Source organism: Pleurodeles waltl, chromosome 5 (genome assembly GCF_031143425.1).
Source record: "Pleurodeles waltl isolate 20211129_DDA chromosome 5, aPleWal1.hap1.20221129, whole genome shotgun sequence".
NCBI lineage: Eukaryota > Metazoa > Chordata > Amphibia > Caudata > Salamandridae > Pleurodeles > Pleurodeles waltl.
The window spans coordinates 8094297-8238475 of NC_090444.1; the positions used below are offsets into that span (position 1 = coordinate 8094297).

The following is a 144179-nucleotide window of genomic DNA, read 5'->3' on the forward strand; positions in this document are numbered from 1 at the left end:
TAAGTCCTGTCCAGGTAAACCCCCTGAGCCTACCACCACTAATACATCACGCTCTAGTGCCCCTAGCAGTAGTGGTACTAGTGGTGGGACTGCTGGCAACAGTCAAGTGAAGGGTGTAGTTGGGTTCACTTTTGGGTCCATAGTAGAAACTGGGGTAGTCACTCCCAAGACAGCTTCTGTCACACCTAGTGGTATTGGCCTTGCCACACTGGCTGCTTGTCCCCTTACAATGGATAAGTACAGGCAGACAGTTTCAATAAATGGTGTTGAGGCCTTGGCCTACAGGGACACAGGTGCCAGTATCACTTTGGTGACTGAAAACCTAGTGCACCCTGATCAACACATCATTGGACAACAGTATAAGATTATTGATGTCCATAACTCCACTAAGTTTCTTCCCTTAGCTATAATTCAGTTTAGTTGGGGTGGAGTTACTGGCCCTAAGCAGGTGGTGGTATCACCTAGCTTACCTGTAGACTGTCTCTTAGGTAATGACCTAGAGGCCTCAGGTTGGGCTGATGTAGAGTTTTTTGCCCATGCAGCCATGCTGGGCATCCCTGAGGAATTGTTCCCTCTCATTTCTACTGAAATGAAAAAGCAAAGGAGAGAAGGCCTGAAAACTCAGGATCCCTCTCCATCAACAGGTAAAAAGGGTATCACAGTATCCCCTAACCACCCTACCATTCAGGATACCATTCCTGTGGTGGGAGAAACCTCTCCTGGGGTGGCACCTGTTCCAAGGGAATCATCAGCTGGCAAAGCTGGACTACCTGAGGTAGAAGTACCTCTCTGTGGGATAACTAACATTGGTGACAAAAAGAGCACCATTTTAGTTAACATGGAGCATCCCTCCAACCCTCCCAGAGAAACTTTAGTGCAGAAACCCTGCACTGCCTCACAACACCTAGGACAGCATCCCTGCCCTAGTGTGGAGCTCATAGGACAGCATCCCTGCCCTGCTCCAACTCAAGAGAAACAGCATCCCTGTTCTCTCTTCCAGCCATATGGACAAAGTTTTTGCCCAGCTATGGCTTTACTGAGACAGCATCCCTGTCTGGCATTTCCATCATTACAAATAGGTTCAGTGGACAATTCCCACTCCTCTAAACTTAAACTTACTGATAGAAACTCTGAAAATACATCTTCACATTGTTGCTTGGCTAAAAAACTTCAAACAGGGTGGTTTACATCCCCACAGGGAAGTAACCATATAGTGGATGATAAAGGGAGTAACCAGTCTATTGCAGAGCCACTCTCTACTTATCACCACTTAGACAATAAAGTCTCAACTGGCCAAGGTTAGCCTTATTGTCCTTCGTTTGGGGGGGGGGGGGTTGTGTGAGAAAGTAGCCTCTTTCTAGCCTTGTTACCCCCACTTTTGGCCTGTTTGTGAGTGTATGTCAGGGTGTTTTCACTGTCTCACTGGGATCCTGCTAGCCAGGGCCCAGTGCTCATAGTGAAAACCCTATGTTTTCAGTATGTTTGTTATGTGTCACTGGGACCCTGCTAGTCAGGACCTCAGTGCTCATAAGTTTGTGGCCTATATGTATGTGTTCCCTGTGTGGTGCCTAACTGTCTCACTGAGGCTCTGCTAACCAGAACCTCAGTGGTTATGCTCTCTCATTTCTTTCCAAATTGTCACTAACAGGCTAGTGACCATTTTTACCAATTTACATTGGCTTACTGGAACACCCTTATAATTCCCTAGTATATGGTACTGAGGTACCCAGGGTATTGGGGTTCCAGGAGATCCCTATGGGCTGCAGCATTTCTTTTGCCACCCATAGGGAGCTCTGACAATTCTTACACAGGCCTGCCACTGCAGCCTGAGTGAAATAACGTCCACGGTATTTCACAGCCATTTTACACTGCACTTAAGTAACTTATAAGTCACCTATATGTCTAACCTTTACCTGGTAAAGGTTAGGTGCAAAGTTACTTAGTGTGTGGGCACCCTGGCACTAGCCAAGGTGCCCCCACATTGTTCAGAGCCAATTCCCTGAACTTTGTGAGTGCGGGGACACCATTACACGCGTGCACTACATATAGGTCACTACCTATATGTAGCTTCACAATGGCAACTCCGAAAATGGCCATGTAACATGTCTATGATCATGGAATTGCCCCCTCTATGCCATCCTGGCATGGTTGGCGCAATCCCATGATCCCAGTGGTCTGTAGCACAGACCCTGGTACTGCCAAACTGCCCTTCCTGGGGTTTCACTGCAGCTGCTGCTGCTGCCAACCCCTCAGACAGGCATCTGCCCTCCTGGGGTCCAGCCAGGCCTGGCCCAGGATGGCAGAACAAAGAACTTCCTCTGAGAGAGGGTGTGACACCCTCTCCCTTTGGAAACTGGTGTGAAGGCAGGGGAGGAGTAGCCTCCCCCAGCCTCTGGAAATGCTTTGTTGGGCACAGAGGTGCCCAATTCTGCATAAGCCAGTCTACACCGGTTCAGGGACCCCTTAGCCCCTGCTCTGGCGCGAAACTGGACAAAGGAAAGGGGAGTGACCACTCCCCTGACCTGCACCTCCCCTGGGAGGTGTCCAGAGCTCCTCCAGTGTGCTCCAGACCTCTGCCATCTTGGAAACAGAGGTGCTGCTGGCACACTGGACTGCTCTGAGTGGCCAGTGCCAGCAGGTGACGTCAGAGACTCCTGCTGATAGGCTCCTTCAGGTGTTAGTAGCCTATCCTCTCTCCTAGGTAGCCAAACCCTCTTTTCTGGCTATTTAGGGTCTCTGTCTCTGGGGAAACTTCAGATAACGAATGCAAGAGCTCATCCGAGTTCCTCTGCATCTCTCTCTTCACCTTCTGATAAGGAATCGACTGCTGACCGCGCTGGAAGCCTGCAAACCTGCAACATAGTAGCAAAGACGACTACTGCAACTCTGTAACGCTGATCCTGCCGCCTTCTCGACTGTTTTCCTGCTTGTGCATGCTGTGGGGGTAGCCTGCCTCCTCTCTGCACCAGAAGCTCCGAAGAAATCTCCCGTGGGTCGACGGAATCTTCCCCCTGCAACCGCAGGCACCAAAAAGCTGCATTACCGGTCCCTTGGGTCTCCTCTCAGCACGACGAGCGAGGTCCCTCGAATCCAGCGACTCTGTCCAAGTGACCCCCACAGTCCAGTGACTCTTCAGTCCAAGTTTGGTGGAGGTAAGTCCTTGCCTCACCTCGCTGGGCTGCATTGCTGGGAACCGCGACTTTGCAGCTACTCCGGCCCCTGTGCACTTCCGGCGGAAATCCTTTGTGCACAGCCAAGCCTGGGTCCACGGCACTCTAACCTGCATTGCACGACTTTCTAAGTTGGTCTCCGGCGACGTGGGACTCCTTTGTGCAACTTCGGCGAGCACCGTTTCACGCATCCTCGTAGTGCCTGTTTCTGGCACTTCTCCGGGTGCTACCTGCTTCAGTGAGGGCTCTTTGTCTTGCTCGACGTCCCCTCTCTCTTCAGGTCCAATTTGCGACCTCCTGGGCCCCAGCAGCGTCCAAAAACGCCAAACGCACGATTTGCGACTAGCAAGGCTTGTTGGCGTCCATTTGGCGGGAAAACACTTCTGCACGACTCTCCAAGGCGAGAGGGATCCGTCCACCAAAGGAGAAGTCTCTAGCCCTTTTCGTTCCTGCAGAAACCTCAGCTTCTTCTGTCCAGTAGAAGCTTCTTTGCACCCGCAGCTGGCATTTCCTGGGCATCTGCCCATCTCCGACTTGCTTGTGACTTTTGGACTTGGTCCCCTTGTTCCACAGGTACCCTAGATTGGAAATCCACAGTTGTTGCATTGCTGGTTTGTGTCTTTCCTGCATTATTCCTCTAACACGACTACTTTGTCCTTAGGGGAACTTTAGTGCACTTTGCACTCACTTTTCAGGGTCTTGGGGAGGGTTATTTTTCTAACTCTCACTATTTGCTAATAGTCCCAGCGACCCTCTACAAGGTCACATAGGTTTGGGGTCCATTCGTGGTTTGCATTCCACTTTTGGAGTATATGGTTTGCACTGTTTTCTAAGACTATACTGCATATTTTTGCTATTGTGTATATATATCTTGTGTATATTTCCTATCCTCTCACTGAGGGTACACTCTAAGATACTTTGGCATATTGTCATAAAAATAAAGTACCTTTATTTTTAGTATAACTGTGTATTGTGTTTTCTTATGATATTGTGCATATGACACTAAGTGGTACTGTAGTAGCTTCACACGTCTCCTAGTTCAGCCTAGGCTGCTCTGCTAAGCTACCATTATCTATCAGCCTAAGCTGCTAGACACCCTATACACTAATAAGGGATAACTGGGCCTGGTGCAAGGTGCAAGTACCCCTTGGTACTCACTACAAGCCAGTCCAGCCTCCTACAGAAGCACAGAGAGAGACACCACCAGCAAGTACAACAGCATCCACAGGCACATTACACCATCACCCACACAACTTCCACGCACCTCACACAACACACCACTACATATCACCACACTTATCACCACACACACCACCCCACACATCACCTACACCACCCCATGGCACGGCAAAGACACCCAAGGTTCTCGGAGGAGGAGCTCAGGGTCATGGTGGAGGAAATTACCCGGGTAGAGCCACAGCTATTTGGATCACAGGTGCAGCACACCTCAATTGCAAGGAAGATGGAGCTATGTCGAAGAATAGTGGACAGGGTCAACGCAGTGGGACAACACCCAAGAAATCGGGAGGACATCAGGAAAAGGTGGAACGACCTACGAGGGAAGGTGCCAAGGCAACACCTTGCGGTTCAGCGGGCTGGCGGCAGACCCCCACCTCCTCACCCACAACTAACAACTTGGGAGGAGCAGGTCTTGGCGATTCTGCATCCTGAGGGCCTCGCAGGAGTAGGTGGAGGAATGGACTCTGGTAAGTCAAATCTTAACTATTACATCCCCCACCCTCCCTGCATACTATCACATACCCCCACCCTCGCCCTCACCCCTATCACTCCAACTCCTCACAAATGTACCAATATCACAAACCACACATCCCAACACCAAGCCCTGCATGCAACAACAAAGCATGGACACCCATCACCAAATTATGCCCACTGCACATATCCATACACCCCCCCAAACCATCATCACACAAGCTCCCACACAGGAATGCCAGCACTGGGGTGCACGGTCACCCCCCCATTGCACACCATGCCATACACAGATGCAATAATCATGCCTTTCCACCCCTGCAGGACCCCTACCCAATGTCACCAGACAGGAGGGTCCAGACATGTCCACTCCACCCACAGAAGAGGCCCACAGTGATGACAGCACCTCTGTCCAACTGGATCTAGATGACCAGCCCGGACCATCGGGGGCCTCTGGACAGTCGGTTCCCCTCACACAGGCACAGGCCACCACAGACCTTCACCCCTCTGGAAACACCAGCACAGCACTCACCCAGCGGGCCCATGCCTCCTTCCCCAGGACACGTCAATCAGCTGTGTGTCCACCACTACAGGGAACCCAGGATAACCCACCACCCCAACAACAACAGGGACCTGGGGGCAGTGGCAGTGGGCACACGGTCCAGGGGACGGAGGCCCAGGAACACAGGGGAACTGGGAGGGCTGCCGTGGGACAGGGGGCGGACAGGCCAAGGGAATCCACTCTCTACGAAGCCCTCTCCTCCATCATGGAAGCATACCACCACTCCCAGGAGACGATGGCAACGGTACTGGCCAAGTTTCAGGAGACCAAGCGCATGCAGGAGGAACAGTATATGGGCTTCAGGGAGGAACTCAGAACCATCAGCTCTACCCTGGGCACCATCATAGGGGTGCTGAAGGAATTACTTAACACCAGGAGGGACACTGTGGCACTCCAAGGGGCCCCTGACATTAGCATGGACGATGAACTGCCCACCACCTCCGCCGGCGCTATTGGACAGGACGCCCCAACACAGGACCACCACACCAGCACCCCACCCCCTGCAGAGGGAGAACCACCCCGCAAACGGTCCCTGAGATCCAGGAACAAGACAGAGCACGATGCCAAGACCCCGCCAAGAAATGAGACCACCCTGATTGTCATCCCACTGTCCCACTTTGTCACCCTGTCCATAATTAAACTGCCCCAGCTCCACTTCCTATGCCCATATGGGCAATGCACCTGTGAGACTAATAGACTGGACTCTGCCATGGACACTCCTCCGCCATCACCCCTCACCATTTAACTTACTCCTCCAATATTTTGCATTTAAATAATCACACCTAAAGCACAAAATGATCTGGAGTCTGTCTGTGATTTCGAAATAGTGTATTTGCAATTACAGTGACCAAATGTTCTTGAAATAGTAAAAATGTCAACATACCTATGTCACACAGCTCTAGTCCATGAGGAATCTAAGCAGATGACACACGTTGGGACCCACATCTGTGAAACCGTAAGGGAAAGTGACAACTCAGTGACCATACACTGGGTGAAAACGACAGACAGTAGAGAGGTAGTAGTGTAAAAGTGCATGTAGTAGGCAGGAATGTATTCTCACCTGTGTTTCATTGGAAATATTGCTGGATCACTGAGTCCTTGTTCTGCATGTCTTCTTCCTCTGCTTCATCCTCATCACTGTCCACAGGCTCCACAGCTGCCACAACACCGCCATCTGGACCATCCTCCTGCAGAAAAGGCACCTGTTGTTGCAAAGCCAAGTTGTGAAGCATACAGCAGGCCACGATGATCTGGCACACCTTCTTTGGTGAGTAGAATAGGGATCCACCTGTCATGTGGAGGTACCTGAACCTGGCCTTCAGGAGGCCGAAGGTCCGCTCGATCATCCTCCTAGTTCGCCCATGGGCCTCATTGTAGCGTTTCTCTGCCCTGGTCCTGGGATTCCTCACTGGGGTCAGTAGCCATGACAGGTTGGGGTAACCAGAGTCACCTGCAAATGGCGAGGGACAACTGTTAGACACACACTAGCCTGTAGGGATAACCCCAGACAACCATTCTCACTGTCTTGCTTCCAGGGGCTCACCTAATAGCCACACACAGTGCCTCTGGATTTGACCCATCACATAAGGGATGCTGCTATTCCGCAGGATGTAGGCGTCATGCACTGAGCCAAGGAACATGGCATTCACATGGGAGATGTACTGGTCTGCCAAACATACCATCTGTACATTCATCGAATGATAACTCTTCCGGTTTCTGTACACCTGTTCACTCATGTGGGGGGGGACCAAAGCCACATGGGTCCCATCAATGGCACCTATGATGCTGGGGTATGTCCAAGGGCACAGAAGTCACCTTTCACTGCAGGCAAATCCTCCACCTGAGGGAAAACGATGTAGCTCCGCATGTGTTTCAGCAGGGCAGACAACACTCTGGACAATACGTTGGAAAACATAGGCTGGGACATCCCTGATGCCATGGCCACAGTTGTTGGAAAAGACCAACTTGCAAGGAAATGGAGCATTGATAGCACCTGCACTTGAGGGGGGATTCCTGTGGGATGGCGGATTGCTGACATAAGGTCTGGCTCCAACTGGGTACACAGTTCCTGGATTGTGGCACGGTCAAACCTGTAGGTGATTATCAAATGTCTTTCCTCCATTGTCGACAGGTCCACCAGCGGTCGGTACACCGGAGGATGCCGCCATCTCCTCACATGTCCCAGCGGGCGGTGCCTATGAAGGACAACAGCGACCACAGAGTCAAACAACTCAGAGGTACGTACCCACAGTTTACACAGAACACCAATCATACACAAAAGGTGGCCTGTATGTGTGTTGAGACTAGGCCTAGGTATGTGTGACGCAGTTGGAAATTAGGCCATGTGGGCCCCTGAAATGGCGGCTGCCTGACCTCTAAAGTGGGACAATGGGATGTGAGGTAACTGCGCTGGCGTTGTACACCGTCGCAGTAGGCGATGGGAGACTGCGGCGCAATGCTGCATTGGTTAACATTGGACCCTATGGGTCCTAGGAGCCAATGACGATGTACGCCGGCGGTGATGGTTAGCACCGCCGCGGACGTGACCATCATTTTCTATCTGTTCAATCACTCGATACCTGATCTCCGACAGGAGAGGACCTACACTGAAAGTGCTGCTGTGACCTCAGTCTGGAAGAGACAATGGCTTGTGCGTCTGGGGAAAGGGCCCCTGCCTTCACATCGAAGGAGTTGGAGAAGCTCGTTGATGGGGTCCTCCCCCAGTACACGCTACTCTACGGTCCTCCAGACAAACAGGTAAGTACACAGGGAGCATGTTGTATGGGCTATGCCTGTGTGGAGAGGGCTGGATGTAAGAAGGAAGGTGGCAGAGTTCTGCGTGCATGAAAGACAGTGGATGCATGTGCCACATGGCAAGGGTAGGGATTGGGGGCCACTCACTTTGACGGTGCAGTTGGTAATTGTAGGAGGCTGGCCTGGTTTGTAGAGGTGCCAAGGGGTACTTACACTCTGCACCAGGTCCAGTTATCCCTTATTAGTGTAGAAGAGGTGTCTAGCAGCTTAGGCTGATAGAAAAGGGTAGCTTAGCAGAGCAGCTTAGGCTGAACTAGGAGATGTGTGAAGCTCCTACTATACCACTGGTGTCATATGCACAATATCATAAGAAAACACAATACACAGATATACTAAAAATAAAGGTACTTTATTTTTATGACAATATGCCAAAAGTATCTCAGTGAGTACCCTCAGTATGAGGATAGCAAATATACACAAGATATATGTACACAATACCAAAATTATGCAGTAATAGCAATAGAAAACAGTGCAAGCAATGTACAGTCACAATAGATTGCAATGAGAGCACATAGGTATAGGGGCAACACAAACCATATACTCTAGAAGTGGAATGCGAACCACAAATGGACCCCAAACCTATGTCAGCTTGTAGAGGGTCGCAGGGACTTTAAGAAACCAGTGAGGGTTAGAAAAAATAGCCCACCCCAAGACCCTGAAAAGTGGGTGCAAAGTGCACCTAAGTTCCCCAGAGAGCACAAAAGTCGTGATAAGGGAATTCTGCAAGGAAGACCAACACCAGCAATGCAACAACAATGGATTTCCAGACGAGAGTACCTGTGGAACAAGGGGACCAAGTCCAAGAGTCACACTCAAGTCAGGAGTGGGCAGGTGCCCAGGAAATGCCAGCTGCGGGTGCAAAGAAGCTGCCACCGGATGGTAGAAGCTGTGGATTCTGCAAGAACGAAGAGGACTAGGAACTTCCCCTTTGGAGGATGGATGTCCCACATCGTGAAGAAGCTTGCAGAGGTGTTTCCGTGCAGAAAGACCGCAAACAAGCCTTGCTAGCTGCAAGGGTCACGGTTAGGGTTTTTGGAAGCTGCTGTGGCCCAGGAGGGACAAGGATGTCGCCAATTGCGTGAGCAGACAGAGGGGGCGTCCGGCAAGACAAAGAGCCCACTCAGAAGCAAGCAGCACCAGCAGAAGTGCCGGAACAGGCACTACGAAGAAGAGTGAACCGGAGCTCACCCGAAGTCACAAAAGAAGGTCCCACGATGCCAGAGGACAACTCAGGAGGTCGTGCACTGCAGATTAGAGTGTCGGGGACCCAGGCTTGGCTGTGCACAAAGGAAATCCTGGAAGAGTGCACAGGAACCGGAGCAGCTGCAAATCACGCGGTACCCAGCAATGCAGTCTGGCGTGGGGAGGCAAGGACTTACCTCCACCAAACTTGGACTGAAGAGTCACTGGACTGTGGGAGTCACTTGGACAGAGTTGCTGAGTTCCAGGGACCACGCTCGTCGTGATGAGAGGGGACCCAGAAGACCGGTGATGCAGTCTTTTGGTGCCTGCGGTTGCAGGGGGAGGATTCCGTCGTCCCACAGGAGATTTCTTCGGAGCTTCTAGTGCAGAGAGGAGGCAGACTACCCCCACAGCATGCACCACCAGGAAAGCAGTCGAGAAGGTGCTAGATCAGCGATACAAGGTTGCAGTAGTCTTCTTTGCTACTTTGTTGCGGTTTTGCAGGCGTCCAGAGCAGTCAGCGGTCGATTCCTTGGCAGAAGGTGAAGAGAGAGATGCAGAGGAACTCTGATGAGCTCTTGCATTCGTTATCTAAAGAATTCCCCAAAGCAGAGACCCTAAATAGCCAGAAAAGGAGGTTTGGCTACCTATGAAGGACAATAGGCTAGCAACACAGGTAAGAGCCTATCAGAAGGAGTCTCTGACATCACCTGCTGGCCCTGGCCACTCAGAGCAGTCCAGTGTGCCAGCAGCACCTCTGTTTCCAAGATGGCAGAGGTCTGGAGCACTCCCCTTTCCTTTGTCCAGTTTCGCGCCAGAGCAGGGCTGGGGGATCCCTGAACCGGTGTAGACTGGCTTATGCAGAGATGGGCACCATCTGTGCCCATCAAAGCATTTCCAGAGGCTGGGGGAGGCTACTCCTCCCCAGCCCTGACACCTTTTTCCAAAGGGAGAAGGTGTAACACCCTCTCTCTGAGGAAACCCTTTGTTCTGCCTTCCTGGGCCAAGCCTGGCTGGACCCCAGGAGGGCAGAAACCTGTCTGAGGGGTTGGCAGCAGCAGCAGCTGCAGTGAAACCCCGGGAAAGGTAGTTTGGCAGTACCCGGGTCTGTGCTAGAGACTCGGGGGATCATGGAATTGTCTCCCCAATGCCAGAATGGCATTGGGGTGACAATTCCATGATCTTAGACATGTTACATGGCCATGTTCGGAGTTACCATTGTGACGCATACATATGTAGTGACATATGTATAGTGCACGCGTGTAATGGTGTCCCCGCACTCACCAAGTCCGGGGAATTTGCCCTGAACGATGTGGGGGCACCTTGGCTAGTGCCAGGGTGCCCACACACTAAGTAACTTAGCACCCAACCTTTACCAGGTAAAGGTTAGACATATAGGCGACTTATAAGTTACTTAAGTGCAGTGGTAAATGGCTGTGAAATAACGTGGATGTTATTACACTCAGGCTGCAGTGGCAGGCCTGTGTAAGAATTGTCAGAGCTCCCTATGGGTGGCAAAAGAAATGCTGCAGCCCATAGGGATCTCCTGGAACCCCAATACCCTGGGTACCTCAGTACCATATACTAGGGAATTATAAGGGTGTTCCAGTATGCCAATGTAAATTGGTGAAATTGGTCACTAGCCTGTTAGTGACAATTTGGAAAGAAAGGAGAGAGCATAACCACTGAGGTGCTGGTTAGCAGAGCCTCAGTGAGACAGTTAGTCATCACACAGGTAACACATACAGGGCACACTTATGAGCACTGGGGCCCTGGCTGGCAGGGTCCCAGTGACACATACAACTAAAACAACATATATACAGTGAAATATGGGGGTAACATGCCAGGCAAGATGGTATTTTCCTACACAACCCCCCCCTAAATGAAGGACAATAAGACTAGCCATGACCTGATGAGTCTTCATTGTCTAAGTGGAAATATCTGGAGAGTCCATCCTCATTGGAGTGGGTACTCCCAGGTCTATGTTCCACTGTATAGTCCATTCCCTGTAGAGATATGGACCACCTCAACAATTTAGGGTTTTCACCTTTCATTTGTTTTAGCCAAAGTAGAGGTTTGTGGTCTGTCTGAACAATGAAGTGAGTGCCAAACAGGTATGGCCTTAACTTCTTCAGTGCCCAGACCACAGCAAAGGCCTCCCTCTCTATGGCAGACCAACGCTTTTCTCTAGGGGTCAACCTCCTGCTGATAAAAGCCACAGGTTGATCCTGGCCCTCAGAATTAAGTTGTGATAAGACTGCCCCTACCCCTAATTCAGATGCATCAGTTTGGACAATGAATTTTTTGGAGTAACAGGGGCTTTTCAGGACAGGTGCAGATCACATGACCTGGTTCAGCTCCTCAAAAGCTTTCTGACAGTTAGCTGTCCACAATACCTTTTTAGGCATTTTCTTTGAAGTGAGGTCATTAAGAGGGGCTGCTATGGAGCCATAGTTCTTTATGAACCTCCTGTAGTACCCAGTGAGGCCTAAGAAGGCTCTCACCTGAGTCTGAGTTGTAGGGGGAACCCAATCTATAATAGTTTGGATTTTCCCCTGAAGTGGTGCAACCTGTTCTACACCTACCAGGTGTCCCAGATAAACCACTTTCCCCTGCCCTATCTGGCACTTTGAAGCCTTGATAGTGAGGCCTGCCTTTTGCAGGGCCTCCAAAACGTTCCATAGGTGGACCAGGTGATCATCCCAGCTGGAGCTAAAGACAGCTATATCATCTAGATATGCTGCACTAAAAGCCTCCAACCCTTGCAGGACTGTATTCACCAACCTCTGAAAAGTGGCAGGTGCATTTTTCAAACCAAAGGGCATTACTGTGAATTGGTAGTGCCCTCCAATGGTAGAAAATGCAGTTTTTGCTTTAGCATCCTCTGATAACTTGATCTGCCAATACCCTGCAGTCAAATCAAATGTGCTTAGATACTTGGCAGATGCCAGTGTATCTATTAGCTCATCTGCCCTGGGTATAGGGTGAGCATCAGTTTTAGTTACCTGGTTGAGACCTCTGTAGTCAACACAAAATCTCATTTCCCTTTTACCATCTTTGGAATGAGGTTTTGGTACAAGTACCACAGGAGAGGCCCACGGACTTTCAGAGTGCTCAACCACTCCCAGTTCAAGCATTTTCTGAACCTCTTGTTTTATGCAGTCACTGACATGGTCCGGCTGCCTATAGATCTTACTTTTGACAGGCAAGCTGTCTCCAGTATCTATAGTGTGCTCACACCAAGAAGTGGTGCCTGGCACAGTAGAAAAGAGTTCAGAAAACGGACTCAGGAGATTTATGCAGTGGTCTTTCTGCACAGCAGTAAAACAATCTGCCAGAACTACACCTTCCACTAGAGCATCTTGTTCTGTGGAAGAGAAGAGATCAGGGAGAGGGTCACTCTCTTCTTCCTGTCCTTCATCTGTTGCCATGAGCAGGGTGAGATCAGCCCTGTCATAGTAGGGTTTCAGGCGATTGACATGGAGCACCCTAAGGGGACTCCTGGCAGTGCCCAAGTCAACCAAGTAGGTGACTTCTCCCTTTTTCTCAACAATAATGTGGGGTCCACTCCATTTGTCTTGGAGTGCTCTTGGTGCCACAGGCTCCAAGACCCACACTTTCTGCCCTGGTTGGGACTGAATCAGAACAGCCTTCTGGTCATGCCATTGCTTTTGGAGCTCTTGGCTGGCCTGAAGGTTTTTACTGGCCTTTTTCATATACTCAGCCATTCTGGAACTTAGGCCAAGTACATAGTCCACTATGTCTTGCTTAGGAGCTTTTAAAGGTTGTTCCCAACCCTCCTTTACAAGTGTTAGAGGACCTCTTACAGGGTGTCCAAATAGGAGTTCAAAGGGGCTGAAGCCCACTCCTTTTTGGGGTACCTCCCTATAAGCAAAAAGGAGGCAAGGTAACAGGACATCCCATCTACTCCGGAGTTTTTCAGGGAGTCCCATTATCATTCCTTTGATAGTTTTATTAAACCTCTCAACCAGTCCATTTGTTTGTGGATGATAGGGTGTGGTGAACTTGTATGTCACACCACATTCCTTCCACATGGCCTTTAAGTAAGCAGACATGAAGTTGCTACCCTTGTCTGATACCACCTCTTTTGGGAAGCCCACCCTGGAAAAGATTCCCAGGAGGGCCTTTGCCACTGCAGGAGCTGTAGTGGTCCTTAGAGGAATTGCTTCAGGATATCTGTTGGCATGGTCCACTACCACCAAAATAAACCTATTGCCTGAAGCAGTAGGAGGGTCAACGGGGCCACCTATGTCAAACCCTACCCTTTCAAAGGGAACCCCAACCACAGGCAGTGGAATAAGGGGTGCCTTTGGGGTGCCACCTGTTTTGCCACTGGCTTGACAGGTGACACAGGACTTACAAAATTCCTTTGTGTCCTCTGACATTCTAGGCCAATGAAACAAGGGAACAAGCCTGTCCCAAGTTTTCATTTGTCCCAAATGTCCAGCCAAGGGAATGTCGTGGGCTAGAGTTAGGAGGAACTCTCTGTATTGCAAGGGAATGACCAATCTCCTGGCTGCTCCAGGTTTAGGGTCCCTTGCCTCTGTATACAAGAGGTTGTCCTCCGAGTAAACTCTGTGAGAGTCACTAACATCCCCATTTTGCTGTTTGACAGCTTGCTGTCTTAGACCCTCTAGTGTGGGACAGGTCTGCTGTGCCACACTCAGCTCCTCCCTGGCAGGACCCCCTCCACCCAAAAGCTCAGCAGTGTCTGCTTCCAGCTCCTCTGGTGTAGGTTCTGCACAGGGTGGAAATTCTTCTTCCTCAGAAGTAGAATCCACTGTAGAGGGAGGGATAGTAGGTAGTGTTTTACCTTTACTAACCCTAGCTTTAGGGAGCACTTGGTCCATTGTCCAGGATCCAAGTCACCCTGTCCTTTTTGCTTTTTGGCCTGAGCCCTTGTCAAAGCAAAAATATGCCCAGGAATGCCCAGCATTGCTGCATGAGCCTCCAACTCCCCTTCTGCCCAAGCTGATGTCTCTAAATCGTTCCCTAGTAGACAGTCTACAGGTAAATCTGAGGCAACCACAACTTTCTTTGAACCAGTAACCTCCCCCACCCCCCAGTTGAGATTTAGAACAGCCATGGGGTGGCTAAGAGTGTTGTTATGAGCATCAGTCACTTGGTACTGGTGACCAAGTAGGTGCTGTTCAGGGTGGACCAGTTTCTCTATTACCATGGTAACACTGGCACCTGTGTCCCTGTAGGCCTGAACCTCAACACCATTTATTAGGGGAAGTTGCTTGTACTTATCCATATTAAGGGGACAAGCAACCGAGGTGGCCAAATCAATGGCACCTTCAGAGACTAACACAGCCTCTGTGGTCTCCCTAACAAGACCAACCGCAACTAAATTACCAAAAGTGAGCCCAGCTACTCCCTTGGCTTGGCTATTAGTAGGTTTGCTCCCACCACCACTGCTATTACTAGGGGCACTAGGTGTAGCAGTAGGGGTTGTGGTAGTGGGAGGCTTGGTGCTTTTCTTTGGACAACTGGGATGAGTTGTCCAATGGCCTTTTACTTTACATAAATAGCACCATGGTTTATTTACTTGATTAGAAGAGGATTTGGGCCCACCACCCCCACCAGAGTGTTTTTGTGGGCCTGATGAAGACTCATTTTTAGATTTGTCCCCACCCTTGTCTGAAGACTTACCATCCTTCTTCTTGCCATCCTTGTCACCCCCTGTATGAACTTTTCTGTTCACTCTTGTTCTGACCCATTTGTCTGCTTTCTTTCCCAATTCTTGGGGAGAGGTCAGATCTGAGTCCACTAGATACTGGTGCAACAAATCAGACACACAATTATTAAGAATATGCTCTCTCAGGATTAGGTTATACAGGCTTTCATAGTCAGAAACTTTACTGCCATGTAACCACCCCTCCAAGGCCTTCACTGAATGGTCAACAAAGTCTACCCAGTCTTGTGAAGACTCCTTTTTGGTTTCTCTGAACCTGATCCTGTACTATTCAGTGGTTAAGCCATAACCATCTAGGAGTGCATTCTTAAGAACAGTAAAATTATTGGCATCACTTTCCTTCACAGTAAGGAGCCTATCCCTACCCTTTCCACTGAAAGATAGCCATAGGATAGCAACCCACTGCCTTTGAGGGACCCCCTGTACAACACAGGCCCTCTCAAGTGCAGCAAACCACTTGTTAATGTCATCCCCTCCTTGTAAGGGGGAACTATCTTGTGCAGATTCCAAGAATCATGCTCTTTTACATGATTACTATCTGTAATACTGCTGCTGCCACCATGGGGTCCAAACCCCAACCTCTGCCTTTCTTTTTCTAAGTCAAATGCTTCCCTGTCTAGATCCAGCTGTTGCTTTTTCAGCTTCAGCCTGGACTCTTCCACTCTCAATCTATTGAGTTCCCTTTCTAACACTCTGTCATCAGGGTGGGTGGGTTGGGCATGCTTAGACACAGAAGAATGGTGTGAATGGACAGAGGGAGACCTGTCCCTAACAGATGGCACTCTAACAACCTGGCCTAAAGGAGTAATCTCCCTACTGTGATGTGAACTCACATAAGTACCAGCCCTGCTAGGTGGCCTGCTAAGGGGCAGGTTGGGAAGGTTCCCATCTAACACTTTTGCTGGGGCTGCCCAGAGTCAGAGTGTGAACCATCAAGCTAATCTGTCACCTGATGTGCCAGCTAAGGTCTTATCATGTTCAATGAGCATATTAACCAACAGTTCTCTAGAGGGATTCTTCCCTACCCCTAAACCTCTATCAATGCAGAGACTCCTTGCACCTTTCCAGCTAAGGTGGTCATAAGCAGTGCTGGTCAGATCCAGAGTTTGACCTGTACCAGACATGATAGAAAAAGGTTTAAGGGACAGAAAAAGAAAGAAAAAGTTTCAGAACTTTTTAAGGAACAGAAAAAAAAAACTTTTTCAACTTTTTAAGAAACTTTTTGAAAGTTTAGAGGTACTTTTCAGCACTTAGCAATAGAGTAAGAGAAGAAAAGCAAAACTTTTTGGTTAGGTGTATATACACTGAACTTGTTTTGTATATTTTTCTCTTATGAAAAGTACAAAATGACAAAGTGGTAAGTAGTTACAAGTACTTATCCCACCGCTGCACAACCAATGTAGGAGGCTGGCCTGGTTTGTAATGGTACCAAGGGGTACTTACACTCTGCACCAGTTCCAGTTATCCCTTATTAGTGTAGAAGAGGTGTCTAGCAGCTTAGGCTGATAGAAAAGGGTAGCTTAGTAGAGCAGCTTAGGCTGAACTAGGAGACGTGTGAAGCTCCTACTATACCACTGGTGTCATATGCACAATATCATAAGAAAACACAATACACAGATATACTAAAAATAAAGGTACTTTATTTTTATGACAATATGCCAAAAGTATCTCAGTGAGTACCCTCAGTATGAGGATAGCAAATATACACAAGATATATGTACACAATACCAAAATTATGCAGTAATAGCAATAGAAAACAGTGCAAGCAATGTACAGTCACAATAGATTGCAATGAGAGCACATAGGTATAGGGGCAACACAAACCATATACTCTAGAAGTGGAATGCGAACCAGGAATGGACCCCAAACCTATGTGAGCTTGTAGAGGGTCGCTGGGACTGTAAGAAAACAGTGAGGGTTAGAGAAAATAGCCCACCCCAAGACCCTGAAAAGTGGGTGCAAAGTGCACCTAAGTTCCCCAGAGAGCACAGAAGTCGTGATAGGGGAATTCTGCAAGGAAGACCAACACCAGCAATGCAACAACGATGGATTTCCAGATGAGAGTACCTGTGGAACAAGGGGAGCAAGTCCAAGAGTCACACTCAAGTCGGGAGTGGGCAGGTGCCCAGGAAATGCCAGCTGTGGGTGCAAAGAAGCTGCCACCGGATGGTAGAAGCTGTGGATTCTGCAAGAACGAAGAGGACTAGGAACTTCCCCTTTGGAGGATGGATGTCCCACGTCGTGAAGAAGCTTGCAGAGGTGTTTCTGTACAGAAAGACCGCAAACAAGCCTTGCTAGCTGCAAGGGTTGCGGTTAGGGTTTTTGGATGCTGCTGTGGCCCAGGAGGGACAAGGATGTCGCCAATTGCGTGAGGAGACAGAGGGGGCGTCCAGCAAGACAAATAGCCCACTCAGAAGCAAGCAGCACCCGTAGAAGTGCCGGAACAGGCACTATGAAGAAGAGTGAACCGGAGCTCACCCGAAGTCACAAAAGAAGGTCCCACGACGCCGGAGGACAACTCAGGAGGTCGTGCACTGCAGGTTAGAGTGTCGGGGACCCAGGCTTGGCTGTGCACAAAGGGAATCCTGGAAGAGTGCACAGAAGCCGGAGCAGCTGCAAATCACGCGGTACCCAGCAATGCAGTCTGGCGTGGGGAGGTAAGGACTTACCTCCACCAAACTTGGACTGAAGAGTCACTAGACTGTGGGAGTCACTTGGACAGAGTTGCTGAGTTCCAGGGACCACGCTCGTCGTGATGAGAGGGGACCCAGAGGACCGGTGATGCAGTCTTTTGGTGCCTGGGGTTGCAGGGGGAGGATTCCGTCATCCCACAGGAGATTTCTTCGGAGCTTCTAGTGCAGAGGGGAGGCAGACTACCCCCACAGCATGCACCACGAGGAAAGCAGTCGAGAAGGTGGCTAGATCAGCAATACAAGGTTGCAGTAGTCGTCTTTGCTACTTTGTTGCGGTTTTGCAGGAGTCCAGAGCAGTCAGCGGTCGATTCCTTGGCAGAAGGTGAAGAGAGAGATGCAGAGGAACTCTGATGAGCTCTTGCATTCATTATCTAAAGAATTCCCCAAAGCAGAGACCCTAAATAGCCAGAAAAGGAGGTTTGGCTACCTATGAAGGAGGATAGGCTAGCAACACAGGTAAGAGCCTATCAGAAGGAGTCTCTGACGTCACCTGCTGGCCCTGGATACTCAGAGCAGTCCAGTGTGCCAGCAGCACCTCTGTTTCCAAGATGGCAGAGGTCTGGAGCACACTGGAGGAGCTCTGGGCACCTCCCAGGGGACGTGCAGGTCAGGGGAGTGGTCACTCCCCTTTCCTTTGTCCAGTTTCGCGCCAGAGAAGGGCTGGGGGATCCCTGAACCGGTGTAGACTGGCTTATGCAGAGATGGGCACCATCTGTGCCCATCAAAGCATTTCCAGAGGCTGGGGGAGGCTACTCCTCCCCAGCCCTGACACCTTTTTCCAAAGGGAGAGGGTGTAACACCCTCTCTCTGAGGAAGTCCTTTGTTCTGCCTTCCTGGGCCAAGCCTGGCTGGACCCCAGGAGGGCAGAAACCTGTCTGAGGGGTTGGCAGCAGCAGCAGCTGCAGTGAAACCCCGGGAAAGGTAGTTTGGCAGTACCCGGGTCTGTGCTAGAGACTCGGGGGATCATGGAATTGTCTCCCCAATGCCAGAATGGCATTGGGGTGACAATTCCATGATCTTAGACATGTTGCATGGCCATGTTCGGAGTTACCATTGTGACGCTATACATATGTAGTGACATATGTATAGTGCACGCGTGTAATGGTGTCCCCGCTCTCACAAAGTCTGGGGAATTTGCCCTGAACGATGTGGGGGCACCTTGGCTAGTGCCAGGGTGCCACCACACTAAGTAACTTAGCACCCAACCTTTACCAGGTAAAGGTTAGACATATAGGCGACTTATAAGTTACTTAAGTGCAGTGGTAAATGGCTGTGAAATAACGTGGATGTTATTACACTCAGGCTGCAGTGGCAGGCCTGTGTAAGAATTGTCAGAGCTCCCTATGGGTGGCAAAAGAAATGCTGCAGCCCATAGGGATCTCCTGGAACCCCAATACCCTGGGTACCTCAGTACCATATACTAGGGAATTATAAGGGTGTTCCAGTATGCCAATGTAAATTGGTGAAATTGGTCACTAGCCTGTTAGTGACAATTTGGAAAGAAATGAGAGAGCATAACCACTGAGGTGCTGGTTAGCAGAGCCTCAGTGAGACAGTTAGTCATCACACAAGTAACACATACAGGGCACACTTATGAGCACTGGGGCCCTGGCTGGCAGGGTCCCAGTGACACATACAACTAAAACAACATATATACAGTGAAATATGGGGGTAACATGCCAGGCAAGATGGTATTTTCCTACACAACCCCCCCCCCAAATGAAGGACAATAAGACTAGCCATGACCTGATGAGTCTTCATTGTCTAAGTGGAAATATCTGGAGAGTCCATCCTCATTGGAGTGGGTACTCCCAGGTCTATGTTCCACTGTATAGTCCATTCCCTGTAGAGATATGGACCACCTCAACAATTTAGGGTTTTCACCTTTCATTTGTTTTAGCCAAAGTAGAGGTTTGTGGTCTGTCTGAACAATGAAGTGAGTGCCAAACAGGTATGGCCTCAACTTCTTCAGTGCCCAGACCACAGCAAAGGCCTCCCTCTCTATGGCAGACCAACGCTTTTCTCTAGGGGTCAACCTCCTGCTGATAAAAGCCACAGGTTGATCCTGGCCCTCAGAATTAAGTTGTGATAAGACTGCCCCTACCCCTAATTCAGATGCATCAGTTTGGACAATGAATTTTTTGGAGTAACAGGGGCTTTTCAGGACAGGTGCAGATCACATGACCTGGTTCAGCTCCTCAAAAGCTTTCTGACAGTTAGCTGTCCACAATACCTTTTTAGGCATTTTCTTTGAAGTGAGGTCATTAAGAGGGGCTGCTATGGAGCCATAGTTCTTTATGAACCTCCTGTAGTACCCAGTGAGGCCTAAGAAGGCTCTCACCTGAGTCTGAGTTGTAGGGGGAACCCAATCTATAATAGTTTGGATTTTCCCCTGAAGTGGTGCAACCTGTTCTACACCTACCAGGTGTCCCAGATAAACCACTTTCCCCTGCCCTATCTGGCACTTTGAAGCCTTGATAGTGAGGCCTGCCTTTTGCAGGGCCTCCAAAACGTTCCATAGGTGGACCAGGTGATCATCCCAGCTGGAGCTAAAGACAGCTATATCATCTAGATATGCTGCACTAAAAGCCTCCAACCCTTGCAGGACTGTATTCACCAACCTCTGAAAAGTGGCAGGTGCATTTTTCAAACCAAAGGGCATTACTGTGAATTGGTAGTGCCCTCCAATGGTAGAAAATGCAGTTTTTGCTTTAGCATCCTCTGATAACTTGATCTGCCAATACCCTGCAGTCAAATCAAATGTGCTTAGATACTTGGCAGATGCCAGTGTATCTATTAGCTCATCTGCCCTGGGTATAGGGTGAGCATCAGTTTTAGTTACCTGGTTGAGACCTCTGTAGTCAACACAAAATCTCATTTCCCTTTTACCATCTTTGGAATGAGGTTTTGGTACAAGTACCACAGGAGAGGCCCACGGACTTTCAGAGTGCTCAACCACTCCCAGTTCAAGCATTTTCTGAACCTCTTCTTTTATGCAGTCACTGACATGGTCCGGCTGCCTATAGATCTTACTTTTGACAGGCAAGCTGTCTCCAGTATCTATAGTGTGCTCACACCAAGAAGTGGTGCCTGGCACAGTAGAAAAGAGTTCAGAAAACGGACATATAGGTGACTTATAAGTTACTTAAGTGCAGTGGTAAATGGCTGTGAAATAACGTGGACGTTATTTCACTCAGGCTGCAGTGGCAGGCCTGTGTAAGAATTGTCAGAGCTCCCTATGGGTGGCAAAAGAAATGCTGCAGCCCATAGGGATCTCCTGGAACCCCAATACCCTGGGTACCTCAGTACCATATACTAGGGAATTATAAGGGTGTTCCAGTATGCCAATGTAAATTGGTGAAATTGGTCACTAGCCTGTTAGTGACAATTTGGAAAGAAATGAGAGAGCATAACCACTGAGGTTCTGGTTAGCAGAGCCTCAGTGAGACAGTTAGTCATCACACAGGTAACACATACAGGGCACACTTATGAGCACTGGGGCCCTGGCTGGCAGGGTCCCAGTGACACATACAACTAAAACAACATATATACAGTGAAATATGGGGGTAACATGCCAGGCAAGATGGTACTTTCCTACAGTAATGACTTCTCTTCTTCCCCTGTACATTTCATGTAGGTCAGCGCCCACCAGAAGAAAGATATTTGGCGTGCCATCGCCAAGGACGTCCGGACCCTGGGGGTCTACCACAGACGGAGCATCCACTACCGGAAAAGAAGGGAGGACATTCGCTGCTGGAGCAAGAAGACGGCGGAGGCTCAGCTGGGGATGGCCTCCCAACGTGGGAGGGGTGCCCGTCGAACCATGACCCCCCTGATGTTCAGGATCCTGGCGGCGGCCTACCCGGAGTTGGATGGGCGCTTGAGGGCATCACAGCAGACACAAGGGGGTGAGTACACTCTCATTCAGCTGACTTTGCGCGCAGTGGAGTTGTCTTGGTGGGGGAGGAGGGCTGTGGGTTTCCCTAGGCCAGGGCGAGTTCCGTAGGTTAGGCCCTCCGTAAGGCATGGCCCTGTGGCCCCCCACCCCACCTCTGTAGAGTGCCAAGTACAGCTATTCATGCCCCTGTGTCATCTATGTGTGCAGATGTCGTCCATAGCCTTGTAGGCCATTTCCAAGGAATTGCACTGTAGAGCCCAAGAGCGCGGCGTAGTGCAGCTGTGTCTGTCTTGTCCGCCAACGGTAGCGGTAATCCATGCACTCAACATGTCTTTATTCTGTTCCCCCCCTCCCTTTTTGTGGTCTCCCTGTTCTTGTGTGCATTAGCATCATCAGGCGGAGGAGCAGTGGCACCGGAGCACGAGGGAGCTGCATCCCACATGGCCATGGAGGGCCACACTACGGACTCTGAATTCACCAGTGGGACGGAGGATGAGGGGAGCTCCACGGCGGGGACAGGAGCTGAGACCAGCGATACGGACTCATCCTCTGATGGGAGCTCCCTTGTGGTGGCGGCAACATCTGTGCCCCCCGCATCTACAGGTACAGCCGCCACCCCCCTACCAGCACCGCCCTCCCAGTAGCCCCTCAGCCTTCACCCCGTGCCTGCTCACCCAGGAGGGTGGGCATCACCTTCACCCCAGGCACCTCAGGCCCTGCCCCAATCACCCCTGCTGCCCTCAGTGAGGAGGCCATTGACCTCCTCAGGTCCCTCACTGTTGGGCAGTCTACCATTTTGAATGCATCCAGGGTGTAGAAAGACAGTTGCAGCAAACTAATGCATTCCTGGAGGTCATTCATTCTGGTCAGGCGGCCCTTCACCGAGCCTTTCAAACTCTGGCCTCAGCACTGATGGCAGCCATTGTCCCTGTGTCTAGCCTCCCCCCTCCAACTTCCTCCACCCAGACCCAATCCCCTGTACCTCTGCCTATCCCAAGCACACCATCAGACCAGCCTGCACACACCTCAGCACACAAGGGAAGCTCAGGCAAACATAAGCACCACACATCCCACAGGCACTCACGCAAGCATAACACACATGCAGACACACCAACATCCACTGCCTCCACTGTGTCCCCCTCCTCCCCGTCTCCCTCCTCCCTCCCAGTCTCGTCTACACACACACCTGCATGCACTACCTCTACAGCCACTACGTCCCTCACCAGCACACCCACCAGCACACCCCGCTTACGTGCAGTCACCACCCCCACTACCATTCACACGTCCCCTGTGTCCTCTCCCAGTATGTCTGTGACGCCCCCTCCCAAGATACACAAACGCAGGCATACACCCACCCAACAGCCATCGACCTCACGACAGCCTCCAGCGCATGCACCTGCACCCAAAGTCACCAAACGTACACCTCCTACTACCACCACCTCTTCCTCCACTCCCAAACCCCCTCCAGCTACCCGTCCCAGTGTGTCCCAAAAACTTTTCCTGTGCAGACTTGACCTTTTTCCCACACCTCCCCTACCCCGTCGTCACAGGTATGTGGAGTGCACCGGCCACCAGGACAGGCAGTGTGGCACGGAGCCACAGCACAGCCAGTCCCCCCCCCTGTGAAGCATCAGAAGTTGGCCAGTGCCCGGCGGGAGAGGGGGAAGACTCCAGCCACCAAAGCTGCGCCAACAAGTGTACATTTTGTTCCTATCAAACATGGGTGATGAAGGGTCATGATGACAATACCTACTTACATCACTGATTATGACACTGATAGTGACGCTTTCATAGAGTGCCACTGATGATGTTAATCAAAATATTTCTATAACCATAAACAATGGCAGTCATCTTAAAAGAAATAATAAAATAGAGGTAACTAAGTAGGTTAAAAGTTACTAGGTGACGGGGGCACAGTCCTGCAAGCCAAAGGCTGAGCTATCTCCTGTGTCTTAATAAAAACTAACATGGATTCACCAGAATTCTTTGTGTGCCTTTTTAATTCAGCTTCATTCCACTAACGACTGGGAAAAGCACATCTGTGCATTCCCCGGTGACAGCTATAAAACAAGACCAACTGGAATGTCATACCTCTGCCATTTGAGGGCCTGGCTGGATATAGGAGGGAGAGGTTTTGACACTTGGCCTGTTGGAGCCAGATCATGGTCCCAATAAAGATTAAGATCTGCATTCCACATCCCCATGGTAGACAGGACCGAAGTTTAGGGGAAACATCTGTGGTTCAAAGGGGAACCCTCTGAACCACACACACTTCAGTACAACTACTGGTACCCCACTTCAAGAAGTCAGAGATACACATGCAGGGATGTGGGACCGGAAACCCTGGATTGCGCACACTGCCAGATGAATCTGTTGCTCACAGGAGTATTTACTGCCCGTGGAAGGGACCACCCACACTTCCTACTATGTGGCTGGCCTGGGTAAACTACATGCTACTGTGTGGCACTCTGAAGTGTGCTCTCCAAGGGCTTGCTGACTTGCCCTCTGTTCTTTGTGGAGGTCTCAGGGACATCAAAGACTCCTGTAAATGACCTTCACCTTCTGTGTCATCTGGTGAGCGGCACCCTCCTACGCACCTACATCGTCTGCTGGATTCCACCTGGTAGAAGCAGTGCAAGTGTAGAACTAAGCATTGCGCCTGGAGTCTGGATTTGCCTGGTGCAGAGCCTTCAAAGTACTGCCCACAGTTAAAGAGTGTGGCCCTTCATCATAGGGGCCACTGCACGCATAAGCGCCCTGCTGGTTGTGAGCAGATTCACCGGTTGCAGGACCCACATGTCCCGCTTTTGTCGAGCGTGCTGCATTTCTTTTGTGCGACTCCCAACTGCATGCTCATTGTGTGGGCCTTGGAGGTGGGGGCGTACCTGAAGCAGTGCAGCAATTTACCTCCTGTGGTACCGTTGAACTTGCATCTGTGTGTGACCGCATTATCTGGAGTGACTCAAGTCCTCGAGCACTAGATTTTGTGCCTCATTCCAGGAAGGTATGGGTTTGGAACTCTTTATGTGGTTGTTCTGACTTGTCTGGTGTGGCTCACGTCATCACATACCAAGCGTTGTGCCTCATTCCAGGGAGGTGCTGCATTGGTAACCTTATTTGGTGTGGCTCAAGTCATCACGCATCAGATGTTGTGCCTCATTCCAGGGAGGTGTGGACCTGGTAACTCTTTGTGTGCAACTGGAATTGTTGGGGTGACTCAAGTCATCATGCCCAGAAGTTTTGCCTCCTTTCAGGAAGGTGCAGAATTGGTAAGTATATGGGTATTGGAGTGCCTGTCTTGGCTGAGTGCCACTGTAACCAGCGTGTTTGCAGACCGCTGAGTGAACTTCCCGAGTGGGGGCCAAACCTTCATTTAACTGTTGCCCGATCAGCAGCTATCTCTTTCTTCCCCCACACCTTCCCTCGGGATCCTGAAAAGATTTACTCCAGCTGCTAGTGTCCTAGTATGCGGCCTGTGCGGAGAAAGGTTGCTTTCCTCTCCAGCGTGGGGGTAGTAGGAACTGGTTGGAGGGGGGAGGAAGGTTTGGGGCCAAAGTGGGGTTTGCGAACACAGTGATAACTAACCAGAAGGATATCAGTGCATTGCATTAGGGTGCTAGGAGTGACTGTGTGCTAATGCATGTTATACAAGCTGCCTGACATCCATGGCACCACGTACCGGCACAGAGTTTGGGAGCGATTGCGGGTGATTGATTATACGGCATGGTGGTGTTGCCGTATTTCTTTACCAGAGGACTATCACGGTGGACATTGAGTTTTACCTGTGCAGCCCAGGCCATGGAGCTATTTAAAAGTGCTGCAATCCTTTGTATGTACATATTGCTGCTATTGTTGTGAACCGGGGTGTATCCTATAACTATGTGATAACGAACTGGGGTAGTCACTAGGGTGGGTCTTATGATAACAACATTTCTGTATTGCATGAGGGTGCTGGGAGGGAATGCATTATTTTTCTCACTTGTGCATACCGCTAAAGTTGTAGTAACACGGTTGGGCCTAGTACTGCTAATGATATTTATCAATGTGATTTATGCCAAGTGATTCATGGTGTTCCTGTTGTATCATTTAATGTGTGTGTTGAATACAAACTTTATTTACATATACCTCATTTGAAGTCTCTTTTGTGATGCTCAGTGTGGTTGTGTGGTCATGCTGTGCCAATGCTTTACACATTGACCCTGTGATAAGCCTGACTGCTCTGTGCCAAGCTACCCAAGGGTGTGCACAGGTCCACAGAGAGTGTAATCACCCACCCCTGATAGGTGTGGTAGGTTCTGCCTGGATAGAGCCTCGCCTCAGCCAGCCAGAATGTGCTGCCTCAAACATGTGCTCAAATGCATCACTCTACTATACACCACCCCCAAGGAATGAATAAATGTCAATAATTGTCTTCTCCAATACTGATATGCAGGAGCACCAGGCAAGGCTGTCCTCTCACTTCTATCCTTTTTGCCCTAGCTGTAGAGCCACTTGCCAGCCTTCTTCCACCACCAGAGATGCCTACAATAAGGTGTGCGTAGGGTCATTCTCTTGATGTATGCAGGAGAGATTCTGCTATTGCTCAAGGACCCTGCATGTAATCTTCATCCTATAACTACTGAAATAACTATATTAGAGGAATGATCTGGATTAAAATGCAATTGGTCCAAGTCATAAATGATGCCCCTAATCAGGTGGACAAATGCTCATGAGCTGCAGGTACTGCTGCGATGGCAATTGGAAATTGCAAGATACCTGGGAGTCTGGAATTACTGGGATTTGTCCACACTCATTAGTGAAAACTATGAGAAGTGTGTGACCAAAGTACTAAACAGATAGATGGATCAAAGTGTTGATATCAGCAGCGGAGACTTGATTTATGAAGATGGTGCTGCTCCCTAAACTGTTATACCTATTTCAGAATATCCAGAGCCCACTAAATAAAGCGTTATTTCACACAGCTTAGGTCTCAGTTGATCAGACTGGCATGGGAAGGTAGACAGCCCTGATTAGGTAGATGCAATTGCCATACAAGCACAGGGGTTCAAGGTATATTACCTTATGGCTCAGGCACAGTTAGGCCATCACTTCTCCTACAACACTAGACAACCACTACATTGTCACATTGAGCTGAAGTTACAGAAGTTGTGACCCTGGTTCCACTATGTACTGGTCTGAGGCAGAAGGTCAGGCACACGTGATGACTTCCATACAGTAAGATGCACCTTCTGGAAATGGGGTAGGCTGTCTAAACTGGTGGAGAAGGATAGGTCAGTATAGGCCATACTCTCCAAATTTCCCTATGCTTCATAACCATAACTTAACTAACCCTGGGGTGATTAAATCGCTGTGTAGTAAAATATAAACTGGTAACACTGGGGGACACCTTCAATAATAACACATTTATCCTGCTGTCAGAATGCATACCATGTGATGCCTTGACAGCTATACGAAGAAGCTGCAGCAGGTGCAGTAATAAGATAAGGTTAACTAATATCAGTGTTTTAGCACGAGGATTTATAATAATATGGAGATCATATTGATGGATCCATCCTAGGATAGGTGGACCTGATTCAGCAACATACACCTTCCCTTTGATGTTTCTTCCTCCAAACTGAATGTCAGCCATCACATAACCTATGAGATCTATTTTCACCCCTTGATATCCACCAGGATTTATGTCTTTTGGTAACAGCCGTACTTGCGGCCATACTGAAGATCTCTTTTATTTTATATGGTAAGATCATATCGAATGGGAAAAAAGGGGAATAGAAAGAGGGTGGAGAGAACAGTTATGGTGATGACCTTTCCTATGTAAAGTCCAGCGGGTAGGTAGAAGATTAAGCTCGTAGTGTAGGGACCACTTCTCCATTGTCTCAACAATCTAACCCCTCTATGTTCTGTCAAGCAGCTGTGGTCAGTCGGAGAATTTGTAAGTATAGCGGGCATGTCAGTTCCCTAAACTTTTCTGATAGATATCAGATACACTGGCCCCACATTTTATCGAATAGGGGCATTAGGCCCACCAATGCTGCTGTCAGTTTTTCCATCCCTAGTATGTTCCATAATTTATGTAGCCAGTCAGTGTGTGTGGGCATTGCCTCTGTGCTCCAGCATGAGAGTAGCAGTTGCTTAGCTGCCCCTAGGGCTAGCCTGATAGCACATCCTCTAAGTGAGCAGAGAGGGTATGTCTGCAGATCGGGGAGTCCCAATAACACATAGCTAGGAAATCTTAGTATAGCGGTGTTGTATATTTCGTCTACAGCCTGCAAGACAGTTTCCCATAAGGAGTCAATTTTGGGGCAATGCCGAAGCAAGTGGGTAAGTGTGTTGTCCGGACCACAGTTACGTCAACACTTACTGTTGCTGTGTGTCCTCCACAGGGCTACCCTCACCAGTGTGTAGTACCAATAATGGGTTATCTTTGGAAACATCCCGCCGCTCCCAATCCATACACATGGCTGGCATTTGAGGCAGCATAGTGGGGACAATTAGAAAGGTATATATGCCAGACAAAACTCGTTTGTCTGATGTGTACGTGAGCAACCATCTTTCAAATGGCGTGAGGGGTCTACTCGCATGAGATGGTATCAATAGGGATGTCACCCAGTGGCGGACCGCTAAGTATTGCCAGTATGCCGTCTCTGGAAGATCGTAGCCCTGCTGTATCTGGGCAAAGTCCATAATCCCATCTGCATCAAAGAGGTTAACAATTCTTTTGCAGATGGTGTTTCGTTCTTCTGGATTTCCAATGAATGGGATCTGTGGAGAGACAAGGGTAAACAGTCTCTTCCTCACCTGAACTCTATCCCAGGACTGTAATTTGGCTCTCAAAATAGGTCGGCGGTTCTCCTTTAACAGCCGTGGATGCTTCCAAATATGTACTCCGGCCACGGCTTGGTCAATAAAGCACCAATGCTTCTCGGTGTATGGCTGTGACCGTTCTACTATGTAGTGTAATTAGGCTGTGTGATAATAACTCACCAGGTGTGGGATTCCCAGCCCTCCCTCAGCCAGTATGAGGAATGCTTGGGTCTTCCCCACTCTGGCTTTCTTGCCAGCCCAAATAAATTCCCAGATGTGCGTTTGTATGTTGTCCAATATGCTAGGAACCGGTTGCAGGGGTAAAATCTGCATAACATAGAGCACCTTAAGCAAGAGCGTCACCTTGTCTGTAGCCTGGCGTCCTAGCCAAGAGAGGCCATACGTCTTCCACCCTGCCAAATCTGCCCAGACGGTCTGCAACATCGCGTTATAGATGTATTCTACTATAAGTCCTAAAGTGGGGAGGATCTGCAGACCCAAATATATAATCACGTTTGCAGCCCAGGAGAAAGGCAGGGACACCTCCAGGGGAGCCCTGTCCACCTCCCATAGAGTAAGATTAAAAATGGATGATTTGTCTAGGTTAGTTTTGAAGCCAGAGACTTCACTAAAGGCTGCCAACTCTTCCATGACCACCAGGAGGGAAGTCTGTGGTTGGGACATATGAAGGAGCATATTGTTTGCGTATAGGGCCAACGTATGTGTTCAACCACCCATATGAATGCCTATTATGCAGGGATGTCTTCTTATGCGTTCAGCAAAGGGTTCCATATTTAAGGCAAACAATAAGAACGCCATGGGGCAACCTTGTTGCGTGCCCCTAGAAATAGGGGACTGCTAGGAAAGGGTTCTGTTCACACTTTCCACAGCTCTGGGTGCTTCATAATTGCAGCGTGTCCAGTTAGAGTACCTACGACCCAGGCCACAGTGCCCCAAGACTGCATATAGATAGGGCCAATGCACACGGTTGAAGGCTTTCTCCGTATCTATGGAGAGGAATATGGCCGACATTTGTGAGCAGTGAATTTTGTCCAATAAGTGGCAAAGACGCTTAATATTATCAGCACACGATCTTTCAGGGACAAGCCGGGTTTGGTCCGGGTCCACTAAGTGCTGCATGTATGGGCCAAGCCTGTGGGCCAGTATGCCCATGAAGATCTTAGCGTCTACATTTAGAACGTGATGGGACGATAGGAAGAACACAGACGTGGGTCTTTCCCACGATTCTTGATTTAACGCTCTATAATCGATACAAGTTCTTAACTCTTTTTCTTTGGGACAAAAAAAAGGGAGGAAAAGACTGGGGACTCTGGGGGAATGACAACCTTTTCCAGAGCACACACCACATTGGATTTAGTAGCTAAAACTTAAGCGGAGATGGTGCATTAATTATCTCTTGAGGACCATAACAATGCTTCCAACAGTAGCTTGAATTTAATTCCCGATTAATTTCAGGGTTGTGTTCCATAAGCCACGGTAAGCCCAACATCAGCTGAAATTGAAGAGCATCTATGAGATTGAAAGATATCTTTTCTTGGTGTCCTAGATGATCTTTCAGAACTATAGGTTCAGTTTCATCTGTGATAGGGCCTGAAGACAAGTTTGTTCCATCCACCGCACGAACAAGCTCTGCTATTATTTTTGTGACCAAATGTATTCCCATTTTTGTGGCATACTGGATGTTGCAGAAATTTCCTGTAGCTCATGAGTCAATCATCACTGAAACCTCCTGCAGCTTCTTTTCTCTGAAGATGAGGTAAAAAGAGATGGTTAGATGAGGGGAAGAAGACTGTAAGGTGTTTGCCACTTATTTGGGAATTCAGGGGCTGGTTGGTGTTGTAAGTCACCCAGGGTTACTCTCTTGGTTTTCACTTTTTCTGAATTATCTTGTTTAGGCTTCTTTGGGCATTCTCTTACAAAATGTCCAGACAACCCACAATAGAGACATAGGCCCTCATTACAAATCTGACGGTCGGTGATAAAGTGGCGGCTGTAATAGCACCTACAGGCTGGCGGTAACTACCGCCAAATTTTGACCATGGTGGAAAGAGCTCAGATAGACAGCCACTTTACCACACCGACCGCCAGGGCAGAAACAACAGGCACCACGGCGGTAGCCGTCTACAGCCAGGTGGAAGTCAATGTACTGCACACCGTATAATGACAACCCAATCCGCCACCTTATCCGGGGTGGTACCAACAACATCAATAGCCTGGCGGAAACTGAGCTCACAAGGGAAAGGACTCACCTTTGAAGACACAGGGAAGAACCACGCCGCCATGGAGCCCGAGCTACAAATATTTCCGATTATATTTTACGTCCTGCTCCACCACGAACACCAACAAAGGGGAAGACGACCACGGTGAGTACAGCCGCTTAGCACACAGGGGAGGGGAGGAGGAAAAAGAGAGTGACACACACACACGCACAACCCCCCCTTCCTCACCCCAACACCATACACACAATCAGATGCAGTAATAAAACATATTTACCATGTACCCCTCAGGAATAATGCAAGGACATCATGAATAGATGAAAGTGAGTGATATAATATAAATACAGTAAGATTACAAACATCCAATGTAAAAGTATATACATATGTACAATTCAAGGGACACTGCCCGGTCCTCAATGTGCATGGGCCACAGGGCCACATGACAAAGTCCAAAGTCTCATATGTCTCCTGCAACGACACGGAGAGAACACTGCAGGGGCATCAGTTGGAAAATAGGCAGGCACCTCAGGGGGACAGGGGATGGGGGCACCACAGCCAGCAATTGGAACAACACCACTGGTCCTGGAGGGGGCAACATGCCCATTGCTCGGTCCTGCGGAGTGCAAGGCCACGGTCTCCCAAGTGGGTGACTTGCCCACTGGTTCTGGAGGGGGCATCGTGCCCTGTGCTCTTCATCCTGTGGAGGATGAGGTGAGTGGGTGTCTTCCCAACTGGTTCTGGAGGGGGCATTGTGCCATGTGCTCTTCATCCTGAGGAGGATGCGGTGAGTGGGTGTCTTCCCCACCGGTTCTAGAAGGGGCATCATGCCCCGTGATGCAGATCTTGGGGAGTGCAAGGTCACAGTCTCTCAGCTGGGTGTCATACCCGCTGGACTTGCAGGGGGCTGGCCGCACAACAGCCCATGGAGGCAGGTCTAGTGAATGTCTGCTGGCGGTGACGGCTGCTCAGTGGTGGCAGTGGTGAGGCTGCTTCCGGATGGCTGTTGGGGGAGGCTCCAGCCAATCCCATGCAACCGCGGAGGGCTGCCCACTACTGGTGGTGATAGTGCTGGTAGAGGTGGGGGGAGGCTCTAGCCCATCCCCTGCAGCCTTGGATGGCTGCACAACCATGGTTGGTGGTGGGAGCTCTGACTGAGTCCCAGCACCAGGCCCCTTGTCCTTCTTGCCTGCTGGTGCAGGCCTCTTGTCCTTCCTGCCTGCTGGTACAGGCCTCTTGCCCCTCCTGGCAGCAGCTGGGGATGGCTCCTTGCCCTTCCTAGCACCAGCTGGGGATGGCTCCTTGCCCTTCTGGGCAGCTGATGGGGAGGGCTCCTTGCTGTTCTGGCCAGCACTTGGGGCAGGCACCCTTTCCGTGAGTCTTCCTGGTGCCCTGGATCTTTTACCACCACAAGTTGCTGTGGACACTACTGAGCATGTGTCTGGGTGGCTGAGGCGCTTGCCTGGGTTTTAGGCACCCTGGCCAGACGTGAAGGACGGGGGGGAGTGGTAGGGAATAGGTCAATGGTGGTAAGGAAAAGCTGCTTAGGGACATTGGAGCGGGAAGAGGGAGAAGGTTTGGGAGTGGAGGAAGAGGGAGTGGTTGTGGGAGGTGTCTATCTGCTGTTTTTGGGAGCAGGTGCATGGGCTGGATGCTGTTGTGAGGTGGATGGACGTTGGGTGTCTGAGTGCTTGCGTTTGTGTACCTTGGGAGGGGGTGTACAGACACAGTGGGACAAACAGAATCATGTTTAAAGAAGAGGAAGAGAGTGAGAGCGAAAGGGAGCTGGCCCTGGAAAAGCCCCCCCACTGCTGTTGATTTATGTTTGCAGAGGGAGCTGGTGCGGAGGATGGTCTGATAATACACCCACAGTGTAAGACAAACAGGCCAATACTGAAAGAAAAAATCCCCTACAGAAGAGATAAACAGGACATAGGGTAATTATACAGTAGTTTGCGCTGCTCCCAAAGAGAAATAGGCAGGACAAAGAGGCAGAACTGACCACTAGCAAGCAAGGTTTTTAAAATAACACTGGAACCAACAAATGAAATAGCTGGAACCCACAATAGAAGTATACAACACGTCGAATGCTACGCTCAACCTAAAAATGGAATGTGAACACAGGAGCCCAACCTAGGTAAGTCAAGTGTGTAGAGGGGAGCTGGAAGTACCAGAAAACCACATAGGTAAGTAACACAGTACCCCCCAGTGACCAGGAATGCAGGAGCAAATCAATGTAGTTTTGCCAAACCACCCAAAAGAAGAAAAAGAAGACACCCAGAGAATACTGCAAGAAAACCAGTGGTGGATCCCTGAAGAAAGAAGACCTCTGGAGAGAGGGGACCAAGTCCAAGAATCACAGTGGAGTCCAGGAGGAGTTGGAGCTACTACCTACCCATCTGAGTTGGTTGACGGTGATGAAGAACAGGTCAGCACTGAAGCCCTGGAGCCTTATGGATACAGATGATGTCCCACGCTGGAGAGAAGATTGCAGATGGGTGTCGGTGCAGGATTTCCACCAACAAGCCTTGGCAAAGGCAAACTTGCGGTTAGTGGAAAAGCAGTGCGGCCAGGGACCAGCAAGGCCCAGGACGACTCAGCCCAGGAGGACTCAGCCCAGGAGGGGAAGTCACAGGGGACCCTCAGCATTACAAGAGAGGATCTCACACTGCTGGAGAACCATGAAGGAGGTTGGGTTTTGCAGGATGGAGGGCTGTGGGCTGGAGCTGCACGTTGCCTGAAGATCCCTTGGAGGCGATGGAAACTGGCCTTGGCAGCTGCAAGAGACGCGGTGCATGGGTGTACTGTCCTGCGTGGGAAGGCAAAGGCTTATCTCCACCAAAGTTGGACAGCTCGCAGAGAGGACCAAGGGTACTACTCCGGACCACCACCCATGATGCAGGATCCATGCAGCTCAAGATGAGGTGAGATCCATGCAGGTGGTTGTCACTTGTTGTAGGTGCACGCGGTTGCAGGGGAGTGACTCCTTCACTCCAAGGGAGATTCCTTCTTCTTCTTGTGTAAGCTGAAGAGTTGCAGTCTTCTGAGGATGCACGGCCGTGGAAATGTTGCAACACTGACAGGAGACGTGGAAACAAAGTTAAAGAAGAGTCTCCTTCGGTGTAGCAGCGTTGTCGGTTCCTGGAGGATCCAGTTGCGGTTCCAGTGGCCAGAAGTCGGGAGTGGAGGTTGCAGAGGAGTCCTGCTTGAATCTTGCAAGCCGAATCTGAGGACCCAAAGTGAGAGACCTTAAATAGCCCTGAAACGGGAATTGGTCACCTAAGCAGGTAAGCACCAATCAGGCGGGGGCTCTGATGTCACCTGCCTGGCCTGGCCTCTGAGATGCTCCCAGAGTTCCCTGCCAACCTTGGAAACAAGATGGCATAACCCAGGGAGACTATGGAGGAGCTCTGAGCACCACCCCTGGTGTGGTGATGGACAGCGGAGTGGTCACTCCCTTTTCCATTGTCCAGTTTCGCACCAGAGCAGGGACTGGGGGTCCCTAAACTGGTGTGGACTGGTTTATGCACGGAGGCACCAAATGTGCCCTTCAAAGCAAACCAGTGACTTGGGGAGGCTACCCCCTCCCAAACCAGTCACACTTATTTCCAAAGGGAGAGAGTGTTATCTCCCTCTACCAAAGGAAATACTTTGTTCTGCCTTCCTGGGCTTGATCAGATCAAGTAGAAGGAGGGCAGAAACCTGTCTGAGGGGTAGCAGCAGCTGGGCTGCCCACAGAACCCTGTAAGACTGGTGGTAGCAATACTTGGGGTCCTCTAAGGAGCCCCCAGAGTGCATGGAATCATACTTCCAATACTTGCAACAGTATTGGGGTATGATTCCGACATGTTTGATACCAAACATGCCCAGGCTCAGAGTTACCATTATGTAGCTGGACATAGGTAGTGACCAATGTCCAGTACATGAGTAAAGTGGTGTTCCCACACTCGCAAAGTCCAGGAAAATGGATCTAGAGTTTGTGGGGGCACCTCTGCTAGTGCCCTGCAGGGGTACCCTCACACACAGGTACCTGCACCCTGCCCTCTGGGCTGAGAGGGCCTACCACAGGGGTGACTTGCAGTGACCTGTACTGAAAACAGGTGTATCAATCAATCAATCAAAAAATTTATAGAGCGCGCTACTCACCCGTAAGGGTCTCAAGGCGCTGGGAGGTGGGGGGGGGGCTGCCGTTTCACTGTTAAAAAAGCCATGTCTTGAGGTGTTTTCTGAAAGACAGGAGAGTCCTGGGTCTTGCGGAGGTTGGTGGGGAGGGAGTTCTAGGTTTTGGGGGCGAGGTAGGAGAAGGACCTGCCTCCGGAGGTGGTGCGTTGGATGCGAGGAACTGTGGCAAGGGCGAGGTCGGCGGAGCGGAGGTGGCGGGTGTTGAATGTGGAAGTTCACTCTTTCGTTGAGGTAGGCTGGTCCAGTGTTGTGGAGGGATTTGTGTGCGTGGATGAGGACTTTGAAGATGACCCTTTTGTCGATAGGAAGCCAGTGGAGGGATCTGAGGTGGGCGGAGATGTGTTCATGGCGTGGGAGGTTCAAGATGAGGCGTGAGGCTGCGTTTTGGATCCTCTGGAGTTTCTGCTGAAGCTTGACTGTGATAGGTGTAAAGGGCGTTTCGGTAGTCTAGCCTGCTGATGATGAGTGCATGGGTGACGGTCTTTCTGGTTTCTATGGGTATCCATTTGAAGGTTTTTCGCAGCATGCGGAGGGTGTTGAAGCAGGACGAGGTTATCGAGTTGATTTGCTGGGTCATGGAGAGAAGAATCTAAGATGACGCCGAGATTGCGTGCGTGGGTGGCGGGTGTTGGCGGTGGTCCTATGGTGGTGGGCCACCAGGAGTCGTCCCATATTGTTTTGTTGGGGCCGAAGATGATGATTTCGGTTTTGTTGGAGTTTAGTTTGAGGTGGCTTGCTGTCATCCATTTGGCGGTGTCTAGGAGTCCGGCGTGGAGGTTGGTCTTGGCGGTGGTGGGGTTCCTGGTGAGGGAGATGATGAGCTGGGTGTCGTCTGCGTAGGATATGATGGTGATTCCGTGTGGGCGGAGGATGTTGGCGAGCGGGGCCATGTAAATGTTGAAGGGGGTGGGGCTGAGGAAGGACCCTTGGGGAACTCCGCAGATGATCTTTGTTGCTGGGGATTGGAAGGGAGGGAGGCGGACTTTCTGGGTCCTTTCGGTGAGGAAGGAGGTGAGCCAGTCCAGGGCCTTGTGTCGGATTCCTGCGCTGTAGAGGCGTGTATGATGTATTTGGTGGCAGACAGTGTCGAAGGCTGCGGAGAAGTCCAAGAGGATGAGTGTGACTGTCTTGCCTTTGTTGACTCTGGTTCTGATGTTGTCAGTACAGGCGATGAGGGCAGTCTCAGTGCTGTGGTTCTTGTGGAATCCAGACTAGGAGGCGTAGTGAGTTGTTTTCCTCTAGGAAGTGAGACAGACGGGCGTTCACTAACTTCTCAGCGACCTTGGAGGGGAACGGGTGAAGAGAGATTGGGCGGTAGTTCGTGAGGTCATCAGGGTTCGCTTTGGGTTTTTTCAGGAGTGCGGTTACTTCTGCATGCTTCCAGGAGTCTGGGAAGGTGGCAGCATCGAAGGAGCTGTTGATTACGGCACGAAGCTTGTGAGCGATGGTTGGGCTGGCCTTGTTGAAGATGCGGTGGGGGCAGGGTTTCGAGGGGGAGCCTGAGTGGATGGAATTCATGGTTACTTTGGTTTCTTCGTTGTTGGTGGGGGCCCAGGTGTGTAGTAGATTGGGGAGGGGGCGTGTGTTGTTGTTGGTCGTGTCGGTGTTGGAAGTGTGAATCTGTTGCGTATGTCTAAGATTTTGAGGTGGAAGTGGTTGGAGAGGGAGTTGCAGAGGTTCTGTGTGTGAGTGGGGTTGATGTTGCAGGATTTGGGTTTGGTGAGCTCTTTGATGATGGTAAAGAGTTCTTGCTGTTATGTGAGTTACTGTCTATGCGTTCCTTGTAGTAAGCCCTTTTGGTGGTCCTTATGAGTTGGTGATGTTTGCGTATGGTGGTTTTGAGGGTGGAGAAGATGGTCATTGAGGGATCCTGGCGCCAAGCTTTTTCTGTTTTGCGACATTCACGTTTGGAGGCTTGGAGTTCAGTGGGGACTCAGGGGATGTTCTTGATGTTGCGGGTGGTGATGTTTCTTTTAAGAGGGGCGAGTGAGTCTGCGCAGGTTGTAATCCATTGTGTGAGGTTATGGGCAGCAATGTTGGGGTCGTTGGTGTTGGGGGGCGTCTTGTGCGAGCTGGGCGTTCAGGGGTTCTGCGGGGATCTTGTCCCACATGCGGTTGGGTGTGGTGTGTTGGTGGTGTGTGGGGGGTTTCGAGAAGGAGAAATGGACGCAGTGGTGGTCGGTCCAGTGGAGTTCAGTGGTGTGTGTGAAGGTTATGTGGTTGCTGGAGGTGAAAATCGCATCTAGCGTGTGTCCTGCTGAGTGGGTGGGTGATGTGACTAGTTGTTTGAGTCCTAGGTTCGTGAGGTTGTCTAGTAGGGATGTGGAGTTGTGGTCGTGCTGGTTCTCCAGGTGAAAGTTGATGTCACCAAGGAGGATGTAGCCTGTGGAAGTGAGAGCGTGGGGGCTGATGGTGTCAGCGATGGAGTCACAGAAGGGGGGGTGAGGTCCTGGTGGTCTATAAATGAGGGTGGTGTTGGCGTTTATGTGACTTAGAAAGTGCAGGTGTTCTGCGCTGTCTAGGGTGTCAAGTGTGTTGGTGGTGATCTTTATGGTGTTTTATGTACAATGGCGATGCCACCTCCTGGTTTGTTTAGACAATCTCTATGATGGATTTCCCCTTCTGGGATGGCTATGGTTATGGTTATGTCGGGCTCAGATGAGGGATTCATCCAAGTTTCCGTGAGGAAGGCAATGTCCGGGGAGTGTGCGATCAGGTCTCAGAGTTCGATGGCATGTTTGTGTATGGAGCAGATGTTGGAGTATGCAGTTAAGGTGATTGCGGGGGCTGTTGTTGTTGTGGTGCGTGATGGTGTTGTTGATGGGGGTGTTGGTGTTGTGGTAGTGTTGTTGTAGAGCATGCTAGTGTTGTGGGGCTTGTTGGGGTTGGCGTGTGGGTGTTTTTGGTGTTGTTGTGGTGTGTGATGGTGTTGCTGTGGGGGGTGTAAATGTTGTGCATTGGGGTATTGTTGTAGAGCGTGCTAGCATTGTTGTGGGGTTTGCGTGGGGCATGTGGGTGTTTATGGTGTTTGTGGGTGTGTTGGAGAACCGGCATGCATAGCATGTAAAGGGTCCATGTGTGTGCTCGGGGTTGGCTTGGGAGCAGGTGGGGTGTAGACCTGGGTTGAGGGCGTGTAGTGTGGTGGCTGAGTGGTGTTGTCTAGGGGGGTTAGGGTTGAGAGGACCAGGGGGACCAGCGCTGGGCACGGTCCAGGCGCGGACGCCATTAAGAGGGGGAGGTGGGAGGGAGAAGCAGCTGGAAGGTGGGAGGCGAGGGAACAATGGGTGCGCGAGGACGCAGGTGACGCAGTGGCAGGGGTGGGAGAGCGAAGAGAGCTGGCTGAGCTGGGTCGGGTTCGACAACAGGCACAGAAAAACGAAACGGGCAAAAACAAAGGCACAAATGTAATACTTAGCAATACAGTGAACAAAATAACAGTTTTAAACAACGAAAAAGCTAAAAGCAAAGCAAAGATACAGTGAGCCTACCACTAAGCACCAGGGATGAGGTGTAGGCGGGTGCCTACCGGTGGTGGAGGGCCTCGAACTTCTTCTAGCGGCAGATGGCGGGGTCAGGGGCACGGAGACAGGCTGGTGGAGCCAAAGTGGACGCCTGGCCAAGAACAGGTCAGGGGGTCACACAGGGCTCCGCGCAGCGGCTGCCATTGAGAGGGGGAGGTGGGAGGGAGGAGCAGCTGGGAGGTGGGAGGCGAAGGACCAATGGGTGCGCGAGAGGGGGCGGAGCCGCAGGGGACGCAGGGGCGGGAGAGCAGAGAGAGCTGGCTGAGCTGGGTCGGGTTCGAAACCGGCACAGAAAAACAAAACAGGCAAAAACAAAGGCACAAATGTAATACTTAGCGGTACGGTGAACGAAATAACAGTTTTAAACAACGAAAAAGCTAAAAGCAAGGCAAAGATACAGTGAGCCTACCACTAGGCACCAGGGATGAGGCGCAGGCGGGTGCCTGCGGGTGGTGGAGGGCTTCGAACTTCTTCTAGCGAAAATGCACAACGGTGACCGATATCCAATCCGCCAAAATCTAAATCCCATTATTTCCTATGGGATTTAGGTTTCAGCAGACAGGATATCCTTCACTGTTGTGACAGAGTAACCTGTCTCCCTAAATCTAAATCAGGCTCTAAGTTACATTAAAAAGAAAACGTCCACCTCATGTCCTTTAAAGCTAGGTGGGCTGTGGAAATTTGTCATTCTAAAAAGTGAGTAGTAGTTCTAAAAAGTGAACAATTTACATAATATATTATACTGCTTGTAAAGCTTGCATGAAATCCCTTCTATATATCCTCATTGTTGGACCTGGCTTTTTGACAGGGTCATCCCCAAACTTTTTGCCTTCCTCCTTTTCTTTTTCTGACCTCATTTTTGCTGGTTTTTAGACTCTGCGCACTTTACCACTGCTAACCAGTGCTAAAGTGCATATGCTCTCTCCCTTAAAACATGGTAACCTTGAATCATACCTGATTGGACTATTAATTTACTTATAAGTCCCTAGTAAGGTGCACTTTATGTGCATAGGGCTGGTAAATTAAATGCTACTAGTGGGCCAGCAGCTCTGGTTGTGCCACCCACTTAAGTAGCCCCTTTTCCTTGTCTCAGGCCTGCCATTGCAAGGCCTGTGTTTGCAGTTTCACTGCCACCTCGACTTGGCATTTAAAAGTACTTGCCAAGCCTAGAACTCCCCTTTTTCTACATATAAGTCACCCTTAATGTGTGCCCTAGGTAACCCCTAGAGCAGGGTGCTGTGTAGGTAAAAGGCAGGACATGTAGCTGTGTAGTTATATGTCCTGGTAGTGTAAAACCCCTGAATTCGTTTTTACACTACTGTGAGGCCTGCTCCCTTCATAGGCTAACATTGGGGCTGCCCTCATACACTGTTGAAGTGGCAGCTGCTGATCTGAAAGGAGCAGGAAGGTCATATTTAGTATGGCCAGAATGGTAATACAAAATCCTGCTGACTGGTGAAGTCGGATTTAATATTACTATTCTAGAAATGCCACTTTTAGAAAGTGAGCATTTCTTTGCACTTAAATCCTTCTGTGCCTTACAATCCACGTCTGGCTGGGCTTGGTTGACAGCTCCTTGTGCATTCACTCAGACACACCCCAAACACAGGGTACTCAGCCTCACTTGCATACATCTGCATTTTGAATGGGTCTTCCTGGGCTGGGAGGGTGGAGGGCCTGCTCTCACACAAAGGACTGCCACACCCCCTACTGGGACCCTGGCAGACAGGATTGAACCGAAAGGGGACCTGGTGCACTTCTTAGCCACTCTTTGAAGTCTCCCCCACTTCAAAGGCACATTTGGGTATAAAACAGGGCCTCTGCCCTACCTCATCAAACACTTGCTGGAGAAGAAACCTGAACCAGAAACTACATCCTGCCAAGAAGAACTGCCTGGCTGCTCAAAGGACTCACCTGTCTGCTTTCTACAAAGGACTGCTGCCTTGCTGTTGCCCTGCTGCCTTGCTGAACTCTTGTCTGGCTGTGAAAGTGCTCTCCAAGGGCTTGGATAGAGCTTGCCTCCTGTTCCTTGAAGTCTCAGGGCCAAAAAGACTTCTCTCTTTTACTTGGACGCTCCGTGCGCCGAAAATTTCGACGCACAGCTTGTTTCGCGGCGAGAAAAACGCCGCACTCCGACGCTGATCGACGCGACGCTCTGGGGACGATCGAAGATCCGACGCACGGCCTCGCAAGGACAACGCCGCCCGACCTCTAGAGGAGAAATCGACGCGACGTCTGCCGTGAGATCGTAATTTCAACGCGCAGCCCCGCAGATCGAAGTCTAGAGGAGAAATCGACGCGACGCCTGCCGTGAGATCGTAATTTTGACGCGCAGCCCCGCAGACCGACGCGCAGCCGGAGAACAAGCAGGAAAATCCACGCACAGACCCGGGACATCTGGTAATCCCCGCGATCCACAGAAAGAGACTGTCCACGCGCCGGAAAACGACGCCGACTTCCCCGCGTGGAAAATAACGACGCAAGTCCGCGTGTGCTGGGGAGAAATCGACGCACACACCCTTTTTCCACGCACCTCTTCTCTTGTGGCCCTCTGAGGAGATTTTTCCACTCCCAACCAGGTACTTGTGCTTGAAAGAGACTTTGTTTATATTCTAAAGACCTAAGACACTTTCTATCACTTTACAGTGATATCTTTACAAATTCGTATTGCAACTTTGATCATTTTGACCTGAAGATACCCAGATAAATATTATATATTTTTCTAAATACTGTGTGGTGTATTTTTGTGGTGTTATGCTATGGTGTTGTATGATTTATTGCACAAATACTTTACACATTGCCTTCTAAGTTAAGCCTGACTGCTCGTGCCAAGCTACTGGAGGGTGAGCACAGGCTGATTTTGGATTGTGTGTGACTTACCCTGACTAGAGTGAGGGTTCTTGCTTGGACAGTGGGCAACCTGACTGCCAACCAAAAAACCCATTTCTAACACTCATGTTCTCTGATTTCTATGCTGTCGAGTCAATTAAGCCATTCTGTGCAAAACTATTAGTTCTACTTAGGTTTGTGGCAAGTCCCAGTTTTTCGTTATCAAAACCTGGTCACCCTATCCTTCATCTATTATGCGATATGAGAATAACCCACTAGAGTGCACTGTGTTGTAAATGCTTTCTCACATTCAGTTAATTCTTATGATTTCTTTTGGGCCCGAACTTTCATGTTACATTCTCTCTTCCTTTCTAAAGAATGTCTGTACTAATCAGATAATTCATGTTTTCTGCCCAGCACAGACTCTCTGGGCCCTGGTATATTCAATAATATTCATATAGTTTCACTGTGATTTGGACATTGTGAAGTACCAGTAAGTTTCCCTTTGTAATGAAAGCTTTGTCACATTTAATACATTCATATGGTTTCTCTCCAGTGTGGAATCTCTGATGTTGCATTAGCTTATCCTTTCTACTAAGTACCTTGACATATTCAGTGCATTCATATAGATTTGTCGCTGTGTGGAGATGCAAATGTTTATTTAGTGATGGCTTTATAATGAACACTTTTCACATCCTATGCATTAATGTCATGTCTACGTCAGATTTTAAATAATATAGTAGTCCACTCTTTGCAATGAACGCCATGTCACATTCAGTACACTGATGTGGCATCTCCCCTGTGGGAGATTGCCAGTGACAGGGTAGTCCTCCCTTTTAAATGAAAGGTGTGTTGCATTCAGTACACTGAAAAGGTCTTCTCCCCAGTATGGACTTTCTGCTAGCCTGTTAGATCTCTCTTTGCAATGAATGCCTTGTATTATTCAGTACAACAATATGGTTCCTACTCCAGATGAATGTACAAATGAGAAAGTAGTCCTCGTGTTTTAATAAATGTCTTGTCTGATTGAGTACTTTGATTTGATTGCTCTTCAATGTAAACGTTCTGATGCTTTACTAGTTTTGCCATTGTAAGGAATGCCTTGTCAAAATGAGAAAATGTTTCTCTCCGGAATGGATTTTCTGATGGCTTGCTAAAAGGGTCCTTCAGAAAGAAAGCCTTGCAACATTCATCACATTCATACGGTCTCTTCCCCGTGTGGACTTTCTGATGTGTTATTATCTCTTTGGGATGAATGCCTTTTCACATTCGGTGCACTCAAGATAGTTCCTCTGGACTTTCTGATGTCACATTAGGCTTACCTTTAGAGAGAACGTCTGGCACTAGCCTTTCCTTTGAAATGACTTGTCACATTCACTACAAATATATGTTGTGTTTTTGTTGTGGATTTCTTCATGTTGTACTACTTGATATTTTCGAGTGAAAGACTTGTCACACTCAGTACATTTATATGATTTCTGCTCAGCATAGATTTTCTGATGTTGCATTAACTTTCACTCTGTAAGGAATACAATGACAAATTAAGCACATTCATATTGTTTCTCTCCTGTGTAGCCCTTCAGATGTTGCATTCAGCAGTACTTTTGAAAGAAGCACCTTCTCACATTCACTACAATCATGTGTTTCTCTCCAGTGTGGATTTTCTGATGTCATACTAGCGTGTGCTTTAGAGTGTGAATAACATCACATTCGGCACATTCAGATAATTTCTTTCCTGTGTGGAATTTCAGATGTTGCATTAGACGAGTCTTTCTTATAAAGCCTTATCACATCCAGTGCATTCAGATGGTCTCTCCCCAGGGTAGCTTTTCTGATCTTCCATCAAGTGGCGTATGCTATTGTATGCCTTGTCACATTCAGTGCATTATTATGGCTTCTCTCCAGTGTGGGTTTTCTGATGTATCATTAGGTCATGTTTACTAAAGAATGTTTTGTCAAACTCACTACAACTATATGGTTTGTTCCCGGTGTGGGTTTTCTCATGTAGTACTAGCTTGTGCTTTAGAGCATATCTTTTGCCACATTCAGTACATTTATAAGGTGTCACTCCAGTGTGGACTTTTTGATGTCGTGTTAGGCTTGTCTTTATAGAAAATGCTTTGTCACATTCATTGCAAGTATATGGTCTCTCCCCAGTATGGGCTTTCTGATGCTCCATCAAGTGGTGTATGCTACTGTAAGCCTTCTCACATTCAGTGCATTCATATGGTTTCTCTCCAGTGTGAGTTTTCTGATGTATCATTAGGGACTGTTTACGAAAGAATGCTTTGTCACACTCACTACAACCATATGGTTTCTTCCCGGAATGGATTTTCTGATGTAGTACTAGCTGGTGCTTTAGAATGTATGCCTTGTCACATTCAGTACATTTATATGGTGTCTCTCCAGTGTGGAGTTTCTGATGTCGAGTTAGGCTTGTCTTTATAGAAAATGCTTTGTCACATTCATTGCAAGTATATGGTTTCTCTCCAGTGTGGTTTCTCTGATGTTGTATTAGTTGTTCCTTTGTAACAAATGCCTTCTCACATTCACAACAACCGTATGGTTTCTTCCCGGTGTGCCTTTTCTCATGTAATGCAAGTGTGTGCTTTACAGTGAATGCCTTGCCACAGTAAGTGCAATCATATGGTTTCTCCCCAGTGTGAGTTTTCTGATGTTGCTTTAACTGCCCTTTTGTAACAAATGCCTTCTCACATTCACTACAACCATATGGTTTCTCTCCTGAGTGAAATTTCTGATGTTGCTTTAACTGCCATTTTGAAACAAATGCCTTGCCACATTCACCACAACCATATGGCTTTTCTCCAGAGTGGAATTTCTTATGTTGCTTTAACTGCCCTTTTCTAACAAATTTCTTGTCACATTCAGCACATGCATATGGTTTCTCTCCAGTGTGAACTTTATGATGTAGTGTGAGCAGTGCCTTTGTAGTGAACGCCCGTCCACATTCAGTGCATTCATATGGTTTCTCCCCAGTGTGGATTCTCTGATGTCGTATTAGGGATCCCTTTGTAATGAATGCCTTGTCACATTCAGTGCATTTATATGGTTTCTCCCCGGTGTGGATTCTCTGATGTAGTATTAGGGACCACTTTGTAATGAACGCCTTGTCACATTCAGTGCATTCATATGGTTTCTCTCCAGTGTGAATTTTGTGATGTAGTATTAATTCTCCATTTGTAATGAATGCCTTGTCACATTCACTACAACAATAAAGTTTCTCCCCAGTGTGTAATTTCTGATGGTTTTTTAACAGGTCTTTTCTTATGAATGCCTTGTCACATTCAGTACATTCATAAGGTTTCTCCCTGGTGTGGACTTTCTGATGTTGTATTAACTTCTCATTTGTAATGAATGATTTGTCACATTCAGTACATTTATATGTCTTCTCTTCAGTGTGTATTTTCAGATGTTGCATTAGGTTTGTCTTTGTAACGAATGCCTTGTCACATTCACTACAACGAAAGGGTTCCTCTCCAGTGTGGACTTTCTGATGCTGTTTTAACAGATCTTTTCTAATAAATGCCTTGTCACATTCTGTACATTTATAAGGTTTTTCACCAGTGTGGATTTGCAGATGTTGCATCAAGTGTTTCTTTACAAAGAATGCCTTGTCACATTCACTACATCGAAAGGATTTCTCTCCAATATGGAATTTCAAATGTTGTTTTAATAGATCTTTTCTAATGAATGCCTTGTCACATTCCGTACATTCATAAGGTTTCTCCCTGGTGTGGACTTTCTGATGTTGCATTAGCTTTCCATTTGCAATGAATGCCTTGTCACATTCTGTACATTTATATGGTTTCTCTCCAGTGTGGATTTTCAGATGTTGCATTAGATTTGTCTTTCTAACAAATCCCCTGTCACATTCTGTACATTTATGTGTTTTTTCTCCAGTGTGGATTTTCAGATGTTGCATTAGTTGTCCCTTTGCAACAAATCCCTTGTCCCATTCACTACATTCAAATGGTTTTTGCCCAATGTGGATGTTTTGTTCTTGCATTTGATCTGTCTTATTTATGAATGTTGTATTACATTCAGTTAGTTTAAAAGGTGTCCCATGAGAATAGATAATCTGATGTGCCTGCAAGTCTCCTTTAGTAATGAAAGTGTTACCCTTAGCATGGTCTGCCTGATTTAACAGTAGGTATCCTTTTTTATACAAAGCCTTCTGACATTCAAGACATTGATAGGACTTGTTCTTGGTGTCAAAGCTCTTCTGACTTAATGTCTGCCCACATTCCTTACATTTATATGCCTGGAGTCTTGCGTGTGCTATCTTGTGTATCTTTAGACAGCCTGTGGTCTTGAATGTTTTGTCAGATTCAGAACATTTATAAAGTCTTTCCATTTTGTGTGCTTTATGTTTAAAGCCTTGTCACATTAAATACACAATAATTGTATTTCTTCTATGTTGACTCCATGTGCTCATTATAGAATCCTATAAGAAATTGCTTTGAGATTTTTAGTACACTAAAAATGTTCTCTCTATTCACTAGTGTCCCTCAGGTTAGTTTTGTTGAGTTTTGCATTTCTTTCATGCACTTTGAGAGTGCAGTTTAAGATACCGTATTGATTTTGAATGGTTAATAGTCTTCATGGGAGGAATTTTTAATGCCCAACTTTGCAGACTTTTGCTTTAAAAAAATTGCTTAATACCCTTTCGATCTTCCATTCTTAACACATTTCTTTCACCTGTTTAAAAATAAAAAAAACAAGTCAATAATTAAAAAAAAACTATAATTATGATGTAACGTTTCTAGAAACACTTACAGTTCACATTTATAACTAAGAGAAAGAAAGTCTGCAATATTGGCTTTACTCTTTTCAGTTTCTATTTGATGTATACTGTGGAGCGGGGTTGTCAGTATTAAATCAATGTTTAGATTTTTTTATGTCTGTAACATTTTTTTCTAGTGGTTGTAGAGACATAGGCCCTCATTACGAGTTTGGTGGGTGGCGCGAGCCACCTGCCAAACTCTTGCCGCCTTCTGGCTGGCTGTGCGGCCTGAGTCCCACCGGGCCTATTAGGAGTTCACCAGAGGGCCAACGGGTGGAAACAGTGTTTCTGCCCGAAGGCCCTGCAGTGAACAGAGCCTTAACATTGACGCCGTCTCCTAATGGAGCTGGTGGCAATGTGGCGGTGCAGCGGGTTCGGCTGGACCCGTCACGCATTCCATTGCCTGTAATTCAGGCAGTGGAATGCACGGCGGGGCTGTGCATGGGGGCTCCTGTACTGCCCGTGCCAAGGGCAGGGGCTCCCAGACACCCCTATTACTGCCAGCCTTTCCATGGCGGTTTGAACTGCCATGAAAAGGCTGGTGGTATGGAGACTCATAATCCCCAGGGCGGTGCTGCAAGCAGCGCTGCCCTGGATGATGAAAACACCGGGACAGCCACCGCAAGTCTGGCTGTCATGCAACCGCCAGACTCGTAATGAGGGCTATATTCTTTTATTACTCTTTGCTTTGTGCACTGACATGGTAGCGTGACATAGCGTATATGAGGTTCCACATGCCTGGGGCACAACACAGAACAATACTAGTCTTTTAAATTACTTTTGTCCAGGAGCACGCTTGACCAAAGAGGAAACCAGGAGATACACTCACTAGTACAGTACAGGCATGCAGCAGCACAACATGACTAGACCCCCTCACCCAACCAAGACCTGCCCTTCTGAAGAAAACTGAAAGTATGAAATATGTGAAGGGTCACCAAGAACTGGGCTGCACTTTTTCATGCAGCAACAAATCCACAGTGAGTAAAAGATGTAGTGAGACCTGCCAGCATTATGGTGGGGTTCCTCATAACTTCTTGCCTTGGCCTTCCACTTTTTGCTAAAATTTGTTTTTGTTGGACGTGTGCACTGGTAACCAGTGCTAAAGTGCTTGTGCTCTTTCCCTAAAACATGTTAAAATTGGTTTATACCCAATTGGCATATTTAATTTACTTATAAGTCCCTGTTAAAGTGGTACTCTATCGATCCAGGGCCTGAAAATTAAATGCTACTAGTGGGTCTGCAGCACTCATTATGCTCCCCACTTAAGTAGCCCCTTAAAACATATCCCAGACCTGTCATTGCAGTCTGATTGCAGGTTTAAACTGTCAATATGATTTGTCAATATAACCCCTGGCAAAGTCTTAAACTCACCTTTAATTGCATATATGTCATTCTTAAGTTAGCCCATAGAGAAGGGCGTCAAGATGGCGGTCGCACTCTAGGAGTGCTCCGTACCCCTCCGTCATCCGCCCTGTTAGACCCAGCCACCCTGGGACATTTCTTGGCCCCGCCCGGCTCCCCGTGTGTGAAGGGAGCGGCGGGGGCAGGCGGGAAGCCAGGACCCTGCACAGGAGGTCCGGGGGTGCACCTGGGCTTCGCGCCCGGGGCCTGCAAGGGCCTGCAGACTTGTGGCATTCCCGCCTGGGGCGCGGCGTCCCCGGAGCCGCACTGAGAAATTTCAGAGCGGCGTCCAGTGTGGGAAGGGCACCACGAGACAAGACAGGACTGCTGCACCTCGCCTCCCCCGTCCGGGGGAGGCAGCAAGGAGGATTCCCTGTGCTGCGTTCTGTGGCCTGCGCCACAGCCGGGGTGCGGAGGGTCGGATCGTGGCGGAGCGTGGGTCCACGCCACGTAGTGTGGTCAGGCCCGCCGCCCATTGGACTGGGCCCCGTTACCTGCACCCAGTAAGGTGGGTCGGCAGCGTCCCGGGGAGAAGGGGATCCCCCCACGCGGCGCTGCTCGGGGGAGGGGCGCTGCGGATCTTGCCCGTTTCTGGGCGTCCTCCTCTTGGCCACGTGGGACAGCGGAGGATTCGAGGGGCGCCTGGCCTTCCCTCCTCCCACCCCTCCCGGAACAAGGACGAGAGCGGAGTTCGGAGTCGAGGCCCGTGTGAAGACTACAGAGTGGGGGCAGGGCCTAGAGGTGTGGTCAGGCCCCTGGGACATCGGTATCCGGTGCCCGCCCGGACATTAGAGGACCCTGCTGGGGTGCCGGAGGGGGGCAGGCAGAGAGAACTGAACTGGTGCCGGCCAGCCTGGTGCCAGGACAGAAGCCCCGTAGAACTACAGTTGTGCGGAGGAGAAGGTGCGGCCGCAGCGCAATCAGGTAGCGGAACGGCTGCGGCGCCCTGAAGACAACGGCACGGTGTGAAGTGCTGAGGTGAGCGGGCAGCTGGTGTCGAGAGATGAGAAACGCAGCTGTCGGCTGGGGCCGGGACCCGCCCCTGTCAGATTGGTGCCAGTGCTGGGTGGGACGGGCCTTGAGAGAGCTGCGGCCGCCTGGACTGACCCGGAGTGGTCCCCCTGCCCCCCCAGAGGGCCGACTGCCTTTGGCCCGGACGGGCATTTTCCTGAGGATCCCGGTGGAGCGGGAGTGACTCTGTGGTGACCCTCGGGGACGCTGGCCGCAGCCTTGGAGGGAGTCCTGATCGTAATGAAGCTACTGGCCCGGAGATGGTGATGGGTAAGGACAAAGCAAGTAAGCAGCTTCTGGCGTCCCAGCAGCGCATCGATCACTTTGCTAAATAGACATCCCCGCGGGAGGTGGGTACTCCGACCCCGAGGAGACAGCGACTGATGGGGTGCATACCATCCTACAGGCCATCCAATCCTCGCAGTTGGCCGTCTAGACTAAGGTTGGAGAGGTGCGTGAGGACGTGGGCCTCCTGCGGCAGGATCTGCTGACCGCTGTGGGTCGCATCAAGGAGGTGGAAGACCGCGTTTCTCAGGCTGAAGACGAGATCGCAGATCTTAAAGCCAACGTAGCGCAGTTGCAAACTCATACAGGTGAACTGCATCACAGAGCGGAGGAAGCGGAAAACCAAGCCAGGCGAAATAACCTGGGTTTTGTGGGATTCCCGGAGGATGCGGAGGCAAGACGCGCAATTGATTTCTTGAAGTGTTGGATTAAGTCGTGGGTCCCTGCCCAGAAACTATCCCCCTGGTTCACCATTGAATGCGCACATAGGGCCCTGGCGCCCCGGCCCCCACCGGGCGGCCCCCGGAGGCCAATGATCGCGGGGTTCCTAAACTTCAGGGACCGAGATGGCATCCTTTGGGAGGCAAGGGCACAACCGGACCTTCGCTGGGACAATCATAAGATCCTCATATACCCCGACTACACCCCGGCAGTGCAGGCCGGGAGGAAATTGTGCAAAGGGGTCAAGCAGAAGCTCCGGGCGATGCAGTTGACCTATAAGCTCCTTTTCCCCGCTCGCCTCAAGGTTCTCCACGACAGAAAATCCTTCTTCTTTGATTCCCCGGAGACAGCTTGGGACTGGCTTACGGAGGAGCACCGGATGGCCCGGAGGAGCTCTCCCAGGTTGGGAGGTGAGAGGCGAGCGCCCACCCCTGGCGGCTCCCTCGAGGCCCAAGGGGGGGCGCAAACTGACCTGGTCCCGCAGGAGGAAGCGGTGTGGCCTGCGCGGAGGTTCGGCAGAGGATGACTGGGCGGGCCCGAGTCAGCCCGTGGACGGGGCCAGAATGGGAGGCCCTGGCGGTGAGGGTCCAGTGTCGGCCTCAGCCAGTCCCCCCGGATTTCTTGTGGTTGATTTATCGGCGCTCTACGTTGAAGGAGAGAGTATGGGCGTCGATGTCCTCACGACACTGGAGGGCCGTATTGCAAAACTCTGTCTTGCAGGAGGGGTCCACCACTCCACGCTTACTGTTGACACTCTGTATTTACAGTTTTGGGCGACAGATGCTTTTGCGTTGGAAGTATGGGGAGGGGAGTAGTTAGGAGGTGGGGTGGGATTGTTCATACACTGTTGCCCATGGTTGGGCTTGTATTATGTCTTTCTGTGTTTGGTCAACTGGTCACAATGGGAGGCTAGAGTAGGCGCACTTCATGGGAAGCAATCACACATGTACTTATGCTGGAACAGTCTAAGGGGGTCCTCTCATGGAATGTAAATGGGCTCTTGGATAAAATTAAGCGGTCCGCGGTCTTCTCCCCCATCCGTGGTTATGCTCCAGGAAACTCACCTAATGGGTACTAGGTGCACGGTGCTTATGAGGGGGGGGGATATGACAGTCTATCACGCTGGATTCTCCAGGGGCTCGAGAGGAGTGGCGGTCCTGATGCACCATTCCTTGCCACTGGTGGTAGTAGATTCCTGGTCAGACCCGCAGGGCCGATACGTGGTGGTGTCTGGCTTGCTTGGAGGATACCCAATCAATATTCTGAGTATTTACGCCCCTGCAGGGGCGCAAGAACAGTTCTTGGTGTCCCTTGGGGAGGTGGTGGCAGGACTTCCCTTGGGACTGACCGTGCTGGGAGGAGACTTTAACTCTGTCGTAGACCCCAAGGTTGATATCACCGGGGCCCTGTCCTCGAGCCGCAGAGTGGGGGCGTCAGGATTGCGGAGATGGATGGAGGGTCTGGGTCTTTGCGACGTGTGGCGGGTTTGGCATCCCAGTTTGCGGCAGTATACTCATACATCGGTGGCGCAACACACATGCGCGAATTGATCTCTTTCTTGCACCCGCCCTCGACGTGCCTCAATTCACGGGAGTGGAAATCCTTCCTCATGGGGTATCGGATCATGCGCCGCTTCTCCTTCGTCTCGACGGAGATAGTGCCGGCGGACGACCGATGTGGCGGCTCAACGCCTGGTGTCTGCAGGATGGCGAGTATGCCCAGGAGCTGGGTGATCAGCTCTCCAAGTTTTTTCCCTTAACATGGGATCCGTGGCTTCGCCGGGCATTATTTGGGAGGGCTATAAGGCCACTGTTAAGTGTCACGCCAGGCAGCTCCTCCGGGTACAGGAGCACGCACACAATCATAAAATATCGGTACTTGAGGTGAGGGCGGTGAGCCTGGAAGGTCAGGTTGAAGGGTCAGCGGGTGTAGTGGTCACTCAGCAGTTGTCCTTGGTCTGAGAGGAGATTAAACACACAACGCTTGAGACCGTGAAACATATTTGGCGAGCCTCCATGGCCCGAGTGTACGGGTGGGGGGACAAAAATGGCAAGCTCCTGCACTGGACTGCCACTAGACCAATGGCAGACAGGGTGGTCCCGGAGATTGTTGATGGCTCAGGTGCTATCTCGCGGACCCTGAGCGAGATTGCGCAGAGCTTCGCTGCCTATTACCAGAACCTCTATGAGGAGCGGCCTAGACCTCCCGCTGAGATTGAGGCCTCACTGTTGATGGAAGTGACCCTCCCCACTGTTTCTGATGCAGAGAGGCGTGAACTTGACGAGCCTCTCAGCCTAGAGGAGGTCGGGTGGCTATAGCGGAGCTGGCGACGGGCAAGACGCCCGGTCCAGACGGGTTTCCAGCCAAGTTTTACACGAGGTTCTGGGACATTTTGGCCCCCCACCTCCTAGCAATGTACGATGAGGCTGAAAATACAGAGGGCTTCCCCCCAGGCTTGGATCATGCCACTATTGTGGTGATCCCAAAGACTAGGCCCCCCTTGCAGGATTGCTCGGCATACCGCCCCATATCACTCCTCAGTACGGAACAAGATTTTCTCTATGGTACTGGCCCTGAGACTGAAGAGGGTGCTGCCCGCGTTAGTTCACCATGACCAGTGCAGTTTTATGCCTGCTAGAAGTACCCAGCACTGTATTAGGCGTTTGCACGTGGCTCTGGCTCACAGGGCCCTTCTCACCTCTCCCCAGATGCTTCTGTTGGTGGACTTTGAAAAGGCTTTCGACACAGTAGACTGGTCGTACCTTCGCTGTGTCCTCGCGATGGTGGGGCTCGGGCCGCGGTTCCACGCATTGGTGGGCCTCCTTTACTCCAATCTGTCAGCCCGGGTGCAGGTCAACGGGGTGGTCTTGGATCAGTTCCCCGTCTGCAGGGGGTCAGCCAGATGTAACCTCCAAAAATAATTTTGAGCCATGGAAGTGGTCATCACAGGGAGAAGGACCCTGCACCTGATTAGAGAACCAGGACCCCCCTGTTTTTCACCCAGGAGCAAGGATAAAACTGGCAGACCTGCACCCACACCTCAGTTCCCTACCATATCCCTACCAGGAAGAACTACAGAAGAAGAAAGACTGCCCTGCTGGACCCCTGGCCTGCACCTGGAACCTGCACTCAGAAGTACTGCACCAGCTGCACACTTGGGCTTCACCACAAGAAGGACTTTGCCTGGCTTCAACTGGTTCAAGGAGGGACTCCCTGTTTGCTACAGGTGAATAATTGCTAACTAGAGTCCCCGGCACCAACTCCTGAAGAAATCAACCAGCTGACCACTGCCCAATGGCCAAAAAAGGGGTTTGCGGCAGGCGCATTCTGGAAGTTGTAGTCCGCACCTCCAAGGATCATCTCAGAGCTTCTGGACCCTTGGGGTGAACTGTGGACCCTGAAAGAACCGTAAAAGAACATCTGGGAGAAGATCCAGAATTTTGGAGAAGTTTGGAGTACTTTTGAAAAAAAGCTCCATAGAGGGACCGACCCGCTGCGGCAACTCTAGCCGGCTTGCCTCAACCGCAACCCGGCCTGATTTGCAGGTTCGTCCCGGTGAAGAAAATCTCCAAAAAAGAGACTAAGTCCGAAGGTAAGAAGTTTACCAGGACCTCCCAGTCAGCATATCCGAGGAGGGCTCCAAAGACGTCGGATCAAGATCCAGGTTTGCCCCGGTCGAAGGATTTTCACCTCGAAAAAAACTACTAAGTCCGAAGGTAAAAATCTCCACTGAGGGCTCCCGCGACGCGTATCCGGAGAAGAGTTCCAGGAGGTCGAATTGGACTGGCAGGTTCGTCCCGCTGAAGAAAATCTTCAGAAAAGAGACTAAGTCCAAAGGTAAGTTTTTGACCGAGGTCTCCCGCGAGCTGTAGCCGAGCAGGGCTCCATCCAGGCGGCCTTAAACTTTGACTTTGCCCCGGTCGAGGTGCAACCAGATGAACCGATTGGCGCTTTTTGTTTCTAGGCGCTAAAAAAACAATAATTCTTAAAAAATTCATATCTCCGGTTCCCCTTATCCGATTTTATTCGTTTTTGTGTCATTTTAAAGATAAAAATATAATCTATTTTTATAAATTGGTTTTGGATTTTTAAACTGTTTCCTGTGTTTTATTTAATTACTGTTTTGTGATGTTTGAATGCTTTACACTCTGTCTCCTAAGTTAAGCCTTGTCGCTTGTTGCCAAGCTACCGAGGGTTGAGCTGGGTTTAATTTACTGAGACCTAACTGGACCTAAGTGGAGGTTAGTGGCCTATTGCCAAGTATAGGTACCTACCTGCCCTTACCAATAACCCATTTTACAACACTGGTTGAGCGAGAATTGCTGTTGAAGTTCCTGGAAGGACCGCATATGCGTACCCGTCCAGATGTCTCAGAGCGACGATATCCCACTTATGGAACCCCCGGAGCACAGAGACCTCCCTCAACCATGAACCCTGCCATAATGGAGTCTGTTGGGTAACCAGACGCCACCACCCGACACTCGCTGCGCCGCCTTCCACCCTGTAAGCACCACCCTCGTCACTTCAGGAATCTTATGTGACACAGGGTCACCATATAGCATCCCAAACAAGTCAGGGAAGCCAATAGTCCAGAGCTCCAGTTGATAGAGGGGGTCTGACCATCCTCCCCCCAGCCAATCGTTAATCAACAGCAAATGCATCGCCAGGTGATAAAAGTGAAGATTGGAATCCCCAGACCACCCTCGTAGACGTCCCGTTGACAGACCCGAAGCGCCAGGCGCGGACGGGAGCCATGCCACATAAACTGTCGCGCCACGGCCTCCATATCGGCGAACCACCATCTGGGGACTTGATAGGGGAAGTTTTGAAGCAGGTAAAGGAACCATCATCTTATATAGTGCGATCCGGCCGAGGGTATTGAGCAGAAGCGATCTCCTCCTCTGGAGGTCTTCCTTGACCCGCTTGGTTAGGGGCTTAACATTCAAAGCCCATGCCAACTCTGGCAACAGCGCTATTTGGATTCCCAGGTACCAGAATCTGTTTCGCCTAATAGGAATGTTATGCTGCCAATCGTAACAGTCCCTAGAGTGACTGAGCGGGATCAATAGAGATTTAGTAGGATTAACCACTAGACCTGATGCCTCTGCAAACAGTCCCAGTAACTGCAGCACCCTGGGGTCCACTGCACTTCACTGCACACACCCCTCTCCTGCCCTCTCCTAATCTAATCAAGGGGGCACCTAGTTGTCTGGGGTTGCAGGGTGTGGGGGTGTTGCTGAGTTGCTCCAAATGTCCTTCTCTGCCTTTGAAGACCAGTTTGGCAGCCCTCCCCCTTCCTGCCTCACCATCTGCTGAGGGGAGATTCCCTTCCACAGACACATCTCTTTGTGTGAAGCCAGGCCACTTCACACCTCATCAAGGCAGCCTGGCCAGGCTGCCAGAGGCTGGCCAATCAGGGCACAGCAGCAAAAACACTGCAGGGCTGAAATCGACAACTTTTCAGGTAAAGTTTAAAACTCTTTACCTGAACAAGTTATATTAAATCCCACAACTGGAAGTTGTGGGATTTATTATAACAATTAATTTGATACCAAACATGTTGTATCTGTCACTTAAGGGGACTTTTAAAATTAAAATAAAGTCTCCCCATTCTAGCCTATGAAGGCCATTCACTACAATGAGGGAAAAACAAATGTGGCTGTTTTTACCTCACCAGGGCTTATAAAACTATTTTTATGAGGTCCCTGCTTATAGTTACATAGCACCCAGCCCCAGGGGCACATAGGGCACACCTTAGGGGTGGCTTATATGTAAAAATAAGGTAGTTTAAGACTTTGGAACTACTTTTAATTCCAAAGTCGAATTTGCATATAACTTTAATTTAAAAGCAGCCAGCAAGGCAGGCCTGCCTTTAAAATGACACTGGGCACCTCAGCAGTGCACCTATGGGTGCACTACCTATGCTGGGGTCCCTAAATCCACATGCCCTACCATATACTAGGGACTTATAGGTAGGTTGACTTGACCAATTATAATTAGCCTAATTTGCATACTGATTTTACACAAAGCACAAGCCCTGGGACTGGTTAACAATACCCAGGGCACCATCAGAGTCAGGAAAACACCAGCAAAAAGTGGAAAATGGGGGCAAAAAGTTAGGGGGGCTCTGCAATCAGCCCTGTTTTCTCAGAACCAGACTCAGTTCCATAAGTACTTACAACTCCGTCATGCCCTTCAGGTGCACCTTCAGGCAGGAACGGTTATCCCAGAGTCCAGCCCCGTGGAAAACAAGACACTTATGGGACACCTAGGCAAAGGGGGGGTATCGTGTATATACCGCATGGTGACTACTAATACATCGCAGCCACTTGATAAGCTTTGTTCACGATGGGAGCAATGGGTGGGCCTTAGGCAGCAAACGGAGTGCCCATGGTGTGCGAGCCCGACAGCTGATTTTTTTCATATGGTGTGGGCATGCCCTAATATTACTGCCTATTGGCGCGCAGTGTTAGCGGAGGTGTCCAGGGTCTTGCAGGTGGAGATAGAGCCCGCCCCTCTGCCAGTCCTGCTGGGGGTTCTTCAGGGAGTGGGCTCCGGCAGGGCGGAGCGAACCTTTGTAGGAATGGCTTGTTTGGTGGCCAAAAGGGACATCGCATCAGACTGGAAAGCGGAGTCGGCCCCCGCGCTGGCGAAGTGGCGCCGCGGTATGGACTGGTGCGCCTCCCAGAAAAAAACTTGTCTCTGAAGTAAGGGGCTGTCCTGCCAAGTATGAATGGGTGTGGGGGAAATGGATGGGATCCTGGGGGGAGGACACTGGGCGTGACCCCTCGGTGTGAGCTGGGGGAAGCGCCCCCAAGACTTCATGGGGGTACGAATGCCCGTTTGCGAATGCAAAAAGCCCTTTCAGAATGTATCAAAGGCATTCTGAATGCAATTTTAAGGAATCGCTAAAATGGCGATTCCTTAAAATTGCGACCCTGTTTAGAGAGTCACAAATTGCGACTCTCTAAATATGAAATTTCTAAAGCACATGTATGAAGCAATTCCTTAATGCGAATTGGGCATTAAGGAATCGCTATTACCACCAAGTTGAACTTGGTGGTAACCATGTGCAAATTTTAAAAATGCATTTAAAATGCATTTTTTTAAATTTACATGTAAAGCACACATGCCCTATTGGCATGTGTGCACCTTATATGTTGTTAAAAAATGTTTTGGGGTGCAGCAGAGGGGGCCTTAGGCCCCCAGCACCCTGGACTTTGCATTTCCCAAAATTGCGAATTCCAGTTAGGAATTTGCAATTTGGGACATGCACAATATTCGCAAATATGGGCCGACAGGCCCATAGATGGGAATGGGGGCCGGTATCGTAATTTGCGATTCGGTAATAGCATTTGCGATTTTTAAGAAATCGCTATTACCGAATCACAAATATGATACATTGCATTTTGCGAATCAGAAATAGCGATTTCTTAAAACTCGCTATTTCCGATTCACAAAAGGCTTTTTTCATACATCTGGCCCAAGGTTCTTTGTGGTAGTTAGTTCGAGATACTGACATAGAGGGCATTGCCGTAGTCCAGCCTGCTGGTGATGAGGGTCTGGATGACCGTGAATCTGGTGTTTGTGGGGAACAATTTGAATATCTTTCAGAGCATATGTAGAATGAGGATGCAGGAAAAGGTAAACACATTAACTTGTTTGTCCATCGTGAGTTTGTTGCCCAACATGATTTTGGGGTTTATGGTGTGGTCTGTGGGGGTGGGATTGGATCCCAGTTTGGTTGGCCACCAGGAGGAGTTTCAAGGAGGGATCTTGTTTCTCAAAATCAGGACTTCCATTTTGTCAGTGTTGAGTTTTAGGCAGTTCTGCTCCACCCAATGTGCCATGCAGGTTGTGAACCTGGTCCTGACAGTGTGGTTGTTGTCTGTGAGGAAAAGGATGAGCTTTGTGTTGTCTGCATAAGATACAATGTTGATTCAGCGGAATTTTAAGACGTGTGCGAGTGGTGCCATTTAGATGTTGAAGCGGGTATGGCTCAGCGATGACCCCTGAGGGCCTTCACAGATGAGACTCGAGTATGACTCATTGGGTTTTGTCAACAGCTGTTCATTACAGAGAACTCTGCACCCAACTCTACACATATGGGTCCTGTTTGCGTCCCTCTTGCTATGTTCATCATCTGTCAGAACATAGATGTTCAGTCTGCGGTATGAAAAGTGCATTATAGTCATAGCACTGCACATACAGTGGATGGGACATATGCCACATTAGCACTGACTACCCTATGTGCCAACAACAATCACTCTCTGTAGTTGAGGACATGCTCTTTAGAGAACTTAGGAAGGTGATCCCCAGCATGTTTATCTTAGGTGCAAAGACAGATATGCACACTCAGTTTGAGGAATCTAGGCATCAATGCATTCTCGGACCCCCCCCCCCCCCCAACTAAAATCCACAAACTGGAAGGAATTGGATTTGGGACACTGAGTGTGTCAAAGCTGCATGCAAGTCATGTCTTCCTTGCCCACATGTGGTTCCCCTGGGAGCCTTTAGCAAACACTCTCTAGACATGTGTTTGTACGCAAGTTGGTTGATAACTGAGTTAAAGGTGGTTTGACTGGGAATTCCGTCTTGTGGCGTATGAATGTGATGGGCCCTTGAATGGTGGCGGTATTCTGATGTGAGTGCACTGACATGTTGGCTTCAGCATGTGGCTGGGGGTATCAAAGTAGTGTGTGTGGTGCACGAATGGTCCAAAAAGTAGTTGGTGCCTTGCTGTGGCTTTAAGGCTCATCTTCAGTAGGCTTGGTTACAATATTCTGATAATATGATTTGTATTTGTGCTTTAGTGCTAGTTTTGGTAGTGCCAAAGAGCGCTTGCATAAGTGGTGTTTTCTCTTAGCAATTTGAGTAACAAACTTAGTTTTTTTTTTAGCACTGAACACCCAGAGGTGTCCAGTGTGGTATAACTTGCATTGATCTCCCAAACTTTACCACAATGCCCAGCAAAACTTGAAAGTTTGCATAAATGGCTAAATCTGTTGAGATCAACAAACTGCACACCCATCCAGCTTTCCCACCATAAAATGAAACTACATTTTTGAGGGTGAGCTTAGCACCCGTGACAGTAAAGGGCACAAAACCAAAGATGAATGCATCACAATTTTCCACTGAAAAACACCTTTTTTTTTTTTTGTTGGCAATATGGGTAGTTGTTAGAAATGGGGTCTCTAGATGGCAGTTGGTTTGCACCCTGTCCAAGTAGGGACCCTCACTCTAGTCAGTATAAGGGAGATAACCCCTGCTCACCCCCTTGGAGGTTTGGCACGAGCAGTCAGGCTTATCTCAGAAGCAATGTGTAAAGCATTTGTACATGACACACAGTAATAAGTTAAAACACTACAAAAGGACACCACACCAGTTTTAGAAAAATAGGCCAATATTTATCTATATAAAACAAGACCAAATATGATAAGAATCCAACATACAGTAAGAAAAATATAAATTATGCAAGATTTACTCAAAACTACAGTTCCTTGAAGTCGATAGCTCCACCTTGGGCTATCACGGCGTCGTGATCAACAAAACCAACAGTTCAGGCCGGCTGCGGCGTTGAGGGCCAGCTACGGTGTCAGGAAGACCCGCAAACAGTACCTTGAATTTGCAGGGTGTCGTGATCCTCGCTGTGAGCTCCGGAGGGCGGCGTCCCCGACGTTGCAGTGTCAGGTCTGGAGTCGGTGCAGGAGTCGTCGGGCCCTTGAGATCACACGTGTTGCGGATTAAACTCCAGGCTAATGAAGTCAGGTGCGCTGGCGTGGATGGCGTCGGGGCTGCGGTACGAAGTGGGACGATGCGACGTGCGGTGCCCACAGGTCACGGTGAAGGCAGCGGCTCGGTGACGGTGTCCAGCGGCGTCGGTGAAACCAGGGCTGCGGTGTGGGGCGGTGCGATGTGCGGTGTCCACAGGTCACTGTGCAGGCAGCGGCATCGTCGGTGTTGAAGCGCTGTCGTCAGTAGGCCCAAGTCAGCGTTGTGGGATGGTGCTTCGTGACCCTCACGCGTGGTGTCCACCGGCCATGGTGCAGGCAGGATGTCTGGTGACGACACAGAAGTCGATTGTGCTGGCGTCGGGGGACTGGGGCTGCGGCGCTGGACGGGACGGTGCTTCGTGTACCTCACGAGTGGTGTCTACAGGCCACGGTGCAGGCAGCGGCACTGGTGTCAGCAGGTGCGGCGTCGCCGGAGACGCCCAGGCTGCGGTGTGAGCAGGCGATGCCAGAGTGCAGGGCCCACAGGTCGCGGTGCGAGCAGCGGCTTGGTGAAATCGGCCGATGACGGCATTGGTGAGACCAGGGTCGCGGTGCGAAGCGGGGCAATGCAACTCTGTGCTGTGTCGGCAGGTCAGGGTGCAGGCCAGCGACGTCGATGGTGGCGTTGCGGTGGTTTCTCCTCTTGAACAGCACAAAACACACAGTTCCCAGTGCTGCAGGTCGAGGGAACTGAAGTCTTTGGTGTCCCTGAGACTTCCAACAGGAGGCAAGCTCTACTCCAAGCCCTTGGAGAACTTTCTCAAGCAGGACACACAGCAAGGTTCACCCTTTGCACTCTTTTCAGGCAGAAGTAGCAACTGTAGGCCAGTCCAGCAAAGCAACACAGCAAAGGGACAGTACTCCTCCTCCAGCTCTTCAGCTCTTCTCCTTGGCAGAGGTTCTTCTTGATTCTAAAAGTCTGGGGTTTTGGGTCTGCTTCTTATACCCAGTTCTGCCTTTGAAGTTTGCAAACTTCAAAGCAAAGTCTCAAGTGTTTGCAAGATCCTTCCTTGTCCAGGCCAGGCCCCAGACACTCACCAGGGGGTAGGAGACGGCACTGTGTGAGGGCAGGCACAGTCCTTTCCGGTGTGAGTGACCACTCCTCCCCTCCAGCACAGATGGCTAAACAAGATATGCAGGCTACACCCCAGCCCCCTTTGTGTCACTGTCTAGAGGAGAGGTGTGAACAGCCCAACTGTCAAACTGACCCAGACAGGAAATCCACAAACAGGCAGAGTCACAGAATGGATTAAGCAAGAAAATGCCTACTTTCTAAAAGTCTTAAAATCAACTTTACTAAAAGATGTATTTTTAAATTGTGAGCTCAGAGATCCCAAACTCCACATGTCCATCCGCTCCCAAAGGGAATCTACACTTTAATAAGATTAAAGGTATCCACCATGTTAACCTATGAGAGGGACAGGCCTTGCAACAGTGAAAAACGAATTTAGCAATATTTCACTGTCAGGACATATAAAACACATTACTATATGTCCTACCCTAACCATACACTGCACCCTGCCCTTGGGGCTACCTAGGGCCTACCTTAGGGGGGCCTTACATGTAAGAAAATGGAAGGTTTAGGCCTGGCAAGTGGGTACACTTGCCAAGTCGAAGTTACAGTCAAAACTGCACACAGACACTGTAGTGGCAGGTCTGAGACATGATTACAGAGCTACTTATGTGGGTGGCACAACCAGTGCTGCAGACCCACTAGTAGCATTTGATTTACAGGCCCTGGGCATCTCTAGTGCACTTTACTAGGGACTTACCAGTAAATCAAATATGCCAATCATGGATAAATCAATCAACAGTACAATTTCTATAGGGAGCAGTTGCACTTTAGCATTGATTAGCAGTGGTAAACTGCGCAGAAACAATAAACCAGCAAAAACAGACCTGAAAAAATAGGAGGAAGAAGGCTAAAAGTTTGGGGATAACCCTGCAAAAAGGGCCATTTCCAACAGTAGTCATGGAATTTGGGGCTTGTTTGTTGCTCCACCTAGGAAAACCTACTAAACCTGCATGTTTCTGAAAACTAGACAGGCATGGGAGTCCAGGACGATGCATGGCTCTAAAGAGGTTTTCTTACAAAGAAGCTCTTGCAAGCCTCAAATTTTGGCTAAAAGCACACATCCTACTGACATATCTGTGCAAGAAAGTTCCAGAATTTGCAGGAATGCACAAATTCTGAGCCACCCAGAGTTCCCATATGACGCAGATAAGAAGGGTGCCTCACTACTTCATCAGGCACAGAGTTACAGCACAACTCATGTCTGCTGTCACTGCCTCTCTGCAAATTCCTTGCAACTAGGAGTTTTAAGGCTAGCTTATTAAACACTCAGGCCCTCATTTCAACCTGGTTGCCGCCCGCCAAGTTGAAACCGCCGGACGGCCGCCAATGCGGCCACACTCCCGCAGACCTATTTGGAGGTCCCCGCTGGGCGGGCAGGCAGAAACCTGGTTGATGGAGCCGGCGGTGTTGCGACTATGTGACGGGTGCAGTTGCACCCATCGCGCTTTTCACTGTCTGCTATGCAGACAGTGAAAAGCTGCATGGGGCCGTGGCAGGGGGCCCCTGCAGGGGCCCCACAACTCCCCTTTCCGCCAGCCTTTTCATGGCGGTTCAAACCGGCATGAAAAGGCTGGCGGGAGGGGGGGACTCATAATCCCCTGGGCAGCGCTGCCCTGGGGGATTTAAACCGCCAGGACTAAAGTGGCAGGAAACCGCCGGTCCCGGCGGTGCGACCGCGGCGGAATTCCCCAGGAAGCACCTTTCCGTCAAAACAGCCCTGGCGGTCAAAGACCGCCAGGGTTGTCATGACCCCCTCAATCTATTTTTCAGATACTATCAATCTCAAAGCTCTGTTTCTGATGACAACTTGTTTGTGGACGGATTCCAATAGAGAAATTGATTTAGCTATCCCTCCTGGCTATGCCCTTATCCGTCAAGATAGGTTGACTAAAGCTGGTGGTGGCATTGATATTGTTATTTGGGACAATTTCAAATGCACTTGGTTTATATCCAATAGCCCTAACGTCAGAGAATTTAGGATTTTCCATCTCTCTCTCTTCCAATATTTATTTTTCTGACTTATTGGTGTATCGCCTCCCTGGAAACACTGCTGCAGCTTTACACTCCAGAGAAGAGGCTATTTCTGAAGTGACCTTAAAATATTCTAACTGTACTATCTTGGGGGTTTTAACTTTCACGTGGACGTGCTGACTGATAGATAAGTACAACAATTTCTTAAGTCATTCAAGGGTCTTAACCTTAATCTACCTTATCGCTTTGCCTCCTTATCTAGCCGAACACGCTTCAGATGTCAGCCCAATTGGAATTAACTTGGCCAGATAATTTTTTGATTCCGTTTAGCTGAGATTGCATCTGTGTGACCCCTGAGGTGAATGGGACACACAGCTCATTTCCTGGAGCCTGGAATAAAATCACATCTTTGGAGATCTCTGTCGTGGCCTGCTTAATTTAACAGTTGATATTAACTCAGATACCGTAGCTGTAGATGCTTTGATCAGAGGAGTCAACAATGATTTGGCAGCTATTAACATTCAGTATTCTCCATGCAGAGGTCCCTCCGCTCTGTAGTTCTCCCTGGAACTTTGGAGTCTTAAAAAAAAAGTGCAAGAACTTAGATGCATATGGTGATGGAATTGTGATATAAAAAGTTAAAGAAGCGCATAATATTGCTGTCAAACATTATTAAGATATTATAAAACGCTGAGAAGAATTATTTTGTTGATTGTATTAATTCAACAAATAACCCTCGTCAGTAACTTTTTCAAATCATTTCTGAATCCCCAAACCCTCAACACTGTACAGTAGCTTCTTGGCTGATCTTTGCGATTAGCTGTCAGCATATTTTGAAGACAAAATCTAAAAAGTTTATTCTACATTGCTTTGCCTCCGATTGACAGTCCTAACAGTGCAACCTTGGAAGCTGCTACCAGGATTAATAGCATGTGTTCACAGTTACCAGTGGCTTGTAACTTGTCTCAATTCGGCCAATTGTTTTTTTAGAACAAATCTTCTTGGCCCTTTTTTCTTTGTAAGTCAAATTCTCCAGATGATCCTTGTCCTCTTGTCATCTTTCAGGTGGCGGTTGAAGCTGTTGCACCTCTATTCCTGCAACTTTTTAACAGCTCCCTATCCTCAGCTCATGCTATTTGGAAGCTAATACTCTTTTCCATCATACATCAAGTTTCCAACAAGGCCACTGTACTGATCTCTTTGAGATCACAGGGACCATCAAACACACAATGGACAAAAGAGACCGTGTGATTCTTATTCTTTTGCTTGTCCACAGTGTTTGATATGGCTTATCATGTAACCTTATTACACCATATCTGAGATTGGGATCTGCGATCTAGCAGGGGGCTGGCTTAAATCCTTTCTGGAAGAGAGGGAGCAACAAGTTTGGATGGCTGCCTACCATAAAGGACAAATGGCTGCTTGATTGTTGACTTTCAGATCTGCCACCTCCTCCCAAGCCTGGACTTTGTGCAAAGCAATTTAGGGGAAACTTTTATAACAATCTTTCTTTCAATCCTCAAATGAACTCTGTTGAAGCTTCCTGCTTCTCTCTGATCAGATGATTGCATAAATTTCTGGATTTCTTGCCCATGGCAATGTGTAAATCTGCAGTGCATGCGCTAATTACATCAAGATTGGATTATGCAATGGGCTTTATCTAAGCCTTCCAGATAGGCTAATAAGCTTCAAGTGGTACAAAATGCAGCTCTAATTTGGGGCACTGCCCAAAGGGACCATATTTGTCATCATTTTCATAAGCTACAATGGTTCCCAGTGAAGAAGAGAATTCCTTTTAAATCCCTCATGATCTTCTTATCAGGCTCTTGACCATCAAGGCCCAAAATATCCAATCACAACATGCCATGCTGCTCTCCATTCCCAGATTCCATCGTTCAAGATGTGGAGGTCGTTCCTTTTCAGTGCTAGCTGGTGCTGCATGGAATCAGCTGCCTCTTTCGCTGAGCAGGATTCCCAGAATTTAGCCTTTCATAAGACCCTTAAAACTCATTGATTTGTGTCTTAGTCAGATGGCGCTTCTGGTCTCCTCATCTCTTTTTGGTTTTGGTGCCGGGACACTCTTTTGAGTAGCTGCGTGCTTTACAAATCATATCATTCATTCACTTGTGTTAGTGGTCCAAGAGACTGCCAAAAAAAGGGCCTTTAAGCGCTATGTTGAGCAATAAGCAATAGGGGTATCTGTGGTGTTTGGGGCTGTGCTGTGGTGCCATCCATGCAAACCTACAAACCACATTTTTGAAAACTAGACACAGTATTTCAGGGTGGCGTGGCTTGCACATATCCCACAAAATTCTCTTACTCACAATGCCTACAAGTCTAAAACATTCCCTAAAATCATGCATTTTCATTGCAATTTTTAATGAAAACTTTCTAAAATTGCAGGAATCCACAAAATGCCTGTCTCGCAACGATACCCAACTTGTCCTGATAAAATGCTGCCCCACTTTTGTGGCTGGACCTACTGCCCGCTAAAAGGAACGGATAAAAGCATAGTTAAAGTGAGTCCTGCTGATTACAGACTTTTCCAGCACAAACATGTAGGGAAAATGTGTGGTTTTAGGGAAAGTTTGAGCATTATAGGGCAGTGTAGCTAAGAAAACCTTGTGGGATCTAGGCAAGGCACACCACACTGGAATCTCCTGAGTGTCTAGTTTTCACAAATGTCTATGGTTGGTAGGTTCCCATGGGTGATGGCCGCACACAGCTCCAACTGCAGCAGTTATCCCTATTGCTGATCTCTCCATGCAGCGCTTTACTGCTTTTTGTGTGTCAGTCTCTTCGCCCACCCACACAAGTAGGGTACCGTTCTTAGACGTGTAGTAACTCTGGGTGGTAGGTCAATTGTGGCTCCCGTTGATTCCAGAACTTTCTGTCACAGAAATGAGAGGAGCATGTGTTTTTTGCCAAAGTTTCAGTTGTCAGTGAAAACATATTAGATGTACACATGTTGCGTTTTGGGCCCCTTCCTGTCACGGGTACTTGGCCTACCCACACAGGTGAGGCACCATTTTTATCAGAATTCAAGAAATGCTGGGTGGTAGGAAATTTGTGGCTCCCCCCAGAGCCCTGAAGTTTTCCTGTCGCAGAGCCCAGATGTTTTTCTCACAGTTTTCCTTTTCTATTTGCAAGGGCTTCGGGGGTAAGAAACCCTGGTATGCGCCACACAAGTCACCCTACCCTGGATTCCCCCAGGTGTCCAGTTTTCATAAAACATGAAGGTTTGGTAGGCTTCCCTCAATGCCCGCGGAGCTTAGGCCCAAAATCCACAGCTATCCACTTTGCAAAACAAATAGGTCAGTTTTCAGTGGACAAATGTCATGTGTCCATGTTGGGTAGGCTTACCCACATAAGCGAGGTACCATTTTTATCAGGAGGCATGTTGGAACACAAAATAACAGAACATTTGGTGTTAGCAAATGGATTTCTCTGCATTTGTGCTTTCCAAAAGTTAGCCAGTGTGTAAGAAAGAAAACATTTTGAAAAATACCCTCTGAATCCCATTCATGAGTACCCACAAATGCAGAGATGTACAAATACCCACTGCTCCTAAACTCCATATCTGGTGTCCATTTGAAAAGAACACACACACACACAGAGGCTTCCTTTGAACCCATTGTTCACTCTACACACTTCACCATATGAATTGCTCTACACTCGGTACACAATGAAAAAACAATGTAAGATGCAGCTCGGTTGCTGGGTACCTCTGGTCAGCCACTGTGACAAGTTACAGAAGAAAACGTCACAAATGGCTTGTTTTCCCTGCTCATTTTCAAAATATATATTCTTAATGAACTGTTTTTTGGAGAAAATCCTGAGGAGTCTTCACAAATGACCCCTTGCTGAATTCAGAATTATGTCTGCTTTTCAGAAATCTATAGCTGTCTGGGATCACCCATGGGTTTCCAACCAGTTTCCACCACAAACTAGAAGTAGTTTGGAAGCAGAAAAACTATGAAAAAGGGCTACATGTTTGGAAAATGACAGAACTGTGGTTAAAAAAATAGGTTTTTGATTCAGCTCTGCATGTCACTGAAAGCTGTGTAGACTGTGACCTTAGCAAACCAATCTTTTTGCTGATACCATTTTTAGGAAAAGAAACGCAGACATTTTTCTGAAGAGCACTTTTTTCCCCATTTTCCCCCCCCAAAAAAATCAAAATGTAGTTATATTTTGCCTATTTTCCCAGTCTCCTCACAATTGGAATCTACAACCCTGGGAACCTTTTTAATCTCCACAATGTTGGAAAAAGAAGATGCACATTTGGCGTGCATACCTTATGTGGGAAAAAGTTATAGACGCTTAAGTGTGAATTACCCCAAACTGCCAAAAAATGGATCAGCAGTGAGGTAAAAAAAAGCCTCAGCAGTTAAAGGGTTAAACGTGCTGTTGCACAGGAGCTGCGCTAAGCTCATATAGCGTATACTTGTTAGTGTATTTCTGTGTTTTATTGTTGCGTACAAATTGTTGAAATGGATTGGGGATTCCTGGCTTCAGTTTTCCTTCAGAGAGGTTTGCTGAAATCAAATGATTAAGAACCACTGGTATAGATAGTTAAAAGCTTTCCCGACAAATTTCTTATTGATTTCATAAAATACCGAAAATCAATGGAGGAAAGAAATTGTCAAATGTAGCAGTGTTCTTAGCTTGCTGTGCAGATCTAAAAACTAATATAATAAAACGGTTATGATCCTCAGGCTTATTTAACCACAAAGACAAACCGTTTCTGCAGTCAGTCTGAAAGCATGCAAACAATGGCTGACAGTGTGTTTTCTATTGTTTACTGTTAGACTAGGCATCATTGGCATGGTCTCCCCTAACTTTCTGCCTCTACTTCCCAGGTTGCTTCTGTGTGCTGGAATCTGTTTTTGCTGTGTTGTTTGCTCTGAACACTTTGCCACTGCAGACCAGTGCTAAAGTGTAAGTGTTCTCTGTATAAACTATATGTGTACATTGGCTTATCCATGATTGGCATATTTGATTTACTAGTAAGTCCCAAAGTAAAGTGCACTAGAGTTGCCCGGGGCTTGTAAATCAAACACTACTAGTGGGCCTGCAGCACTGGTTGTGCCACCCACATTAGTAGCCCGGTAACCATGCCTCAGATCTGCCACTGCAGTGCCTGAGTGCAGTTTTAAACTGCCAATTCGACTTGGCAAGATTACCCACTTACCAGGCCTAAACCTTCTCTTGTTATACATGTAAGGCACCCCTAAGGTAGGCCCTGGGTAGTCCCACGGCCAGGGTGCAGAGTATGTTAAAGGTGGGACATGTACTTATGTGTTTTACATGTCCTGACAGTGAAATACTGCCAAATTCAGTTTTTACTGTTGCAAGGCCTACCTCTCTCATAGGTTAACATGGGGGCTGCCTTTAAATATTATTAAAGCGCAGATTCCCTTTGGGAGCAGATTGACATGTGGAGTTTGGGGTCTCTGAACACACAATTTAAAAATACATTTTTTTAGTGAAGTTGGTGTTTAGATTGTGTGTTTGAAAATGCCACTTTTAGAAAGCGGGCATTTTCTTGCTTTAACCATTCTGTGAGTCTGCTTCTTTGTGGATTCTCTGTCTTGGTCTGTTTGACAATTGGGCTGTTTGCACCTCTCCTCTAGACACTGACACGAAGGGAGCTGGGGTGTGGCCTGCATATCCTGATGGGCCATCTGGGCTGAGGGGAGGAGTGTTCACTTGCACCTAAAAGGGCTGTGCCTGCCCTCACACAATGCAGTCTCCTACCCCCTGGTATGTGTCTGGGGCCTGGCCTGGGCAAGGCAGGATCTTGAAAACAGAGACTTCGCTTTGAAGTAGGCCTACTTCAACGGCAGAAAGGGTTATCAGAAGAGCACCCAAAACCCCTGAAAATCAGATTACTTCTGGAACCAAGAGGAACCTCTACCAAGGAGAAGAGCTGAGAAGCTGGAGGAGGAGTACTGCCCCTTTGCCTGTGACTGTGCTTTGCTGGGTTGGCCTTCAGTAGCTGCTTCTAACTGAGAGAGGACAAAGACTGACTTTTGTGTGACTTCCCACTGGTGAAGAATCTCCAAGGTCTTGAACTGAGCTTGACCCCTGTTGTTGAAGTCTCAGGGACAACGAAGACTTCTCTCTGCCAGCACTTGGGCTTTCTGCTGAGAGTCCTGCCTGCCAAGTGGTGCCCTAACCTGTCTCTGGACCCTTGAAAGGTGCAGCTGGTGGAAAAGGACAGAAATCCACGCAAAGATCGCTGTGCAGGAAACGTTCGACACACCACTTGCCTCGCAGCTGATAAATGATGCGCTGCCGGCCTCGTGGCTAAAATCGACGCTCAACCTGCATCGCGGCTGGGAGACCGATGCAATGCGGCTAGAGAAACGGCGCCCAACACCCGCAGTGGCTGCTAACGACACAAGCCCCCACCCAGCGCAGTTTTTTGACACCGTGCGACTGGATTTCAACGCAACATTACTGGGCACGGAAAATTAGTGCAAGGCCTGCCCGGACCCGAGGTGCTCATCCGGGATTGACACATACCTCTCCTGCGGGAGAGAAGAAACGGCGCACGCCGACCCGACCAGAGGAGGAAAGACACACTGTCACGCTTGCGGGTGAGAAATCAACGCATCGCTGGCCGTTTTCGCCGCGCACTCAACCGTGTGGCTTTATTTTGACGCTACCCGGTTACTTTTGTAAAATAACAGCGTTCTCACTGTTTTCTGAGGATTTAAGACTCTTATTCTTTTTAAAATTCATATCTTGACTTGTGTATGTTGGATTTTTGTTGTTTTGTCTAGATAAATATTACCTATTTTTCTAAACCTGTGTTGTGTCATTTTGTAGTGTTTTCACTGAGTCACTGTGTGTTGGTACAAATACTTTACACATTGCTTCTGAAGTTAACCCTCCCGGCTCATGCCAAACTACCAGGGGGTTAACGGATGGTGATTCTTCTTTACCCTGACTAGAGTGAGGATCCTTGCTTGGACAGGGGGGGTAACCTGACTGCCAACCAAAGACCCCATTTCTAACATTTACCAACCATGGTTTACTTCTGATTGAACATAAAATTAAACACAGATTGTATATCAAACCAAACTATAAATTTTTAAATAATGCCGAAGTATCAGTTCAGGCACAGCAGCCATTACATCCTCCGAAGAATTGGTAGGATAATAAGCAATTGTTAAGTAGGTTTTGTCAAAAAAGATTTTCATTGATGCTTTCGACAATAGCTCTACAGTTTTGTGGAATACAAGTTGTTCAACCAAATGGCCTACAATTTTGTACCTCACAAACCGACTCAATGCAAGCAGTACACCACATGCACACTAGGAGCTCAGAATATCAAAGCTGGTTGCCAGCACCTAATATCCCACCATCCTTCATCCTCACACAGTGATAAAAGTGGCAGCCCTCATGCATGGATCTGCATGTCCCATGGCTGAGTAATAGGCTATAATCATGGGCATGTCAAGTGCACTTTGAAATTATGTTTGTTCACAAACATATAGCCTGTATGATGTCAGCATTTTTTGGCTACAAATTCCAAGTACCAGGGAAACCCATAAATCACAGCCATTTTTAAATTTATTGATAATGTGATCTACTCTGCCATCAAAGTTACATGACTTTTTGGCAGTGCTTAATAGGAATGATTGCAGTTTAGAATTTACTTCTAAATATTGTGAAAATAAAATTTTATTTTCAGATATAATGGCCAACATTCTTTTTTACACTTTTAAGTATACAAACATAGCACTGGTTTAACCATGTCAGTCATCATCCATAGTGTCATGAATTCTAGGGATTGCACATCGTGTAGAAGCCATGGGTGAAGTGATGACCATCTTGGACATAGGTTGGTTCACCCACTTTTAGTTTTCTTTTTACACTGTATATTTTACTTGTAACACGTTTTAGCTGACATCACTTTTATTAGCCTCATTTACACTTTCATGATATCATTCTAGGAAGACAGCGTTTATGATGCTTGCTGCCTTTAGCTTTCGCAACATGTAATCTGGCACATTCTGTCCAAGGTTAGGAACAGTAAGATATCCTTATAACGCATTGCCTGTTCAGGAGACAGCTTCTAACTTATCGACACATCATTGCATCAGAGCAGCATTTCTAACACGGTGCAGCTTTCGTTATATAAGTGATGCACTAATCTGGAGGGTCAGAGGGCATCCCAGCCATGCCCATTCTGGGACAACTGCTGTGTTCAATATGCAGCTCTGCTGACACCGATTCACCAGCCTCCTGTTGTGCAGAACGCCATCCACACAACATGCAGACTCCTGACACCAGTTTCAGGTATAGGGCTAAGGCTAATCTCTTGGATCGGGCAAGGCAGAAAGGTATACCCATTATGCCCTCAGTAGAGTCTTAGGGTTAAGTAGGAACTTTTACAACCTCTACAATCTTTATTATGGTTGAAATGTTTATTCATTGTCTTTACCATCTTCATTACGCTGGTAACTTTGCTTTGTTTCATCTGCCTGATTACCACAGCTCATTCTCTCTATGCAAGATTACGTTACTTTCAATAAATATATTGAAAACCTATCTTGTATCTCACTTATGGATCACCTGGGCATACATGAGTAATGTAACAAAAGGGTGAGATCTGTTTCCATGACTTCCCTGGGGTATTAGAATGTCATGTTTCAGGTTGTCACAAATCATCTCTTCCCCACTAAGGTTAGGGATTCAGGTGAGTCACTGTGAACTAGCTAGGAACAGGGCTATCAGTTTTCCAACAGTGTGGAAGGACTCAGCCCCCCATGTTTTGAAGTGTTGCCACCCCCATGCGCAGGCCTATCATAGTAGGAACAGCATAATATGGCATCCCCAATGTTCATAGGCCAGGTACTTATTTAAGGAGTCTACTGAATAGTTTCTCTCATGTGCCCAAGGTGCCCCTGTTCAACTAAAAATGGAGACATCTATGGTGGAATCCTCCTCAGCAGTGTAGGAAGCACCTATGTTTGCCTGTAGGTTGTTAAAGCTTGAACCTTTAAAAGGATACCCCACTGTAGTACTTCCCTTCTCTGAATGCTATAGACAATGGTGAATACAATTAATATTCGTGCTAACCGCAGGCAGCTGTTACATAACATTTACTTCAACATGGGCTAGTAAATGGGGTGGTGGTTTTAACTTCATGGTCAAGGCACATGATGCATACAGAACCTAAGTATTTTTTACTCATGGGGCAATTTTCCTGCAGTCAATGGCAATACTTATATATTTCATACATTCACAGCGGCCAATGTACCAGGCCAATTTAGAGCACATCACCATTTAGAAACACCATTGAAGTTTCAGGAATACCAGAATTGGTCCCAATGAGCCCGACCATACATTGTAGACAATGTAAGACTAGGTCCGCATAGCAATGACGGGGCTACATGGCCAGTTCTAGCTGCATGTACATCACATCTAAACATATAAAACTTAGCAGGGAGCAATTTGCGCCCCTTATATAATAATCTAGTTAGATTATACAGTAGTTTAACAGTTTGTTATGTGCACCTTAGCAACTGTTCCAGCAAGAGCTGCTCAAGGTATACAACCACAATTGGCTATGCCTGTGATCAACCCAGTAACAATTAACGCTATTACGGGTAAAGTATCCATCAGAGGGGAGGAAATTCGAATTACTCAAAACAACAAATCAGCCTTGTAGGAATGTAGCCTCTTTCTAGCTTGGTTACACCCACTTTTGGCTTGTTTGACAGTGTGTTTCATCGTGTTTGCTGGGATCCTGCTAACCAGGACCCCAGTGACTGTGCTCTCTCTTCTAAATTTGGTAACTGGTAACCTTTTATCCCCACAATTGGCATATTGGTACTCCCATATAAGTCCCTAATATATGGTACATAGGTACCCAGGGCATTGGGGTTCCAAGGGATCCCTACGGGCTGCAGCAGTTATTCTGCCACCAACAGGGAGCCCATGCAAAGGGTTCTGCCGGCCTGCCATTGGAGTCTGCGTGAACCCGGTGCATGCACCCGTGTTCACTACAGGTCACTGGACAAGGTCACTGTAAGTCCTCCCTATGGTAGGCCCTCTCAGCCCTGCGGGCAGGGTGCAGGTACCTGTGTGTGAGAGCACAGCTGCACTAGCAGAGATGCCCCACAAACTACAGCCCCATTTTACTGGACTTGGTGAGTGCGGGGACGCCATGTTAGATGTGTACTATCCAGCTACATAATGGTAACTCCGAACTTGGGCATGTTTGGTATCAAACATGTCAGAATGATACACCAATACTGTCACAAGTATTGGACGTATGATTCCATGCACTCTGGGGGATCCTTAGAGGACCTCCAGCATTGCTAACACCAGTCTTACAGGGTTTTTCGGGCAGCCCACCTGCTGCCACCCCTCAGACAGGTTTCTGCCCTCCTTATTTTTGTACAACCAAGTGTTTTCTTTCTTGTGTGTGGGTACTGTGTGACTGTAGTTGTATTGCATGAGCTTTGCATGTCTCCTAGATAAGCCTTGACTGCTCATCCACAGCTACCTATAGAAAGCCTGGCTTCTAGACACAGCCTACACTTCACTGAAAGGGGATACCATGACCTGGTATAAGGTGTAAGTACCATAGGTACCCACCACACACCAGGGCAAGTTCCTACAAGCTTGAAGCAATATTTGCCCATACGGGACCCCAATATAAACACTGAATTCTCACAATGTTCTTGCCACTTGGAATGGTACCATAAAAGAATGACTGTCACATGGGGTACGGTTTTTGCTGCAATATATACTATAACCCATGGTATACCACCACTTGCTGTTTCACCAGATGTGTTAAAACAGATCCAAAATGGAAACGGATGGCCCCTGCCCTGGACTTCGTCATGACGTTAATTGGCAATTTTGTGACAGTTTCCTTAATTATACTGGGAAATTATTAAGTGGAAGCAGCAGCATTTGTGATTTGCCAACATCTGGCACAGGTTCCACTGGTAGACCAGGAACGCGAGTTACCAAACATGATTGTGGACACCTATGCAATATAGGTCGAGATAATTTGGGTGCCAGACCAAATAATCCTCAGCTTAAAGGTAGTGTGGATAAGGACAATACCAAGGAAGAACCAGAGCCTTCTAGGAAATGCTGGGATTAATTTAAGAAGTATTCCCAACAATAAGTGCTCTCCGAATACACCAAAAATGTTTCGATGTAGATATGCACCATTCAGAATACGAAAATTATACACACCGTTTTACGATTATTCATGATTATCCTATGATTATACAGGGAGTGCAGAATTATTAGGCAAGTTGTATTTTTGAGGATTAATTTTATTATTGAACAACAACCATGTTCTCAATGAACCCAAAAAACTAATTAATATCAAAGCTGAATATTTTTGGAAGTAGTTTTTAGTTTGTTTTTAGTTTTAGTTATGTTAGGGGGATATCTGTGTGTGCAGGTGACTATTACTGTGCATAATTATTAGGCAACTTAACAAAAAAATATATATACCCATTTCAATTATTTATTATTACCAGTGAAACCAATATAACATCTCAACATTCACAAATATACATTTCTGACATTCAAAAACAAAACAAAAACAAATCAGTGACCAATATAGCCACCTTTCTTTGCAAGGACACTCAAAAGCCTGCCATCCATGGATTCTGTCAGTGTTTTGATCTGTTCACCATCAACATTGCGTGCAGCAGCAACCACAGCCTCCCAGACACTTTCAGAGAGGTGTACTGTTTTCCCTCCTTGTAAATCTCACATTTGATGATGGACCACAGGTTCTCAAGGGGGTTCAGATCAGGTGAACAAGGAGGCCATGTCATTAGATTTCCTTCTTTTATACCCTTTCTTGCCAGCCACGCTGTGGAGTACTTGGACGCGTGTGATGGAGCATTGTCCTGCATGAAAATCATGTTTTTCTTGAAGGATGCAGATTTCTTCCTGTACCACTGCTTGAAGAAGGTGTCTTCCAGGAACTGGCAGTAGGACTGGGAGTTGAGCTTGACTCCATCCTCAACCCGAAAAGGCCCCACAAGCTCATCTTTGATGATACCAGCCCAAACCAGTACTCCACCTCCACCTTGCTGGCGTCTGAGTCGGACTGAAGGTCTCTGCCCTTTACCAATCCAGCCACGGGTCCATCCATCTGGCCCATCAAGACTCACTCTCATTTCATCAGTCCATAAAACCTTAGAAAAATCAGTCTTGAGATATTTCTTGGCCCAGTCTTGACGTTTCAGCTTGTGTGTCTTGTTCAGTGGTGGTCGTCTTTCAGCCTTTCTTACCTTGGCCATGTCTCTGAGTATTGCACACCTTGTGCTTTTGGGCACTCCAGTGATGTTGCAGCTCTGAAATATGGCCAAACTGGTGGCAAGTGGCATCGTGGCAGCTGCACGCTTGACTTTTCTCAGTTCATGGGCAGTTATTTTGCGCCTTGATTTTTCCACACGCTTCTTGCGACCCTGTTGACTATTTTGAATGAAACGCTTGATTGTTCGATGATCACGCTTCAGAAGCTTTGCAATTTTAAGAGTGCTGCATCCCTCTGCAAGATATCTCACTATTTTTTACCTTTCTGAGCCTGTCAAGTCCTTCTTTTGACCCATTTTGCCAAAGGAAAGGAAGTTGCCTAATAATTATGCACACCTGATATAGGGTGTTGATGTCATTAGACCACACCCCTTCTCATTACAGAGATGCACATCACCTAATATGCTTAATTGGTAGTAGGCTTTCAAGCCTATACAGCTTGGAGTAAGACAACATGCATAAAGAGGATGATGTGGTCAAAATACTCATTTGCCTAATAATTCTGCACTCCCTGTAGAATTAAGAGGTTTCACGCTTTAAAATGGATTGGTAAACATCTAATCCTAGTGAATTAATAAATATCAATAAATAAATATCAATGCAGAATATGGATTTGGATACGCTCGACTGAAGTGGTACTGCATTCATTTTAACAGATCTGTGAAAAACAGTCACTCTTCAGAAAAGCCTCTGAAAGTAGCTGCTCACCATATTATATGTTTTGATTGTAGAAAGGCTAGAACCGTCAAATGGTGTAACTTTGATAGCCCTATAACAAATTAAAACGTATTAAAGGGTATCATTTTTTTCATAATAACACAAATGATTTGGCAGTGGTTCAAATACATATGAGTAGGCAGACCATATATCATTTACCCCGATTGATTGGAATTTTAGATCAGAATATTTGTTTAAACCTATATTAAATTATATTTTACTCTTTTATCAAATATAATCATTTGTAAAATCTGTCCATGAATACCTAACGTTGCTTGCATTTTAAACTGGGCTCTGTTGAGAAGAAATAGAAATTTTAACGAATGCCTTTATTCTCTGAAATGTACCCAGTTAAACATGACTGTGATATGATTATGGATGGATTATTTAGAAACTAATTGAATCATGATTGGTCCAGTTTTTCTTTTTTTTTATTATTGTGCTTTTATGGTCATCATGATATGAACCGAATAAAGTTTATTCTGATTATGATTTTGACAAATTAAAAACTATTAAAGGTTTTCATTTATTTCATGAATCACAAAAATGATTTGGCAAATACATAGGAGTAGGCAATGAAAATCATTTCACAACTAAAGTATTTTTACTGCAGTAGTAATAAACTGAATATTAAAAAACTAGGTAATAAGTTAATGACAGAAAATGACATAACAAGTGGCCTTTGTGTTTACTGACCAGAGTAGTCTGCATTAAGCATTAAATGTGTTATTGACTATGTGTGCCCTTATGCTTTGTTGGTAATTTTATTTATTGGAATCTTGTGCATAATGAATGAAAAGCAACATACAATCAGCACTAGTGGCTGCAATGCTCCAAAGGTGTCCTTATTATGGTAAATTAAAAACGTACATGTCCGCCATCCTCTCCTTATAGCGTAAAGTTGACATTTGCCTCTCGTAGAGCCACCCCCCAGCCCTCAAGTACTATATATTTTTTACATCTTGTATTCCTACCCTTCTCTGTTCTATCCACACACAGATTTAGTGGTGTTTGAGGGGACAGCCTCTGGCTTCATTAAGCGGGAGCGGAATACAGTTTTTGAGATGCTGAGAAGTGCCAATTTCCTCCAGTTTTCTGCAGTATCCCTCTTATCCAGGACCAACTCAATCTCTACAGGAGCTTCTCGACTCTGTACCTCTTTATCTTCTAGGATATTTAGTAGTGCCATTGTAGGACTTAGATAGCGCAAGTTGTCTCAATCTGTTCCGCACATATTTGCCATACCTTTCCAGAAAGGATGGATGATTTTCCAGAGCCAATCTCCTTCTTCTATGTGGCATCTGGGTCAGGATGGGCCAGGGCTAGGCTGCATTCACCACAGCTGTGGTGGGCTTAAACCAGTTCTATAAGGATAAGTAATGTGAGTGGTATTACACAATACTTGGTAGAAATTCCTACTTCTCTAGGCACCCTCAGCGCCAAAAAACATCTTCCAAGGGGCCCAGATCCCCCTCACACGCCTCATTCAGCTTATTGAAGGTGTCTGGGATATATACGATGGGGATCTTGTTACTGCAGATAATCTGCCTCTCAGTGGTAATTGTAACATAGTAATGTTGGCCTAATGTTAGAGCTGCATTTAGCAATAGAACTGGAACTGCTAAAGTTTCAGCCTTGGGGCTCCTCAATCGGGCGCAGCTTGGTGCCAGGGGGCACAGTGAGGACAGAACCCACGTCTTTGCATTCCCTTGGCCACTTAGGGCATCTCATCTCCGACTGACAAACCCTAACCAGGACGAAACTTGGGGGGTCATTACAATCCTGGCGGTACAAGACCCACAGCAAGACTGCAAGAAGTTAAACAAGTGCTCACAGTGCCACTGCAGACAGAAGGGAAGACCAGGCAACTCACAGCATTGCAGGGAGAATCGAAGCCTGTGCCTCACAGCACCACTGTACATAAAAGGGAAGACCAGGCTACCCACAGCACTACTGTGAGATGGGAAACCAGTGCCCCACAGAAATACTGCAGGAAAAAGGGCAGCCATTGCCCCACGGGACCAGTGCAGGTGAAAGGACAGCCAGTGCCCCACAGCACTAGAGCACTGTGCCATCAGCACTGCTGCAGGGAAGAGGGCAGACAGTGCCCCACAACACCACTGTAGGAAACATGACAGCCACTGTCCCACAGAACCACTGAATGGAGATAGACGAACGAGGCTGCCAGCATCCTCACACAATAGAGGGAGAATACATGCAAGTGGGCCCCAAAGCACTGATTACATCAATGGTCCCCACAGCAGGGCACGGACAGCAACTTTAACCCTTCACACTCAACCCACTTTGTTCAGCCTCAACAACCCCATCCAACCAGCGAACCCCAGCCCAGCCATAACCATCTGGTCCTCACTTGACGTCCAGACAACCGCTACCATCATGCCCTCCATCCACTCGGGGCCACTCACTGCCCCCTGCCCCACCATCTCTTCAACCGTGGATCAAATCAAAATCAAATCAAATCATTAACATTTATAAAGCGCGCTACTCACCCGTGCGGGTCTCAAGGCGCTAGGGGGGAAAGGGGGGGTTATCGCTGCTCGAACAGCCAAGTCTTTAGGAGTCTCCGGAAAGCGGAGTGGTCCTGGGTGGTCCTGAGGCTGGTGGGGAGGGAGTTCCAGGTCTTGGCCGCCAGGAAGGAGAAAGATCTCCCACCCGCCGTGGAGCGGCGGGTGCGAGGGACGGCAGCAAGTGCGAGGCCAGCGGAGCGGAGGGGGCGGGTGGGGACGTAGAAGCTGAGGCGTCTGTTGAGGTATTCCGGTCCCTTGTTGTGGAGGGCTTTGTGTGCGTGGGTGAGAAGACGGAAGGTGATCCTTTTGCTGACTGGGAGCCAATGCAGGTGTCTCAGGTGTGCGGAGATGTGGCTGTTGCGGGGTACGTCGAGGATGAGGCGGGCCGAGGCGTTTTGGATGCGTTGCAGGCGGTTTTGGAGTTTGGCTGTGGTCCCGGCGTAGAGGGTGTTGCCGTAGTCCAGGCGGCTCGTGACGAGGGCGTGGGTCACGGTTTTTCTGGTGTCGGCGGGGATCCAGCGGAAGATCTTACGGAGCATGCGGAGAGTGAGGAAGCAGGCGGAGGACACGGCGTTGACTTGCTTGGTCATGGTGAGAAGAGGGTCCAAGATGAAGCCGAGGTTGCGGGCGTGGTCTGCGGGGGTCGGTGCGGTGCCGAGGGCCGTGGGCCACCAGGAGTCGTCCCAGGCGGACGGGGTGTTGCCGAGGATGAGGACTTCCGTTTTTTCAGAGTTCAGCTTTAGGCGGCTGAGCCTCATCCAATCTGCGACGTCCTTCATACCCTCTTGTAGGTTGGTCTTGGCGCTGGCGGGGTCCTTGGTGAGGGAGAGTACAAGTTGGGTGTCGTCGGCGTAGGAGGTGATGATGATGTCGTGCTTGCGTACGATGTCGGCGAGGGGGCTCATGTAGACATTGAAGAGTGTCGGGCTGAGCGATGAGCCTTGAGGTACGCCGCAGATGATCTTGGTGGGTTCTGAGCGAAACGGAGGGAGGTAAACTCTTTGGGAGCGGTTAGCGAGGAAGGAGGCGATCCAGTCCAGGGCCTGGCCTTGGATCCCGGTGGAGCGTAGGCGGGTGATTAGGGTGCGGTGACAGACGGTGTCAAAGGCAGCCGAGAGGTCGAGGAGAATGAGGGCGACTGTTTCACCGTTGTCCATCAGGGTTCTGATGTCGTCTGTGACTGAGATGAGGGCGGTTTCCGTGCTGTGGTTGGTTCGGAATCCGGTTTGTGAAGGGTCGAGCAGGTTGTTGTCTTCCAGGAAGGTGGTCAGCTGTTTGTTGACGGTCTTTTCTATTACCTTGGCTGGGAAAGGTAGAAGAGAGATGGGCGGAAGTTTTTCAGGTCGCTTGGGTCAGCCGTAGGTTTCTTTAGTAGGGCGTTGACTTCAGCGTGCTTCCAGCATTCGGGGAAGGTAGCAGAAGAAAAAGAAGAGTTGATGACGGTCTGGAGGTGCGGGGCGATGATGTCGTCGGCTTTGTTAAAGATGAAGTGCGGGCAGGGGTCCGAAGGGGTGCCGGAGTGGATAGAGTTCATGATGGATTTGGTTTCTTCCGTGTTGATGTGGGTCCAGTTGTTGAGGGTGATGTCCGGGGAAGCGGGTTCAGTGGTGTATGGTTGGGTCTGGTGTCCGAAGCTGTCGTGGGGGTCGCTGATCTTGCGATGGAAGAAAGTGGCGAGGGATTCGCACAAATCCTGTGAGGGCGTGACGGCGTCACAGGATTTGACAACATATTCAGCACTGAACTCGCCAAACTCCTCAAGGCTTCCATCGTCACAGCATCCTTCTCAGATGGATGGAAGCACGCAGACATCAAACCCCTCCTAAAGAAGCCCTCAGCAGATCCCAGTGACCTCAAGAACTACCAGCCAATCTCCCTGCTCACATACCCAGCCAAAGTACTCGAGAAGGCCAACAACTGACAGCTCACCAACTTCCTAGAACAAAACCACCTACTTGACGCATCACAATCAGATTTCTGGGCTAACCTTAGCACAGAGACTGCGCTCATTGTAGCAACAGATGCCATTAGAATCCTCCTCAACCAATGAGAAACAGTGGCTTTGATTCTCCTCGACCAGTCTGCAGCATTTGACACCGTTGCGCACCACATACTCATCAAAAGACTTCACAACATCGGCATTCAACAACACGACTTTCGCTCCCAATAACATCATAAGCGGCATGCCCCAAAGATCATTGCTCAGCCCTACGCTTTTCAACATCTACATGACCCCTCCCCCCCCGCGGACACCGTCAGATCCCACGGACTCAACATCATCTGCTATGCTGATGACTTTCAGCTCATCCTTTTGCTCACCAAAGACCCCTCTAACACCAAAACCGACTTCCGCAATGCCATGACTAACGTAGCCAACTGGATGAATGACAGCTGCTTTAAACTGAATTCTGACAAAACTGAGGTACTGATCTTTTGAAAAAATACCTCCACTTGGGACCACAGCTGGTGACCTGAAGAACTCGAACCCACTCCCACACCAACTGACCACGCTCGCAACCTCAGCATAATCTTGGACAGCCAACTGACCATGAAACAACAAGTCAACGCGGTTGCCTTCTCTTGTTTCCACATCCTCTGCATGCTATGCAAGATCTTCAGATGGATCCCAGTAAACATCTGAAAGGTTGGTGCACACGCCCTCGTCACCAGCCACCTTGACTATGGCAATGCTCTCTACACTAGTATCTCCTCCCAGCTCCTCAGAAAACTCCAGACAATACAGAACACGGCAGCCAGACTCATCTTGGACCTCCCCAAATGTACCCACATCACTCTTCACCTTAGGAAACTCCACTAGCTCCCTGACCAGAAAAGATGCCAGTTCAAGACGCTCAAACTAGGACTGTCCTACATCAACCACAGGCTGAACTTCCATCTTCCCTCAAGACACCTGCGCTCTACTTTATTTACCCTCGTCCCCTGGATCCACTGAACCCACAGCCGGGGACCCGCACATGTCCCCTGCATCCACTGGACCCAGAGCAGGGACCACGCACTTTCCTACAAAGTCTGGAATAACCTCCGAACTGCACCTTCCTTGGCAAACTTCAGAAAGTGACTCAAGACCTGGTTTTTCGACTCAGACGCAGCAACCTCAGTGCCCAGATACACCTATGGGTGATAGTGTTGTGCTTTACAAAAGACTGATTGATTGAGGAAGGCTAGTCAGGAACTAGCATGCACTGCATGGGGTACAGGCAGTAACCCACCACCCCTGCCAGCACAGCAATGGAGAGAAAGAGTAGCGACTGTGCACCCACAGTACTTAGGCCTAAAATGGCACCACAGCAAAAACTATAACTGCCCAGGACCAGAGAATTTTTAAGGTATGGGCGAAGTGGGCTTGGTCCCAGGGCCCACTCTATTCAAGGGACTCCCTTATTAGTTTTTCAGGACAGTCCAACAGTGTCTAGAGTTATAAAATATCGGACTTGTATGCTTGCTTCTTTTTTTAGCTAGCCTAGGCATTCTGGCCATCATGACCCTTGACAAAGAGAGAGTTAAAGAAAATATCTATTTTGTATTTAGCAGGCATACTAGCCTCTTACAGTGCACAGTCCAAACCCAGCTATACAGGGGCTTGTCTTTGTTCAGCATGTGTTACTTACTGTGCAGTAAAGATTGCCATGGTGTGGTCCCGCAGTGACTGCATTGTCCTTGTGGAGATGCTGACAGGTGGTGGAATCACAGCCTAATGCCTATTGAGTCCTAATACCTGTCGCTTTCAGCACAAGCCATGCAGTGAATAAAAGTACTTATCAGTACCATATGCCCACATGGTTCTGACAGTCTAACTACGGTGTAACGTCACAGATTGTGGATAGAAGACCTGGTTGGGCCACTAGTCTTTCTCCTTTTCTGACATGCAGTCCATGTGCCATGCAGGACTTGAAAAATCACAGGTCTAGTAACTTGAATAATTTACTCAACCTAACAGTAATGCACTTGACCCGTAAAATAATATCAAATCATGTGAGCCTAAGCAAATATTTGATGGAGCCGCCTTAATTGTCACATACGAGAGCACCTTCAAATATGCAAGTTGTGAGTGAACACCTGTTTTTTGTCAGCTTACCAGAACAGGTGAGTTGACCTTAAAAATAGCTTCTCCTGATGAAATATGACTCTTCATAGCAAGCCATCAAGTGGATGTCTTGAGGTCTGCAGTGCATACTGGTATTAAATGCTCCCTTCATCACTGCACCAACCGTATGGAGCCACTGTGGAGCCGATGAGATAACAGCCCAGTGCTGTCTGGTAAGAGTCCCTATTCCTCACACAGCAGGGACAGGAGTGCACAGAACAAAAAAAGCACCCTTCATAGGCGCAGGTCCACAAGGTGAAACACCAAGCGGGCTTGTTCAAGCTGGTCTTGCTGTTTCTGTTAGTGGCAAGTCATAGAGACACAGTTAGCTTCAGGGTGGGGCTTAGCTGTAGAATGGCCGCAGGCCGAGGAAGAGGGTTGGTCAATGGCACCACCAAAGTCGCTGAGGGAATGACGAGTTCAAAATGGATACAATTTTTTTTTTTAAACCATCTATTCTGAGTGGGGGGGCTGAATTAGGTTCGGTCTGGGACTCTCAAAATCCTCAAGAAGCCCCTGCGCAGGACTCCACTGCAGTGAGAGAAGGCGGGACTTCCACAACAGATCAGTGGAGCAGACAAACAAAGGTGCTCGAAGCACTGAGGGCAAGAGTGAGCCCCACAGCAGTCTCAGCCACTAGCCCACGCCCCCGAACACCCACAGTCTCCATCCCTCCCCAAAACATTGCAGGGGAGAGGGCAACTACGGTCCACAAAACAGTGGGGGCAAGAATGGGCCACACAATACAGATGAACCCTTGCATAGGATGGCCAACGGGCGGCTATGAGTCATGCAGCACACTTTGAGACTTCAATCTAGATTACCCCACTGTAAATCAGTCATCTTTGAGACTTCACTCTAGATTACCCTACTGTAAATCAGTCATCTTTGAGACTTCAATCTAGATTACCCCACTGTAAATCAGTCATCTTTGAGACTTCAATCTAGATTACCCTACTGTAAATCAGTCATCTTTAGATTTCAATCTAGATTACTTTACTGTAAATCACTCATCTTTGAGACTTCAGTCTAGATTACCCCACTGTAAATCAGTCATCTATAGACATAACTCTGCTGGAGATTAAGCACGTCGGGTGTGATCGCTACGCACGCTCCATTCACCTCTTCCTGGAGTGAGTCCTGACAGTTCGCTATTGCAACCTCGGAGAGACAATTTAGAAAAACCGAGAACTCCAGTGTCCAAACGGAATTTAAAAAAAGTCTTAAGCTTTGAAACAGCAATAATAAATATCAGTATGTACCACCGATTCTGTCCAGTAACCACTTGCTGCCACGGGATCTGGTCCAGTGGGTAAGTGTTAGCCTGGGGCAAGGGATACTCGACAGGTAAACTCAGTTTTCCCACTTCATAGACATTTTCTGGAAACAAACACTGCCTTCTAAAGCTGACCGGGAGCATACCACTGATATTCCCCATGTAAGGGCGGCACTTTAGCCTTACCGTCAGAACCACTGCACTCTAATTGTGCGCTGGAAACCAGGATGCACAGTTTGAATCTCGGCTTCCCATCTGGACAAACTGTGTGCTCTTGGATAATCAATGTTTGAATGTATTCCCTTTTTGTCAAAGTAAGGTGCATTTAGAGTCAAAGTAAAATCTTATATCGAGCATGTGATAAACAATGAACTCGATGGTACCTGGGGGAATGCAGAAGTGCCTCGTCTTGAGGTACATTCACCAAAACGCTATATGATGGTACACGTAGAGCCTTGGCAGTAAGTAGCAGTATGGAGAAGTCTTGGATCTACTCTTTTGAAATTAAATTGTATTTCTAGAGTGGTTGAAGCGCTTTGATTTAAACTGTGTGATCCTGGGCAACTCAACCACTTCCTGAGCCTCTGTTCACAGATCTAACAGTACAGCAGCACTTTGGAACAGGCTTCACAGAAGCAATAAAAACATAAAGGACATAGAGTCATGGCAGGTCCCCAGCTCAGTATTCATTCACACATTCAGGGCTGTTTAGTGGCAGGAGGCTGGACTTCCAACTGTCTGTAGCTAAAGACACTCCTGAAGCTGCACTGTGCCTGACCCTCCTGAAGCTGCACTGTGCCTGACCCTCCTGAAGCTGCATTGTGCATGACACTCCTGAAGCTGCACTGTGCCTGACACTCCTGAAGCTGCACTGTGCATGACACTCCTGAAGCTGCACTGTGCATGACACTCCTCAAGCTGCATTGTGCCTGACACTCCTGAGCTGCACTGTGCCTGACCCTCCTGAAGCTGCACTGTGCCTGACCCTCCTGAAGCTGCACTGTGCATGACACTCCTCAAGCTGCATTGTGCCTGACACTCCTGAGCTGCACTGTGCCTGACCCTCCTGAGCTGCACTGTGCCTGACCCTCCTGAGCTGCACTGTGCATGACACTCCTGAAGCTGCACTGTGCCTGACACTCCTGAGCTGCACTGTGCCTGACACTCCTGAAGCTGCACTGTGCCTGACCCTCCTGAGCTGCACTGTGCCTGACCCTCCTGAGCTGCACTGTGCATGACACTCCTGAAGCTGCACTGTGCCTGACCCTCCTGAAGCTGCACTGTGCATGACACTCCTGAAGCTGCACTGTGCCTGACACTCCTGAAGCTGCACTGTGCATGACACTCCTCAAGCTGCATTGTGCCTGACACTCCTGAGCTGCACTGTGCCTGACCCTCCTGAGCTGCACTGTGCCTGACCCTCCTGAGGTGCAGCTGCAGCCTTCCAGCCACCAACAGAGGAAACCCTTTTGAAGCTGCTAAAGTGATGTAAAGTTGAGAGGAATGCGTTTGAGAGGATTAAACGTGGCTGGAAACCAAAATGTGGGAGAAGGGACGTCAGGTGACAGGAGCCAGGACTGCAGGACAAGCCTGCAAAATGCAGGGGGTGGGGCGCCCTATCTCAGCATCAACACAAACACTGAGCACGCCCTCCAAGACCCATGCACAGCTTTACCTCTGCAACACTCACCCCCGCCTACTCCCCAGACCATCCCCTGAGCCCCCCACCCTCCAGGACCCCATACATAGCTTCACCTCTGCACCACCCCGCCTGCTCCCGTCACCCCCTCCCCACCCTCCAGGACCCATGCACAGCTTCACCTCTGCACCACCCCGCCTGCTCCCGTCACCCCCTCCCCACCCTCCAGGACCCATGCACAGCTTCACCTCTGCACCACCCCGCCTGCTCCCGTCACCCCCACCCCACCCTCCAGGACCCCATACATAGCTTCACCTCTGCACCACCCCGCCTGCTCCCGTCACCCCCTCCCCACCCTCCAGGACCCATGCACAGCTTCACCTCTGCACCACCCCGCCTGCTCCCGTCACCCCCACCCCACCCTCCAGGACCCCATACATAGCTTCACCTCTGCACCACCCTGCCTGCTCCCGTCACCCCCTCCCCACCCTCCAGGACCCATGCACAGCTTCACCTCTGCACCACCCCGCCTGCTCCCGTCACCCCCACCCCACCCTCCAGGACCCCATACAGAGCTTCACCTCTGCACCACCCCGCCTGCTCCCGTCACCCCCACCCCACCCTCCAGGACCCCATATACTGCTTCACCTCTGCACCACCCCCGCCTGCTCCCGTCACCGCCACCCCACCCTCCAGGACCACATACACAGCTTCACCTCTGCACCACCCCGCCTGCTCCTGTCACCCCCACCTCACCCTCCAGGATCCCATGCACAGCTTCACCTCTGCACCACCCCCGCCTGCTCCCCTACCCTTCTCCCCCCCTCCAGGACCCCATATACAGCTTCACCCCTGCACCACCCCCGCATGCTCCCGTCACCCCCTCCCCCCCCAGGACCCCATACACAGCTTCACCTCTGCACCACCCCGCCTGCTCCCGTCACCCCACCTCACTCTCCAGGACCCCATACACAGCTTCACCTCTGCACCACCTCGCCTGCTCCCGTCATCCCCACCCCACCCTCCAGGACCCCATATACAGCTTCACCTCTACACCACCCCGCATGCTCCCGTCAACCCCACCCCACTCTCCAGGACCACATACATAGCTTCACCTCTGCACCACCCTGCCTGCTCCCGTCACACCCACCTCACTCTCCAGGACCCCATGCACAGCTTCACCTCTGCACCACCCCGCCTGCTCCCGTCATCCCCACCCCACCCTCCAGGACCGCATACACAGCTTCACCTCTGCACCACCCCGCCTGCTCCCCTACCCCCTTCCCCCCTCCAGGACCCCATACACAGCTTCACCTCTGTACCACCCCACCTGCTCCCGTCACCCCCACCCTCCAGGACCGCATACACAGCTTCACCTCTGCACCACCCCGCCTGCTCCCGTCACCCCCACCCCACCCTCCAGGACCGCATACACAGCTTCACCTCTGCACCACCCCGCCTGCTCCCGTCACCCCCACCCCACCCTCCAGGACCCCATACAGAGCTTCACCTCTGCACCACCCCCGCCTGCTCCTGTCACCCCCACCCCACCCTCCAGGACCCCATACACAGCTTTACCTCTGCACCACCCCCACCCGCTCCCGTCACCCCCTCCTCACCCTCCAGGACCCCATAAACAGCTTCACCTCTGCTCCACTCCCCCACCCTGCTCCCTCCCCCTCTAGCTGTAATTAATTTTGAGAAGCAGTAAATAGTCAATGATTTGCTACAAAACAGGTGTAATTCAGAGCTCATCAGTTTGCATGAAACAGAAGGATAAGGCCTGCACTTACTCCTGTACTCACTCACTCCTGCAATCAGTCCTGCACTGAGATCACCTGCTCCTCAGTGTCTGCAGCTGGTCTGGTGTGTGCTGTCAACCAATCATAAGGCGCTTGAGGGATCGTGCAGTGTAATGAAACGTGGACTCAGGTCTGTATAGAAGAATCGCTGTTTATTCTTGAACACTCATATCATCCCTAACTTTCCCACTTTCCCCACATCGCATTTATAACCTTCTTGTCATCACCAAGGACGTGCTCACTAGGGCGTGATCTTGTGGGGCAAATGCTTGTAACCCCCCTTGCTTGACGTGGAGGAGTGGGCTAGCCTACTCCTACGTCAACACTACATTCCTCCCCAATAGGGGAAATGAAACAACGAGAGAGAGAAACATGAAAACCTAACAAACTGTAAGAAAAACACAGTTGTGATCAAACAGGCATCGGAAATGACTGTAGTGCCGGTGCGCCCTATGAATGTCGGGGTCAGCCAAGCACAAAGTCTGAGTACTGCCGGGAAGGGTTGGGTTTGTACCTCAGGTGGTACTGCTCGCTCCTGGACCTCATGGACGTCGGCACCTGGCTTGGCCCCATGGCTGAGTCCCCAGTCTGCGTTGGTGAAGGTGGAGACACTGACCCCTGATGGCTTATTGCAGTTCCTCCGCAGGAGGAGCCATCTTGGTCATCCATGCTCCCGGGGACAGCTGGAATCGCCTCTTGGCCGTTCCGGGCATCAGTCGTGACGACATCACCATCAGTACTGTTCGGGGGTTTGGTGTGGGGAAGATGTTTGAACTGGGCAACGTTACGGGTTACAGTCTCAAACCCGCGGTTCGCTATCAACATTGTGCCCTTCACCGCGGTCACTGTCCATGGTTGCACCTAAAAAAGGCAACCAAAATTTACCCCCAGGGTGGCGGTCTTTCACCAGGACGGCATCTCCCACCTGGGTGTGGAATGCTAGGGCCCTCCGCCTCCAGGAGGCATAGGTGCGAGTTTTCCTATCTTAGACTGACTTTGGGACGGCGGCTGTACCGCCCATGATGGATGGTGTGGGACAGTGTTGGTCACTACTCTTCCAAAGCAAAGCTGGCTTGGGGTCACACTGGTAGTAGCATGTGGGGTGACTCGGTACTCTCGGAGGAAAGCGTAGATGGCACTTTCGATGTTTCTGGACTCTGCTGTGGCAATGCGAATCACTTTGTTCAGCGTTTTAACAAAACGTTCTACCTCCCTGTTTACCTGTGGCCACCGGTGTGTATTCCGGCGATGTTTCGTGTTGGTGGAGGTCAGAAAGTCTGCCCATTCACGACTGTTGAACAGGGGCCCATTGTCTGTGCGGACTTCTCCAAATAGATCATGGATAGCCATAAGTTTCTCTATTTTCGGGATGACCGTGGATGCCGACGTAGATTGCACCAGCTCTACCTCCGGGTACCACGAGTAGTCATCTACTACCATTACCATGTACGAGCTGTCAGGCAGGCTCCCGAAGTTGGCGCTGACCCTTTTCCATTGGGCTGAGGGGCCATTGTAGGAAAGTACCATCTTGCCTGGCATGTTACCCCCATATTTCACTGTATATATGTTGTTTTAGTTGTATGTGTCACTGGGACCCTGCCAGCCAGGGCCCCAGTGCTCATAAGTGTGCCCTGTATGTGTTACCTGTGTTATGACTAACTGTCTCACTGAGGCTCTGTTATCCAGAACCTTAGTGGTTATGCTCTCTCATTTTCTTTCCAAATTGTCACTAACAGGCTAGTGACCAATTTCACCAATTTACATTGGCATACTGGAACACCCTTATAATTCCCTAGTATATGGTACTGAGGTACCCAGGGTATTGGGGTTCCAGGAGATCCCTATGGGCTGCAGCATTTCTTGTGCCACCCATAGGGAGATCTGACAATTCTTACACAGGCCTGCCAGTGCAGCCTGAGTGAAATAACGTCCACGTTATTTCACAGCCATTTACCACGGCACTTAAGTAACTTATAAGTCACCTATATGTCTAACCTTTACCTGGTAAAGGTTGGGTGCTAAGTTACTTAGTGTGTGGGCACCCTGGCACTAGCCAAGGTGCTCCCACATTGTTCGGGCAAATTACCCGGACTTTGTGAGTGCGGGGACACCATTACACGCGTGCACTATACATATGTCACGACATATGTATAGCGTCACAATGGTAACTCCGAACATGGCCATGTAACATGTCTAAGATCATGGAATTGTCACCCCAATGCCAGACAATTCCATGATCCCCAGAGTCTCTAGCTCAGACCCGGGTACTGCCAAACTACCTTTCCCGGGGTTTCACTGCAGCTGCTGCTGCTGCCAACCCCTCAGACAGGTTTCTGCCCTCCTGGGGTTCAGCCAGGCTTGGCCCAGGAAGGCAGAACAAAGGACTTCCTCAGAGAGAGGGTGTTACACCCTCTCCCTTTGGAAAAAGGTGTTAGGGCTGGGGAGGAGTAGCCTCCCCCAGCCTCTGGAAATGCTTTCATGGGCACAGATGGTGCCCATTTCTGCATAAGCCAGTCTGCACCGGTTCAGGGATCCCCCAGCCCTGCTCTGGCGCGAAACTGGACAAATTAAAGGGGAGTGACAACTCCCCTGACCTGCACCTCCCCTGCGAGGTGCCCAGAGCTCCTCCAGTGTGCTCCAGCCCTCTGCCATCTTGGAAACAGAGGTGCTGCTGGCACACTGGACTGCTCTGAGTGGCCAGTGCCACCAGGTGACGTCAGAGACTCCTGCTGATAGGCTCCTTCAGGTGTTAGTAGCCTATCCTCTCTGCTAAGTAGCCAAACCTCCTTTTCTGGCTATTTAGGGTCTCTGCTTTGGGGAATTCCTTAGATAACGAATGCAAGAGCTCATCAGAGTTCCTCTGCATCTCCCTCTTCACCTTCTGCCAAGGAATCGACTGCTGACCGCGCTGAAAGCCTGCAACACTGCAACAAAGTAGCAAAGACGACTACTGCAACTCTGTAACGCTGATCCTGCCGCCTTCTCGACTGCTTTCCTGGTGGTGCATGCTGTGGGGGTAGTCTGCCTCCTCTCTGCACCAGAAGCTCCGAAGAAATCTCCCGTCCGGAGGTGCCTCTCCCTCTTCTCATTTTGCTTATCACTTATCGTTTTCCCCTTCCCTCGCTATTCCTTCACCCACAGCAGAACCCTGTCCCAACCACGTCTCCCTGCTCCACGTCTGCTTTCTCACAGAGCAGGGACTGGAGTGCAAAGAACAAAAAAAAAGCATTTGCAATGCAACGGATCTCGCATTTCTCCGAGTTAGAGCTCTTAGCAGTTATAAACTCCCAATCAGACTTTTCTTGCCTCATTAAATGGAAAAAAGTAGCGCAATCGCGCTGCTACAGTTCACTCGTAGTGAAACTTATCGGCAAAAGTGCAATTATCTACGTAACCGGCAAAAGTGCAATGAACTATGTAACAGGGTTGATGTCATGCAAAGCGCTCGACTTCTGCCAAGCAAGATCGTGCGGCGAAAAAAGAGAAAAAGTAGTCCACGAACCGGACGGAAAATAGCGAGCCTTGTATGTTTTCTCCACTTGGTCGCTGCGCTCGAGGAGGGCTAACCACCGTAAAAAGGCATGACGTATGCATGCCTTCCACTAATGAAAGCAAGCAGATTTTAAAAGGCAAGCCCACGAACCAATGAAAGACACTGACATGACATGGGCGGGGCTCCGAGCCCTTTTCTAACTACTACAGCGTCTCGCAAGCGATACGCATGCGCAAGAGCATGCAACGCAGGCTCGACCCTAAAAAGCACCCTTCATAGGCACAGGTCCACAAGGTGAAACCCCAATCCACTGCACCACATACAGCGGGCTTGTTCAGGCTGCTGGTCTTGCTGTTTCTGTTAGTGGCAAGTCACAGAGACACAGTTAGCTTCAGGGTGGGGTTTAGCTGTAGAATGGCCGCAGGCCGAGGAAGAGGGTTGGTCAATGGCCCCACCAAAGTCACTGAGGGAATGACGAGTTCAAAATGGATACAATTTTTTTTTTTAAACCATCTATTCTGAGTGGGGGGGCTGAATTAGGTTCGGTCTGGGACTCTCAAAATCCTCAAGAAGCCCCTGCGCAGGACTCCACTGCAGTGAGAGAAGGCAGAGCTTCCACAACAGATCAGTGAAGCAAACAAAGGTGCTCGAAGCACTGAGGGCAAGAGTGAGCCCCACAGCAGTCTCAGCCACCAGCCCACGCCCCCGAACACCCAAAGTCTCCATCCCTCCCCATAACATGCAGGGGAGAGGGCAGCTAGGGTCCACAAAACACCGGGGGCAAGAATGGGCCACACAATACAGATGAACCCTTGCATAGGATGGGCAACTTACCATCCTCACTTTGCACAACACTTTGGGAGTCTGGAGACATTGAGCGTGCCTTGACACTTCATGTGCTCAGACATCTCCCGGTGTTCGTTGGGTAGCGGGCGGCTGTCAGTCATGCAGCACACTGAGATTTCAATCTAGATTACCCCACTGTAAATCAGTCATCTTTGAGACTTCACTCTAGATTACCCCACTGTAAATCAGTCATCTATAGACATAACTCTGCTGGAGATTAAGCACGTCGGGTGTGATCACTACGCACACTCCATTCACCACTTCCTGGAGTGAGTCCTGACAGTTCGCTATTGCAACCTCGGAGAGACAATTTAGAAAAACCGAGAACTCCAGTGTCCAAACGGAATTTTAAAAAAGTCTTAAGCTTTTATAACTCTGCCTGCTCCCTCGTAGCCTCCGAGGACCCCACAGGCAGCTTTACCTCTGCACCCCCCTGCTCCCCAGATCTCCTCCTGCCCCCCAAAACCCCAGGACCCCATGCACAGCTTCACCTCTGCACCGCCCCCCACTGCTCCCCAATCACCCCCACCCGCCTCTACAGGACCCCATGCACAGCTTCACCTCTGCACCGCCCCCCACTGCTCCCCAATCACCCCCACCCGCCCTCCAGGACCCCATGCACAGCTTCACCTCTGCACCGCCCCCTTGCAACAAATAACCAATGATTCGCCACAAAACAGGTGTAATTCAGGGCTGATCGGGGAGCGTGAAACAGAGTGATAAAACATGTACTCACTCCTGCACTGAGATCCCCTGCTCTTCAGTGTCTGCAGCAGAGCCCGGTGTGCGCTCTCAACCAATCATAAAGCGCTCACTCTGCGCATGCGCGGATCTCGGCTCACTACCCAATCACTCACTCTACGCATGTGCAGCTCTCGAGTCACACGCGTCTCCTATGCAGTGGAGACCGAGTCTCGGCGCATGCGCAGATCTCCACTTCCGGTCTCGACACATTATAAACCGAATCCTGACGCATGCGTAGATACACACTTGGGTAGACTATGTAGTGCTGTGTTGCGCCGACTCCGCCTCAACAACAGCCCCTCAACCCCCCGGCACAGTCCGAGCAGGAGAGCCTCAAACAAAATACCTGCTGGAAAAGGCTGGGTTCGGGAGGAGCTGTCGCACAAATACCCGAGAGTTCCGGCATTTCGCCTCTGTTAGGGCCATATTTATACTCTGGTTGCGCCGAATTTGCATCGTTTTTTTCGACGCAAATTCGACGCAGAACTAACGCCAACTAACGCCATATTTATACTCTGGCGTTAGACGCTTCGGGCGCCAAAGTGCCCGGAGTGTGCGTCATTTTTTAGCATGAACCCCTTCCTTGCGTTAATGATATGCAAGGGAGGAGTTCCCGTCTTAAAAAATGACTCCCAGGCCTTTACGTGGTATTTATACTCCCGGGCAAAAGAGACGCCCGGGAGTGGGCGTGGCCAAAAACGGCGCATTTGCGCCGCTTTTTAACGCCTGGGTCAGGGATGGCGTTAAGGGACAAGTGGGCTCAAAATGAGCCCAGAGTGCCCTCCCCTGCCCCCAGGGACCCCCCCTGCCACCCTTGCCCACCCCAGGAGGACACCCAAGGACGGAGGGACCCATCCCATGGACATTAAGGTAAGTTCAGGTAAGTATTTTTTTTTTTTTTTTTTGTGGCATAGGGGGGCCTGATTTGTGCCCCCCTACATGCCACTATGCCCAATGACCATGCCCAGGGGACATAAGTCCCCTGGGCATGGCCATTGGGCAAGGGGGCATGACTCCTATCTTTACAATGATAGGAGTCATGTTGATGGGGGATGGGCGTCGACAAAAAATGGCGCAAGTCGGGTTACGACGATTTTTTCGACGCAACCTGACTTGCCCCATTTTAAGACGCCCATACGCCATTTTCCCCCTACGCCGGCGCTGTCTGGTGTACGTGGTTTTTTTCCACGCACACCAGGCAGCGCCGGTCTGCTAGCGCCGGCTAACGCCATTCAATAAATACGGCGCCCGCATGGCGCTTCAGAATGGCGTTAGCCGGCGCTAATTTTTTTGACGCAAAACTGCGTTAGCGCAGTTTTGCGTCAAAAAGTATAAATACGGCCCTTAGTGCGGCCCGCAGGGAACACTGAAAACACAACGAGGATGGCTGTTTGGGAATTATGTCTCAAGCCACCCACCCCGAGGCCAACAAGCCTCTTCCCGTAACTCAAGCCCCAGTGAGCCTCGGACCGTGCTCAGTGCCAGGACCCCTGGAGCTGTAGCCTGGCACCAGTACCCAAGGCCCTCAACTCCAGCTGCAGCATTGCCTCTCCCCGATGCACCAAAGGCCCATTCTCCTGCCAATACTGCCACTTCTCCTGTGAATTAGGAACCACTGTAATCTCCACCCAGTGAACACCCACCCACGCACCACAACTCCACTGCGCACTACTAAACATCTGATCCCTCTGCAAGCACGCCATAGAAATCTGGGACACCATCACCGACCTCGCACCTGACACAATGTTCATCACCAAAACATGGCTCACTCCCACATCGGCACCAGACATCGTCACCGCAACACCCCCTAGCTACAAGATGATCTACTGTGACTGCTCCAACAGGCACGGTGGAGTCAATGCCATCATCCACAAGAACTCCCTCCACTGCTCCGCCTCGGACGACAACAACCAGAACATAGAACACCTCAACTTCCAGATCGAAGCTGACGCCAAAACCACCATCAGAGGAACCCTCGCCTGATGACCTCTGGGCCCATGCCACAGCTTCTGCAGCTCCATCCCGGACTTCATTTCCCTACTTGCTATCGATTCCAACCACTACATCTTCCACTTCTCCCACACCACTGAGGTAGTAACAGACTGACCACTACATCATCCACTTCACCATCGAGGGATGGCTTGAAACCTCGACAATACCCACGACCCTTGGCTGCCGCAATTGGAGCTAAGTCAAGGAAACCCTGGATCGCTGCCCTCAAAGAAGTGAGACCCATCCCCGCAGACATCCTTGAACATTGCGTTCAAAACTTCTCCAACTAGATCTCCTCAGCTGCCAACACCATTGCCCCCCTGAAGTATACCACTAACAGGAAACCTTCCAAGCAAGCCAAATGGTTCACCCCAGAACTTCTAAGCCTCAAACGCCACTGCAGGAAACTAGTGACACTGGCACAGCAACAAGACACCCACCAACCTTGGCTCTTTCAGATCCGCCCTCTGTAGTTACCACCACTAAATCAGGGAGACCAAGAAAGAAGCTTTCAGCACCCGCATCGAAACTAACACCAACTTCGTCAAAGAACTCTTCAGCATTGTCAGAGAATTCTCCTACCCATCCGCCACAGAGAACACAACTCACCCTTCCCAAGCCCTCTGTGACACTCTCGGACTACTTTTACTGCAAAATCGCTGACACCGACAGCAACTTCAACCCCCAGCCCACTGACCTCGACCACCCCTGCACCCAAACAAACTCCTCCCTTCCCTCCAGATCACCAAATGGAAACAGCTCTCCACCGTAGATACAATTGCCATCATGACTTCCATCCACTCCGGATCCCCTGCTGACCCCTGCCCACACTGCTACAACCTAGGAAAAGAAGTAATCAGAGCCTCCCTCACAGGAATCCTCAACACCTCCATCTCCTCAGCCACCGTCCACAACGCCTGGAAGCACACTGTGGTCAAGCCCCACCGAAGAAGCCATCAGCTGGCCCTAACAAGCTCAAAAACTACAGCCCTATCTCGCTCCTCCCTTTCCCCACCAGTCTTCAAAAAGGCATTCAACCGCCAGCTCAAGGACTTCCTCGAAGACAACAGCTTGCTCGACCCATCCAATCTGGCTTCTGGCCCAACCACAGTACTGAGACCGCCTTGATCGCAGCAACCAACGACATCCGACACCTCCTTGACCGAGAAGGAACAGTGGCCCTCATTCTCCTCGACCTATCGGCAGCCTTTGACATTGTCTCCCACCACACTCTCATCACCAGACTCCACAGGATTGGTATCCAAGACAACACACTCAACTGGATCTCCTCCTTCCTCCCTGGCCGAACACAGAGAATCCTCCTCCCACCCTTTGTCTCCGCACCCAAAGACATCATCTGCGGATTTCCCCGGAGGTCCTTTCTCAACCCCACCCTATCCAACACCTACATGACTCCCTCACTGACAACACCTTCACCACACAAATTAACTTCCAAAACACAGTGACTGAAATTGCCACATGCTTAGGACTAACTGCCTCAAACTAAATTCTAACAAAATGGAGATCCTCATATTTGGGAACAAGACCTCCTGGGATGACACGTGGTGGCCCGCCAACCTTGCCCCCCTCCCATCCCGACCAACAACGGATGCAACCTTGGCATTATCTTGGACACGTAATTCACCATGAAGCAACAGATCAATGCCGTCTCCTCTTCCTGCTTCCTCATCCTCTGCATGCTCCGCAAGATCTTCTGATGAATCCCCATCGCTATCAGGAAGACAGTGTAGGAGGCTGGCCTGGTTTGTAGTGGTTACCAAGGGGTACTTACACTCTGCACCAGGTCCAGGTATCCCTTATTAGTGTAGAATAGGTGTCTAGCAGCTTAGGCTGATAGAAAAGGGTAGCTTAGCAGAGCAGCTTAGGCTGAACTAGGAGACATACAAAGCTCCTACTATACCACTGGTGTCATATGCACAATATCATAAGAAAACACAATACACAGATATACTAAAAATAAAGGTACTTTATTTTTATGACAATATGCCAAAAGTATCTCAGTGAGTACCCTCAGTATGAGGATAGCAAATATACACAAGATATATGTACACAATACCAAAAATATGCAATAATAGCAATAGAAAGCAATGCAAGCAATGTACAGTCACAATAGATTGCAATGAGGGCACATAGGGATAGGGGCAACACAAACCATATACTCTAGAAGTGGAATGCAAACCACAAATGGACCGCAAACCTATGTGACCTTGTAGAGGGTCGCTGGGACTGTAAGAAAACAGTGAGGGTTAGAAAAATAGCCCACCCCAAGACCCTGAAAAGTGGGTGCAAAGTGCACCTAAGTTCCCCAAAGAGCACAGAAGTCGTGATAGGGGAATTCTGCAAGGAGGACCAACACCAGCAATGCAACAACGATGGATTTCCGGACGAGAGTACCTGTGGAACAAGGGGACCAAGTCCAAGAGTCACGATCAAGTCGGGAGTGGGCAGATGCCCAGGAAATGCCAGCTGTGGGTGCAAAGAAGCTCCCACCGGATGGTAGAAGCTGTGGATTCTGCAAGAACGAAGAGGACTAGGAACTTCCCCTTTGGAGGATGGATGTCCCACGTCGTGAAGAAGCTTGCAGAGGTGTTTCCGTACAGAAAGGCCGCAAACAAGCCTTGCTAGCTGCAAGGGTTGCGGTTAGGGTTTTTGGATGCTGCGGTGGCCCAGGATGTCGCCAATTGCGTGAGGAGACAGAGGGGGCGCCCAGCAAGACAAGGAGCCCACTCAGAAGCAAGCAGCACCCGCAGAAGTACCGGAACAGGCACTACGAAGAAGAGTGAACCGGAGCTCACCCGAAGTCACAAAGGAAGGTCCCACGACGCGGGAGGACAACTCAGGAGGTCGTGCACTGCAGGTTAGAGTGTCATGGACCCAGGCTTGGCTGTGCACAAAGGAAATCCTGGAAGAGTGCACAGGAGCCGGAGCAGCTGCAAATCACACGGTACCCAGCAATGCAGTCTAGCGTGGGGAGGCAAGGACTTACCTCCACCAAACTTGGACTGAAGAGTCACTGGACTGTGGGAGTCACTTGGACAGAGTTGCTGAGTTCCAGGGACCACGCTCGTCGTGCTGAGAGGCTGCTTTGTAGGTCGGTGGCTGTAGCCAGGGTCCGCCTCAGGGTGACTGCGGAGGTCAGAGTCGGTCCGGGCCTCCTTTGATCCACGGAGCATGAGTGCCCGCGCCGGGTGGACGGGGGGCCGCTCTCCTCCAGGGGACCCCTTCACGGAGAGGAAGCCTCGCGCACCTGGGGGGTCACGCTGAGCCTCTCCTCCGGGGCGCACTCACCCCCCCGGCACAGCCCGAGCAGGAGGGCCTTAAACAAAATACTCTGCCGCACAAATACCCGAGAGCTCCGGCATTTCGCCTCTGTTAGTGCGGCCCGCAGGTAACACTGAAAACAAAACCAGATGGCTCTCGTCATGCTGAGAGGAGACCCAGAGGACCGGTGATGCAGTTCTTTGGTGCCTGCGGTTGCAGGGGGAAGATTCCGTCGACCCACAGGAGATTTCTTCAGAGCTTCTAGTGCAGAGAGGAGGCAGACTACCCCCACAGCATGCACCACCAGGAAAACAGTTGAGAAGGCGGCAGGATCAGCGTTACAAGGTCGCAGTAGTCGTCTTTGCTACTTTGTTGCAGTTTTGCAGGCTTCCAGTGCGGTCAGCAGTCGATTCCTTGGCAGAAGATGAAGAGAGAGATGCAGAGGAACTCTGATGAGCTCTTGCATTCGTTATCTAAGGAATTCCCCAAAGCAGAGACCCTAAATAGCCAGAAAAGGAGGTTTGGCTACTTAGGAGAGAGGATAGGCTACCAACACCTGAAGGAGCCTATCAGAAGGAGTCTCTGACGTCACCTGCTGGCACTGGCCACTCAGAGCAGTCCAGTGTGCCAGCAGCACCTCTGTTTCCAAGATGGTCACTCCCCTTTCCTTTGTCCAGTTTCGCGCCAGAGCAGGGCTGAGGGATCCCTGAACCGTTGCAGACTGGCTTATGCAGAGATGGGCACCATCTGTGCCCATCAAAGCATTTCCAGAGGCTGGGGGAGGCTACTCCTCCCCAGCCCTGACACCTTTTTCCAAAGGGAGAGGGTGTAACACCCTCTCTCTGAGGAAGTCCTTTGTTCTGCCTTCCTGGGCCAAGCCTGGCTGGACCCCAGGAGGGCAGAAACCTGTCTGAGGGGTTGGCAGCAGCTGCAGTGAAACCAGGGAAAGGTAGTTTGGCAGCACCCGGGTCTGAGCTAGAGACTCGGGGGATCATGGAATTGTCTCCCCAATGCCAGAATGGCATTGGGGTGACAATTCCATGATCCTAGACATCTTACATGGCCATGTTCAGAGTTACCATTGAGACGCTATACATATGTCGTGACATATGTATAGTGCACGCGTGTAATGGTGTCCCCGCACTCACAAAGTCCGGGGAATTTGCCCTGAACAATGTGGGAGCACCTTGGCTAGTGCCAGGGTGCCCACACACTAAGTAACTTAGCACCCAACCTTTACCAGGTAAAGGGTAGATATATAGGTGACTTATAAGTTACTTAAGTGCAGTGGTAAATGGCTGTGAAATAACGTGGACGTTATTTCACTCAGGCTGCACTGGCAGGCCTGTGTAAGAATTGTCAGATCTCCCTATGGGTGGCACAAGAAATGCTGCAGCCCATAGGGATCTCCTGGAACCCCAATACCCTGGGTACCTCAGTACCATATACTAGGGAATTATAAGGGTGTTCCAGTATGCCAATGTAAATTGGTGAAATTGGTCACTAGCCTGTTAGTGACAATTTGGAAAGAAATGAGAGAGCATAACCACTGAGGTTCTGGTTAGCAGAGCCTTAGTGAGACAGTTAGTCATCACACAGGGAACACATACAGGGCACACTTATGAGCACTGGGGCCCTGGCTGGCAGGGTCCCAGTGACACATACAACGAAAACAACATATATACAGTGAAAATATGGGGGTAACATGCCAGGCAAGATGGTACTTTCCTACAGACAGTCACCCAGGCCCTCATTTCCAGCTGTCTCGACTACGGCAACACACTCTACGAGGGAACCACAAAGCAACTCATGAACTGCCTCCAGACCATCCAGAATGTGGCAGCAAGTGTTGTCCTCGACCTCCCCATAAGAACCAGCATCACTCCACAACTCAGAGCCCTCTATTGGCTTCCTGTCCAGCAAAGGTGCCATCGTGAGCTCCTCACACACACCTACAAGGCCCTCCATGATTCTACCGACTGTAGTGCTTTCCTCTTATTTAATTTCTAAGCACTAACATAACACAACAGAAATGCACTTCTGAGGTCAAAGAAGACTTTTATTGTTATTTTATTCTTCCCCCAACCACAATGTTTATGAATGAATGACGAATTAGTAGCTTTCAAGTCCGCGTTAATCAAACAAAATATATCAGTTTGCAATATACACAGCAGGTTATATTTATAAAATATTGAATGCAAAGCAAAACAAATACTTCACCGTGTAGGAACTATTTACAGCTACATCTTTCTAAGGTCTGCAAGCTGATGACCCCTGTCAGCCGTGAGAAAGAGTGTCATCTACCCACACGGGATGCTGGCAGCTGGCGCCAAGCTCCAGCACGAGGTCCGGCAGATTCGAATCTGACTCTCTGCAGCCTGTTACATTCGTTACAAAGGTGTGCCCCCTCCTCTCAGACCTGGGAAACTGAGCAAGCCTTTTGGAGACTGGCCAGGTCTCCAAGACTACTCCTGTTCCCAAGCTCAAGGGAAGAGAAACGACGCCCATGTACTCTCTCTTATCAGGTCTAGTCTACTGTGAGAGCAAAACATCTTGGTTCTCTGGTGCAAAAACACAGCTTGGAAAAATACAGCTTAGATTCTCAACTGCCATGTCTAACTCCACGTTAAAGGCAATGGGCAGCTAACCTAAATATCAAATGCAATGTCATGTTAAAGGCAATAGGCAGCTAACCTAAATATCAAATGCAATGTCTAGTGTCATGTCAAAGCCAATAGGCATCTAAGCTGAATACAAAATGCAATGTCTTATATCATGTCAAAGCCCATAGGCAGCTGAGCTGAATATAAAATGCAATGTATAATATCATGTCAAAGCCAATAGGCAGCTGAGCTGAATACAAAATGCAATGTCTAATATCATGTCAAAGCCAATAGGCAGTTAAGCTGAATATCATGTCAAAGCCAATAGGCAGTTAAGCTGAATACAAAATGCAATATATAATATCATGTCAAAGCCCATAGGCAGAATATCTAATAGCATGTCAAAGTCAATAGGCAGCTAAATTGAATACATCATGTCAAAGTCAATAGGCATGCAATGTCAAAGCCAATAGGCGGCTAGACTGGATACAGCATGTCAAAGCCAATAGGCAGAATACAGAATGTAATGGCTAATGCAATGTCAAAGCCCATAGGCGGCTCAACTGAATACAGAAAGTAATGGCTAATGCCATGTCAAAGCCAATAGGCAGAATACAGAATGTAATGACTAATGCAATGTCAAAGCCCATAGGCGGCTAAACTGAACAAAACATACCATGTGCTACTGGTGAACATTGAGCAACTAATATGCGCAGTGGTGAAACACAAAGTCATTGGTCAAAACAAAACTTATCAAATGGCAGGACATTCCGCCCTTTGACCAATGAATTTTTGTTTCACATATCTCATATTTAAAAAAAAAAAAAAAAACATCAGCACACAAAAAAAACATTATGATCAAAGCAATCCCGGTAAAGCAATAGAAGTGAATTAACACATTGATCTCATAACCTTTCACATCAGATACATCTACATAGAAAAGACTGGGCAATTATTATTATTTTTTTTTTTTTTTTCTCTGAATGAGTCTCTAATTCAACAGTGTTAGCAATTTGATGTGGCATGAGTTCTGCTCATGTAAAGGTGCACGGTCCACCTGAAAGGTTTTCTGGAAGGTAAGCAAAAGTCAGAGTTCCATACGAGAGGGGAAAAAAAAAAAACACAGCAAACAAGTTGAACTTGAACTGAAGGCGCAGTTTGCGCAAAATGGATCCATGGTGCTGGCACTTTACTCAGCCAGGTTCAGGTTGGGGATTCGGTCCCTTCCCCGACCCCACACGCACACACCGGAAGGGGGACCACACAGCGCACTCAGGGACAGTGGCGACACGTGGTAGGATCTGCAAAAGAAACAAGTATGACTTTTCTTGCAAATAACATTTTTCATTTAAACTGCACCCTTCCTCTTTCTTTCCCTGTTTTATAATCAGCAGGACGTTTTTGGGGCCCTTTGTTATATTCTCTGCAGGTTCTGGAGGGTCACTTGGGGTGTCAGCCCACACATCAGCACTGAGGTTTTTATCTGCTGCACCACAGCTTCCCTTTTCTTGCACTGTCAGAAGGGCTGGGGCAGACTCCTTCTTTACCAAACCTCCATTCACTGCATTTTTGCCAAGTTGGGCCATTCTGTCTCCAATTTGTATGAATGAATCAGATTCTTTTCTAGGTATCAGCATAATTTCGATTTTTCCTTGGTAATTTGCAGCAATCACTCTCCCTAAAACCTGATCAATTTGCCATTTCTGTTCTGGTAACTTTCCTCTCCCCAACTGCTCTGTGACTGCTTGCATGACAGATTGCTTTTGTGCATGCTGCACAGTTTTTATCAAATCTAGGGGAATGGGCATCTCTCTCATCTCTGCCCACCTGTAAGTGTTTTTTTCTCTCAGTTGTTGACATTTCTGGGGCACCCACTTAGCCATCCCCACTAAGGCAGAATTCTGGGTGTACACTTCTCTCTCTGCATTTTTCTCATTAACATCTGCAAGGTAATTGAACCAGTTAGGTACAAGCCATGTGGCTAAAACATTATCAAAGAACCAAAAATCAGCATAAAAATGACACATCTCATCTTGCTTTAAAATCTGACACACATTATACAACGCTGTTCCTTCTACTGTGCCAGAAAGCAACATTTCAGTCAATGAATCATTAGTAAAACAAACATGCTTTTTATCTTCAGTGTACACGAATTCAAATGGTGCACACAATTTCATCGGTAATTCTTTTATCTGTGGTACTCTAGCCCTGTCTTGCAAGTGCCAGATCCATTGTATGATTCTAGCTAGGGGCACTATTTTCTTTCCTTGTTCTTGAGTTACATGTACATCAGTTTTTCCTTCTTGCACTGCGCAGAAACCTAAAGTCTGCATTATTTCATTTGCCAAATCACAAGCGCGCAGCTGCATATTATTTTTCACAGTGACCATGTACAAAAGTGTTAGGATTTCTCTCAAATGAGGGCTATTCTTTTTCCAAAAATCAAACAAGCTAATGAAACTCGGGGTGTCTTGCTCTAAAATCCTTCGTTTTACTTGTGCATTTTGCAACGGTAACTCGTAAATCACATTCTGGTCTCTCTCCTCCGTGTTATCAGTTAAGGAATGCATTTTGGCTGCCAAAAACCCTGGCTCACAGGGAAACTCAGTGCAGCTCGGAGCTGTCTTAACCCCCTCATTACTGGAATGGGACAAGAAAGATTCTTCAAAAACAGCCCTTTTATAACTTTCAGTCTTATTTTGAATTATTGTATCCTGGCTAATTTGCTCACGTAAATTCCTATTTTCATGTTCCAACTTCCTACATTTCTCCTGCATTTCTCTGTAAGCAGATAAAGGTATCCAGACCTTTCTGTCATCATTACTTCCAAAACACACTTTTTCTACATATATACAACGGGAATTATTTCTCAAAACATTATCAGGCCTTTTAGCTACACATGCATTTTCTTCTGTAATTCCCCAAACAGAAAACAATTCACAGTTTTTCTTAGCACCATCAGGCAGTTCATCAACACATGTATTCTCAGACATGGTCTGCCGTGCTACTGTGATTCTCCAAACAGAAAACAATTTCTGTAATTCTCCAAACAACAAAAAACAATTACACTTTTAAAGTGTGCACTTAGAAATCTACTAACTCGTCAAACCCCTTTAATCACCTATTAATGACCGACCCCACGACTCCAGGTACCAATTGTAGTGCTTTCCTCTTATTTAATTTCTAAGCACTAACATAACACAACAGAAATGCACTTCTGAGGTCAAAGAAGACTTTTATTGTTATTTTATTCTTCCCCCAACCACAATGTTTATGAATGAATGACGAATTAGTAGCTTTCAAGTCCGCGTTAATCAAACAAAATATATCAGTTTGCAATATACACAGCAGGTTATATTTATAAAATATTGAATGCAAAGCAAAACAAATACTTCACCGTGTAGGAACTATTTACAGCTACATCTTTCTAAGGTCTGCAAGCTGATGACCCCTGTCAGCCGCGAGAAAGAGTGTCATCTACCCACACGGGATGCTGGCAGCTGGCGCCAAGCTCCAGCACGAGGTCCGGCAGATTCGAATCTGACTCTCTGCAGCCTGTTACATTCGTTACAAAGGTGTGCCCCCTCCTCTCAGACCTGGGAAACTGAGCAAGCCTTTTGGAGACTGGCCAGGTCTCCAAGACTACTCCTGTTCCCAAGCTCAAGGGAAGAGAAACGACGCCCATGTACTCTCTCTTATCAGGTCTAGTCTACTGTGAGAGCAAAACATCTTGGTTCTCTGGTGCAAAAACACAGCTTGGAAAAATACAGCTTAGATTCTCAACTGCCATGTCTAACTCCACGTTAAAGGCAATGGGCAGCTAACCTAAATATCAAATGCAATGTCATGTTAAAGGCAATAGGCAGCTAACCTAAATATCAAATGCAATGTCTAGTGTCATGTCAAAGCCAATAGGCATCTAAGCTGAATACAAAATGCAATGTCTTATATCATGTCAAAGCCCATAGGCAGCTGAGCTGAATATAAAATGCAATGTATAATATCATGTCAAAGCCAATAGGCAGCTGAGCTGAATACAAAATGCAATGTCTAATATCATGTCAAAGCCAATAGGCAGTTAAGCTGAATATCATGTCAAAGCCAATAGGCAGTTAAGCTGAATACAAAATGCAATATATAATATCATGTCAAAGCCCATAGGCAGAATATCTAATAGCATGTCAAAGTCAATAGGCAGCTAAATTGAATACATCATGTCAAAGTCAATAGGCATGCAATGTCAAAGCCAATAGGCGGCTAGACTGGATACAGCATGTCAAAGCCAATAGGCAGAATACAGAATGTAATGGCTAATGCAATGTCAAAGCCCATAGGCGGCTCAACTGAATACAGAAAGTAATGGCTAATGCCATGTCAAAGCCAATAGGCACAATACAGAATGTAATGACTAATGCAATGTCAAAGCCCATAGGCGGCTAAACTGAACAAAACATACCATGTGCTACTGGTGAACATTGAGCAACTAATATGCGCAGTGGTGAAACACAAAGTCATTGGTCAAAACAAAACTTATCAAATGGCAGGACACCGACCTACCAGAGAATTCTTCTTATCCAACCTCACCATGGCCTATGTCCCCTGCATCCACCGCAAATGCTTTAGAGGCTGCTCCTTCTTCCTCGCAGCTAAGTCCTGGAACAACTCCCCTTCCCTAGAGAACTTAAGAAGGAAGCTCAAGACCTGCCTCTTCGATCTCCATCACCAACAGGCCAAGGTTGGCTGTCCCTCCCCCCCACCGTCCCACCCCCCTCTCCCGTTTGGAGACCCCCCTGGGTGATGCAAGTCTGCACTGGGTGGGGGTGGGGGGGAGGAGTGAACAAAGGTTAATGAGCAATTCTTCACACAAACTCCTAAATCCTCCCAAGCCAGAACAAAACTTGGTTGTTAGCTTTCCTCTGGCAGGATTCTAGTGCTTCTACATTGAGGGTCTGGTGGTCCCGGGCTGTGACTCTAGGAGCTTGCTTGGGAGCAATGGTCCGGTGCCTCATGTATCCCCTGCTTTCAACAGATGGACCTTTGCACCGTGAGGCTTCAGACTAACCTGGGTCCTGGAGTGATGGCTGTTTCTTTAGTTTCTCAAAATGTGAAGTACTGCCAGTGCAATCATTTAATACGGCCAGGTTGCGATGCAGAACATGACTGAGTGCCCTCATGAACCGCTGGGCCTCCTCATTTTCCTGAGGTTGGCAGGGTTTAGTGCTCCAATGTTTTATCTCCCATTGATATATAAATTAAGGTCATGCCTTTGAATGGGGTTTGTTGTCAGCCTTCATTTTGGGGTGTATTTGTGGGAGGCTAGTATCTTTTCAACTTTGGACATTACACACAGGCATAGCCTGGACCCAGAATCACATCCTCTGGGTGCTTTGCATGTTCATCCTCAACCACCAGGAGATGGCCCCAAGCATCAGCCACTGTGCAGAAATCAACCCTCACGTGTTCCAATGCATAGGAGTTCAGATATAATGCATGCAGGTCTGTGGGAGTCAGGTGGGTTGGCACATCAGGCATTGTGCAGAAATCATTGTTGACTTCATCACATGAACTAGGACACAGGAGGTCAGATACACTGCATGTAGGTCTGTGGGTGGTCAGCTGGCTTGACACATCAGGCATTAGGCAGAAATAAGCATTGACTTGGCTACATGCCTAGAGGGTCAGGCGTTCAGATCTATTGCATGCAGGTACTTACTGGGGGACCACACCTTAGCTTGGAGTTGAAATGTTGTTTTATCTTTCCTGATGGACATTGTGTGCAAGCTGGATTGTCTGTTCCCCCTAGTCCGTTGCTCTGATAATGTGCTTCCCACTCGGCACTAGCCCCTCTGCGGATGTCAGTATTTCCTGGCAGATAATCAGGATGCTGTGAAGTTCTTGTCTAGCTGCTGGTGTATACTGCTGCGATCACTTTAGCAATGTCCTACACCCATTCTGTTGGAATGCTGGTTTAGTTGCTTCTGTTTTTGGTGACTGATTTCCCTCTTGTGCAAGGCTAATCCAGTCCAAAAGTTCTGGTTAGATTATTGTCAGAAATCCTCCTTTTCTGCATGGTTACCCCATATTTTTTGTCTTTTGCTGGACCCTATATTTTGCTGGCCGTAGAACTCTAGGAGTTACCCTGCTAAAGTGCTTGTGCTCCCCCTGTCAACTTGGTAAAATTGGGATATTTCTAATTGGTATATTTAATTAGCATAGATGTCCCTGGTATATGGTGCAAAATGTACCCAGGGCCTGGAAGTTAAAAACCACTAGTGAACAGCGGCACGTATTGTACAGTGGCAGTGCAAACATGGCTCCGGGCCTACCACTGTAGCCTGATGGTAGCAGTTTAAAAACTGCAATTTGAACTGTCACAATAACCCCTTTTGAATGGTCAAACCCTTTCTTTTAAATATGTATGTGAAAACTAAGGGCCTGATTGAGAGTTTGGTGGAGGGGACACTTTGTCACAACGGAGACGGACATCCCATCCTCTGAAACACTAAATCAGTCCCAAGTAGGCTTTATGGCAGATAATACAAGGTGCAAGGTATTTAAAAGAAGGACATCTAAAAATGTATAGGTAAACGTGCCCTTAGAGTGAGTAGCACCTCAGATATCTTTAAACCCTTGTTATCTTACAGAGTTTCTCTGTGCACCAGCTGGGAGTGTCTTGATAGGTTGCCTGCTAGGTTGCTAACTCAACTTGGCTCTTGAAGAAAGAACATTTATTTCTGTGAATGCTGCACTACTCTGGAAGGAACAAGTGCTGAGAGGGTTCTTGAAAAGGGAAGGCCGAGGCAGGTGCTGCAGAGCGGCACACTCATGAGCTGGAGTCCCATTGCTCAAGCAGGATGAAATGCCCACAGGGATAATCGGACCCATCCTGACTACGAAGCACAGAGGTGGAAGGTGAGATGTAAATCCCTAATGGCCATGAGGTTCAAATTGGAAAGGGTTGTATCGCTTGACACTTTCAAGAGAGACATTAGGAGACAGTGATCACGGGGCGCAGTGAACTGTGAGTGCCTTGGTTCAGTTCTGATAAGCTGTGTGCTAAGGGGTCAACGAGGAACCCAGACATGGGGAAGAACAAAAATACCCCAGCCAGGTTGGAGATGAAAAGGTACGTAAAGACTCTGCGCAGTGAAAGTGTGGAACCTCAAGGATCATCTCCAGTGGCAGACACCAAAGAACAATCTGCTTCACAGACCGGATCTGACAAGCCATCAAGGACACCAGGTCAGCACTGGAGAGCAAACTGAACGGAATCAAAGTAGGCATCTCCTTAATTCTCCAAGGTTCATGCAAAACAAAGAGGCGCACTGAAGCCGAAACAAGATTCTCATAAATCGAGGATAAATTCTGAAGTTGGAAAACTGACCTAATTCACCTTACTGAAACCTCTTGATGTCTGGAAGAAAGAGCGGAGGAGGCAGAGTAGCGAGCACTCAGAAATAACATGCTCATCGTAGGAATGTCCAAAGGGGGAGGGCTCTTCCGGGTCTCAATTTCTATTGAAATGGCTCAAAACTTGGACTCCAGCAAATAAACTCGCTCAAAGTTCTAGGGTCATATGTACGAAATTAAAATTTTGCATTTCCTAAATAGTGACTCCTTAAAAATCGTTATTTAGGAAATGCAAAACAGAATGTACAAAAATACAGAGAAGGAATCAGTATTAGGAAATCGCTAGTTAAGAAATGCTACACCAAATGGTCCTAAAGGGTCATAGGCAAATCTGGTTATGCATTTTCTAATTTGCAATTTCCTAATAGGAAATCACCAATTAGGAAATGCAATACCACAGGTGCCTATAACCCTGAAGCCCCCCCTTGATGCACCTCACAAACAGGTGGTGCACATGTAATATACACAAAGGACCTAGGGGCAAGTGCGCTACTTGTAACTTTAAAACATGCATTTTCAGTGCATTTTCTAAATTTGCACATGGGTACCATCGACTTGGAGACAATGGTGATTACATTTCCTAGATGTCCATTTTGCATTTAGGAAATGCTTTGTAGATGTGCTTTGGAAATCGGAAATAGGAAATCCCTATTTGCAATTTCCTATTTGGGGATCACAAAACACGATTTGCACTGGGTAGAAATCGCATTGTGTGGTTCCCTAAATGCCTCTGTACATAAGGAAAGGCCATTCGGTATTTCTCAACGGACCGAAATTTTGATTCCGTCTGTTAAGAAATGCTAAATGCTTTCGTACATCTGGCCCCTAGCGCCCTGGTGGCAAGGCTCCCTGCTTCTGCCGTCCCACCCCTGTGAACCATAATTTCCCATTTCCTTAATTATGCAGAGAGATGATCTTATGAGAAGCACATTCCAGAGACTTCTTAATGTTCGAAAATAGGAAAATACTGGTGTTTCTTGACTGCACATCTCTGGTAAAACAGCAGCGCCTTTCCTTCTTGGATTCATGCTATGTCCATCGATTGCATGCTCGCGTTTCCACCCAAGCTTTGTGTCAGCTTTCAAAACAAGACATTCTGTTTTTGAAACGCTGAAGGTAGCTTGGGACTGGGTAGAGGAGATTTGCCCACCGAGAGGACAGGGTGTTCATACAAGAAATCTCATGGAAGAAGGGAAGGAACCAGGCACCCCCAGAAACACAAACCTAGACAACATGAGAAAGGTGGAAAGAAGCAGACATTTCCAACAAGTGGCAATGAAGAGACAGAGGGCACCTTGAGGGGACATGGGGTAGGGAATACTGATCAGCTACACATGACTTTCCATACACCACAACATAAGCTGCGTTGTACCTGGAAATATGGGTGTGACGAGCATCAGACGTACATTTGTAAAACTAACTGCCTGATTCAGAGTATGGCGGAGGGGTAACTCTGTCACAATTGCGATGGATATCGCGTCCGCTCTATTACAATCCCATTATATACTATTGGAAATCGTAATACTGCTGATGGGATATCCGTCACATTTGTGACGGAGTAACCCCTCCATCAAACTCTAAATTAGGCCCTAAGCCTTCAATTGAACCTAACTTGCAAGTCCAAAAACAAAGGTAGCTAGCAGGAGTTTATGTTTGTATGGAGGCAAAGGGAGCAGTCTACGAGGGGAGAGGCTGCCTGAATACGTTTTGAAGATATGGGGAAGGTAGAAGGCTTATTGTGATCTAGACCAGCAATCTCAGGCTACTCCTGGCAATAAATCCCTGGAATAGAGTCTGGCTAAAGGCAAAATGTAACTGGACAAGGGATGGCGGTCTCAAGGGTGTGCACATAGGGCCTGACTTCGCTGTCAGCGGAGGGGAATACTCCATCACAAACGTGACTGATATCCCGTCCGCCGTATTACGATCCTGTTACATACTATGGGATCGTAATACGGAGGACGGGATATCTGTCACGTTTGTGGCAGTATTCCCTCCGCTGACATCTAAATCAGGCCCAAAGCATATCAATGAAAGCCGTGTGCTACTGTGTTTACCAATCTTACTGCCAGTACTGACCATGTGCATTGCTGATACAGTGTATAATTTGTTCTTTTTTGAAGTGATGAAAATAAAAAAGAATAAGGACAGTTAAAAGTTAAGAACAATAAAATAACCCCTGATTGCTGTATTTGCTGGAGTTCCTTCTCCACCATCTGCCGAAGATGGAGCTGCACTCTCCGGTGCCTGAGAGCTGTAGGTCGGATTGTCTTGTTCATGTGGAGTTTTATCACTGTGTCTTGCAGGCACCCCAGACTCTCGTCTAACTATGGAAAGTCTTTCAGTATTTCCTGGACCTGGCACTCCTGTACCCTCCATGCAAAGAATACGAGTCCCAGATCGTCTGCGTTGTGGCAACTAAGGAGTGGTGTAAATCTATACTGGGAAATTGTGATTAGCAAAAAAGGTGTAGACTTACTCCTAGGTACTGATATAGATTTACTAGTGAGCAAATCCACATGTGTACCTTTACCTTTGTGAGTAGACCCCAAGCATCTACCTGTGTACATTTACCTTTGTGAGTAAGTCCCAAGCATCCACCTGTGTACATTTACCTTTGTGAGTAGGCCTCAAGCATCCACATGTGTACATTTACCTTTGTGTGTAAGCCCCAAACATCTATCTGTGTACATTTACCTTTGTGAGTAGACCCCAAGGAATCTAATACAAATTTCCACAGAGGATACGCCCTGCTCAGTGCAGTGACTATGGGCCAGATGTAGGTAGTTAAAAATTAGCGACTCGCCAAATTGCGATTATTTGCAACTCGCAATTTCCGACTCGCTAACTGCAATGCAGGTAGAAAGTGCGAGGACAATTTGCGACTCGCACACGGAGTCGCACCACAGATAGCAAGTCCGCTGTTTGCGAGGTCGCTTTTTGCGACCGCGCAAAAAACGGACTTGCAATTTGCGAGTGGGTGTCGCAAATAGCGACTCTGCTGAAAATTGAATGCAGGTGCTGCAGAACACTCTGGAAAACACTTCAGAACACTCTGGAGAACACTTCCTGGCACATGATGATGACATCACAACCAGGAAGTTTACAAATACACCTGGGAGGAGGGAGGACCACACCCATTTCAACTTCAGCACAGCAAACAAACAGAGCTCCTGCAACCATGGCTGAAAATCCAAGGAAGAGGAAACTTAAGTTTGCTGAAAAGGAGTTGGAGGTGCTGACTGATGAGTGCTGTCAGCACCATGACGAGCTGTTTGGCAGGTCATCCCTCACTGTGCCAGAGACAGAGAAGAGAAGACTCTGGCAGGAGATCCAGGACAAAGTCAACTCCCTGGGGGTCAGCCACCGGAGTGTGGAAGAATTGAAGAAAAGGTGGTATGACCTTCGCTCCCGGACCAAGGAGAGGGTGGCAGAGCGGCTCCGGGAGATGAGAGGCACAGGAGGGGGACCATCGACGGTACCACCACCCACACCCCTGGAGGAAAGGGTAGAAGAGACCCTAGAGCCTAAGGCTGTAAGCGGGATGGGAGATCTGGACACCTCTGAGCCAGGACCATCAACCGGTGAGTACGTAGAAGAGACCCTAGAGCCTGAGGCTGTAAGCGGGATGGGAGATCTGGACACCTCTGAGCCAGGACCATCAACCGGTGAGTACCATGTGACATGCATGTACCCTCATCAATGCCATACCCCCACCCACCTTGTACACAGGAGCATGCACAACCAAGATAGCTCTATTTCAGAGTAGCAAACACCAAACTGATGCATTATGGGCAATGTAGTCAAGTAGGCAGTTCATAGGCAATAGTTTATTAGGAAGTTGATAATAGATAGTAGACACTGACAGTGTGTTCCCTATGTCCCACAGGTCTCCCACAAGACACCCCCACCAGCCCAAGCAGCCAGGGGCCACTGGTCAGCCAGCACACACAGGAGAGAACAGGACCAGCCACCACTGCTACCTGCACCACCGACACCATGTCCCCTCAGGAAACACCTGTTGCAGTAGTGGTGTGTGAGCCTGCACCAGGTACGAGCCAGAGTGCCATGGGAGACAACACAGGGCCTCCACCGCTTCGCAGGCGACGTGGAACATCAACAGCAGAGCGTCAGGCAGAGTCAGGGCATGCCTCCACATCACCAACCGAGGCCGCACTCCTACGGGGTCAGCGCCTGCAAAACCAAGAATTAAGGAGGATTAGTGGGGCATTGCGGCGCTTTGAACGCAATCATGCCAACAGTATGCAGCAGGTACAATCGGAGTTGCAGGTGATCAGTACCAACACGGGTGACCTTGCACTCTCTATGCGCCAACTAGTGGCAGGACTGCTAACGCAGACTGACAGTGCACGGCGCAGGGACCGCCTGCTGCTGCAACGCCTGGACAGGATGTCCTCCTCTATAGTAAGGCTGGCTGTGAACATAACAGGGCTGTAAAGGCGCACAGTCAACCTCCAGGTGGACATGGGCCACTTTGCTGGTGACGTGGCACGGGGACTGGGCCGTCTCAGCCATGCAATAGACTTAATGGAGGCACGGCAGGTGGCCAGGGGCACAGGCGACACGCCACAGGACAGTGAGGAGGGCTCCACTGTCAGCAGTGTCTCTGCCGGTGACACCAGGGTGCTTCGCAGTGGAAGCACAAGGCAGAGCACTGCTGACCCCTCTAGTACCAGCCAGGCTGGCCGAGCCCGCCGTAGGGTGTGAACTCCACACTGTCCTTGGGGTTGGGGCACATGACGTCAATGTGTCCCATGCCAGGTGGACTATTGAAGCCCTTGAACTGTTCCTATTGTACATAGTTTTGTTATTTGCACTTATTAAATCACTTGTTCTATCCACTTAACACATGGACTCTTTGTTTGTTACATTGGTGAGTATGGTAAAAGTTGGCACGTACCTTCCAAAGTATTGGTTTGCAATGTGTTCCCGTCTCAGTCTGCCTTGATTTGGGATGCTCCTATCCCCATGATGGCGATGTGGTTGCTCTTGCTCTTCATCCTCCGAATCAGGGTCTTCAGGGGTGAGAGGTAGCCCACATCTGGTGGCAATGTTGTGCAGTATAGCGCATGCAACAACTATTTTAAAAGCTGTTATTGGGGTATACTGGAGGGCACCTCCACTTCGGTGGAGGCATCTGAACCTTGCTTTCAGCAGTCCAAAGGTACGTTCAATTATGTTCCTGGTCCTCTTATGTGCACTGTTGTATCGCCTCTCTGTCTCATAGCTGGGTGTTAAGTACGGAGTTAGTATCCATGGACGTAGTGCATATGCACTGTCACCTGTTTGGCACAAAAAAGTACAATGTTAGCTGGGCATGGATGGTTTGCACATTGACCTGTGTGCATGTCTTCAAGGTGTATTCAGCTCTACCTAGGAGGTTTCCGTCTCCAAACTCCCCACGTTCCAGGCGTTGGTGTATCCCACTGTGCCTAAAAATGTAGGAGTCATGAGTACTGCCTGGAAATTTGGCAACCATGTCAGTGATGACATAATGGGCGTCACATACCACCTGTATGTTGAGTGAGTGGGTACACTTCCTATTGCGGAACAGATATTCCAGGTTTGCAGGAGGGCATATTTGTATATGTGTCCCATCTACACACCCTATGACATGGGGGAAGTTGGCAATCCTGTAAAATTCCAACTTAGTGCTGTTGATTTCTGCCTCATTCCTGGGTAGGTATATGTATCGGGACATGTGTGTGTGAGTAAGGCGTCTAGGAATGCCCTAAAGAACAGTGATAGTGCACTTTGGGATACCCCACCTGCCACAGCAATGACCCCCTGATAGCTACCCGAGGCCAAGAGGTGCAGTGAGCATAGCACTTGCACATGCGTAGGGATGGCGCAGCCGCGCACAGTCTGGCGTTCTAGCTGTGGTTTGACTAATTCTATTAAATCTAGTATAGCTGCGCTGCTAAGTCTATAGTTATCGTATATTTCCTCCTCAGTTTGCTGGAAGAGTGTCTGCCTTGTTCTGTAAATCTTCTCCTGTCTCTGGCTCCTCCTCCTTCTCTGCTGGGCTGCGTGGGCTCTCCTCCTCACTGCTATCAGGTATATCTCCGCCATCTTGAGTAACCCAGATGCCTTCTGGGTCCCCTTTTATACTTTGGTAATTATTACCACCTGCTCTGAGTTAGTGGTAAATTGGACGTGCAAAATGGGCTTTTTGCGACTAGTCGCAGTTTGCGAGTTGCTATTGTATATGGTTTGCGACTCGCAAATTGCGACTTGCTATTAGCGGGTCGCAATATGGGGTCGCAAATTTTGTGAGTCGGTAACGGCTCGCGTCGCATTTTGCGAGTCGGAAATGGGATTATTGCATCCCATTTCCGATTTTGCGGGGTCGCAAATTGCGAATCGGGCCATTTGTGACTCGCTAACGTTTTCTACATCTGGCCCTATGTTACCTACAGTAACTAACAGATTACAGTCTGAGCATATGCAATTCCTAAGGCAACAATCACGCACTAAAATACAAGTCACATTACACATTAAAAACATTTAGCAATTGAAAGGTTAAACGTGTCTGGAACTTGACTGAAAATGGGACATTCAGGCAAACAGTGCTGCGATTTCAGAGACCGCGAACGACGACAGAGGTTGCAAATTTCAAAGCCTATGTTAGAAATAAATATATAAAACCTATTGATATAAAACATGGTCCTAAATAAACGTAGATCAGAAACCAAAATCATGCATTGAAATATATTACACTACAGCATTGTTTCATGTGTTAAGTAAAAACAATTTGCATGAAGTTGAGGAAAACACTATTTACAACTGACAGTCTTACAGAGCATACAAAAAAGGTGTACACTGTTCCAAATGGAAAAATATAATCACTAGGGGAACATTAAAGTTCAGGAGCAAGAGCCCTCACACATCCGAGAGGATGTCATGCTTCATCATCGGGTAGCTCCTCGTCAGACCGGCGCTGCAATATCTGACGGGCGGGGGCTCTTAGTCTTACAGAGCATTCTGCACACCAGCTTTTAATTCAACAATTCCTTAGAAGTTAAGCCCTGTGGCTAGTAGGCAAATCAAATCAAATCATTAGCATTTATAAAGCGCGCTACTCACCCGTGCGGGTCTCAAGGCGCTAAAACCTAGGCATGACACTAACCAATGCCATTTTACCTTCACACTTTAAAACATTTTTGGTTACTCTCTCAAGGCAGACAGCTTCGCTTCAGAGACGTTTTGTGAGAGTTGGGAAGCTAGTTAGGTTTTAGTCTGACATGAAGCAATGGCAAATGCTAGAGAAGTTGCATGGAACAGGCAACCAAACAATGGAGAATTAGCTCCTCTGGTACCCGATCCATAGAATAAAGAAGTAATCATGCAGGAAGTTTTGGTTCTTTCTGGACTGCCTGACTCCTGGGTATAGCAGTACACTGACTGGATGGTGCAGACTATAAGCATCCAGATGGGTAATCTGTTGATGGTGCTGTGATGTAGGTACAAGCACAATGATAAGGTATCTCTGAACATTCTACCTCGGCAGAATTCCACATGAAATACAGCTCCAGGTCCCATGAGGGACTGACAAAGGGCAGAACTGGCCTAGAAGCTTTGTCACCTTGAACAACAAAAGTACAATTCCACACTTCACCCCTACCTTCTGTCAGATAGCAGAGCTGAGGAAAAACGTACCAGCACCGCTTGCTAGCAAGGCTCACGGAACTGCTAAAAGTAGCCATGCCTACATCCTCTGCACTTTTTGTTGTTTGGGTCTCCACCTCCCACCCGCAGGAATGCAGGCAATACACTTCCACTGTCTGGGAAGCTATCCTCACCCCCATCTTGTGCCATACCACAACCAGAGTCACCCAAAATGGATCCCATTTCACTTTCATAATTAACACTGTAAGACAAACTTTAAGGGTGAACATCAGAAGACATCTGCCCCAGCATTTGCAGAATCTCCTTCTTAATGTTTGCATTATTTGCCCTGTATGCTCTCCCACAATTCTACGATCATGACATTACTGCGGCTTGTCAGTGCAGCCTGAACTCTTATTTTCTTACACATGCACCCAGCCCTTACTTTATGCTTACAGGCCTTGAGCTTATGAGCTGTTCCTGTTAAGGCGATGTCTAGTGGTAGCCTTTCAGGGGATGAGCTGCTGGCCTGATTCTTGTGCTTATGAAAAGTACCTAATATAGCACAATCTCACAAGTAAATAATGTTAAGGTCCTCTTCTGCAGGGTCTCCTCGGATGTCTGCCTTCTATTGGTGAACCCATTTTTGTTGGCAGTAGATCTCTAGACACCTTTAACTCTGTTAATCAGTGGTAAAGTGCTCGTACTCTTTCTCCTAAGCATGGTAAATTTGGTACTCACCTCATCATCACATTTAATTTACTTACGTGTCCCTAGTACATGGTTTAACATGTACCAAGGGTGTTTAAATTAAATACTACAATTGGGCTGCAATTTATTGTGCCACCCACTAAAGTAGCAGCATAAAAACACCATGTGCAGCCTGATGTGAAGTTTTAAACTACCATTTAGACTTGGAAAATGAACTCTTTTGTCAAGTCTAAACCTTTCTCTTTATTAGTTATAAGACACCCTTTAGGTAAGCCCTGAATGTTCATAGGACAGGGCGTATGGAGTTGAAATAGAATGTATATATTAATTAATGTAAGGCATGTCTTGGCAGTAAAAACCTCCAAAGAGGTTTTCCACTGCGGCAAGGGTTGACTTCCACAGACGAACACTGGTTTATCTTACACCATTTAATAAGCACTAAATCCAGTTTGGGAGGAGCTACAAAAATACCTCTTCCACTTATTTCAATTATCATTTAAAATCCTCTTTAAAAGTAAAGTCAGATTGTAAATGATTATTTTAGAAATGCCAGTTTTAGAAAGTAATATCAAGCAACAATGATTCACATAAGTATACTAAATAATATAATATTGATAATTGCAAGAAAGTCTCATGGATATTCACAACACCTACCAGAACCAATTGGTCCTGGCACATAAATGAAAAAACACAAACACAATAACACCACTTAAAGAGGGAGAACATTTTGATCTATAGTAGTGCAATCACATGAATTCAGTCACAGGGACCGGACTGTCTCTAAACACAATAATTTTAAAAGGAAAATGTTCAATGTGTCCCCAATGTCAAAGCTGCAACTTTACTAACATACATGAAAACCAACAAAATGTGTGAGGCTTTTGTTTAGCGACAGACAACTCCAAGAATGTTTTGATAAGTCTCCTGGAGAGGTGAAAACAAGCAACTATCTGTTTGTCTGTTACAATAACAGGGCAATGTCGTTTCGACCCCTGGAAGGGTGAAGGGGTCTCATCAGGACTTTAGAAATGCAGGGACTTCCTGGATGTCAGAAGTTTGGGGGTGACATGCAAAACGTGTGCACGCTCAGCAATAGACATAATCAAGTTAGTAATACCTCACTCTCTGTGGGACACAAGAGTAAGGTATGTATGGCAGTCTGGAGAAGGTTGAATCTGACGCTGTCGCAGCTCCTGGTGCCGGGATGAGAGGCAGAAAGGGGGTAATATGTGGAGCCGCGAGGACAGCATGCTGGAGCGGCACTCATTGCAGTAAAAGAAATGGTGCGTAAGGGAGAAAATCCTTCCGAGCGTGTGTGAATACATAACCCAGGAAAGAAGGATGTATCCGGGCTGTGTGCTGAGGCAAAGCTCAATTAACTTTAAGGGAAAGGCGTTGCATGGGAGCAAGAATCCCCACAAAACGGGTAGTGGATGCCTGTCTACGATAATATACCTATGTGAACCATTGTTGCTTGATATTACTGTATACTGAGATTCCCACGAGTTTATGGGTTGTTCTTGTAGCCTGTCATCTTCCTTCCTGATGTTTTTGGGACCTCTCTGTGAGTGACCAACTGATCCTGGGCTGTTGATGGCTCAACTACTGGAAAATGTGTATTGGATCTAGACTGTGCAAAAAGGGCCTCGGTGTAGAGAGGAGTGGGTCTTCATGACAAGATGACTGGTAAAAAACTGTGCCCCAGCCCCGATTATCCTTCAAAGGGACCTGCCCCAGCACACACAAAGGAACCTGGCATTAAGCCTGCTGTGGCATTTCGTTTCACTATCAAGGCTACAATCAAACCCAGGGAAGTGAGAAGGGCTGATCAGCACTAGCTTAGGGGGGTAGACCAGGGATTGTCCTCCACCCACAGGCTGACACTGGGCATAAAGTGGCAACCCCAGAACCTGAAATCAGAACGATCCTGCACCTGTGAAGCCTCAGAAGGACTGCCCTGCTGTCTGAACTCTGAAAGAAGACTGAAACTGCTTGCCTTTTCTCTTGGACCGGAGATTCCAAAGCTCTGCTGTCTGACCTCCTGCATGAACCCCCATTCATCCGTTGTGTAATTGTGTTCTGCTGCTAACAGCTTTTTGAAAACAAAAAACGATCCGATGCCCGTGACCGGTTTCCTTGGCTCTATGGGACAACTCTCACGAATTGCAAACTGTGAGGCATCTGTCTCCACATAATATGACAAAGCAGGATCTGGATGTCTCAGAACCGGGGCAGAAGTTAATTTTTCTTTTAACACCTTGAATACTTGCTGTGCTTTGGGTGACCAGCAAAAGTGAACCACATTTTTAACAGTGCTGTGATGGGTCGTATGATATTGGAGAAATGGGTGATGAAACACAAATAGAAATTGGCAAACCCTAACAATGCTTGTAGGGGTGCTGGGATTGCCTCTGCCTATTTTTAGTCCATCTGAATCCCAGTAGGGGACACTATGGACCCCAAAACGTCTGAACACGCACTTTTAATTTTGCGAATAAATGATGTTCGCACAATTTTTTAAGACTGTTCTGGCTTGAGTTTCATGTTCCTGTATGGTTTCAGTATAGATTAGAATGTGATCTATATATACAATGACAAGTATGTTCATGAATTTTTGAAGAACTTCTTTTATAAAAAACTGGAAAGCTTCTGGGGCTGTCGCAGTTTGACTCTTGCACTAGGCAAGACTGCTGGTTTCTGGATGACAGTACGTATGTTTGTAGGAGTATACGCCAATCCTACAACAAGCTACAACCGTCATCCCAACCCTCCCAGCTCACAAGCAGCACCTCACCAAAAACCCAAACAGTAAAAGGTGATTTGTGGCAGCCTTTACGTATGGACTCAAGATTGCCACATCTCAGGGAGTGATGTGGTTAGACGAAAATGACCCCTTTCTCACATGAACAACATGTCTCAATCAAACACACAGGCAATGAAGGAGATGCAGTAAAGCTTAATAGGTTTTTATTAACAATACTGCAATCTACGATTAACTGCATGGGCTAAAATGATGAGGATAATGAACAGTGCAAGAAACAGAATTGTGAAAACGAGAGTCATTATTACAAAGAACCCCACCACCTTGCAACACCATAAAATGACATGAAATATGATATATGTCCTAATACCCTAAGATGATGAACCTAACCCTTAACCTAAAGAGAGCTACGTGTGATAAACCTAATCTGCCAATGCGGTGTCCATGAGGAGAGCCCCCCAACCCTCATTACCTTGGAATGAGGTCTCTAGATCAGACTCCGTGGGGACACGAAGACTAGGCCAGCGTCAAGGCGGTGTGCAGCAGCGATAGCATCGATGGCATCTGGTAGGAATCCCTCTATCTGTTGGTGTAAGATGTATTTATACAGATCTGATTGAACCCTGACGTAGGTCTGTTCCCAAACAATAGATAAATAGACATGCTTGGGGCAGCAATTATATAAACAATTCCCTCGAAGGCGCAAAGAGGGAAAGCACCTAATGTGAATACCTACAGTTTTTTTAATCTTTGTCGCTTGATAGTGACACCTTAGCTCGGCGGCACTGATAACATGAAATAAAATATTGACCAAACTAAAAGCAATGTAGCCATCTTGAAGGATATAATTAAATAATTGTGCTGAAACGGAGCAAGCTAAGTAAGGTAAAAGTCATGGGTCACTTAGCAGACAGGGGTGTCAATGGCGTTAGCGTCGGCAGACTGGGGCTGCAGTGCGGGACGGGACGGTGCTTCGTGTACCTCACAAGCGGCGTCCACTGGCCACAGTGCAGGCAGCGGTGTCTGTGTCAGCATGGAGCGTCGTTGTTGGGGTTGCCAAGGCTGCGGTGTGAGCAAGGAGATGCAAAGTGTGGGGCCCACGGTGCAAGCAGCGGCTCAGTGAGGGCGTCAGGTGGCATCGTCGGTGAGACCAGGGTTGCAGTGCGACGTCGGGCATGGCTCCGTGTGGCGTCATCAGGTCACGGTGCAGTCAATGCCGTGTTGACGGCGTCGCAGTGGTTTTTCTTCTGTTGCAGCACAAACACACAGTTCCCAGTGCTGTAGGCAGATGAAGCTGAAGTCTTTGATATCCTTGAGACTTCCAACAGGAGGCAACCTCTACTCCAAGCCCTTGGAGAAACTCTCACAAGCAGGATACACAGCAAAATCTAGTCTTTGCCCTTTTTAAGGCAGAAGCAGCAACTTAAGGCCAACCCAGCAAAGCACACACAGCAAAGGGGCAGTACTCCTCCTACAGCTCTTCTCCTTGGCCGACGTTCCTCTTGCTACAGAAGTATTCTAGAAGTCCGGTGTTTTGGGTCCACTACTTACACCCCTTTCTGCCTTCGAAGTATGCATACTTCAAAGGAAAGTCTCTGTTGTTCACAAGATCCTGCCTTGCCCAGGCCTGAGACACACTCCAGGGGGTCAGAGACTACATTGCGTGAGGGTAGTCACAGCAGGTGTAAGAGACTACTCCTCCCTCCACTCTAGCCCAGATGGCCCATCGGGATATGCAGACTACCAGTGCTGCAGGCCCATTAGTAGCATTTGATTTATAGGCCCTGGGTACCTCTGGTGCACTTTACTAGGGACTTACCAGTAAATAATATGCCAATCATGGATAAACCATTCACCAATATGATTTACATAGGGAGAACTTGCACTTTAGCACTGATCAGCAGTGGTGAAGTGCGCAGAGACAATAAACCAGCAAAAAACAGAGTCCAGCATACCATAAAAACAAGCGGTCAGAAGGCAGAAAGACAGGGGAAACACACCAAAAGATGCCAGGTCTAACACTATTCATGTTTAGGAAGGAGGGGAGGAGTTTCTCAAAAGAAGGCCAATTTTTCTTTCTGGGCTTTGTATTATTCCGAGAGCATTTATCGTATGCTTTATGCTAGTGAGGTGGAATTTGCTTCAACGTCCTAATTTGCGTGTCATAATTCTCTACGTTTATAATATGTTCCTGATTTTCATGTTCACTGGACTGATTATTAATTTGTGATAAACCCATTTAACTTAGTTTCTGATGCCTGGTCCTTATAGTCTGGCCAAATGGTATACATGAAATATAAAGTGTTTTATTAAATTCTAACTCACTTCTGCCTCTCAGTGAACCAATAAGATTTGTCAGACAAAAAATTGTAAACGCTATCCTGCCATGGTCCTCAATTCACCAAAATGCTATGGGAATCGGAAGTGGCATCAAATGACCTTTGACCCTCCAGATGATTCTACAGGAAGTAACTTCTTATGACCTTTGACCCTGGGAATCTCACAAAAAGTGAGGACATGTGATCCCTAATGGCATTATTGGAGTTGCCTCCACTGATGTTACAAAACCTACAATATGTGATATTACAATAGCTTCCATCAGCCACACGCACCTTATGTGTTTAATGTGCAGATTGCCCCATCTCAGCGATGTGGATGTAGTGTAATGCCATTTTATGTAAGGGCACAAACTTATTAGCACCAATCCTCCTTTCAGCTGTAGGAACTCATTACTTTCCCAATTACATGCCCATTCTACCACCTCTTTATAGCTAGAATGCTCTCATCTTGAACACTTTGACACCTTTCATAACTATACACATAACTCACACGTGTTCCGAACAAGGTTACAGCCACTATTCTTTACACAACCAATCAGGCACACACTCCCGCCACAACACATGTAACACACTAAAGCAGATTCCTAACACAGGCATACATTCCTAAAACACACAGCCAGATGTATAGACTTTAAACAGACAACTAGACACACAGGTCAGAAAACAGACACAACTTTCGAACATTCACAGCAACGCACATCTTCCAAACAAGCATTCCTAGAACAAGAGAGGCACATAAAACAGACACAGATCTAATTTGCAATCATTCTTAACACACACAGTCATAAACATGTTTTTAACCCACTCACATTACCTACACTGTCAATATGAGACATTACTTTAATACACACACACATTCCCACAGAAAGGGAAGTAAACACACATACATAACCATACACATGCTCTTTCTGAATAAGACTTCAAGTATCCACATCCCATGTATGAAAATTTAGGGCCAGCTTTACGATAATTTTATTTTGCGGCTCACAATGTGCGTTTTATTGTGAATCATTAATTGTGAGACACAAAACACAATGTGCAACAGGGTCAACTGCACTGTTTTGCGATTTGCAAAAGGGTCGCATGGGACCTGCCTCATCAATAGTAATGATGCAGGTATCAAATTGCGACCCTATTGTGAATGGCAAAAATCACAGGGATGGTGAACTGCTAGGCTCAGCAGACCACCATGTCTGTGATTACTTTGTCAATAAGGTATTTGTTTTTTAATGCAACCCATTTTCCTTAAAGGAAAACGGGATGCATTTTAAAGACAAAAATGGAAAACTAACTTTTCATTTTATCAGAGTAGGCAGAGGTCCCTGGGACCACTGCCTGCTCTGAAAAAATGTTGGTGCTCCCATTCACAAAGGGGAAGGGGTCTCTTGGGGACCCCTTCCTGATTGCAAATAGGTTACCACCAATTTGAAATTGGTGGTAAACTGTGATTGTTTTGCGACTGCATTCACGGTCACAAAACAATCATGCATGGGCCTGTGAGTCACAATTAGGAAGGGACCCCCATGGAACACCCCTTCCTAATTGCGAGCCACAATCCATATTTTGCGAGTCTGTAACAGAATTCCGACTCACAACATAAGGATATTACATCCAACAAAGCCATTTTGCGGTTGCAAAAAACGATTTTCGCAAAATCAAGTTGTACATCTAGCCCTTAATCCTTTCTATTTTTTTCTTTTCATTCTGTCAATTGTAATCTTGGATTTCTAAGAGGAGAAAGAGGATGTGTACCAGAATGTCAATAATAAATCCCAGACTGTATCTGACACGCACACCCTAATACAGCCATACATGTTAAACTAACTGGAAATAGACACACACATATAGGCACATAAACTACATGTTAGACCTGACAGCCTTAGGGTGGTCTTCCCCCAACTTTTTGCATGCCTCCCTCGTTTTTGCTGGTTTTAGGACTCTGGGTACCTTACCAGTGCTGACTAGTGTTAAAGTGCTTGTACTTTCTCCCTTAAACTTGGTAACATTGGCTTCTACCCAGTTGGCATATTTAACTTACCTATAAGTCCCTTGTAAAGTGCACTAGATGTGCCCAGGGCTGGTAAATAAAATGCTACTGGTGGGCCTGAAGCACCAATTGCGTCACCCACATAAGTAGCCCCTTAACCATGTTTCAGGTCTGACATTGCAAGGACTGTGTGTGCAGTTTCACTGCCAATCCAACTTGGCATTTAAAACTACTTGCCAAGGCTTAAACTCCGCTTTTATTACATATAGACCACCCCTAAAATAGGCCCTAGGTAGCCCATAGGACAGGGTACTATTTAAGTAAAAGGCAGGACATGAACTTGTATGTTTTACATGGCCTGGTAGTGAAAAACTCCCAAAGTCATTTTTCACTATTTTGAAGCCTGCTTGGCTCACAGCCAGCATTGGATATTCCCTTATATACTTTTAAGTGGTAATTTCTATCTGAAAGGAGTGACCTTGTCATGTTTGGTATGGTTGGAATGGTAGTGAGAAAACCTGCTTCCTGGTGAAGATGGAATTAACATTACTATTTCAGACATGTCACTTTTACAAAGTAGCCATTTCTCTACTCTTACTGCTCTCTGTGCATTGTAGCCTTTCTCCTATCCACATCTGGTCTGTGCTGGATGAGAGCTCCCCTTGTGCATTCCACCCAGGACATAGGACACTCAGCTGCATCTGAATTCATCTGCATACTGATGGGTCTTCCTGAGCAGGAACGGTGGAGGAGCTCTCATTTACACTTCAAAGGCTAGTGGCCTGACCCCACACAAAGGAATGATAACCCCCCACAGATCTCCTGACAGACAGGGCTAGATTGAAAGGGGAACTTGTGCACTTCAAAACTACTCCTTGAAGTCTCATCCACTTCAAAGGCATTTTTGGGCATATAAACTAGGTCTGTGACCCCCTAAAATCAGACACTCCTGGTCCTACAACTGGACTCTGTCAGAAGGACTGCAGTGCTGCCCAAAGGACTCATACGGACTGCCTTTCTGAAATAACAGCACTCCTGCTTTTTGCCCTGCTACTTCCTGACTCCGCTGGAAGGATTTAGCCTTTCTCCACAAGTGATCTCCAAGGACTTGAACTGAGCTTGCCTCCCATTAAGAAGTCTCAGGGCCATCAAAGACTTCATCTAACACAGAAAATCCAATATTCCAGAAAAATCAATGCCACACCTGCAGAATCGCTGCTGCACCTGTCTCACGACTGGAAAAAATTGCTGTAGCGCCTTCATAATTGCCACAAAGCCTGTTCCACCATCACAGCGTGTTCGGATTTTCCATGCATTTTCCCTTGGCGTCAATTTGTCCCTGCACCGCAATAAGGAGCCAATGCTGCATGCCCAGAAACTGACGCATCACCTTGCCTGCGAGGAAATAATTTAAACATCACCTCCGCTGTGCCGGAAAAATCGACGCATCACTTTATTTTTCGGCGCCTCACCTCCTCTGCCGCCCTCCTGTGCTGTTATTTTTTATGCATTCCAGGTACTTTGTGCTAAAGAAATAACTCTATTGATGCCTATGGATTAAGACTTAGGTGAACTTCTAAAAAGTGATATATTGACTTGTGCATATTGAATTCGATGTCAGGACCAGAGTTAAGGATTACACTTTTAGTATTACAGCACGTTCAAAGATCAAATAAAAAACACTGTAAAACTCCCATATGTTCAACAACATAGTCATGGTAACCATAAACCAATCATAACAATATCCGATTTTCTGTCAGGTCCAGTCCTTTCTCCTTCTTCACAGCTGACCCCAGGAATGCTAGGACCTGGGACATCTTGTTTGGGGTCAAGGGTAACAAGTTTTCACTGTTTACTTTGTCCTTGGGACAAGTAGGCCCAACCTTCTGCAGCACAAACCCTTTGGCTGCCAGTTTACAGAGAGTGGAACTGTCTGCAGTTGAGGTAATGTGTTTCCAAAACATAATGATGTACGAACTTGTATTTATGGTTCATTATTTGAAAAGCCTTCATTATTAGGGTGAGCACTGTAAATAAATGTTTTAAGGTCACACTTCACTACTGACATTGGTTCCAGTACAAAAAAAAAAAGTGTGCACACATTTGAAAAGTTTAGGTTATGAGGCTAAGAATAATGCTCCCAGAATGCTCTCTGATTAGATGCACATTTTTGCAGAAGCTTGTAAGCAAGAGAGAAGAATCTTTGCTTTTAAAATAAAATGTTCAGAAAAAATGCAAGTAGGGAAAAGGTTTCGCTACCATGAAATTTTAGGTGCTATTTATTTGAAGTGTCATTTAGTAAAATGTGTTGATGCATGCTAGTATTTCCAAAACATATTTCTAATGGAAAATCAGAGTAACCATTTTCAACACGATTATGGGAAGCATGAAAATAAACAAACACTGACAAAGCCAACTGATCTGACATATTTTTATGAGTCTTTTAGTTTCATCAATGCGTGTCTTGTTTTGACATGGCTTTAGTAACACTTTATTGTTGTGGGAGCTACCAGGCCCTCAACATTGTAACAAACACTGGCAAAAAAAAACAAAAAAGTTTTTGAACTCTAAAAGCACACGTTGCCACCAGTGGCATAACAAAAGGCCCTCAGCCGCACTCCAGGGGATCCCTTCAGCACAGCACCTGCCTTGAGTGAGTCTGGAGAGGGCGTTCTTCCATGTTCTTTGCAAAGGGGCACCCTCCAGGTTAGTGAAATCACTGATTGCCACTGTAGTTCCTGACACTGAACAAAACTACTTTGTGTGCCAATATGCTCCTTGTCGAAGAGCAGAATCGATCACTCAAAGTAAAGCCAGCCAATAGAGAGAGAAATAGAAGTTTAATAAAAACAAAATGTCTTTGTTAATGCCAGATCTAATTAGGGACCAAGGTCCAGATGTACCAAAGGTTTTTACCGATTCTGTCTCTATGGGAAAATGTGTTTGTACATATGGCCCCAAATTCTTAAAGAAAATCACAAATTTGCACCAATGGTATATGTCTTTGAATTAGTGGCTTTCTTGAGAAGTATACCAGGAAATCGTCCCCCTATAAAATATTTGTGAACCTTATTTTAGCATGGGTAAATACACATGTGTAGATTTGCTCATGTGAAAATCTAATTAGGATTTGCAAGTTCATTTTCCCTCCAGCCACTTTCTTCCCAACCCTGGAAGAAGTTCTAATTCTGCCATTGTCAGGAGTAAATTTACAAACTTTCTTATTATGGGAAAATATTAGAGAGAAGCTGGTGAAAATCTTTAAAACATGCAGGTTAGTAGGTTTGCAGACTCAAAGGCATTCCAGCCCTGGAACTATTGCTTACTGCTTCCTCCAGCCCCAGTATGCAGATCTGCAGAAAGGTGGCAAAATAAGGAAACTGCTACAATAGGGATTGAAACTGCAAGTATTCAAGCCCTACTATGGTAGTAGCCCTGGCATAATCAGAGAGGCTATTATCAGAGCTCTTACACAACGAGATTGCTGCCATAATTTGTCGCCACACTACATGGCACTAAAGGGACAAGTAGATCTTTTTACAGGACAAGTAGATTTATGAAGCAAGCTGTCCCCTGGACAAGTAGATATTTTAATACATTCCACACCCCTGTGACCCATCAGTAAAGTCCCTTGCTTCCTTTACGTTCTTCATGTTGGTTTGCCAGGGGTTGCCTTGTGTCAATAATGCTTAGTGTAGCTAGCAATTGTTTTTCTCTTGCCCCTAACAACTTTATTTCTACAGCATGCAGCAGGCTGTGGCCCGCAGCGCCTTTCTTGGCACCTCGCGGGTCCAACAGGTGGCACACTTTCACGCCACACTCACTATCCATTAGGCGTGCAGCAGTCTGTTTCTAGCACTTTGTAGCAGAGAAACAATCCCGACCCATTGCCCTCGGGTCTGGTGGGATCGTGGTACTTCCCGGCCAACCCTTGCTGACATCGCTTGAACAGCGCAGTACACAGCAGGCACGGCCTGTCACACAAACACCCTCTAAGGGCAGGTGCACACGCTGAGCAGTTACAGGCTGTGACCTGTACATAGTGCCCTCTCAGGGCAGTTTTAAGGAGACTGGGCTGGGGCTCTTGCCCCTTGAGCACCTGCGAGGGGGCTGTCTGTGTATACAATTTCAGGGCGTTTTGGTTCAGAAAAAATAATAAATAAATAAAATAAAGTGATATAACATTATTCTGCATACAGGCCTAGTCTAGTGACTATTATGGAATATTTTGAGGACCATGCTTATGCTCCTAACCTGGCAGTAGAGGAGGATTGGCTTCAACACCACCTGCCTGCAGGGGTAGACAGACCCCTTTCAAAGGTGATTGCCAAGGCAATGGCCTTCAGGACAAGATGAATAGACTTATGAATCAGGTATCCGGAAACTCGGGCATCCTGGGGGATTCAGGGGCGGGAACCTGTGCCTCAACCAACTCTTCCTCCCCAGGCCCTTAAAGCGGGACACCTGTTGCATCCTTTTGAGGAAGGACAAGTCTTCAGCAGTTCAATATTTCAACAGACTGGGGGGCACCTGGTCCAAGGCTTTGGCGAAGCTGGCCAAAGATTTCTGGCACTACTGCTTACAGAAGCAGATCTCAGTGACAGCGGAATATCTCCTGAGATCACAAAACATGGTGGCGGATTGGAATTCCAGATACCTCAAGGATTCCAGTGATTGGCAACTGGATCCTTCAATTTTCCAGCCTCTGATGGATTTATGGGGACCCTGCAGCGTGGATCTATTTGCATCTAAACACCCAGCTCCCCAGGTACTTAAGTTGGAGACAGGATCCAGGAACAGAAGCAGTGGATTCCTTCCTGCAGGACTGCACAGAGGGGCAGGGCTATGCTTTCCCTCCATTTCTTCTAGCTCAGGTCTGGAGACAGAAAGCTTCTCTAGTACTAGTCACCCCGATTTGGAAGTCACAAGCGTGGTTCCCCACACTGCTAGAACTATGCTTGATGGAACTATTGAAGCTAACTGCCTTGATGGGACTCCTTTTGGGATCCGGCAGGACGTCCACATTCATTGGTGTCACAAGGACAGCTCAACCTGATGGCATGGAGGATTTCAGGAGACGATTGAAAGACACTGAGCTTTCGGAGGAGGCTGGCAACCTCTTCATACAAACTTGGTAACCAGGCACGACTAAAATATAAATCAGCCTGGAACAGATGAACCCAATTGTGTATGGAGAGAAACATGGAGCAGGTGGGGGTGCCAGTCACTCTCAAAGTCAACTTCTTGGCAGAGCTTTACAATTCTGGATTGGCGTATCACACAATCAATTCCTTCAGATCAGCCATTTCAGCAGGGCACCTGCTGCAGGAGGCTGGCCTGGCTTATAGTGGGTACCTTGTGGTACTTACACCTTGTGCCAGGTCCAGGTATCCCTTATTAGTAGAATAGAGGTGTTCTAGGAGCTTCGGCTGATAGAGGTAGCTATAGCAGAGCAGCTTAGGCTGAACTAGGAGACATGCAAAGCTCCTACTATACCACTTATATCATATAGCACTATATCATAAGAAAACACAATACTCAGAGTTACTAAAAATAAAGGTACTTTATTTTAGTGACAATATGCCAAAAGTATCTCAGAGGATATACTCCCTTAGGAGGTACGTAGAATACACAAAATATATATACACAAACCAAAATCAAGTAATTAACAGTTAGAAAAGTAGTGCAAACAATGTAGAACACAATAGAAATGCAATAGGAGACAATAGGCCTAGGGGCAACACAAACCATATACTCCAAAAGTGGAATGCGAACCACAAATGGACCCCAGGCCTAGTGTAGTGTGTAGAGGGTCACTGGGAGTGTAAGAAAACACTAAGGGTGTCCAAGATACCCCACCCCAAGACCATGAAAATTAGGAGTAAAGTTACCCTACTACTCCACAAAGTCATTAAAGTCAAGATAGGGGATTCTGCAAGGACAACAACTGACTGCAAAGCACTGAAGACGGATTCCTGGACCTGAGGACCTGTAAAGGAAGGGGACCAAGTCCAAGAGTCACGCAAGTGTCTGGGAGGGCAGGAGCCCACTAAACCCCGGATGAAGGTGCAAAAGGTCTGCCTCCGGGTGGAAGAAGCCGGAGATTCTGCTACAACAGAAGGTGCCAGGAACTTCTCCTTTGATCAGCAGATGTCCCACGGTGTGCTGGAGGATGAAGAGTTGTTTCCACACAGAAAGACCGCAAACAAGCCTTGCTAGCTGCAAGAGTCGCGGTTGAGGATTTTGGGTGCTGCTAGGGCCCAGGAAGGACCAGGAAGTCGTCCCTTGGAGGAGGAGACGGAGGGGGCGCTCAGCAACACAGAGAGACCTCGCAGAAGCAGGCAGCACCCGCAGAAGCACCTGAACAGGCACTTAGAAGATCTGAGGACAACGGTCGACTCAGAGTCACAAAAGAGGGTCCCACGACGTCGGAGTCCAACTCAGCGAGTTGGGCAATACAGGAAGGAGTGCTGGGGACCTGGGCTAGGCTGTGCATGAAGGAAGTCTTGAAAAAGTGCACAGAAGCCCGAGCAGCTGCAGTTCACGCAGTACACGGGATTACTGTCTGGCGTGAGGAGGCAAGGACTTACCTCCACCAAATTTGGACAGAAGGGCCCCTGGACTGTCGAAGACACTTGGACCCATCTCCTGTGTTCCAGGGACCACGCTCGTCAGGATGAGAGGGGACCCAGAGGACTGGTGATGCAGAAATTTGGTGCCCGCGTTAGCAGGGGGAAGATTCCGTCGACCTACGGGAGATTTCTTCTTGGCTTCCAGTGCAGGGTGAATGCAGACAGCCCTCAGAGCATGCACCACCAGGAAACAGTCAAGAAAGCCGTCAGGATGAGGCGCAACAATGTTGCTGGTAGTCTTCTTGCTACTTTGTTGCGGTTAAGCAGGCGTCCTGGAGCAGTCAGTGGTCGATCCTTGGCAGAAGTCAAAGAGGGAAGTGCAGAGGAACTCTGGTGAGCTCTTGCATTCGTTATCTGGTGAGATGCCAACAGGAGAGACCCTAAATAGCCCTCAGAGGAGGATTGGCTACAGAGAAAGTTAAGCACCTATCAGGAGGGGTCTCTGACGTCACCTGCTGGCACTGGCCACTCAGAGCTGTCCATTGTGCCCTCACACCTCTGCATCCAAGATGGTAGAGGTCTGGGACACACTGGAGGAGCTCTGGGCACCTCCCCTGGGAGGTGCTGGTCAGGGGAGTGGTCCCTCCCCTTTGTCCAGTTTCGCGCCAGAGCAGGGCTGGGGGGGATCCCTGAACTGGAGTAGACTGGCTTGTGCAAGGAGGGCACCATCTGTGCCCTTCAAAGCATTTCCAGATGCCAGGAGAGGCTACTCCTCCCAGGCCCTTCACACCTATTTCCAAAGGGAGGGGGTGTAACACCCTCTCTCAGAGGAAATCCATTGTTCTGCCTTCCTGGGACCAGGCTGCCCAGGCCCCAGGGGGGCAGAAACCTGTCTGAGGGGTTGGCAGCAGCGGTAGCTGCAGTGGAAACCCCGGAAAGTTAGTTTGGCAGTACCTGGGCTCTATGCTGGAGACCTGGGGATGCATGGAATTGTCCCCCCAATACCAGAATGGTATTGGGGTGACAATTCCATGATCCTAGACATGTTACATGCCCATGTTCGGAGTTAGCATTGTGACGCCACATATAGGTACTGACCTATATGTAGTGCACGCATGTAATGGTGTCCCCGCACTCACAACGTCCAGGGAATTTGCCCCGAACAATGTGGGGGCACCTTGGCTAGTGCAAGGGTGCCCTCACACTTAGTAACTTTGCACCTAATCTTTACTAAGTGAGGGTTAGACACATAGAAAACTTATAATTTACTTAAGTGCAGTGTAAAATGGCTGTGAAATAATGTGGACGTTATTTCACTCAGGCTGCAGTGGCAGTCCTGTGTAAGAATTGTCTGAGCTCCCTATGGCTATGGGTGGCAAAAGAAATGCTACAGCCCATAGGGATCTCCTGGAACCCCAATACCCTGGGTACCTAGGTACCGTATACAAGGGAATTATAAGGGTGTTCCAGTGTGCCAATCAGAATTGGTAAAATTAGTCACTAGCCTGCTGTGACAATTTAAAAAGCAGAGATAGCATAAACACTGAGGTTCTGGTTAGCAGAGCCTCAGTGATACAGTTAGGCACCACACAGGGAACACATACAGGGCATACTTTATGAGCACTGGGGTCCTGACTAGCAGGTTTCCAGTGACACGTAGGCAAAAACAAACATACATACAGTAAAAATGGGGGTAACATGCCAGGCAAGATGGTACTTTCCTACACAACCCACGCCCTCCCAAACGAGGGACAATAAGGCTAACCTTGCCCAGATGAGTCGTCATTGTCTAAGTGGAAATATATGTAGAGTCCATCTGCATTGGAGTGGGTACTCCCACGTCTGTGTTCCACTGTGTAGTCCATTCCCTGTAGGGATATGGACCACCTCAACAATTTAGGGTTTTCACCTATCATTTGTTTTAGCCAAAGTAGAGGTTTGTGGTCTGTCTGAACAATAAAGTGAGTACCAAACAGGTATGGTCTCAACTTTTTCAGTGCCCAGACCACAGCAAAGGCCTCCCTCTCTATGGCAGACAAACACTTTTCTCTAGGGGTCAACCTCCTGCTGATAAAAGCAGCAGGTTGATCCTGGCCCTCAGTATTCAGCTGTGATAGCACTGCCCCAACCCCTAATTCAGAAGCATCAGTCTTGACTAGAGCGCATAGCCTGTTTGAGCTCATCAAAATCTTTTTGACAGTTAGCTGTCCACAATACCTTTTTAGGCATCATTTTGCTAGTGAGGTCATTAAGAGGAGCTGCTATGGAGCCATAATTCTTGATGAATCGCCTATAGTACCCTGTGAGGCCTAAAAAGGCTCTCATCTGGGTTTGAGTTGTAGGGGGAGTCCATTCCATAATCGTCTGAATCTTCCCCTGCAGTGGTGCAATCTGTTCCCCACCTACTAGGTGGCCCAGATAAACCACTTTCCCCTGCCCTATCTGGCACTTTGAGGCCTTGATAGTGAGGCCTGCCTTTTGCAGGGCATCCAAAACTTTCCATAGGCGGACCAGGTGATCATCCCAGGTTGAGCTAAAGACAGCTATATCATCTAGATATGCTGCACTAAAAGCTTCCAAGCCTTGCAGGAGTGTGTTCACCAACCTTTGAAAAGTGGCAGGTGCATTTTTCAGACCAAAGGGCATTACTGTAAATTGATAGTGCCCTCCAATGGTTGAAAATGCAGTCTTGGGTTTAGCATCTTCTGATAACCTAATCTGCCAATACCCTGCAGTTAGATCAAGTGCTTAGATACTTGGCAGAAGCCAGTGTATCTTTGAGCTCATCTGCCCTGGGTATAGGGTGAGCATCTATCTTGGTTACTTGGTTGAGCCCTCTATAGTCAACACAAAACCTCATCTCTCTTTTTCCATCTTTACTGTGAGGTTTAGGGACAAGCACAACTGGGCTAGCCCGTGGGCTTTCTGAAGGCTCAATCACTCCTAAGTCTAGCATTTTCTGAACCTCTTGTTTAATGCAGTCCCTGACATGGTCAGGCTGCCTATAAATCTTACTTTTGACAGGTAAACTGTCTCCAGTATCAATTGTATGCTCACACCAAGTAGTGGTACCTGGCATCAGTGAGAAGAGTTCAGAAAACTGACTTAAAAGATTTATACAGTTATCTTTCTGCTCTGCAGTAAGACAATCTGCAAGCACTCCTCCCTCCACTAAGCCATCAGCTTCAGTGGTGGAGAAGAGATCAAGGAGAGGGTCACTCTCTTCCTCCTGTCCCTCATCAGTTGCCATGAGCAGGGTGAGATCAGCCCTGTGATAGTAGGGTTTCAGGCGGCTCACATTGAGCATCCTAAGGGGGCTCCGGGCAGTGCTAAGGTCTACCAAGTAAGTAACCTCACCCTTTTTTTCAACAATGAGGTGGGGTCCACTTCATTTGTCCTGGAGTGCTCTTGGGGCCACAGGCTCCAATACCCACACCTTCTGTCCTGGGTGGTACTGAGTCAGGACAGCCTTCTGGTCATGCCATTGCTTTTGCAGCTCCTGGCTGGCCTGAATGTTTTTACTGGCCTTTTTCATGTACTCAACCATTCCTGATCTTAGGCCAAGCACATAGTCCACAATGTCCTGTTTAGGGGCTTTTAAAGGTTGTTCCCAACCCTCCTTAACCACAACTTTCTTTGGACCAGTAGCCCCCCCCCCACAGTTGAGATTCACAACAGCCATCGGGTGGCTAAGTGTGTTATTGTGAGCATCAGTCACTTGGTACTGCTGACCAAGTAGGTGTTGATCAGGGTGAACCAGTTTCTCCATCACCATAGTTACACTGGCTCCTGTGTCCCTGTAGGCCTCAACCTCAATACCGTTGATTAGGGGTAGTTGGTTGTACTTACCCATATTAAAGGGACAAGCAACCAAGGTGGCAAAGTCAATGCCTCCATCAGAGACTAAAACAGCCTCTGTGGTCTCCCTAACAAGACCAACCCCAACTACACTGCCAATAGTGAGCCCAGCTACACCCTTGGATTGGTTATTTGTAGTAGACTTCCCACCATCACTGCTGTTACTAGGGTCACTAGAGGTTGCAGTTGAGGTTGTGGTGGTGGGAGGTTTGGTGTTTTTCTTTGGACAAGTGGAATCCCTTGCCCAATGGCCTTTTACTTTACATAAATAACACCAAGGCCTTTTCTGACTGTTAGAAGAGGGTTTGGACCCACCACCCCTAGAGGATTATTGTGGGCCTGATGAAGACTCAAAATGTTTTTTATCTTTGTCCCCACCCTGGTCAGAAGACTTACCATCCTTCTTCGTGCCATCCTTGTCACCCCCTCTATGAACTTTTCTGTTCACCCTTGTTCTGACCCATTTGTATGCCTTCTTTCCCAATTCTTGGGGAGAGGTCAGATCTGAGTCTACCAAGTACTGGTGCAACAAATCAGACACACAATTGTTAAGAATATGCTCTCTCAGGATTAGATTATACAGGCTTTCATAGTCAGTCACCTTACTGCCATGCAACCAACCCTCCAAGGCCTTCCCTGAACAGTCTACAAAGTCTGTCCAGTCTCGAAAGGACTCTTTTCTGGTGTCTCCGAACTTAATCCTGTATTGTTCAGTGGTTAAGCCAAATCCATCCAAGAGTGCATCCTTCAAAGCATTGTAGTTGTTAGCATTACTTTCTCTGACAGTAAGGAGCGTATCCCTACACTTACCAGTGAAAGATAGCCACAAGATAGCAGCCCACTGCCTTTGAGGGACCAACTGTACCATACAGGCCCTCTCAAGTGCAGCAAACCACTTGTTAATGTCATCCCCCTCCTTGTAAGGGGGGGGTTATCTTATGCAGGTTTCTGGAATCTTGCTCTCTAACAGGATTACTATCAAAAACACTGCTGCTGCCACCATGGGGAACTAATCCCAATCTCTGCCTTTCCCTCTCTACATCCAGAGATTCCCTTTCTAAGGCCAGCTGCTGCTGTTTAAGCTTCAGCCTGGCCTCTTCCAACCTCAGCTTTCTGAGTTCCCTTTCCATTAAGTTATCCTCAGGGTGGGAGGCTTGGGAATGGTGAGATACAGAGGAAATTTGGGAATTGGCAGAGAAAGACCTGTCCCTAACTGGCTGGACCCTAGTAACCTGGCCTTTAGGAGTGAAAGGTGCCCTACTAATGTGTGACCCCCTCCCACTACCAGTGTCACTAGGTGGCCTGCTAGGTGGCAGGTCTGTGGAAGAACCCTCCCCAATCTCTTCAGGGAACACCTCTGAGTCTGACTGGGCACCCTTCCCTCCTACCTCCTGTTCCTGGGATGGGCCAGACTGGTTCTGGTCACTTTCTAGGAGAAGGTTGAAGAGAAAGTCTTTGGTAGGATTCTTACCAATGCTTAAACCTCTTTCTATGCAGAGACCCCTCAAACTTTTAAAGTTTAAACTCTCATAGGTTCCTTGAACAATTTTGGGAGTGACCTTCACTGCAGACATGATAGAAAAGGTTTAGGACAGAGAGAGAAAAAGTTTTAGAACTTTTTAAAGTACAGAGAAAAAACTTTTGAAAACTTTTAAAAGTTTTCAGATCTTTTCAGAAACTTTGTAGAACGTTTTAGAGCAGAACAGTGCGACTGTTTGGTTCAATGTGTATATATTGAAATTTTTGGTATATGTTTTTCTCATGAAAAGCACCAATGACAAAGTGGTAAAGCAGCTACAAGTACTTATCCCACCTCTGCACCACCAATGTAGGAGGCTGGCCTGTCTTATAGTGGGTACCTTGTGGTACTTACACCTTGTGCCAGGTCCAGGTATCCCTCATTAGTAGAATAGAGGTGTTCTAGCAGCTTAGGCTGATAGAGGTAGCTATAGCAGAGCAGCTTAGGCTGAACTAGGAGACATGCAAAGCTCCTACTATACCACTTATATCATATAGCACTATATCATAAGAAAACACAATACTCAGAGTTACTAAAAATAAAGGTATTTTATTTTACTGACAATGTGCCAAAAGTATCTCAGAGGATATACTCCCTTAGGAGGTACGTAGTATACACAAAATATATATACACAAACCAAAATCAGGTAAGTAACAGTTAGAAAAGTAGTGCAAACAATATAGAACACAATAGAAATGCAATAGAAGACAATAGGCTTAGGGGCAACACAAATCATATACTCCAAAAGTGGAATGCGAACCACGAATGGACCCCAGGCCTAGTATAGTGTGTAGAGGGTTGCTGGGAGTGTAAGAAAACACTAAGGGTGTCAGGGTGTCCAAGGTACTCCACCCCACCCCAAGACCCTGAAAAGTAGGAGTAAGGTTACCCTACTACCACAGAAAGACAGTAAAGTCAAGATAGGGGATTCTGCAAGGACAACATCTGACTGCAAAGCACTGAAGACGGATTCCTGGACCTGAGGACCTGTAAAGGAAGGGGACCAAGTCCAAGAGTCACGCAAGTGTCCGGGGGGCAGGAGCCCACTAAACCCCAGATGAAGGTGCAAAAGGGCTGCCTCTGGGTGGAAGAAGCCGAAGATTCTGCAACAACGGAAGGTGCCAGGAACTTCTCTTTTGGTCAGAAGATGTCCCACGGCGTGCTGGAGAAAGCAGAGTTGTTTCCACACAGAAAGGTGCTGCTAGGGCCCAGGAAGGACAAGGAGGTCGCCCCTTGGAGGAGGAGACGGAGGGGGCGCTTAGCAACACAGAGAGCCCTCGCAGAAGCAGGCAGCACCTGCAGAAGCACCTGAACAGGCACTTAGAAGATCTGAGGACAACGGTCGACTGAGTCACAAAAGAGGGTCCCACGACGTTGGAGTCCAACTCAGCGAGTTGGGCAATGCAGGACGGAGTGCTGGGGACCTGGGCTAGGCTGCGCACGAAGGAAGTCTTGCAAAAGTGCACAGAAGCCCGAGCAGCTGCAGTTCACGCAGTACACAGGATTACTGTCTGGCGTGGGGAGGCAAGGACTTACCTCCACCAAATCTGGACAGAAGGGCCACTGGACTGTTGAAGACACTTGGACCCAGCTCCTGTGTTCCAGGGACCACGCTCGTCAGGATGAGAGGGGACCCAGAGGACCGGTGATGCAGACGTTTGGTGCCTGTGTTAGCAGGGGGAAGATTCCGTCGACCCACAAGAGATTTCTTCTTGGCTTCCAGTGCAGGGTGAAGGCAGACAGCCCTCAGAGCATGCACCACCAGGAAACAGTCGAGAAAGCCGGCAGGATGAGGCGCTACAATGTTGCTGGTAGTCTTCTTGCTACTTTGTTGCGGTTATGCAGGCATCCTGAAGCAGTCAGCGGTCGATCCTTGGCAGACGTCGAAGAGGGAATTGCAGAGGACTCTGGTGAGCTCTTGCATTCGTTATCTGGTGCGATGCCCACAGGAGAGACCCTAAATAGCCCTCAGAGGAGGATTGGCTACAGAGAAAGGTAAGCACCTATCAGGAGGGGTCTCTGACGTCACCTGCTGGCACTGGCCACTCAGAGCTGTCCATTGTGCCCTCACACCTCTGCATCCAAGATGGCAGAGGTCTGGGACACACTGGAGGAGCTCTGGGTACCTCCCCTGGGAGGTGCTGGTCCGGGGAGTGGTCACTCCCCTTTCCTTTGTCCAGTTTCACGCCAGAGCAGGGCTGGGTGGATCCCTGAACCGGTGTAGGGTAGCTTATGCAAGGAGGGCACCATCTGTGCCCTTCAAAGCATTTCCAGAGGCCAGGAGAGGCTACTCCTCCCAGGCCCTTCACACCTATTTCCACAAGGAGAGGGTGTAACACCCTCTCTTAGAAACCTGTCTGAGGGGTTGGCAGCAGCAGTAGCTGCAGTGGAGACCCCGGAAAGGCAGTTAGGCAGTACCCAGGCTCTATGCTGGAGACCCGGGGATGCATGGAATTGTTCCCCCAATACCAGAATGGTATTGGGGTGACAATTCCATGATCCTAGGCATGTTACATGGCCATGTTCGGAGTTACCATTGTGACGCCACATATAGGTATTGACCTATATGTAGTGCACGCTTGTAATGGTGTCCCCGCACTCACAAAGTCTGGGGAATTTGCCCTGAACAATATGGGGGCACCTTGCCTAGTGCCAGGGTGCCCACACACTAAGTAACTTTGCACCTAACCTTCACCAAGTGAGGGTTAGACATATAGGTGACTTTTAAGTTATTTAAGTGCAGTGTAAAATGGCTGTGAAATAACGTGGACGTTATTTCACTCAGGCTGCAGTGGCACTCCTGTGTAAGAAGTGTCTGAGCTCCCTATGGGTAGCAAAAGAAATGCTGCAGCCCATAGGGATCTCCTGGAACCCCAATACCCTGGGTACCTAGGTACCGTATACAAGGGAATTATAAGAGTGTTCCAGTGTGCCAATGAGAATTGGTAAAATTAGACACTAGCCTGCAGTGACAATTTAAAAAGCAGAGAGAGCATAAACACTGAGGTTCTGGTTAGCAGAGCCTCAGTGATACAGTTAGGCACCACACAGGGAACACATACAGGGCATACTTTAATAGCACTGGGGTCCTGACTAGCAGGATCCCAGTGACACATAGACAAAAACAAACATACAACTAAAACAACATATATACAGTAAAAATGGGGGTAACATGCCAGACAAGATGGTACTTTCCTACACCTGCCCATCAATAATGTACAGGTAGGGCAACACCGCTGGGTGTGTACACCTCTGAAAGGGGTCAGATTGTCCAAACCTCTGTAGTAGGCTGGCCCTCTATGTAATGAGCAAAACTAGGTACACTGTGTAGGGGGTCCAGGCAAGCACACGCTGGTTTTCAGAAGCAAAAATGAGGTCACGTAATGCTCTAATTTTTTAGGTAGCTTTGTCGAACAGGTAGGCTAATCTTGGAGAAGTGCAAAGCATTTGTTGTACTCACGGTATCAATCACGCACCACACACTCTCAAAGGAATAACACAAGACCAATTTATAAAAATACTTCAGCTTCCTAAATACATTTTATGACCAAGATCATTAAAATTGGTTAAGTACTTTTGAAGTTTGAATTTTTGAAATTTTAATAAATGCAGTCTTTCTGTGCGTAATTACGCACCACAGGAATCAATAGTCAGTCACTTTTAAAAATGCATATAAACATCACAGTTATGTTACCAGGTTCCGCTTTTGCAGGTTGGTCGAGGCTGCCAGTGGGCACACTGTGCTAGCTGGAGAGGCTCGTGCAGCTCCCAGTTCCGGCGGGAGCAACATTGGAAACTCTCTTGGAACAGGTACAGGGCCACTTAGGTGGACCACCTGGAAATGGGTGGTTCTTTCAGATTTAAAGGTGATGCCTTGGGGTGTCAAAGTCGCAAGGGGTGTGGTACCCTGTGGGCATAGCTGGATCCTCATTGCAGGGTGCTGGGTGGCCAGGTACAGGGCGAGTTGTTAATTCAGGAGCTGTGCGCAGGGGAGTGGCTTGTAGCTGGAGGAGAGTCTCTTGGAGGGCGGCTTACAGGACAATGGGGGCACTCAGGCAGAAGGTCCAGGGTGTTCCTGAAGTCCCTCGACTGGGGCTTCCTCCTGGTCCCTTTTCAGCTTTGGGGGAGCTGGTTTTCTTGGTGTATGACGTCCACTGACCAGTACCAGACTCGGCCACTGGAGGGCGCAGTGCCACCAACCTTGGCACATTTGCGGGGTTTGTCCTGGTGGTCGGTGTGTCATCAGGTCCGGCTGTGACTTCCGGTTAGGGAAATATCTGCCAGTCAGTGAAGTGACCCTCACTGGCTTGTTGGTCTTTGTTGGTTTGCAGAGTGGTACCTCCACTCAGAAGGGAGATCTTGGGCAACTGTTGAAGCCTGGAGGTCCTCTCGGTTTCTTGAGGCCAGTACAGAGCCCAGCTCCTCCACAGCGGCGATTGTCGGGTCCTGCGTGCATCAGGCAGGGTTTGGTGCCTTTTCTTGATGCAGCAGGTCCCCAGTTCTCTTGTTTTGGATCTTCTTTGTCCTTTCAAATCTGATTTCTTGGTCTAGGAATGCCCACTAAATAACTGATTTTAGTGGATGTTTTACGGAGAGCCTGGTAGCGTCCAATGGGACGCTTACCTTTGGGTGGCTAGACCCCAGATGTGGTGCTCAGAGCTCCTTCAGAGGGTTCCTGGGTTCTGCCATCTTGTTTCCAAGGTTGGCATGGAACTCGGGGAGCATCTGAGTAGCCAGGCAGGTGACGTCAGAGCCCCCTCCTGATAGGTGCTTACCTGGCTAGGTGACCATACCCCCTTTCAGGGCTATTTAGGGTCTCCCTCTTGGGTGGGTCTTCAGATTCGGTTTGCAGGCCTCCAGCAGGATTCCTCTGCAACCTCCACTTCGACTTCTGGCTACTGGAACTGCAACTGGACCCTCCAGGAACCGACAACTGTGCAATCAACAAAGAATACTCTTCTGCAACTTTGTTTCTACAACTCCTGCCAGCTTTGCAACATTGACCCAGCTGTACATCCTCAGAAAACAGCACCTCTTCAGCCTGCACAAGAAGAAGGAATCTCCCTTGGAGTGAAGAAGTCACTCACCTTCAACCACAGGCACCTACAGCATGCGATGATCAGCTGTGTGAATTTCCTCTCATTTTGAGCTGCGTGGATACAGCATCACGGGTGGTGGTCCGGAGTAGTCCTCTTTGCCAGCTGTCCAACCTAGGTGAAGGGAAGCCTTTGCCTTCCCACGCAGGACAGTACTCCCTGTACCGCATCTTTTGCAGCTGCCAAGGATTGTTGGCATCTCCTCCACGGGATCTTCAGGCTATGTGCAGCTCCTGTTTAAATCGTTTTATCCATTTAAAAAAAAAAATATGAATAGTTCACAGAAGAGCAGGAAATGCCTGCTAGCTCTTCCAAGAACATAAAAATAGCACCATTACCCGCTAGCTAATGACTCTTCCATTACACAGGAGAGGTTGGTTACTTTGTACAGGGCTTGTAATGATTTACCACATAATTCTATGTCAGGACCGAAGGCTCCGATTATGCTTCTCTTTCTATGCTTTATTTTCTACAGCAGCCAATAAAAAAAACTTTTATTCCAAAAAACTACATTTCCCAGAAACACATTGATCACATGACCAACCATAGAGTATCTCTCATATAAAACCCGATGACATGAACACCCGTCCTCTTTCTTTGATGCTTCGGAGCCAGTTAAGTTGTGTGTTCCTATACTTTTCATGATTGATATGTGTAATGTGACTTGAACGCTGTGTTTGTTTCACATGTTTTAACACGCTTTCATTTATTAACTTAACTTGCAACTCAGGGAAGTGTTTGTTGGGAACGCTACACCCCCTTCCCCCAAGGTCGCGAGGCTCTCTCGGACCTGTTTAGTTGTGGATGGGGAGTGGAGCCAATCGCGGCCGCCATCTTGGATGGCCACGATCTATTCATTCTAGTCCCTCGGGACTAGGAACTGCTGCGCGCATGGGCCGTGTGTGTTTCAACAGCGGTCAGGAGGCTTGGGAGAGCGTTCCATCGCTTCTTATTACTATATATACCCAAGTTGTTTCTTCTTACCTCCTTAGGCAGTTTTGGCGACTCCTGACACCCTGGGGCATAACAGTGTGTCCAGGGCAGTAAAACTTTGCATAGGCTCTGCCTAGAGGGTTTGGCAGGCGTCTCCCTCCACTCTTTACTGCATACCTCACCTGCAGGAGTCAAACGCCCCCTTTGTTTATAGCTTTGGCTATCTATATATATATATTTTGGCTTAAATTGCCGGGTGAATTCCACTTTGAATAAGCACTATGGCCCAATATGATCCTTATGAGGGACATGGAGGCGAAGCTCAGGCGCTGGGTCTTCCATCTTGATTGTAACGTACAATATTCAGTCAATAAAACCTTGGCTAAGGCTTTAGGCCCTTGAACGTCTCACCTTAAAGGATCTGCGCACCAGCAAGGCTGGCTTCCCTCTCTTCCGGCCTAAGAGTCTGCTACACAAAATGCTAACCCATTTGGTGGTAAGACTAAAGGGGAATCCCAGGGGAAAAGTTGGCACTCTGATGCCTTTGAACAATTTTCAGCTTCCGTCTTGGCAGACCATGAATATAGTCATTCACATCCACAAGCTTCTACTTCAGATGATGCTTTCAAGTATCCAGACGCTTTGGGTTCCGATTCCTCTTCTCAGGATTCATCAGACAACAATCAGGATGACGCTCTGGGCCCTAGTAAGAAAAAGCGACAGGATCGCAGATCAGATCCTGGTCCAAGTCCTCCTAATGTGCTCACTTTTGCTTTTATGCTTATGTTTTATACACTTAAGATTTAGGATATACTCTATGAAATTGTATAACACTACGAATGAAGGTGATTGGTACAATGGATTTATATAATGTGAATACATATACTTATTTGTAGGAGAGTCACATACATAATGGGTTTCCACTTATTAATATTAGTTTACATAACAAGTTGCACTGGAATGGGATGCTTGGAGATTTGGGAATACAAGTTGGGTGTACTATGTACTACATGTTATTTACAGCCTTGAAAAGCCCATAGGAAGTCATTGGGTTACTTCCCAGATGAAACCCATGTTGGCTTGGCTGAAGTTTAAGTGAAAGAAGAAAATAAATAAGATTACTTTAAACCACTTGGGACTGAATTTAAGACGTGTGCTTTTGCTATATTACATTGGGGTGTCAATCTATGCTATCATACAGGGTTTTGGGTGGGTTCCCTGGTTTGAGCACCGTCGGATGGAGAAATAACATAGTGATTTTTGGATGCATAACTTATAATGTAGTGTATTGTGAGCGCCTGATCTTACAAACCACCCAACCGTAATATTTCGTGCAACTCTTGTATAGTTTGCAGACACTTCAAGACGGAAGGTATCCATCTTCTCAGAGACTTACTACTGGAAGGCGACTGGATGGTCCGTTTGGATCTAAAAGACGCTTATCTGTTGGTTCCTATTTTCGCCCCACACAGGGACTTACGCAGTTCTTTTGGCAGGAGCAATGTTACGAGTACAAAGTCCTTTCTTTAGGCCTCTTGTCAGCCCCATGGTGTTTCACCAAACTGATGAGGCCGGTTGTGGAGGCACTTCGTGCCAGAGGCGTTCGGTTGACTGTATACCTCGACAATCTCATTCTGATGGCACAGGATCCTCTTACTGTTTCACAACACCTGTCTTGGACAGTTCAACTGTTGCAATCTTTGGGATTTGTAATCAATCAGTCCTGTCTAGTCCCTTCACAACGGATGGAATTCTTGGGGTTACAGATAGACTATCTTGTCCCAAATGATTCTCCCTCACCAAAAGATTCAGAACATCAAGAGGGAGTTGGGGTCTGCTTTACAAGCCCAGACAATATCGTTGAGATCAGTGGCTCGGATTGTAGGTCTTTTGGCCTCCTCTATCCAGGCAATTTTCCTGGGTCCCCTTCATTACAGGGCTCTTTCGCGTCTGAAGATCCAGCACCTGCAGAAGGGACTAGCCTATGCAGACCAGATTCAGCTATCTCAGGAGGCCAGATTGGAGATAAACTGGTGGTTGAATCACATGGAATCCTAGAATGGCAGTGTAATTTTTGACAGTGCCCCGGATGTTATTCTGGAATCGGGTGCCAGCAGGTGGGGCTGGGGTGCCAGGTGCGGTCCCCACTCCACAAAGGTCGTTGGTCGGAACTTCGACTCCATATCAACTGCCTGGAGCTGCTGGCCTGCTCCTTTGCGATCAAGAGCCTGTCCCCTCTCAAGAGCGACTGTTGCATTCTGTTGAGAATGGACGTCTCAGCTGTATGTTATGTCAACAGGCTGGGGGGTATGAGGTCTCAGATGCTCGCAGAGAAATCCAAGGATCTTTTGCATTATTGTCTTCAGTATCGGATCTCGCTCATTGCAGAATATCTGCCAGGGTCTACGAATTCGGTGGCTGACTGGTACTCCCGTCATCTTCGGGATTTCAGCGATTGGAGGTTGCATCCTTGGGCCTTTACTCTAATCAATCGTCTGTGGGGTCCATGTTCAGTGGATCTGTTTGCCTCCCGGCTCAACAGTCAGATGCCTGTATTTTTCAGTTGGCGTCGGGATCCGGAAGCATTAGCGATGGATGTATTTTTGCAGGATAGGTCTTCCCTCAAGGGGTATGCGTCCCCACCTTACAGCATGATCCCCAGAGTTCTCATCCAAATTCGACGTCATTTGGTGTTGGTGACACCTCTGTGGAGGGCCCAACCTTGGTTCCCTTTGATTCTGGAGATGTCATTCGATTCTCCTCTCCTTATTTCTCACTGTCAGAAACTATTGCTGGACCCAGTAGGCCTTCCACATCCCCTGATTCTCTCGGTGGCATGGAGAATTTCAGGGGTAGATGAAAAATGGCAGGCATTTTGCCTGCAGCTTCCGCGTTCATCAACCAATCTTAGTCCGAGAGTACACACAAGCGATATGCTTCGGCATGGCGGAGATGGGTTAATTGGTGTACCGAAAGGGATTTGGACCCCTCCCAGGCAGATGTATAATTCATAATACATTTTTTATCTTCGTTAGCGGAGTCTGGGTTAGCCTATAGATCAGTTAATAATTACAGACCTGGTATCTCAGCAGGTCATATCCCGTTCAAAGGTAAGCCGGTTGGTGAGGATCCTTTAGTGTGCAAATTGCTCAGAGGCATCCGTTTTGCCACACCTCCTCAACCAAAATATACATCCCTAAGGGATGTTGATGTGGTGCTTTGATTTTTGAGATCTTGGCCTGATAATATTTGCCATGCAAACAGTTGTCAGCCAAGTTGACCATGTTATGTCTGAATTCATGTAAATGGGTATCAGATGTGAAAGCCTTGGATCTCAAGGGTCGATCTTTTTCTCCGGATGGAGTATATTTTTCTGTCTCAAGAAGAACAAAAACTAATACGAAGGTGATTTCTTATCCGTGTTTTCCACAGGATTATAAGCTCTGTGTGGTACAATGTCTTAAGGCTTATGAGTCAGCCACCTGCGACTTTCGGTTAGTTCCTCGGGGCTACTTCTTATCGCTTTGCAAAAACCTGTTAAAACAGTCTTCTCTGCCACTCTGGCGAGATGGATGCGTTGGTTACTTTCTGAAGCAGATATTGATGTTTCGGTGTTTGGAGCTCATTCGGCAAGAAGCGCTATGGCTTCAAAATCTTTTCATTGGGTTCTAGTTTGAATGAAATCATGATAGCTGCAGATTGGTCTTCTGAATCTACATTTAAAGCTTTTTATTACAAACCAATTGTGGCTATATCGTCAGTGGTGATTGCACAGCTTTGACCAAGCATAATCGGAGCCTCTCATCCTGACATAAAATATCAAATTTTCCAGCTTTTGCATCAAAAATTTTCAATTCTATTAAGGACATGGAGGCAAGGATTATCCCACCCAAAGAAGATGTCTGCTTACATCGTAAGGTCTAAGTATTACAATTCAGGTTCTTTG

The 144179-nt window shown here is 48.2% G+C and overlaps 1 protein-coding gene across 1 annotated transcript; it reads right to left on the reverse strand.

Moving 5' to 3' along the window:
* Positions 1 to 41957: 41957 nt before the first annotated feature.
* On the reverse strand, positions 41958 to 91601 carry LOC138295239 (zinc finger protein 850-like). The gene is made up of 2 exons (XM_069233431.1): positions 91534 to 91601; positions 41958 to 46034 (listed from the first exon to the last, which is right to left on the reverse strand). Exon 2 carries the CDS (start codon positions 45688 to 45690, stop codon positions 43204 to 43206), a length of 2487 nt encoding a protein of 828 aa, XP_069089532.1. The 5' UTR covers positions 45691 to 46034; positions 91534 to 91601; the 3' UTR covers positions 41958 to 43203.
* Between the last annotated feature and the right edge of the window lie 52578 nt (positions 91602 to 144179).

Excerpts from the sequence above, each read along its gene's own strand:
- LOC138295239 (XM_069233431.1), bottom strand. The coding sequence starts at position 45,690 with ATGGAAAGACTTTATAAATGTTCTGAATCTGACAAAACATTCAAGACC.